Source organism: Camelus dromedarius, chromosome 21, assembly GCF_036321535.1.
Source record: "Camelus dromedarius isolate mCamDro1 chromosome 21, mCamDro1.pat, whole genome shotgun sequence".
NCBI classification, from domain to species: domain Eukaryota; kingdom Metazoa; phylum Chordata; class Mammalia; order Artiodactyla; family Camelidae; genus Camelus; species Camelus dromedarius.
The window spans coordinates 35,433,992-35,578,170 of NC_087456.1; the positions used below are offsets into that span (position 1 = coordinate 35,433,992).

Genomic DNA, 144,179 nt, shown 5'->3' on the forward strand with positions numbered 1-144,179 from the left:
TTGAGGCGTGACAACAAAACTAGAACACATTTCTTTTTCCTTCTTCACAAATTCATGAATAGAAGATTCATTCTTACTGTAGATTTTAGCAACATCAGAATATAATTATTTTTTCTTTCCTTATTAAGTCAAAAACTTTCACCTTTTCACTTAAGGGAAGCACTTTAAGGCTTCCCTTTGGCATATCTGAATTGCCAGCATCACAACTTTTGCACTTTGGGGCCATTAGTAAGTAAAATACGGTTAATGAACATAAGTGCTGTGGCCTGATAACGAAGATGGCTACTGAGTGGCCACTGGGCAGGATTCACTGGACAAAGGGATGATACACTTCCCAGGCAGGACCGAGTGGGTTGCTGTGAGATTCCATCACCCAGCACAGAATGGTGCACAACTTAAAATGTAAGAATTGTTTATTTCTGGAATTTTCCATTTAATAGTTTTGGACTGTGGCTGACCACAAGTCACTGAAACCATGGAAAGCAAAACCATGAATAAAGGGGATGACTGTACCTCTGATTCCACTACATTCCCCTTTGAAGAACCAAAAGTTCTTCATTGCTTTTGCACATTAAATGAGTAGCTTTTGCCATCATTATTAGTTTTTCACATCATTTTACTAATCACAATAAGTATATGTTTACAATTCTATGGGTCAATAAAATTTCAATATATAGATTGCACAAAAAAACATTTTTCCATTCAAGTTCTTTGTGGATTGGTTACCTATATTTGAAGGAAGGTATCTAGTTTATGCTCATTGTATGGCCAATGTGGAGATGCCTGTTGGATGTCCGTGTGCACACAATCCCGGATCACAGACAAACACAGCAATGCCTCAAATGACAGTCCTTTCAGCAAGTCCTCCAACAGCCGAGGATGCAGCTCAGTGGGAGATCTCTGTTTTTAACCTGTTCTCTAACTTTGCCTCACAGTGACCCTTGAGGAGCGTATTAATTCTGTTTCACAGATGAGAAAACTGAGATTTAAAGATGCTGGAAAATCCAAAGTTGCTGACCTGCTAGGAGGCGGGACCAGGACTCCAAGTTAAATATGCTAGATTTTAACAACGAATTTCTTATGTTTCCTCTTAAGAGATCCTTGTCCGACAAGAAGAGAGAAGTAGAAGATGACCAATAGTTACAATACAGACTGGAGAGGAATGGGGACCATGACGGTTTCAAAGTTGTGTCTCTCTTCATAGGGAATTGGGTGGCCTCAACCTGCCCTCATTCCTTCCTCCCAAACTCCTCTGGGTTCTCCTGTCCTTACTGACTCAGAGCACTGGCCCGGCACCCTCAGGTTCCCTATTTACCACCGACCTGTCTATCTATCTGTCCATCGATCTGTCACTTACGTATCTGTCATCTCTCTGTCTATCCACTGGCCTGTTTCTCCATCTGTCCATCAGTCTGTCATCTGTCTGTTGTTCATCATCTGTCATCTATTATTTATCATCTAACTACCTACCGTCTATCTATCCATCTATCATCCAACTACCTATTAGCTATCTATCCATCTACTTACTTGTCTATCACCTATCTATCTACTATCTATGCGTTTATCTATCTGCCCGCCTCTGTAGCAGCTATGCATCCACATCATATACCGGCTTAACTCAGTGCCTGCTCTGCTGTTCATTTTCATTAAAACCACATTGAAAGCTCTTCTATGTCAACTCCAAGCACATCTCTGCTCTTTTCAGATCTGGGTGTCCTCTGGGTGAAGGGCCCAGCTAAGCCTGGTCTTGCTGCCTGGGGAAAAGTTCTTGCTGATCTTAAAGTTTTAATAGAACTATAGAAAGTAGGGCAGCCCACTGACTAGTCCTCCTAACATTTCAGATTAACCCACAGACCAGAAAGACAGTCTCCACATGTTTCCAATTTCAATTTTCTGTTCTGCCTAATGATTTTTATATCATTATCATGAGGTTAAATCATCATAATAAGCCTTAGTTCATTTTATTATGGTTCTGTCATTAGGCCTATGCAAAATGGTTATAATGATTTCTTTCAGTAAATGACAAATGCCAAAAGGATTAACTTTATTAATGGTTCACAGCGTCTGTAGCAGAAATATATATATATATTTTAGATATAGTGAACACTGTCTCCACTGATACCTTCTTTATAAATCTGATAAACTTGTCAAACCGAATGAGGGCAAGCAAATTGCTGTTCCACGATTCTATTAAGAGTGAAAAGAAAGTTGATGAAGTAAGTAGATAAGAGAGGAGGTTAGAGTATTTAGAGAATATGTTGCATTTGGTAAGTTATTTTCAAAATGCAGGTAAAAGATTCACACAGGTTGTCACAAACACACGTACTCCCGAGGTGAGTCCTAAAAGGGACGGCAAGCATGTGTTTGCTGTACACCAACGCCTTTCAGGAAGACAGCAAAAGCCGGAAAGTAAGGATTTGGGCTTTGGAGGAAGGAAAACAAAATGTGGGTAAGATATTTTGAAAAAAAATTTAAAGAGAGAATGAACATTAGGCATGTCTTGGTTTCTCATGTTCCTGTGAATTTTTTCAGCAAAAGACAATCTGTTGAATAGTCAAACTCTGTCACATAGTGAAAGTAAATGACCTTCCTATTACTATGTATCGGGGTAAACATGGAACAGAGAGCTTTCCTGGGTCTTTTTACTTGAGTATTTACTGTCCCCTTAGATGGGAATACACAGCCTCCCTGGTCTTTCCACTGAATTCAAAATTCAAGATCAAATCAAACATAAATCCTGCATTGGTTTTCTATTGTTGTTGTAGCAAATTTCTCCCAAATCAGTGTCATAAAACAACACAACAGTATGGCTTTACAATTCTGAAGGTCAGACATCCACAAGACATCTTACTGGGCTGAAATCTGGAGGCTCCAGGGGACACTCTTTTTTCTTGAGATTGTTCTGTTTTTGTTTGTGGTTGGTTGTGTGTTTGTTCATATCTGTATATATACTATAGAAATATAATACATATGTTCATATTTTAAGCTAAACACATTGCCCTACAGCATCGAGGCTTTGTAGGAGAATGTAGCAATCTGCCACAACTGCTTTACTCTAAAGCGTTTTAACTTTTAATTTTGACACTGAGTCTTCATGCAAAGATAAAATGCATGCGATTTAAGATAATTCTGGATGGATGCTGTTTGGGAAGGTTTATGACAGAACTGCTCTTCTGTGAGCGTTAGTCAGGGAGAGAAGGAATTATGGATGATGATTTTGAGGAGGAAACCACTTTTCTGTAGTTAATAAATTGGGCTCTCACTTTTATAACCTGCTCTGCATTTGCTTGAGAGGCTTCTAGAAGCCTTTAACATCAAGGAGAATGTTCCAGCACTTTTATTCCCGGATATTGTTTTTTGTTTTTGTTTTTAACTGAAGTCAAGTCGGTTCCAGTGCTGGGTCAATGTCTGGTGCACAGCATAACGTTTCAGTCACACATACACAGACATACATTCTTGTTCATATTCTTGTCCATCATAAGTGGACTGCAAGATATTAAACATAGTTCCCTCTGCTCTGCAGTAGGTCCTTGTTGATCTGTTTTATATACAGTAATGTGTGTATCTGCAAACCTCGAACTCCTATTTTATCCCAGTACTGTTTTAAAGGGGATTCAGTCCTTTCTCCTGCGTTCCCCTACCCTCAATAGGGACAATGCTTCACTGGGATGGAGGGTGGGGGTCAGTAGGGGAGGGAGAGGGGGCACCTCAGTTCTTTGTAAACAAAACATTGTAACCTTTCTTGTCTTCTCAAACTGGTCCAGAGGAAGACAAGAGGCACTAAAAATTAGAAGATAGAGTGTTTTCTTCCTTCTGCGAAAACTTCACTGTTAAACTCACTTTCTGCTTTTATAAATAAGGGCAGTAATATTTAACTTCCAACGTCACAGGCTTATTGTAAATATAAGATAAGCTATGCAAAAACACTTCAAAAATTAGGAATTAATAGATGCACATTACACATATAAAACAGATAAACAACAAGGACCTGTGGTATCACACAGGGAACTATATTCAATGCCTTGTAATGAACCATAATGGAGAAGAATCTGAAATATGTATGTATGTATGTATATCTTAATCGCTTTGCTGTGTACGTGAAACTAACTGTAAATCAACTATGCTTCAATAAAAAATAAGAATAATACATTTAAAAAAGAAATTTAAAAGTGCTGTATAACTTACAAGAAATGACTGACTTCTCAAGTTTACAAAGTGCCTCTTAGAGACAAGTAGAGTATTAACATTAACTTGCCCATAAATATTTTAACTTCAGAAGCAGAAAGCGGGGAGTGACTCTATCTCTCAGGCTGTGTAAATCGCAGGGGGCAGTGCTGGATTACTGAGCTCCAATCGCGTGTCTTGAAATACAGTAATAACTGTTAGAAAAGCTTTATCGTCTAATTTATAGTTTTAAGGATTTAAAGAAATGTTAACAACAACCAAGGTAATAATTCTCAATAAGGAGTCAATCACAATAACATTCCACGGCATGAATGTTGTTACTACACACATGTAACACAAGAGGGAACACAGACACAGAGGCGTTAAGGTGGCTGAATAAAGTCCCCGAGTTCAGCAGTATTTCAGGCGGGAGGATCTGCTAAGCAAGCTTCTGGCTCTAGAGCTCGAGCTGTTTATCAGCGAGAGCGCGCGGCCGGAAGCCCCCCTTCCCAGCCCCCCTTCCCAGCCCCGGGAACCAGGCTTCACGTTAATCACTGATGGAGGAAGTGTGCTGAACGTGTTCCGTGTTTCCTCAGAGGTTCCTGAATCGGCGCTCACAAGGCGGTGCTCACTCGGTCTCTGGGCTGCTTCGCTGGCCAGGGACCTGGCTTAATTTAGTTCCCAGGGTGCCTTAGATATCACGGTCTTTACCCCTAGAGACTACGAGGAACTGCTAAATAGATACGTCATGGCTAATAGGCTTTGAGACTTGGGGAAACAGTCTCTACAACGCTGTTCCGTTCTCAAGAGCCCAGGGTAGAATTCATTTGTTACCAAACGCCTGAGCTTCTGGATTTCAGCTTCCTTATCTATCAGAAAGAGATAATGGTACCCAACTCACAGGGCCATTGAGGAGTAGATAAGATAGCACAGTTCCTGATACATGGAAAACCCTTAACGGGCGCTTGGATGAATTAGAGCAAACACTTCTGTGGAAATGGGGTGGTTCTAATAAATAGTGCTGTCAAGTTGATGGACTTTGAATTGCCTTTTGTTAACCAACTAAGCAGAAAAAGAACCACTTGTGCACAACAGGAGGATGCCTATAGAATGAAACTCTATTTTCAGAATAAATCTCAACATAGCAAATATGAATCAGCCATTAACACCTTCCCAACCCATGTGATACAAGTAACGCAATCAAAACCTGTTCTAGGTGAGCGTGCATGAACTGACCCTGAAAGGAATTCCCAGTCTAAGTAAGAATCTCAGCGTGTCACTCACCACTTAGCGCGTCTGACTAGATGTAAGGAAGCTATTGAAAATACTCTAGAATATCATCATGTACTCAGCGTTAGGTCCCAGTTCAGCAGATGACGTCCAGTGCAGAAAGGATACAGAGCATTCTCAAGATGCAATGAAAAGTGTCCTCAGTCACAGCCACCCTCCTATCTTGCTGATTTTTCTCTGCCGGGGGATTTTCAGGTAAATCTTGAAGGAGTCTAAATATTGGGTCTCCAAACATTTAAAACACACACACACACACACACACACACACACACACACACAATGTACGTTCATGCTGAAAATGGCAGCTGTACAATCAGAAAGTAATTTTGTATGCAGATATAGGAGTCTAGCCCACACACTCTTTCATTGCTCATTCAAATGTAATCTTCATATACAAATGAGCTCTAATAGCAAACCTGGGTGAGCCTAGTGGACAGACCAGGGGGCTGGGTGAAAGGTTAAGGCTGGCAAAGTTTACCCTCAGTCATCCCGTTTTTTGTTTATTGCCCTCCTTCATTTTGCAGCACTCACCTCTAGGTAGATAAGGGTTCTGGAGTCAGTCACTTACCTGACCTCTCTGAGTCCTTCTCTTGTTTATTTTTTTATTGAAGTGTAGTTGGTTTACAGTGTTAGTTTCAAGTGAGAGTCTTTTATCAGGAACCCGGAAAACACGACTAGTCACAGCTGCCTCCAGCGGGGGTGAGACCCACCTGACCAGAGGTCTCCGTCGCCCGGCCCCCGTGCAGGCTTTCAGAAAATGGGGCTTACTGTCGCTCACGCTGCCGCCCGGCTTGCCGGGACCTACAGCCGGGTCCTGTGATCAGGATGCTGGATTTGACTGAAGGGCACACACACGTACACACCCCTCCACACATGCATAGCCACAAAATATACACAAACACACACACACACACAGATGCCAGGCAACGGGTTTCATCAGACGCTGCAGAACCATGACTGAAACTTAGTTTCTACCACTGAACCCATTCTCAACTGACAGAGAAGCCAGCAGCTAAACCGATGAATTAACCTGGATGTAAGGGTTCCCACAAGTGGACACGCGCATTTCCACACGAGCAATGATTCATCCTGAACCAAGACACAGGGTCAGAGGGAGATAGAAAAGGAGGGTGGGGTGTCAGAACCTGGCCTACAAATGCCGTGCGGGGAGAGAAGGTGAGGGAAGAGGGGGGGCCAGAGCCCACCGCGCGGTTTATGTCCAGCTGCCCGGGGAGGCAGCAGGGTCTCAGTGAGGTGATCAGGGTTGGGAGGGGGAGTAGATGCTTTTACCTCCAGGTACGCTGAGTTTAAGATGTTCTTGGACCATGAGGATGTGCCAAGGAGCAGTTTAAAGTTTCAGTGTTGCTCCCAATTATTTCTGTCTTTTATATGGCCTTAAAAAATAGATCAGCACCGAGTCCCGTGAATCCAGGGACTTAATCATAACTAGCGTGAATGTGACAGATAAAGCTTAGGTTGGCACCTCTTCTATCTAATGATTTTATTTTAGCAGGAGCATGTTTAATGCTCCCTCACCATCAAAGCACAAATACACACACACACACGTGCTCACATGTGCGTGCACACACATACTGATACCTAAAGGATGTGAAGTGGACAGCATTAGACATTTTCATGTTACATTCAGTCTGAAAGGGAAACTTACTTTTCAATAACGTCTGATTTGGACGGCCCTTCAAACGACAAGACTGAACTGCCTTCTCTGCATTGGTGGCCCTGAGTTATTTTAAATATCCTCTTCAATGCTGCCAACTGCTGACTCTGTGTTCCCCTGTGTTAGACAGTTATTCCCCTCTTGTAGTTACTGAGAAATGTGGTACCCGTTCTCCCCTCGGGGGTCCGCACATATCAGACGTGAAACACGTGGTGGGTTGGTCACGCCTCTGCAAATCACACCCCATCGGCTCCTTGGCCGTGCCCAACGAATTCCATGCAGGTTTCGGAAGCTTGGCGAGACCCAGGGGAGTAGGAGGATGTGGATAAATCAGTGCGTGGGGAGCGCAGCCCCTCCCAGGTCGGCAGAGTGGTGTCCACAGCTGCAGCATCTGTGTGGGAGCTTGAGGATCCTAACAATAGTGAACTGTGGGTGGAGACCCATCACTCTTCCTTTAGCAACGAACTCTTAACTTCAGATTGGCCCCGAATCTATTTTGAATTCCATGTACGAATCAAATAAAAGATCACCTAGAGCCACGTTCATGCTGCAAAGATGATCCTAATCTCAGAACAGCAGGTCGTCTCCACCACTTACAACAGCGCCAGCTGCCCTGGACGGGGGTCGTCTGCTAGAACTCCGTTTTAAGAATAATGCTTAATCCTCTTTCGGGCTCACTCAAAAACAAGGGTTGGGTTTAATTACCAGGCTTCCCGCAGTTGTTAGGAGGGAGGCAGCTCAGGTGCAAAGAGATCTTTTCTTTTGGGCTTAGATCGATGCCTAGATGGGCTCGGGTCGGGTCGGCAGCAGCCTTGAGTGGGCGCCACCCAGTCCTCCGTCCCACACCGTCTCCTGGGAGTCATTTCCACACAAGATCTGTGAGTTCACACATTTCCCTCCCTTTTTCTACAGATCTTTTTTGAGGACTTGCCATTACATGACAACAGGCAGGTCCTTTTATGAGTATCAAACAGAGCAGGGCAGCCATCCACCCGACCACGACAGCAGAGACGTCTTGGAACGTTACAAACATCACAGTCACCCTGAACATTGTGTCAAATGTGTCGAAAGACCTGTCAGTACCATGACCACAGGTCAGTCGTTCCTGGAATTGCTCAAAGAGTAAATAAAAGCATTTTAAAAATACCTGAAAGGAAGGGAAAGAAACCTCTTTAAGTAACCCGATTACAAAACTGTCAAACTCAGCCACGTTCAATTGGAAGTTGAGATCTTTTCATGCTGAAGAAGAAAGAAGAAAAAGAGCTCCAAATGCACCATTTCCTCTGCAGCAGAAGGTGCATCACCTGGTCGCTGCTACTGAATACCCGGGATTTTATGTAAACATGACATTGAACTTCATAAAATCATTTCTCTGTTTTACAATTAAACAATTCTGTCACACATGCAAGGCTCTGGAGGGGCACGACTCAGTTGAATTACTGCTCCTGGCTCACCAGGAACATCGTTAACGTGTGTAGAACGTGCTTCACGTTAGGGAGCCCCCCTCCAGCCTTCCAGCAGCTCTGAGTCATAGAAATGTAGCCAAATTTCAATTGTCCAGCATTGCTCATCAGTGTGAGAATTATACAGATGGTGGTGTTTTTTTTCTCTTCCGATCATCACTGTCTTTTCAGTTTTTTGTCGTTGTTTTGTTTCTGTTTTTGCTTGCTGGCTTAACTGTGCGTTGGTGTCTCTAAGGGAGAGTGAAAAATGAAGAGAAAGCAAATAAAACACCAAAGAGCCAGTTTCTTTTTTTAAAGCTTGGGTTAAAACAGTGTTTAGAGAATCCTGACGTTTCATTGGACATCAGTTATTCAGTTTTCCCGACCACCTCCATCTCCTTGGTCTCCAAACTGAGCCCGTTGCCGTGAATTAAGGGTTTCCTGGAGAACTGGCGGGATGCACCAGAAACACTAGCATGCCCTGAAACCCAGGGACCAGTGGACCGTGGACCGTGGATGCCCGTCTTCCCCCGTATACAGCATCCCACCCTCCCCCCGTGAATCCCCCCTCTTAGATTTCACAGGGAGGCACAGATGTCACAACCGAGCTGCAGAGGGCGACGCGGGGGCGGGGGCGGGGCTGGGGTTTGGACCTGATTGCAAAAGCAGTGCTCTTTCCTCGCCTCCATGTCAACTCCTCTTCGGAGCAAACAACAGTCATGGTACTTAGGAAACCAGGTTTATCAATTCGTCTGAGCATCTCTATCAATATGAAGTTTGATTCGTTGACCTCTCAAACCCTGAAGCCTTAGCCCAGCCTCAGAGCCAATTTCTTTTTCCCCACTGTTGTGATTTTTTAAATACATTGTTGAAAGATACGTTGGTAAGGACGTACTAGAAAACAATCTTGACAGTGAACTTGTGTTCTCCAAGTAACACTCTTTCCGCAGCGGGCTCAGTCGGACAATGTGCAGAAGAGATCTGGGAAGAGGAGGTGCCTTCCATCCTGAGTTTAAGGGGTGCGTCTGGGTCTCTCATCAAAAGTGTGTTTTGAGTAGGTCTCCCATTGGTTTACAGTTCACGGCTTTTGCCAATGGCAGCTATGAAAATGCCCCCTACAGCGGAGACAAGTGCCACTTCAATACATAGACGTGATGCTAAAAATGGGTTGTTATTTATGCAGTTTGACTTTTTTTCGTAAGCACATTTCAACCTCATTCATTGCCTTAAAATTAAAGTGTTTTTAAGATGTCAGTAGTTTTAAGGCGAATATTTCAGAAATGTCTTATAGAATAAAGTACACAGATTGTTTTCATTGAAAACTTATTGATGGAGAAGTCTAAACATTTTTAGAACATGAATTTAATTGAATATGAAACAGTTTCCTAGAAAAGAATAATGAAATAATTATTCTTTTATCATTGTTTTAATCATAGTTTCTTTTTTAATCATAGAAACGATCATTTGTGTAGTACTAAGCCATCATTTAAATTATATTTAATCCTCACCCTTACAAAGGGGGGAACTGAGGCTGAGAAAGAGGAAATAATCTAAGTTGACACAGCTCATAATGGGTGACACCAATTCTCCGTTCTGCACATTGACAGAGGCCACTCTACTGCACTCCTCAGTGTCTGATTTCCTCCTAAAGGTAAGAAAATTAAGGCCAGTGGGTGTGAGAAAGAAATTCTGAGATGAATAAAATGTCAATCCAAAAAAATACATATATATAGGTATGTATATGTGTAACTGAATCACTTTGCTGTACATCTGAAACTAACATTGTAAATCAACTACACTTCAATAAAAAATAAAATCTAAAAATAAAATCAATTCAGTGCATTTCTGTTGGAGAGCTGGCATGGACTTCAGGTACGTATCTCATCTTTGAAAAAAGTCTCTTCATTTAAAAATATCAGTATTACGTGTACTTGCACAGATAAAAACGAAAGCGGTTGGCACGTCAGCTGTTAATATGTACACACTACTGTCAAACGTGGACATTAACACCCTAGGGAGAAGGGCTGGATCCACACTCAGTCTGACGGGAAGAAGGCAACCCTGCGCCTGGCTGTTTCTCAGGCCAAAGGTAGCGCCTTGGTTAACTGGCCGGGTTGAAAGGGTACCTTACAGCCTGCTGCTGTAGCCGGAAGGCACCACACCGATGATGCACGAATCCCTGACTGGGTAATCCAGACAGGCGTGGACGTCCCAGTACACTTTATTTACAAACACAGGTGGCTGGCCACGGGCCATGGTCTTCCAATCCCAACGGGTTGAGAGCCTGCAAAATTACTTTGTCATGTATTGTAACACAGTCATGTTAGTGGGACCTCCTTTTATCCACAGGGAGTCATCCTAAAATGCTGCCAGCCACACAAGACCCTCTGAGAGGTTTCCTCAACTCCCACTGCCTCCTTACCTGAGTCCCCTGTTCTTCACCCTGCTTTCCGAATGTGACTTTATCCCATACTGAATACGCTTCCTCCATAATCCATCAGTAGTCTGGCAAATAAAAACAAAAAACTACCCTGTGCAGCGCGCTGGAAACTCAGTGGGGTCTTCGTAGGAGAGCATGTCACAACACAATAAATACGAAACCTTTCAATAAACATGAGAAAATTCCAAATGTTCTTCCAGGTCAAGTCCTTCCTGGCACTTGGTCACGACCATCTTCTCAGGGTCAGTTCCTCCTCTTAAAGACCGTCTCCTCCTCCCGTGCACTGGCCACCAACGACTTCTTTAGGGGACAACGTCATGGTTCACCACCTACCTTACGCTATCCGAGCACATGTTCTGGAATTTTCTTAAGCAAAAGAGTCATCGATCAGGGCTTTGTTCTCACAGCAGTCTCCTTTCTGGCCCTTACCTCCAGAGGAGTATGGAAAGGAGCTTTAAAAAGGATGTATTCTAGCCCTGCACACTGAAAAGCACCAGGGGTGGGAGATTTTTTTCATTTTTTTTTCCACGTGAAGAAACGCACCCCGGCCGCAGCGGCGCGGGAGGAGAGCAGCCCGCCCTGAGGCCCCCGCGCAGCCAGGCCTCCCGCCTGTGGGCGGCGGGGCAGGTGCTCTCCGCGCGCCGCGGCCGCGCCGCAGCCGCGCCGGGCCCCCCCCCCGGCCCCCCCCCCGGCCTGCGCTTTGCGTGAGGCAGCGCCCCGCCCCTCCCCCGAGGCCTCCGCACCTGCACGCGGGCGCCAAGACGGCAGACGTGCGGGGTCGCCGGCTCCCTTTAGCAGGGGCCCCGGCCTCACCGCGCCTGCCGCCCGGACCGGCTCTCGCGGGGTTGGGGGGCGTGGGGGGCGTGGGGGGCGTGGGGGGCGTGGGGGGGGTGCTGCTGCCCCCGAAGCCGGCCAGTCGCTCACCCACGCGTCTGGACCTGAAGCGAGGACCGCGCCCGCCCCCGCCCCGGACGCGCCGCCCGGAGGCCTGCGCGAACGGCCCCGGGCCCCGTGCACCTGGCCGCGCAGCCCTCCAGCCCCCGCGTGGAACTGCTTCGCCGGCTTTATTGGCCAGATTTGCAATTGCCTCTTTCACTTCTGGTTTATATGGCTGAGGTCAGAGTGGTAAGTTTTATGGGCTGAATATAAAAGGCTCACTGTTCCTTCTTGCTTTGCGTGTCATGAAGAGCGCAGCGCCGGACCGGCAGGCCTTAATGAATCCAGTCTTCAGACGGACACCCAGCGTAGCACCTGCTGGCAGCGGGAAGTGACTCTGCTCTAACCTCGTGCCCCGCGGTCAGGCCGCGTTCTCACTGCGGCCTTGCTAGCTCGCTGCCCTTTCAACTGATGATAAATGTTCTTTTTTTTGTTGTTAAATGAGGTGTTTTAGATCAAAATCTTGTTTTCCGTGTGTCAATTCCTTCTGTGCTACTGGCTCTAAATATCTGAATATCTACATATCTAAATAAATCCCAATGGAAAGCTGAGAGTTGTGTTTTGTGTGTGTGTGTTTATTGCAGCCACAGAGACTGGATGTCTTTTACCTGCTCTGTCCATGTTACGTTGGTATCGAAAATACACATGGGCGTCTGGTTCACGCTTAGAAGCCGTGCGTGTGCCAGGGAGGGTAACCACGCTGCCAGCTGAGAGACCAAAGGTCTGTGGTTACGACTGGCCGTGTCGATTTCTTATAATTTTTCCTGTCATGGGGCGATTTTGATAATTCGTAAAATTTGACAAGCATTGCACATCACAAGCATTAAGGAACTGCCTAGTTGGCTTGACTCTAAGAAAATCTTTTTGTTTAGCTGCAAAATTTGAAATTATTTTCTTTGTTAGTTCCCTAATGAAATTCTGGGAAGAACCATGTGACAGCGCCTTCTTAAACCCCTTCTTGTCGTCGTCCTGGCTTCACAAGCATTTTCTACTTAGTTTTCTTTGAAGTTCTCTTTTCTCATCTCATCTCCATATTTTTAATTGACCAATCTGATTATTAATGCAAACCAACAAATGCTTTTCCCTCTGTTTGTATTTCAGTTGAATAAATGGCAAAAGTGGGAGGAAAATTGATGTGCACTTTTAAAAAATCCCCATAGCAATAAACACAAGTGTAAAACAAAGTTTCTAAGATTCATATAATATTTTTGCTAAATAATTTTGCCAATTTTTTTCTTAATTCAATTGTAGAGATTTAGAGTTGCAAAAGGCTTTAGAGATCAACCATTCCAGAAATTTTATAGAGATGAGGCAATAATTTGGAAGATCCTGGAAGAATAGTCAGTCTGACTTGTATCAAAGAAGCAGTCTAAGGTAGAACTGAGCTGAAACACAAATCTCCCAATTTTTTTAAATTCAGTGCTTTTACCATGAAATCTTGAGACCTTATTGTTTGTTTTTCTCTTGTTGTTATTGTTGTCAACAGAAAGAAGAGAAAGGAGCAGAGGGTTACTGTCCTTTGATGATGGGTAGAAGGAGTCTTCTTTGCTGTGATGGTGATTCTGGCCACGCCTTCCCAGGAATCAACGAATAAAGAATTGAAAAGCTTTTTTACAGAGAGCTTCATTTTAGAAGAAGAAGAAGAAGAAGAAAAGGTTTTTAGTTTTGGCTTCATTATAAAGCCTTCATCTTAGCATGAGGGGCAGTTCTGAATTTAACAAGTGCTCGACGTGTAGATAAGTCTGTTGGTTCCATCTATGGATTTCTGCTTGATTCTCTGCACAAACAGAAAGAACTACTCCATTACAGCTTTCTATGACATTGGAAAAAAATGTGGCTCTTTGGTGCCATTTTGCCAGTGTTACATTGAAAGATGGAAGGAAGTCTCTACAAGTTCTCGTCTTGGCAGCTCGGGCAGCTGGAGGCCGCTCTCCAGGGGAGTGGTGGTACCTGGAGCAGCAGAACTGGCAGGCAGATTGCTGTTACCTGGTGAGACGGCTCTGTCAGCAGGGGACGCAGTCCCTGCTGAGTGTAACTGGATGCAGCCAAAAGAACAGTGACGCTAAATGGGAAAAGTTATAGTTCAGTGGAAAGGAGAAGCGGGCAAAGATGGTTGATGCCGTGTACATACAGTTTGATGGGGTTTGTGAAATCTCCTGGAACCGCTCAGAGCTATTCTGAGGTAGGAGTAGAGACACAAAGGGGATTACTGCAGCCTGCAGCCCTGCAGTATCCAGGGGCAAGACTGTCATGGAAATACGCAAATTTCATATTCTATTTATGGCCAAAGTTCATTCTTTTTTTTTCTAGTATCCAAATATCATCAATGAGATACCAAAAGGTCTTTCTTTTATATTACATAAATGCATCAAAAATCTGAAGACTATTATTTTTACTTAATAAGGATAATCATAGTTTTTATCAAAAATTACTAAATATTAACAGAGCAGAAAAGATAACATATTTAGTACTGTGAGCTTACCTATTCTTTGAGAGTGCAAAATTTACCAAAGCAAAATACCTCCTAACTTTATCATAGAGTTGAATTTATGTACACCGCACGTGTCTGCTTTCTTTTATCATCCTCAGAATCATTAAAGCTTTAAAAACCATTTCAACTTTATCATGTCTCTCTGTACACTGGCCGCTGAAAAAATAACATTTTTAAGAAAAGATTTAGCAAGAAAAGTGAAAAGGCATAAAATAGTGAAGAGGCATAAAGAGGCGCATCAGGAGATTTTTAAAAATTAGTGAAAGTGACGTAAGAAAGGCAAACTGGTTGCTTAACCAGCAAGCTTTCTGCGTTAGTCACTGACTGCTGTGTAACAAACCACCCCAAACCTTAGCAGCTTAAAAGAATAAAGGCTTATTCTCTCCCAGATTCTGGGGTCAGGAATCTGATGCAGCTTCGTTGGGCTCCTCTTGGCTCAGGGTCTCCCAAAAGACTGCAGTCAAGGTGCTGGTTCAGCCTCAGTCCTCACCAGCCCGGACCACAGCAGGCCCACCTGTCAGCTCACTCACGCGGCTGTGCCCTCGGCCCCTCACGGCAGGCAGTTTTCTGTGATACTGCAGGTGGTCTCCCCGCAAAGAGTGACCCAGGAGAAAGCAAAAGAGAACCAAATGAGAAAGCACATTTTTCTGGATAACCCCATCTTGGAAGTGACTCCCTCACCTCTACCACGTTCAATTTTTTAGAGTTAAGTCACTGGGTCCAGGCCACACTCAAGAGAAGATGACTACACATAGAATAAATATCTGTCAATGAGGATCACTGGGGCTCATTTTAAATGCTGCCAACCACAATCTTGAAGATGGAAAATGCTGGATCCAGGGTTAAGTATTACATTAGTAAATTATTGGGCAGTTGAGTTTTGGGTGCCAGATTATCTCCCCTCACATTCTTTTTCATTGTTGAAATCATCCAGATTTCCTGGAAACATCTCTGTTTATAAGCCTGTCATCTCTCTTCTGGACAGTGATAATTGCCTCCTAAATGGTGTATCAGCAGCTCAACTAGCAGACACATCATTTCATCTTTCACACAATAACAGCGACTTTTCTGAAACTCAATCAGATCATCCATGACTCTCCAACTCCCATGCCTACGCTTTGTTTTAAAATCCCTCAGTGGATTCCTATTGTTCTTAGGACAGTAGGGAAAAAATCAACATTGCTTATGCATTCTTTTTTTTTTTAACCTTTGAAAAAATGTTAAATTTTTATGGAAGCAGAAGAGTTGATTCACAATGTTGTATTGCTTTCAAGTGTACAGCAAAGTGATTCACGTATGCATGTATTTTTTTTTTAGATTCTTTTCCATACTAGGTTATTACAAGATATTGAATATAGTTCCCTGTGCTCTACAGTAGGTCCTTGTTGTTTATCGACTTTATATCTAGTAGTGTGTACCTACCAATCGCAGACTCCTAATTTATCCCTCCCCTGACACCTTTTCCCTTTGGGAACCATAGTCCATCTTCTTTGTCTGTCAGCCTATTTCCATTTCATTTGTATCACTCTTTTTTAGATTTCACATATATGTGATATCATATGATATTTGTCTTCCTCTGTTGACTTATTTCACTTAATATGATAATCTCTAGGTTCATCCATGTAGCTGCAAATGGCATTATTTCATTCTTTTTTATGGTTGATTAATATTGCCATATATATATTACATATATACATTATATATATTCCATTATGTTTGTGTGTGTGTATACATATATATATGTACACACTACATCTTCTTTATCCAGTCATCTGCTGATGGACACTTAGGTTGCTTCCATGTCTTGGCTATTGTAAATAGTGCTGCTATGAACATTGGGGTGCATGTATCTTTTTGAGTTAGAGTTTTCTCCAGATATAGGCCCAAGAGTGGGATTGCCAGATCCTATGGTAACTCTATTTTTAGTTTTTTTAAGGAACCTCCATACTGTTCTCCATAGTGGCTGCACCAGTTAACAATCCTACCAACTGTGTAGGAGGGTTCTTTTTTCTCCACAGCCTCTCCAGCATTTGTTATTTGTAGACTTTTTAATGATGGTCATTTTGACTGGTGTGAGGTGACACCTCATTGTAGTTTTGACCTGCATTTCTCTAATAATTAACAAACATGGCTTATATATTCCTATATAGCCTTGCCATAGGCTACCTTCTCAACCTCAAGTGACAGCAGTTCCTCACAGGCTTATTTTCATCCGTACCAGGCTGGTCTCTATCCTTTCCTTGAATTGTCTTTCCTATCCCACCATTGGTGTCCACACATGTTATTCTCTCTGCCCAGGATGCTCTGTCTCCTTTTCCTGACCCCATATCCTCTACTCTTTTACCAGTTATCCTCTACGTCTGCAAATGAAAAATTTTCCACTAGAGTAGAACCCGCCTGGACGACATCAAAACTAAATTTCATCACAGCTAGCTCTAACCAGCTGAAACTTGTAGAAAGCCATGAACTCTGAATGACCTTGGCATACCAAACCCTTACTGGACCCAGCTGAAGACTTCGCTGGTCAATAAACTACGAAGTTTGTTGGATAGACTTGAATTCCTTCATCATTTTTATCCAGAAAGTTAGTTCTCAAACCTGACTTATCACGTGACCAAGAATAACCCTGTCTAGCAGTTCAAAACCTGTAACTTTCCCCTGTCTTTGAATGACCTAATGAGTTTCTTCACTGGTTTGTGTTCCCTTCTTTTGCAAGTTAGTAAGCCTCGGCCTTGCCCATTTTCCTCTTTTTTGAAGTCCTGGTGGCCTGTCTTTCATCCTCTAGCCCTTCACTTTAGAGTCCTCTAATTAGCAGACTATGTGATGAATGTCTTTCTCCACCGCTTGACGTCAGGTTCCCAGGAGGAAGTGAGTGTACTTACCACGGTGTCACCCAGGACTCAAGAAAATATCAGTAAATAGTACATGGGCTCCCCTCACATGTCGCTGATGGAAGAGTAAATAACTTTTCGTTTTGTAACCTTGTATTCTAAACCAAGAAACTACATATTATGAACTTACTAATTTCCTTTTCCACGAGTTTAGGTCTTAATTTCCAGGCAACAACTGTCGTTTTCTATTTCATCAGACTCTTCTATCACAACTGCTGTGTTAGTTTGTGTTTCCCAGTTGCAAAAGGCATTTAATGATTTGGAGAAGTTGATCTCTCCTTCCCTTCCTCCTGACGTGACCGGTAACGAGCCTGGCCAGCTGTGCAGTGCTGTCCCTGTGTACAGAAATTCTTTTCTGAAAAGCACAGGTGATCAGGTTACACCCTGAAGTCTGAGATCTGATTACTCTTATTATAGTAGCCTGAAAAGTTACACATGTCATTAGGAGTCATTAAATTACTCTACTTGGCTCTCTTACGGGAGCTCTGGTATTTGACTCAGCGATCTTGCCTGGCTGTAAATTCCACATAGTGAACATGCATTTTCATGGGGCTGCAGATTCTTTGACAGAATCTCCGTGTTATTCCTCGGAAAGGGACTCTCAGTTATGAAAGTAGACCCTGAACCCAAGAATTCTAATGGAAATGTATGGAAATCCAAGCCTTGGAATTAAGTGAGTGTGAGTATTGACATGACCAAATTGTCTTCTCCACCCCTCCCTACACCCCTTTTCTTTTTTTGCTGTGTTCAAGCAATTTAATTCTGCATCTAATTTTAATCTGTAAACCATATCCACTCCTGCGGTTGTAAAGCATGTGTTAGCACTTAACCAGCAGGAGGGGGTTGCCTAAGGTAAGAGGGTTGATAGCACAGAACAGGCATCTTAAGAATGGCTTTGTGTGACTTGGCGCCACTCGCTAAGGCTTTCTGTGCCTGGGTCCAAGCTGTCTGTCCAGGGTTTAGAGAGACTCAGGCAGTAAAAATAGTGGAATCTTTTATTATTATTACTCAGTGTTGATTTTCCAGAAAAATTTGCACGAGGAGGGGTGACTTAAAGGGCTCCGAAGATTTCCTCAGAGGGAGTAGGAAGAATGAGTGAATTTGTCTGAAGAGGGATGGGGGAAGGTGACTTGGAAAATGTGGTTAAGACCTGTTAAAGTTACACTGAATCGTGATGGCCCCTTGGAAAGTAAAAGAAAGGATTTGTAAAAATACAAGTTTGGCTGCTAGATCAACGCTAGCTCTTTTTACTAGCTAAAATGTATAATCTTAGAAATTAAGAAAAATCTATTTATACCTAGGGGTTGGTCATACCTTAAGGTCAAGGGGAAAGTTAGATTTCAAAGTCAGCCTCTGGGATAAAAATCATGTGTAGCTAAAATGACCCTTGAAAATCCTTGTAAAGTTCAAACCAAGCATTTCATTTGTGGTCCCTGGTGGGAAAAAAAAACTTAAAATCATTTCCCAAAATCTTTCCATCATTTCTTTTCTTGCTTGCATTAACTTTTCAGCTTTAATTGTGTCCATCGTTTAATAGAAGAAATGCAGCCACTTAATGGTGGATTTCTGGAAATAAACGCTGTATTTCACTGATCCTGAGATGCATCTGCTTTATATTTTTACATCTCTAAAACTGAGGTGTGTTTTATAACTGATGGCATTTTAAAATTGTAATGGTCAGTGTTCTTTATCCCTTTCTTTCTTTCTCTCTTTTTTCTCTTACTACTGTATATAATGAAGGTTTGTCTTGCCATTATTGGTCTATTAGATTGGAAGAAACATCGTGGTTAAATTCATGTACGGTAAATACATAAGTGAATGTTAGGAATCCAGTCTTGAGGTTTGAAATAAATGCCACTGTTGTAGAGGTAGTTTTTTTTTTTTTTTTTAAAACTACATTTTAACTAAGACTCAACTTTGACTCATAGCATCTGGCGTACAGCATTGTATTACATGAGTCAGTCATTAAAGGCATTGCTTGCTGAGTAGATATGTTTATGACTCATTCATTAAACTAATATTCGTTGAACTCTGATCATGTGTTTCACATTGCTCTTGGGCCCAGATTGGAGCAGCAACCAAAACAAGTAACTTTCTCTGTTGAACAAGAAAAAGCAGGTCTCAAATCGCTTAAATTACAGTGTCATCCTTCCAAATATGGCGTCTTGTTCTCAGACCACGACTTTATATTTCACTTAAATTCCAGTGAAACTTAGTTTGGGCTGAACTATTATTTTGAAAGGGATATCCTGTTCTTTCTTTCCTCAGAAATAGTTATTAATTAATGGCTAGATTCTCAAAATTTGAATATAAATTCGATAGTAGAGTTTAGAGCCACCCCTCTGCCAGTTACGACAGAAGGCACGTGACTTAATCCTGATTGTCTCGTCCCCAACTTCAAAGCTCTCCAAAATAATATTTTCCTCCTCAAATGGCTCCTGTAAGGATGGAGAGACAGTATAGCTAGGTCACTGTGTGAATTCAACAAGGAGGGTGATAATTCTATTTAACTTTATTTCTTTTTGCAATTGGCCAAAAGTTAAGTATAATTTATGGTGTGATTTTTTTTGAACCAGTACTGAGATTCTCTTAGGATAGTAAAGAGACACATGTTGTCAGCTTGAAACAAATCAAAGACAAACAAAGCAAAAAAAAAAAAAAAAAAGAGGGAAAAAGGAAAAAAGATAGAATGCATAATGCATAGGAGAATAAAAATGACCAAAATTCCAGGACCGAGAGTTAAATGAAAAGAATAACTTTTACATAGCGGGTCTTCTCAGGCATGGGACAGCGTTTACTGCTGCTGCGACTAAACATTTATTAAGGTCAGGCACTGAGCTAACGTCATTGCATAAATGATTTCATTCATCCTCAAAAAGTGTTATCAGACAAGAAATACTGTACCAATTATGTTGTTAGGAAAATGTAGGCTTAGGGAGGTTAATGAATTTCGCCATAGCTGCTCCTCTAGGAGGCTGGGGTTTAATCCTCAGTCTGAGTTTTACTTCATTATAAGCAGGCTCTCCGTTACTAAAACACTCTTGGGTTATCACCGTTCTCTGTCACATTCCTGGCACAGCTTATGGCCCCATTCCCCATTGCTGGGCCTGCAGCTTGCTTCCACCATTAAATTTTTTCAAGTAACGTTGCTTTGACTATCCTCACACGTGCATACACTGCAGAGAATCCCAGAGCGAGAACCATTGATTCAAAGCATCCAAGCATTTAAAAGTCCCGCTAGGTAGTGCCAAACTGCTTCCACAAAGCTGACATCAGTTCACAGTCTCATGAACATTGTGTGGTTCTGAGATGAAGAAAGGATACCAGTCTCAGCTGACAAATAAACTGGGGTTAATTTCCAGGCTTCAGTCACCTTATATCTAAAAGCCATCAAAACCCAGCAAAGGCAGCTGAGAAAATGCATGCTGGACCCGGAGTGTCACGGAGGCAAGCCGTCCCCTCCGTCTCGCAGGGAGCAGGAGCTGCACGGCGCCTCCCGCTGCTGCTCTCCCCGAAGCACCGCCTGCTTCCGACTCACCGACCCCACGTGTGGAAAAAGCAAAGTGTGCACCTGCCAACACCTTCGAGACGCCGCAGATCTTGCACACACCGACTGCCTCCTGACCATCTAGCCCAAACTCCTGAGGGGCAAGTACAAAAGCCCCCACCGAGCCCACGGAGAGTCCCCCTCGGGCCCCTGGTCCAGTCGCCGTCGCGGGGAGGCCATGAGTTCAGAAGAGGCAGGAAGACCGCGCTGAGAAGGAGTGAAAGCAGAAAACCAAAGATCACCCTACATTACACGGCGTCAGGAAATTCATTTCGGCTTTTCTGGCTTCTGTGACCTTTTCTTCCTCAGCTAGCTTTGCTAAAGATAAAGCACATCTCACTGTTTTAAATTTGAATTTCTTCAGTGAAGCAGAATTTTACATCATTTATGTAAAATTTACCTGATTTATTTGCATTTCTTTTGTGACTTCTCTGTTCAGATTCACTGTTCATTTATCTCTTGAGGTGTTAATTTTTCCTTATTGCTTTTTCTGTATTAAGAATATATCTCTAAAAATTGTATCGACTAAGCATATTAATCATTTGTTTTCTTTATTTCTCATATTATTTTCCATTTGGCCGTCTGCCCTTTCACTGTATGTTTTTGACATGCTACAGACTGAAGGTTAAGTGGTCAAATCTTCCCATGATTTTGTTTTCTTTTTTCTTTGATCATGTTAATACTTAAAAAGGTCTTCACCATTTCAGGATGAGTAAATCTTCCACGACACTCACTTTAGAAAAAATTTTAAAGTTGCAATTAGCTCCTTAATATACTGAAATAAAACTCCAGGGATTCTGTGAAGTTTCAGGTAAAATTTCATTTTTCCGCATTTAGCTAATACTCACATTTCCCACCAGGACAATCGATCTGTTAAACATATTAGGAGATTTTATTCAGAATGCATTAAAGAGTTCCACAACATGATTAAGTTTTTAAGTTGTTGTTTTTTAAATACTGTGGAGAAAATATATTGAACAAATGGCTGATGGTAGACAGAAAGTTAATTAGGTGACTACTGGAGAAGTCCAAGTAAGAATTATGAGTTTCTGAATTAGGTAGTAGAAATACACACACACACACTCACACACACGCACACAAACTGCGATCTCAGCGGGCTAGCGAGACGTAAGCATCTTCAGGGCTTTGTGATTACATGTGCAGGAAGGCAAGAGCAGGAGCGCGAGATGATTTCAGCACGGACAAGGGTCTGCGGGGAGAGCAGACGGCAGTTAGGGACGCGGATTCGGGCCATCTCGATTGGAGAGAGAGACTTGACAATCAGCAGCCTCTAAGCAGAGGCCAGCATCATCCAGTGCTTGAGATCCCTTCAAAGACTGTAAAGCATGGGAAGAAAAAAACCCTGAAAACCAATCACGACGTGTCTCACAAAGAAACCAGGCGTACTAGGTTAGGCAGGATAAGATGGGGCTCTGAAAAACAGGACGTCACCGTTATAAGGACGGAAAGAAGTTCACATGCGACTAGGCTCACAGAGTCAGCGGAGACTGGAGTTTATAACAGGAACGGATGCCAGCAGTCAGCGACGCCCAGGGGCACTCCGGCAGGACAGCTGGCAGGACGGCGCAGCTTGCCCTTGTCACCGCAGAGCTCGCCGGTGAGCTGGCCCAGAGCAGGTTCAGGAGAACAATGTTACACGCGTGTGAAGGAGAGGAACGCTAGATGCAGCCAGATTGCAGCCAGCTGAGGTGAAAATACCAAGCCGTCAACCACAGGCCTGCTGCAGCTCCACGTGCTACTTCCAAAGCCCCGTTCTGAAACAGGAGGGAAGAAGTGGGATGACCATTTAGAGGAGGAAGCAAGGACAGATATTTTTCTTAAATTGCAAATGTTAGCCACCATGCATAAAAATAGATTAAAATTTTTCTTCTGTAGAGCACAGGGAACTATATTCTTAATTTTTTTTTTGTTTTCCATTTGAAAAGGGAGAAAACTGAACTTGGTCACATGTTAAATGGGAAGAGCCAATATGGTGGAGAAGGAGAGGGTTTTCATGGAGGAAGACTTGTCTTGAGTCAGGCAGGAGGCTGTTGGCTAACCCTCGGGCAGAAGCCCATACGTCTGTGGACTCTGAATGAAGAAGGGGAAGAGAAATCAGATGAACTGAAGCTTCTCCTCAAAAACCAGAGGTCAGTTCATCTGCGGCAACCACGATGGCGGAGAGGAGCAGCTGAGGAAAAAGGAGGAGGTGTCAGCTAACTCCTGGGGAGGGGCATGGGACAACGTGATATCCAGAGGGAACTCTGATTCGAAAAGATACATGCACCCTAATGTTCACAGCAGCACTATTTACAGCAGCCAAGACATGGAAGCAACCTAAGTGTCCACCAACAGATGACTGGATAAAGAAGCTGTGGTATATTTATACAACAGAATACTACTCAGCCATAAAAAAGAATAAAATAATACCATTTGCAGCAACATGGATGGACCTGGGGAATCTTCATTCTAAGTGAAGTAAGCTAGAAAGAAAAAGAAAAATACCATATGACATCACTCATATGAGGAATCTAAAAAAAGAAAAAAAGAGGACACCAATGAACTCATCTACAAAAGAGAAACAGGCTTGTAGACATAGTAAACAATCTTATAGTTACCAGCGAAAGGGGGTGGGAAGGAATAAATTTGGAAGTTTGAAATTTGCAAATGTTAGCCACCATATATAAAAATAGATTAAAAGTTTTTCCTCTGTAGAGCACAGGGAACTATATTCAATATCTTGTAACAACCTTTAATGGAAAAGAATATGAAAATGAATATATATATATATATATACACACACACGCACACACACATGACTGGGACATTGTGCTGTACACCAGAAACTGACACATTATAACTGACTGTACTTCAATTAAAAAAATTTTTTTTTAATTTGTTTTAAAGTTGAGGGACCAAAGGATTTGGAAACCGATGAATACACACAAAAAAATCCTAAGATTGTGTGATTTCATTTTTTTTTCCAGCAACACTGCAGCAGGAAGGACGGCTGCTTTGGGGATAAGAGAGTAAGAGCCTAGACTAGCAGGAAGCAGCAATCAGAGAGCAGGCGCCACAACTTAGATACTGGATATGGTGGAATCCTTTATGGTCATAACGAGATCTGGGGAAGGATCTCAGGAATGGGCTCCTGTGATGGGAATCAAAGGTAAATGGACTTGAAAAGGGCAAGAAATGGAAGAATAATGTATTTAACAGATTTTCAAAAAATAAACACGGATGCCTTCCAGAAATGCTAACCATAGACACTCCATCGGTAATATAATTACTAATAAAATCATTTAAAAAGTATTATTATCATTACAAATGATAAACTTAGAACTGCTGTGATCAAATTCAAAGACAATTGTACTATGTAAAGATGTAGAGCCAAACTAGCTAAGGAACCCCAGCCATGATGTGACGTGAGGCAACTCACAGGCTGTGGCCCTAAGTCTGATGATGTGGGGAAGGCTTTCGGAAGGCAGAACACAAAGAAGGTGGGTAAACTGTTACCTTCAATTTGGATTTAATTATGGAAATCCGTCTGCTGTATGACTCTCGTAAGTGTTCTGATAGTTACATAGTTACTTATACATATTTTCTTCCCTCCTTAGCAAATTCCATGGCAAGAGGAGGTATGGTTTGAGTCAGTCCCCACCCTGAGCGGCACAAAGATAAATGTAGCCAGTGCTTATGTACCGCTCTGACCAGGGAATCTAACAGCAGATGCAGTGTTGCTGCTGTTTTAAGGCCTGGGTGCCAACGGCGTGGCCGCTGGACTCCTCCATGCCTTTTTTTCACTCCTGCAGGAAGATGTTCAGACTTAGCCTGTTATGTTATAGATTCCATGAGGGACATAGTTTACCTCTTAAAACATGCTCTATTTATAACACACGGAAGTGTAGAAAAGTATTGCTCTTGTTTAAATGAGTACCTTTTCCGTCGAAATCTGAACATACGAGATACACTGAGTGAACAGACGTGAAGACTCTGTAGACCAGAGACTTCGGAGGAAACCACAGCATTACCACCGTCAAGAGATCCTGCAGGGAGGGAACGTCTCTTGACGGTGATTGCAAAATGCGGGGCCACAGTTGCATTCATTGTTCAGTGAGCTTGTCCACACAGTTAACCCACCGACAGCAATGAATGTTGATTGTGACCTTTTAAAAAGTAGTCTCCGCCCAGGGAGGAGAGCATCCCGGGCGCCCCGCTCTGGTCTCCTGTCTTCAGCAAAGTCCGAAAGCCACGGTGGCGGTGGTGGTTGGCCATAGGGTACAATCAACGGTCGATGGTTTTGATTTTAATTCCAAACTCACCGACAGCGTTGAATGTTCACTGAAGCAACCTCTAAGCTCAGCGTTCTGCCGACTTTGCAGTGTCTGTGAGGCTCTGAAGGGGCGGGGGGGTGCAGACAGAAACAACAGGGTAGCTGTAGTCACGCGGTTTCTGCGTTTTAGGCCATTTCGAAAGAATAAGAAAGAAGAAGTGGGGTTCTTCCAGCTGAGAGGCTGGCGAGCCTCCACATCTCACTGTGTGGGAGGAAAGGATCTGTTTCATTGAGCTAAAAAAATGCCTATCTTGGCTTCGTTCCAGAGGTGAAATTATCTCACGGTTAATAACCTGGAGGGTTTGTTATTCAAAGTAGCTGGAGGTATCGCATCAGAACACATCTGATCGTTTAAATATGATTATGCGTGTAGTAGGTAAACATGGTGTATTCAGATGATACAAATTCAACAAAATCTTCTTACATTTGCTAAAATTATATTGTTAGTGTTCTCCTTTCATATTTAAGATATTTTTTTCTAAAATAAAGTTACAAAATTAGTACAATTTAGAAACTACTGAGCAAATAAGAAATGAAGAAACAACTCAATACATTCTTTCATAGTTGCCGACATAGAGATTCCATCAGCACTGTGACAGGTGCACTCTAGGATGCTACAAAACCGTTCATTTTTCAATGTTTTGGATATGAAAATCCCAGCAGTTTTTTTTTCCTTTTTGGTTCTTTTCATATCCTCTTTCCCCAAGAGTGCTCTGTGATCTATGTTGTTCTAAATTATCATGAACTCTAGTGAATACATTGTTAAGACCACTCTCCATAATTTTCTATCATTCAATTAAAAAGAAAGTCATTTGGCAGATATCAAAACAAGACCTGAAAGCCATTATTTCATACACTTCCCTGGCATCCAGCATGGCCGTAATTATTTGTGGTGAGACAGCTGACAACAGTTCGGAGCACCACCTCGGGGATGACCACGGGCTCATCAAATAAGAGATGATTCGTGAAACATAAGGGAAACGGGTACTCGAAATTTTTACACAATGCCATAGTCCAGTCAGCTAAAATAGTTTAAAGTCTGTAACTGTTTAATACCTGCCAGACGAACTGTCTGCGCGGGGACTGACGGTTTTATTAGGGGAGGAGAGATTAGTCATTTTTTGGGAGGACATACTGAGGTGACCAGTAGTCTCAGGACATAAGACGATGATGAACCTGGACTGGCAGTTTAATCCTTTTGAAATAAGCAAGTATTTCTTACAGAGTAGAACCCCATAGGGGAATCTGCCTAATCAGTAGGCGTTGCCATGCTGCTGCTGGATAAAATATTAGCGCGGGACAGGGGACTCAGTGGTTTGCAGGGTCCGTTACAACCAAAGGCGTGTCACTCCTGTTCTGTTGCCTGTCGACTGTGACATGAGTGTCGAGTCAATATACAACCGTTTTCAGTCATGCGCACTCACCTCTTGGCATAGCTGCTGACATCTGTAGAACAGGGACCCTATGAAAGGAGCCGCTAAACTGAGCATTTTGCATTAACACGAAATATGCGTCAGTCTACTGACAGCAAAATCCTAGGGCAGCTGGGACTATTTGCAACGCAGAACCTTGCTTTTCTTTGTTTTCCAAAATATTTTTCTAGAAGTCCTTAGCAGAATATAACCAAAACTTAAAATTCTTATGCAAAAATGATTCACCCGCAACAGTAAGAAATTCCACTAAATGCCTTGTCATGTGCACAGGGAACAGCAGGAGTAAGTTCAGCAAATTCCGTCGTTCACTGTTTTCCTTTCCTTGGACTAAGCTGCATACGTGGTTCACAAAGTTAGAGTCTGCTGCAGAGCCTACCTCACCCCTGCGCGGTGTGGACGGCCCACGGCTGGAGGTCGGGCTCTTGCTCTCGCTCGCAGCTACCCTAGTGTCAGAAAAGAGAACGGACGTCAGGGCCCTGTGTTTGCGGTAACTTTCGGTTCACAATTTACCCCACCTGCTGGTTCGATAGTTTTCCACTAATTCGAGCGTGGCTTTCAATCACTACTTTGCCCCTTCTAGTCTACGCCCTCCACATCTTTATTTTCATGACAGCCTTGACTGTAAAATAGTCCTGCTGGAAACATCGAGACTCGATTGCACTGAGCCTTTACATTTTCCGTGGTGTGTAGTGTTTTTTTTTTAGAACACACTGTTATAATTCCAGAATTCAAAGTAGGTGGCAGCCATCTCAATCCATGCCTAGTTTTCCTTGAATGAAAAGAGTCACAAGAAATAAGATAGTTAAGGGTCAGAGATCTTCCCATTCACTTCCCTGGGATTTGGAGAGGGGTGTGGGCAGAATCGGAACAGCTTGTATCAAGGCCAGATTTATTTTAGCTTTTCTCTCTCTTCCCTAGGCTTGTGAGAACATTAAGTTCTTCAGTTTTGTTAAGGTTACTAGGTCATAACTAAACCAAAGCAATTTCTTTGCTCCGAGCCAGAGGGTCGCAGAATACATGCAATGCCACTTTTAAACACAGCCAGCCCTAACGTGAACTGACAGAGGGACGTAAAGGGGAGCGTGATGAGGCTCGGTAAAAGGCCATGGGGACCTGGCGTGCTCAAGTTGTCTGTTTCAGGAATAGACTGTGTATCTTGTCTGATGACCTGTGTTTAATTTAAGTGACTGCCTCTGCCAGTCCTTCCAGAGGGCAAGCGTGTGAAATAGAGCGTCTCCACGTCAGTCTGCAGCCCCCGCCTCGGCCTGACGCCCTGACCTCCGTGGAGCTCGCGGGCTCCGATCCTGACAACCCGCAGGGCAGGAGGCTTTCCCACCACACGGCCTTCAGCCTGAATTCCAGCTCATCTGACCGTCCCAGGGGCAGCTGACACTCATGGGTGCTTATCGTTTCATCACGTTTACTTTCTATTCATGGAAGGGAGTCTATTCAGAATAGAAAAAGTGAGAAATGGTGCCTTAGAAAAACTGCCATTTGCGCAACATGGGGGACCTGGAGACTGTCATTCTGAGTGACGTAAGCCAGTGAGAGAAGGACAGGTACCACGTGGTATCGCTTATATGTGGAATCTAAAAAAAAGAAAGACACAAATGAACGTATTTACAAAACAGAAACAGGCTCACAGACACAGAAAACAAACTTTTGGTTATTGGGGGGATGGTGTGGGGGGGATGGTGTGGGAAGGGATAAACTGGGAGTTTGAGATTTGTAGACACTAACTATTAAATATAAAATAGATAAACAGCAAGGTCCTGTTGTGTAGCACAGGGAATTATGTTCAATGTCTTGCAGTAACTTAGAATGAAAAAGAATATAAAAAGGAATGTATGTATGTGTATGTGTGACGGAAACATTGTGCTGGACACCAGAAACTGACCCAACATTGCAAACTGACTGTACTACAATTAAAGGAAAAAAAGGAGGGGGGAGCCATTGCCATCCGCCCTTCTCTTGCCTTGAAAGAAGCTCGTGACACATGAGGTGCCAGCTTCGCTGGTACTGGGGGGCCTCGACCCCTTTCTCAGGCCCATTACCATTTTCTTAGAGGATTTCTTCCTCTCTTTCGGATATGAAATCTCGTGAAGTGTTTCAGCACGGGCGCTTCCACCTTACCAGTTACACAGGTAAAATGCCTGTTCCAGAGATGCTTGCTCTGGGTGATTACAACTGTGATCGGGACTTCTGGCCACTTCGATAGGAAGAGTGCGAGCATCAGAGTCAGAAACTGGCTCGGTGCAGCCAGAGCCAAGCGGGATACTTGGACACCGCTCTCCTCTGAGAAGGCCAGGAACGCGGGGCCGGTCGTGCCAAAGCCTGGCTCAGATTAGCCAGATTTTACAACTGGAACACTGACATCCCAGAGGGGCCTATGATTTTGTTGTCCAACAGCTTCGTCATTACTGACAGCCTTCACTCCTGCCGACGGCAAAGGGCCCAAAGTGGTTCTGGTTTTCCTCCCCCACTGAGCTGTGGAAATCATTCTACGCTGCTCGCTTTGTAAAGTGTCTTTATGAATTGTTTTTGGAGATGCGATCCATTTCCAGCCCAACCTTTGTACTATTTGGCAAAGTTACTAGTAATGAGGAAAAAATGATTGGTTTTTAATACACATATTAACTGGATTTATACATACGAATCCCATATTATATATATGTTCCAAAATACACCGTAAGTCATTTAAAAATGTTTTTCACAGGCAAATCAGTCCAGCTAACCGTTATGAAGCCCTTATCATTTTAAAAGAAAGTTGTATTTTCTGGAAAGATTTGGTAATTGACAGACTAGCTATCTTTGTTTCTGAAAGTATTTACAGACATGTTTATGTGTTGTTGGTTTAAAAATTATGTACTGTCTCAAATATTTACAAAGTTTAACCTAATAGAGAAGGTTACAAATGAACTTATTTACAAAACAGAAAGAGACTCACAGACATAGAAAACAAACTTATGGTTACCAAGGGGGAAAAGGGGAGGGATAGATTAGGAGTTTGGGATTAGCAGATACACACTACTATATACAAAACAGATAAACAACAAGGACTCACTGTAGAGCACAGGGAACTAAATTCAATATCTTGTAATAATCTATAATGAAAAAGAATCTGAAAAATAATATACATACGTATATAACTGAATCACTATGCTGTCCACCAGAGACTAACACAACACCATAAGCCAACTACACCTCAATAAAAAAAGAAAGAAGGAAAGAAAGAAACAAGGAACCATCATTACTCCAAAATGAAGGTCACTTTTAATACAAGCCTAAAATTATTGATATTTTTTGCTTATCTCACTTTCCTTATATTAACCATTTATTATTTCAAGTTGAATTAAAACTTTCTTTTAGTAGAGAGTATATATATATACAAACTATGTGTATTGTAGAAAGGTTTTATCTGCATGGGAACTGCAGCAACCACAAAGCTACCTTCCTAGGAGACACAGCAGAGTAACTGAACAGGGAGGAACTGAGTCATCGGACTGGGGTCTGCCCCTCACCCGCCTGGTTACATAACTTGTCTGAGCTTTCATTTCCTAGATTATGTCTGGATAATAAAATCACCCTCAGATACACTAGTTTAATTTATTTCCAAACAGTCCTTTCTAAGAGATATTCTGCGAAAGAGAGCATGAGGCGCCTTATTATTTAAGGGGCAGGTATTTAAATCTGGGTCTCCTAAGATTTTAATGCTTCTTCCCTTCACAAACTGCTGTGTTCCCAATTCTAAGATTAAAAGAGAGAGAGAGAGAAAGAAAAGTCAGATTTCTTTTCTCAATAGCCTCAAGATACATCACCTTTCAAAAAGCAGCACGAGGACATCCCCAGTAAGATGGCCCTCCGCGTGGCGCTTCCTCGCCTGGGGCGGTGCTGACAGGCAGGGCGAGCTCCTCCAGGACAGGCGGCTCCTCCCCGAGAGGGCTGATGCTGACTTACAAGTCAGACTCAATCTCAAGCTCTCCCGAAGTTCGGAACCCTTGACGAACCCAGTGCATCTCTGTCTGGCCGCCGATGTTAACACAGAGCGCGGCAACCACGGTCCGGTCAGGATGCCGTCTCCTGGTCCCCTTGCGGATAAGTTTCTTGTCCTTGAGCTAATGTCATACATTATTTCAAATCAAATAAGTATGTCGTTGGCTCTGCACAGAATCGGACGAGGGTTTCAGTATTACTGTATATTTGAACATTCATCACATCTTCATATGCTTTAATGTTTCAAAGTCTGGCTACTGGAAAAATATGTCAGGATTGCTTTGCTTTGAAATTTAGACTTCTTCCTGAAGCAAAAAAAAAGGAAAGAAAATATATACATTATGGTATTTTCCCAAACCCACGAGCTTATTTTGTAGCTATATTATATTGAGCTATTGAAGCTATTGCTTTATGAATAATTAATTATTTAAAGAACTGATCAACAAGAAAATGTTTATTTTTAACAGAATAAACCCTTTTTGTAGAAACAGCCACAAGGATAGTGTTGAGTTTGGAGTAAATATTGAAATAAGGAGAAATTCAAGTCATGGTTGAATCTAGGTTTTTTTTGTTTTGTTTTGTTTTGTTTTATAATGAAGAACCATTTGTCAATAGTACAACCACCGTGACTTCAACAAACTGTGCCAACGTCCTTTTAAGCAGTGTTTATTTTTAGCAAAGAAATATAATGTCTGTGATCTAAGACTTTGCAGGAATGGCTGATTAATCCTTTAGTTTGGAAAGGATAGATATGTTGACTGATACTCAAAATAATTTAAAAATTAACCCCAGTGAACACAATCATTGTGTTAGTAACACAACATGGTTTATTATTACCTGTGTAAATTAATCTTGGAAAATTAAGACCAACATGTGTGTTATAGAAAATAAGATTTTTCTAGGAAACATACTAGTTTTTAAAATAAAGTAGACTTCTTGACTTCCTGCTTATACGGATTATTTAAACTTTGTCAGTAGAGAAGACGAGATACGCATAATCCAAAAAGAAAAATAAAACAGAAGCTATATGCTGGGATTTTTTTTTCATGTAAAACAAGCACTACTTTGTGATTATATTGTTATATTATATTTATATTATATTACTTTGTGATTATATAGTTATATATAAACAATCATATTTTTAGAATATTGAAAACATCCTTCAAATTGTCTACGCTCCACTCAAAATCAGGTCTGCAGCCTTGAGTTGTCCAAGGTTTTGACTTCACTGCCCACTAACCATGTTATTAGGACACGTTACTATTTTGGGAAGATATTGTGACTGTATTTCTAGCTCCATAAATTACACAAGCATCTGTTCTTTCAATCAACAGGATACCAAATGTTTTTGACATCAGCGTGTGTGAAACAATGTATATAATACCATTTTATTTCCCGTGAGTTTTTAGTAAGCACTGACTTTGTAGAAAAAAAAAAACAGTTTGATTAGGACGGTGAAAGGGGGATGAAAAACAGTAAACAAAAATGTATTACAAAGTATGATCCATGGGGATTTAACAGAAAAAATTCATGATATAAAACTAGTCATACAGACTCGCAGACATAGTAAACAATTTTATGGCTACCAGGGGAAAGGGGGTGGGAAGGGATACATTTGGGAGTTTGAGATTTGCAAACTACTATATGTGAAAATGGATTTTAAAAAACATAGATTTCTTCTGTATAGCACAGGAACTATAGTCAATATCTTATAGTAACCTTTAATGAAAAAGAATATGAAAACAAATATATGTGTGTATATATGTATATATATGCATGACTGGGCTATTATGCTGTACACCAGAAATTGACACACTGTAACTGACTATACTTCAATAAAAAGTAAAAAATAAAAGTAGTTATAATTTTTTATAAATTCTATAAAGAATCTATAAAGGTCCATTCTATATAGAAATGTAAAATAAAGAAGATCAGCAGAACTTGATCATTTTTAAGGACCAAGCTGCCTCTCTATTAAAAGATTATTTCTTGCAGCTTTAATATTATATGGAATCCTATCTTGGAAAATATGGAAGTTTATAAAAAATTTATATCAAGTGCTGATATGCATTACATGGATTTTGGTTTACCATCAAAATCACTTTTATAAGGATTTACCCTTAAGAATGAATAATCCAAAGCAGACTTGGGCATGCAAGAACCTTTCCCGGTTCCTTCCTGAAACGCGCAGCCAGGAGTTCCTCTCTGCAGGTGACCTGTGGGCTGAGAAAGGATTCCAGCCAGAAGTCCAGTCCATTAAAGTTAAGTATCACAGTGCTCAATAAATCTTATGAAAATGAAAAACCTTAGCACAAGTTATTCATCAAATAGATGCCATATGATATGTTTGGATTAATTGTCTAAAGGACTGATGCATTGATTTTGAACCCTGACTAATGACCTCTTCTAGACAAGTGATTCTATGGTTGGTATATTTTTATTCTATTTTTTATTTTCATTAGTCAAAGATAATAATTCTATAGGCTTTCATTAATACTTCCTCCAGTCTACATTTTAAAAGAACAAACAGGCAAAACCCCAGCATTTAGTTAACAGTTCACAGTAATTTTTTTCTTTTAAGAAATATTAATAGATCAGCTTGCTCCTTGAACAATGGGACCACGTGGCAACTCGAGTCCTCGAAATCATAATTGAGGAGAGAAAAGACAAAAGACTTCATTCAGAGATTACTTTATCTCTGTACCAATGTAAGAATGTCCCTTATTAAATGTGTAGCAATAATCCAGATATTTAAACAATTTTAAACAACTCATTATATTTATAACTTTCTCCTCTGAAAAAAGTTAGACAGAAATTACTATATATTAAAAGACTTTTCCAGCGAGAGAGAGAAAGAAGAAAGTGACTTCGCAGGGAGAAAGGTTTTCTTCCACCCAAATCTCCAAATCTTCACTGTTGAGTTGCTTTCCTTTCATAATGACTTATTTACAGAAAATCGAATGGCTTAAATTTTCAAAAAGGACCACCTGATAAATGTATGTCTATCAGAGATGGAGTTAAACTATCTTTGATGTTATTAGGTAATAGTGGAAAATTATGATCTGATGTAGGCGATCTTTATGAAATTACTCTTTAGAACTCTGTAAGGGCACTGCTCACCACCTCAGAGCCAGTGAGAAAACACTTAGTTTCTGGCAAAAGCGTGTGATAACTGTGCCCTATTTTTCAGAATTATTCCTTTTGGACTTAATTAACAAGCTACCTCTCTCCTGCAGTAATCGTAAATGTCTGTTAGACACAATGACACAGTGGTAGAAATGTTCTTAGCAATCTGTTATCTACCATTAATAACGGAGTGGCTTCAGAGCTCACAATTTTTAATCAGCGAGGGCATTAACCAGATAATCTTGGATCAAAGTCAATGTAGGTGCTTTTCGTTATATCCCCTCTGAAACTCCAGTTAAACACACGACTCTTCCCAGTTTCCTGTCTTAAAACTAGTTTTTAGTGTTGCCTGGAGGCCGTTGAACAGATGCAACATTCCAGCCATGAAACGAATGCTTTTCAGCAATGAGAGAATTACACAAATGCAAATACCGTTAGGTTTCTTGAAAAGGATCTAATGAATGCAAGAATTTTGGGGGAAAAAAAAAAGAGGACAAGCAAAAAGCTTAGAGGTCAAAGAATTTCAGGCACAAGAGTATAGATCTGCCCATAAGTACCCTAAATGCTTTAAGAAAAAGATGGTGATCATTGTACAAATAAACACATCATGCAGCCATAGGATGGAGACAGATGTCTATTCTCTAAAAACATTGAGTGCTACACTCAACTGACTCTCAAAACACAGACTCGTCTGGGACAAGCTGCTGGGCGGTGACAGAGTCTGCGGTTCCTCCCCACTCATTCTAGATGTACAATGCATTTGTATCTATTTTTAACACTTTTTGTGACCAAATTTACTAGCTGAGGATTTTCTTAAACAAAATTGTACAAGAAGACAATGCAAACGATGTTCTGTGCAGATACTCTGAGACTCACAGGCCATCTGGTATCTCCCATTGAACTTTAAACCGAGGAGAGTAAGTGTGGGAGGTTAAGGACGAGCACCCAAGAGGATGGAGAACTCTGGTTTCGATACCAAATCTTTTTCTATGTGACAGTCCCTTTAAAAGTGAAAAATAGATACACCAGCCACTTGCATGGGCTTCTCTCTTGTTCTCCTACCAGACAGTGAGACCCTTGAGGTCAGGGACTGACCCTTCATCATCTACAGACCCCGAGGATCCAACGTACTTCCTTGAATACAGTCGGTGTTCCGTGTGCGCGTGTGTCTTCCTTGACTCTCAGGCACGTGGCTACATCCCGTTGCCCCACCGGACGCAGTCTACACCCCCGCAGCCCCTCATTTACCTGACTTGATATAAAACAGTGTGTGAACAGCTGTCTTCCACGGTGGGGCGCCATGTGTCTGGACGTCCTGGAATCTAAAGTCAGAGTCACAGAAGCTAATCAATCATTCCCCGAAGACCTGCCGGGGAGAAGTTCGAACAGGTGAACGAACGCCCATCGGAGATCTTGGCCACCACCAGGGTCGCTGGTATCAAGCACTGCAAAGGGCCAAATTTCAGACGAGGAGGGGTTTTTGTGGTTGTTGTTCTTTAATCAAGTGTTTTATTAAATTAGGAATTTTACTCTATCATGCAGCAGACCATATATTTTCTTTTAATGATATACATGAAGATAACACATTCTACAAACTTACCCTCGTGAACATGCTTCTAGCCCTTAAAGTACTTTTCGAGCAACTGCATACTTCTTCCAATAATATTCTCATCTTTGAAAACACTTCTATTATCTCTGTTGAGCAAAATGATGGTACTATGGAAAATGTAATTGGGAGGGCCCAGCCTTTAACTGTTCTGGGTTTATTTAGTGAAAGGCTTCACAAGGGAATGCAGAGAAGCAGTGATGTGCTTTGATTCGACAAAAGTCCTCCTGAGAATGAGTCTTTCTACTTCTCTTCTCACCAAAACATACATTTGGCAGTGAGTTTTGCACCTCCACCGAACTTGTATCCAAATACTTTAACTATATACCGTTTCCCCATTGAGGAAAGGTTCAGTTTAAAAAAAAAAAAAAGAGAGAATCTGCTTCTGTCCACCAAAATGACCATCTGAGGTATTTTATTAAGCACAGGTGAAAATTAGTCTTAATTTTTCATTCCGATCTTTGTGAGTCAATCTGATTTGCTACTATATGCACCAAACTGTAACATTAAGGGTTTTTCAGCTTATCTGAAAACTGAATCATTACAGGATATAAAGTTGTCATTTTTCAGTTTCTTTGAAAAGTAGTGCTAAAAAAAATCAGTCGGGTTGGATTTTAAGGCAATTCCCAAAACGTGATTGGTAACAGTTCCCTGGTTTACGGTGACATCTTCTAAGGGGATTAATTCTGAAAGGCCAGTGAGTGCGGATGGATATTACAGGGGTACGTTCATCCAAAAATCAGTCATTTTAACATACAATTGACATTTACAAAAAGTCTTAGCAAACAGAAAATTTGCTTTGCAGTCAATTTAAAGAAACACAAAGGCTTTCCTACTAATAACTAAGATGCTATCAATTTCAATATTTTTAAAGGAAAATGTCCCAGCCTTCGGGGTTTTTTGCTTTATTAAAATCATTGTAGCTAGAAGATCTTTTTCCCCAAAAGATAGCATTAGAAAGACCTTTCAAAATACTGTAAGATCATTGATTCTAGAGTCTTCTTTTTCCAACACTTCTTTTGCTTTTATGAAGTCCAGTTCATGTTAACGTCTAAAAAATCGATAATCATTCTTTATCATGTTATCGCTCTTATTTTTCAGTACCGCTTCCTTGCTGAAATGCCTGTGTACCTGCGGTCATCATATTATGCCTAACGTGGCATTTCTTTAATGTTACTTTGGATTTCTGCCTATTGTTCACAAGAAGAAATTCTGAACAGAAAACAACAACTGGCACTATATAGTTACCCAAAAAGCAAAATATCCCCCCAAAAGTTTCAAACACATTGACTAATTTGAGCAATCCAATTAGTTGCTTCCCATATCTCATACTTTACCACAGGGAAGGCATATTTCACATAAGGAGATTCACTGAGAAAAATCTGTCATTCTGGAGAGAGCTATCAAAATATAGTATGTTTCCATCTATTTTCAGCTTTTATTTTCTGGTTAAAAAAATTTTTTTTGGCAATAACTTTTCAAAAAAAAAAATCCCCTCAATTCTTTTTGCTGTTTTAGGGTAACAAAAAATGGCTTACTAAATGGAGGTTTTGACCTGAATATTCATTTAAAAATAGTTTCTTTCACATTTTCAATTCTACACACTCAGTTATGTTAAGATCACCTGAATGATACAAAAGAGAGCTGACTTATACTGACTAAAAAGAAACCATAAAAGCACAATCTTACGGACCCAAACTACAAGGCTGTAATTCTGACAAACAAGACGAGTTTCATCAAGTATCTTTCCACGAGCACGTCCCAGTTACCAGCTTTCCCATACGATAGTGAAAACAGCCAAGGACAGTCCAGAAAAAATATTATCGTTTCTTTGGGATAAAAGTTTAGTATCAAAAAGCTAAAAATGTCCATTGGAGGCAAAAGATATGGATAAATAAGCTTTCCTTGCTATTATGGGAAACAGCTTGAGGCAAATGGAAGAAGTAATGGCAAAGGATTCAATTTCCCTACTGCTTTAAATATAACTTTTTACTGTAGTTAAAGCCAGTATTATACCGAAAGTACAATTCTTGCAAACCTCTGTGGTTACTAAATATACATTATTGAAATGGACAGTAAAATTTTAAAATTAGATGTACATCCATTATCACAAATCTGGAATACTCTGGGAGAAATCGTGGAATAAAAATAAACACAGTATACTGAGAAATTCAAAACAGATGTCTCCTAAAATTCAGTATATTTCCATCCTTGTAAATAGGATAGCTTTCCAAAACATGACATTTCTTCTTTTGGACAGTTTGTGTGTGTCATGGGGTGGGGGGAGTCGGGGAGAGAGAATACGTTAAATCCAAAGTTCTGCACGTGAAGAAGCTGCCTCAGGTGGAGAGTTTAGGGTTATTCCAAGAGCGACCAAACCCTTCTATTTGAAGAAATATTCAAGTGAGCAAAGATTGGTGATTTGATTTCAGTCAACTTACTTTCAAGGTTTTGCATGTGTCCTGTGGGATATTTGCTCACCACCCCCTCCTCGGTTTTTACATTTTTAAAGGTTTTGGAGACTGGTACATTTAAATATAAATCGGGGCTGTTGTCAAATATCTCCCTGCAGGAAGAAGGCTGGACCTGGGGCCGGCGGCAGTTCTCTTATTTTATGGCTTTCTAGCTTGCTTTGGAATTCTCAGCAGAGAAGGTTCAAGTGCAAGGTTACAGGACCTTGGAAACATAAGGAAAGTCTTCAGGAACCTGAAGTTAAACTTCCCAAGCAGGATCGACACATTGTTCCCCCTTAGGTTCAGAAGCAGACATGCAAACCAAATGCTGCCCTTCCGCTGGTAATTTAGCAACTTTGCCTCGAAGCCCCGCACACAAATCGGTAAAACACTTTCTTCCATCTAAAGCTACCCTTGCTTAAACATTTTTTTCTTAGGAAAATAAGGCAATAAAGAAAGAAAAGGAGAGAGGAAGAGAGGGAGGGGAGGAAGGGAGAGAAACAAAAAGATTTCTAAATGAGTGTGGTGCCCTCCTGACAGCGTTATCTGCAAAGAAAAGAGAAAACAAACCAGCAAACAAAACAAAAACAAACAAACCAAACAGCAGAACAAAAAACAAAACTCTGACCACTGCTTTATCTTTGATTTTCTTTGTGAAATTGAAAATGATGAAAGTCTGTGCTTTAATTACCGAGCACAGAAGCGTGAGGAGTTGATACCACATAGAGCACATTTCACACTTTGAGTAAAGGGGTCCAATGCTTCAGTGACGCCAGGTTATTAGTTGAAAGTGAGCATAAATCTGGATTATTTCTCATTTAGTTAAAAACACAAACATACACTCTCTCATCAGAAGAAATCTTAACAAGTAACTCTAACCTTCATAATGGCTTCATGAGGCAATGCTGACAGATGATTCAAGTTCATTCTATTTCTTTCATGACAAAGAATATTCTAAGAATATGTTTCCTATCAAAATAGATTAACATTTAAAATTCCAATTCCTTCGATTTTTTTCTTCACCCAGTTTAATCAAATCACTTCATCTCATAAAAGAAAAAATGGGTGCTTCGAAACTTTCAGTGACTTGCCTAAAACCCAATACGAATACAGAGTCAGGGCCAGAGGGCAGTTCACGGTCACAGTCGGGGACCGTTCTCCAGCATCATTGCCTCTTCTCGGAGGTGCTCGGGGACGGTCATGAGACAAGTCTCTTCCCAACTTTCAAGCCTGTCGTTGTTACCCCAGCCCTCGGCTCACTTTTTGATTCTTCACATGAGTTCACTTTTTTATTTTGTCTCATTTCACATGAGTTCACTTTTTATTTTGTTTCAACCAAAACATAGCACCTAGAGTTTTACGATCTTTAATTCTAACACCTTTACCTCCTATTCTAATCGGTCCTAATCTCTTTTATTTTTTGTTTATTAAAAAAAAAAAAAAGCATTTAAAAATCTAGGACTTCCCGGTTCCTTTGGATCAGCGTCACCCACTGGTGCCACACGGACTGCCCGTCTCTCCACTCAGCCCTTCCCTCCCGTCTCCCTGGGAGCCGCTGGCAAATGCGTTTGATCTCAAAATGTCATAAAACATAAACCTCTATTCATTTTGCTTTTGCAGAGCAAGGATGCTTCATGAATTTTTTCTTTGTTATTTTGCCCTGAGAGGAGGAGTTGAAGGCTTGATGTTTTGTAATAAACAAAAACTTTTAACCTAACTCTTAACCCCCTGGATACTTTTCCTTCCTTCCTTCTCCCTTTTCCCCAACCCCCTCTTCCTTTTCTCTTTCCTCCTCCTCCTCCTCCTCTGCCACGCCTCCCTCTTCCCCCTCCTTCATCCGAAAATAATACATTATTTTTCAATATTTGAAAGGAAGAAGGTAAACATAACTTGGAAACAAAAGAAAGCATGGCCTGCAGAACTCTACTCTGTACCTTAAAGCTGTACTTTCCATGATACATCTTCCCATTAGTGAACTGATACTCCAAAAAAAAAAAGTTAGGAAGCACAAGTTCTACTTGATCCACATGAGAGACACGTCACAAGATGCTGTGGGAGATGCTTACCCACAGGTGTCAGGAATGCGGACATCTGGGCAGCAGGTAACTACCAGACGAGCTTGGATTTTGCTCTTCACAACCTTGCCTCTTGCCTTTTACCCCCAATCCAGTCTGTCTACACCATTGTGTGGATAGTTGGATTTTTAAAATATAAACCTATTCTAAACATCTAGAAGGATGGGAGACGAGGGGCGGGACGTCCACGCAAACGGGAAGAACCAAGTTTTCTGAGGAATTGCCTGCCAGCAGCAAAGCCGACTGTGGAGGTCTGAGACCCTCTCTGAAGCCTGTCTCCTTCCTCAGGTGTCAGAAGCGGCCTCGGCCACGTCCTCATCTGTGGCAGAGCCGTGACCCTGTTCTTGCCACCACAATTACCAGAAGAATCCACGAGCAAAACACCGTGGTGGTTTTTTCTCTGTGACCCTTGACAGGAAGACAGAGGAAGGAGATTTCCTAGAAGTACGTGGAGCCCTAGGCGGCAGGTCGGTTGGGCTGTTTCTTTGCTACAAGGTTCACTGAGAACAGTTTCCTGCGTCACTGCATTGAGTACAAGGAAGATCATTAGCTAAGGGCGGAGAGAATGAACATTCTTTACTATTACTCTAAAGGAACAGTAGCCCAAATTAAAGGTAGGCCTCCGCAGTCAGGTAGGAAGGGAACCGGGGCGCGGACTGCGGGGAGGCAGCTGCGGCCCGGCAGCTGCGGCCCCCCGGGCTGGAAGCCCCCACCGGCGGCGCCCCCTCGCCGGGGCCTCCTCCCTCTGGCCCTGGCACCATAAGGACGCGGCATCAGGCAGAAGTGACCTAAAGGGGCTGAGGGTAGGGGGTTCATTTTTCCTGGGGAATTTCCAAAGGACCGTCCCTGCCTGTGCCCAAGCGACTTTTCAGGTGCAGGGCTGAGGACCAGGGCGGGTCACTCGCCTCAGGGAGGTGGACGGTCCCCACCCACCTGGGCATTTCCCTCAAGGAGGACTCGGCAGAGAGTCTGTCTCTGCGGAAGTCGAGATGCAGCCGAGAGCCAGAGGGAGGGCTGCCTGCGGCCCCGGGCTGTCTGCTGAGGGTGTGGCCACCAGCTGGGGACACGCAGCCCTGCAGGGCAGCCAGGCCCTGAGCCACCACACCGCGGGGAATCGGGGCGGCCACCATTCAAAGCTCTGAAATAACGAACACGTTTTCAGGACAAATGCGGTGAATTCATAATGTACAGGAGGCAGGGTGCCCGTTGGTGTGCCCTTTCTACGAGTGAAATAATTCAGAGCCTCCGAACGCTGCCAGCCCTGTGTGAGCCTTGTCAGTCAGTTTCTACAACTCATTTTGGGGATTAAATATAGCACATGCTTCTTTAACTTGATGAATGAAATCTGCTAAACGGATTAGGTTCTCGCTATCACACACAGAACAGGACTAATTACTGAAGCAGAAGCAAGGCCCGAGATTCCTATTCTGAGTCTTCTGAGAAAGCAGTCCCCTGTCTCTGGCGGGGCTGGACGGGCACGCTTCCGTGTTACGCTGAATCTGCTGCTACCCTGACGATGAATTATTGGGTTGATCTGAAGATTTTCTTTTCAGAAACACCATCATGGATTAGCAGATACACACTACCCTACACAAAACAGATAAGCAAGGTCCTACTGTACAGCAGAGGGAACTGTATTCAATGCTTGGAATACCCTATAATGAAAAAGAATAGCTTATAATAAAAAAGTTTTATATACACATAAAACCGAATGCCTGTGCGGTACACCAGAAAGCAACACAACATTATAAATCAATTATACTTCAATTAAAAAAAGAAACACCATCATATCTACCAAAAATTCCAGAGAAGTGCTGAATGTAGGAAATGATTAATAGAAAATTTTGATCCATGAGGTATATAATAAAGAACTGTCTTTAGTGTTACCATGTACTCACTTGCTTAAAGATGAATATAAGCCGACACAGAATTCAGATTGAGGTAATCAATAATAATAAATTATTTCCCACAAAGGGTGATAGTTTAAAGAGGTTAAATGATCTGCCTGGTAATGTTTTGGTGAGTTTGTGAGACCAAACAGTATTTTGGAATAAACAAATCCTGTGACAGGAAACAATTTTCATTTCCTCTTTTTATTAATCTCTCTGCATTTTCTCCTGTAAAACCTTCCATGAGCCCCTTTCTGTCCTCAGTTGCCTTCTGGTGTTTGGTTACTGTTGTCATCAGGGACACAGACTGGGAAGAAAACTGAGCTTTTTTGTTGTTTTGTTTTGTTTTCTGTGCCTTGTACCTGTGAGTCCATCTGCAGCATGTGATAAATAACTTATACTGAGTACTAGGTACACATCAGATATTCTGCTCCGTGTCCGAACCCCCAGCATCTCTCAGCACCTCAACTCAGCAGGCGGCCTTACTGCCAAATCCGCAGTCCTCATCAGGATTTACGTGACTGGTTTGAATAGTTCTTCTGCCGCTGGCTCCCACCTCTATTCCCCTAACTCACTCTGCTCCAGTCACCTGGGCCTTCCTGCCGTTAACAGAGCATACCAGATACTAATTACCTCAGGGCCTTTGCACATGCTGTTTCTTCTGTCTAGATTACTTGGCCACCAGTTACCCCATGGCTCATTCTTCTCACTTGATTCGTGTCTCTACTCAAAGATGATCTTCTTAGAGAGGCCTTCCCTCACCATGATACCTAAAATAGCACCCTGGTACTCTCTATCCACTTACTCTATTCTATTTTGCCTAATTGCAAATATCACCATAGGACATTATACTAGATATGAGTGCGATGAATTAATAAATAGATCATGGACGCCTGAGAGATACGAGGTACACCTCAGGGCTGTAGAGAACACAGGAGGCAAATGCCGCTCCCCTCACGGAGTTTATCCTTCCCTGAGCAAGGGGATTACCGCACTGCTGGTTATGATGTGTGTGAATAACACATCTATATTTTGGCAACATAACGTATATATATGTGTGTATATATATGTATTTCTAAAAATAATATCATTGCCTTGTTTTACATTTTGATTTTTTATAAGTAAATTAATGTTGTCTATAAGTTTTATCTTCCTTTTCAAGTAGCTCTTCGTGGTCTCCGAGCAACAACAGTCACAGACCCGCCCTTATTTTCCCACATCACTCTCCCCCTTTATCTGCCTTTGCGACCATCGTTCATTCATGTTTTTAAAACTAAAGCCTTCTTTTACTCACCTACCCTCATATATTTTGTAGAACACGTGTCTTACTCAAAACTGCTCAAAGTTTTTAAGACCATCCTGGGTCCCATTTTTAGTGTGCCTTTGTACAATGACTATTGGGAAGTGACAGGAAAAGTGATACTATAAAGGAAAGACCACGCCACGAACTTTAAAACTGACTCTAGAGAAATACCTTCTAGAAATCAGAATATAGCTCTTCCCGACGTAAATGATGTTACCAGTGGAAAGTGAAAACGGCGGACTATTTTTGCAAAACCGATGCCTGAGAGACAGCTATTCCAACTTTGTATGGAAAAAAAATATGCAATTAGTTAATCCATCATAAAAGAAACCAATTTTATTAATTTAAATGAGGAAACTGAGGACTAGCTACCATTCTCCTTGGAAATGAAATGATGTTATACTAGTATTTCAGAATGTGTGAATGTTTAAAGTATGTACATATTAAAACTACAAACACAGGTATGTTTCTATTTTTCTCTAGTGAACTCTATTTTGCCCACATCTGAAAATATTTTCGTGTTATTAGCAACCATCTTTTACCAACAAAATATTTTTTCATTTCCTTTATTTTAGCTTTTAGCCCTGTTCTGTTTTATGCTAATAGAAGTGAAATGTGGAGGAAGTGAAATCAATTGGATAAGGGTCAAGTTTACTTAATAATTCGTGCTCCAGGAATGGGGGACCACGTGGGAGTGGATGAGAGCTTGCTGGAGCACAGGCTTTACTGCGGGATGAGCTTACAGGGGTCTCTAGGTGGAAAGGAAGCCCCCGCAGCGGGAGAGGTGATGGCAAACACATTGGTAATAAGAGGAAGTAAGAGCCAGTCTCTTAGTAGAAACCTAGGCGGTTATGGGTCTGGATTTTTTTAAAAGCACCTCATTCATACATTGGTATTTTAATATTCAATTTTAATATCTACAGTACATTTCTCCTCTTTCTTTTGGGGAAGACATTGCACTAAACGGGGCAAAGATACCTGGATGAGGTGACTGGAGCGGGAAGTGTGCAGGCCACACACGGTGACAGTTCAGTTGACTACCTTTGTCCCTGTTCATCTGCATCTGAATGTGTGGAAACTACAGCCCAGTTCTTTGACACAAACTGGATTAATCCGAAGGACAACGACAGTTACTTTTAGGGGATTTCTCCTCTTGGGCTGACGCCCAAGTGACCTTCTTAGTCACTAAAATTCAAAGTTGGCTAAATCACAGTCGTATCTAGTGACAAGTGCCCAGGTTTTCCACGGACAGATGATGCGCGAGCTGGCAGTCACCGGGGAGCGCCGTTAAGAGAAGAGCTCAGGTGGCGACCTTGCGAGGAGCCCGGATTGGAAGGCCCTCTGCTGCGTCAGGCCAGGACTAGCAGGGCTCATGCCTCGGCTTAAAAATGCTTCTAATACTGCAGCAGCATCAGCGCGCTCTAAACTTAGACCGAAGCAAACTCCTTGCAGTCGTTGGTCTCGAGTGTAATGAGATTAAGGCCCAGATGATGGAGAGCTGTCCTCAAACTCAACAAATCTAAGATGTGCCACTCGCCCTCTTGATAAAAAATGTATGACAGAGGGCAGCTTTCATAATTTACCTATTAAAAAAAACATAACTTCCATGTAGGTAGTTCAGACTTTTCCTTTTGGGGGGAAATATGGTAACTTAAGTTCAACTAAAACCAACGGCAGTCAGTGGCTGCGTAGGTTACGGGGAAAAGTATAAAAAACTGAACCAGAAGACCTGAGTTTTTGTTGTATCACCACCTATCAGCTATGAAATCCTAATCAAATGCCTTAACCTTTCAGAACATCCAGGTCCCCGCCCATGCCCAGTCAACTGCACGGTGTCCAGGTGAGGCGTCGGCCAGCTAGGGGGCGGCAGGAGCTGTCACCTGTAAGTGGGTTTTGGTCCCAGGAGGACACGAGTTTGAACTTTGACTTTGCTGCTTTCTAATCAAAGGACCTTGAACACGTACCCTCTCAATCTCAGTCTCCTCTTCTATAAAATGGATATGAAAAGGACTGAGACAGACTGACTGCTCATCTGTTTACCCACCTACCCACCTACCTAACCTACCCACCTACCCACCTACCTACCTACCTAACCTACCCACCTACCCACCTACCTAACCTACTCACCTACCCACCTACCTAACCTACTCACCTACCCACCTACCTAACCTACCACCTACCCACCTACCTAACCTACCCACCTACCCAACCTACCCACCTACCCACCTACCTGACCTACTCACCTACCCAACCTACCACCTACCCACCTACCTAACCTACCCACCTACCAACCTACCCACCTACCCACCTACCCACCTACCTAACCTACCCACCTACCCACCTACCCACCTACCCACCTACCTAACCTACCCACCTACCCACCTACCTAACCTACCCACCTACCCACCTACCCACCTACCTAACCTACCCACCTACCCACCTACCCACCTACCTAACCTACCCACCTACCCACCTACCAACCTACCCACCTACCCACCTACTTAACCTACCCACCTACCCATCTAGCCACCTACCCACCTACCTACTGATTTATGTGCCGAGTGATCATCGCACCATGAGTGCGGGTAACTATTAACAAAGTATCATGAAGATTAGTACTGCATACAAATGTCACCCATTATTAGTGGAAGTAGCTTAAGAAAAATTGCATTTCTAAACTGTGAGACTTCAAGGTGTTAACTTTATACCTACAGTTAAAATTCTCAAGAAAGTTGGTGGCCTTGAAGTTACAGCGTAGCAACTCTGCTATGATATCAATACCTAATTTTTATGTCTAGAAGAGATGAGTGCATCCAACTAACAGAAAAGTACTGTAAAAGAAAAAAACACAAAAGCGCATGTTCTCTATCCTTCTCTGTCTACCGGGGGACAGTATTCTTGGGGTTTCTTTAACACCCAGAGGAGTAGCTGCCAGGATGCTGGCTTACGGGGGTTCTTACACATCTTCACGCCTGAAGAGAATTGAAAGCAGGACTGAGACGGTTGCAGACCCTCATTCAAAGCAGCTTTTCTGACAATGACCAAAAGGTGGAAGCAACCTATGGCCGATCAACAGACGGGGATTTTCAAAATGTGGTCTGTGTACACAAAGGAATGTTCTTCAGCCTTAAAGAGGGAGGAAGTTCTGCTGCATCATGGATACATCTTGAAGGCATTATTCTAAGTGAAATAAGCCCATCACAAAAGGACAGATACTATATGATCCCGCTTTCTCGAGGTCCCAGGGGTAGTCAGATTCATTGAGACAGGAGGTAGAAAGGGTGGTTGCCAGAGGCTGGGGGGCGGGGGAAATGGGAGTTTTTGTTTAATGGGTATAAAGTTTCAGTTTGGGAACATGAAAACAAGCTCTGGAGGTGGATGGTGGTGACGATTGTACGGCAATGTGAGCGTATGTGAAACCGCTGAGCTGCGCACTTAAAAATGGTTGAAAGTGTATGTTATGAACATTTTACACTATAAAACACCTTCCTATCTGACCATTTTCTGTATGTTTTCTGCCTCCTTATATTTAAAATTGTAATCACAATCTTCAGTTTTGGGTGTGTATATTCAGTATCTCCAAAAATAACTTGAATAGATTGAACAGGGTGTGGAAAGGGGAATCTAATTGGTCAACTTTGCTTCAGCTGAATCCTCTAATTTTAACCCTTACAGCCTAAGTTTAAAATAAATACATTTTTTGTATGTCGTGCTCAGAGAAAATAATATTTTAGCCATCATTCTCTCATGGATGCTTGCTCTTGACTTTCATTTAATACGTGTCTATAATACACTGCGCATCATGTCATATATAAGAGAGATGATAATCCTAAAAACAAACAAACAAAAGTCTGGAGGGGGTGTTGCAGAAAAAAGGAAGGAAAAAATTCCATAAATTGGTTTAAATGAATTAAGTTAAAATAATATCAACCAAAGGATGCTGCTTGTCCTGCTTAATTAGGCCAACTCATAAACCCGGTTTAAAAGACAATCATCTCAACTTTTCTAGCAAAAGAGAAAAATGAGGACCAGTCCGGCAGGGAAGGATATTTAAGTAAGACAGACTGACAGAGTAGAACGCGGTGTCTCATCCGATGACGTGGTGTTTTGACTGCATGGCTACAGAAGGGCTGTAATTTAAATGCCATTAAAGACACGTAAGCTTTGCATGGAGACAGGAGTACTGTAAAATCTGGGGGTCCACAGTCACAATGCAGACAAAATTGCTCCTTTGATCTTACAGTCCTAAGTCTGTTGTCCAGAAGGGAAATGTCTTTGTGTTTCTGTCTTAAGCTAAGACAGATTTCATTTTCCATCGAAGTCATTCTGTTAACACCACATAAAAGGTAACGTGTATTTTATCAGCAGAGCTTAGTTTTCTTCCATTGTTATTTTAGGTTACTTTATGATTATGTAGTGCTCCCAAAAATGTGCCCAAAATACACACATCTGGGCTTAAAGTGACAAAATTCTAACCTCAAATGTCTTCATCTGGGCCCTTGAGCAGCGTTTGTAGCCGAGGCATTAAGAACACTGTAATTTTCTTCTCTTTTACGCATTTTTCTTCTTAAAGAATAAGGACACATCTTGCTTGTAAGACTCAGCAGAACATAAACACACGTTTGACTTTCGAGCAACATTAGCAGCTACTAATCTAATAAAATATGTGCTACAATCATTTGCAAAACATAGAGACTTCTCTCCTGAGCAAGTCTCTAAATTATTGAAACCTTGTGAAATGTTTAACAATGTTTTGGCTTTAAATTCTAATTTTAAATGTATATATTATAGTTTAAGGGGAGTATATGATGTGGAAAACTTTCATAACAGATTTATGATGTTTTACTCTTTGAAAACTAGACAAAAGGAATCAATCACTGTGATTTTCACTTAATCCTGATGGCTCATTGTATAGGACCTGATTAAATTAATGTCAAAAATATATATTGTTTTTGGACCACAGTATGCCAGTGATAATTTCCAGAACCTAGTAAACTTTAGAGCTTAAGCATTTATATTTTGACTCTTTTATATTAAAAAGTGGGAAATAACCTTTTCAAAAAATAGATACTGAGCTAGAAATAGTTTTGCCAAGATTGAATCAAATATTATCAATATAATTTGTATCTATCTCTCTAGCCTCATTATACTTAAGAACTACTTACAGTTTCTCCTCTAGGTGAAATCTTGGGGACAATTGAAAGCAGTGTGCTTAATGGCCAAAAATAACATTTTTATTTCATCAAATTTATGCTGTCAGGTTGGGAAAATCTTCATACTAAACTCCCAAAGTCAAGTTTGAAAAGCTTACAGGCAAAAGATCTTATGCATAAATAGTGTTTATTTTTTTTCTGCCTTGATACATACCATTCTATCATAGCACAATAAAATTCTAAAAGTCAATTTTCTGATTAAGAATTCTTTGGAAAATTAGAAGTTATTTAAAAAGTGAAAAGAAAAATTCAAAAAGCATAATCAGCACTATTTCTGGCACAAATCGTGCTCAGAGTGAAATGACTCAAACACATTGGGCATTTCTGCAGAGCAGCCGTCAACGAGCAGACAGACAGAATCAGAATCAGAAGCCCCGCCTGCAGCTCCGCTCTCCCTTAATGCTGTTCTTATAAATATTGGAGAGAGAGGTTTGTATTCAGAAGAAACGGGGGTTCCTTTTGCTGCCTGTCCCACAGCAGGGACTAGTGGGTTTCAGCAGAGAAGTCCCTCCCAGCGTTACGGTGACCCACCCGTGGCACTACGCGGAAGGGCTGCAGCGTGACCTCTCTGGGCGCAGCGTCCCAGGCACCCGGCTTTGCACCTCCCCCAGAGCTCACGCCGCACGGGCCAGAGGGCGAAGTCCCCACCCGCGGAATAGCGGCCCAAGCCTGTTTCGTGCAGCTGGAGTCCCTGACAATAAAAAGCACACTGCTGGCATTTTACCCAAAGCTCTGCCTGACCTAAATGGTGTGCAGAATCTCCATCACATAAAAAGAATTCTGCTTTATTGATTCTGAAAATAATCTGTCTACGAATGTGCAGGAACAACTCAAGACTGTTACGGAACGTCCTATTACTCAGCGCCCGCTGATGGAAAGTGAATTATGGTTAAGATAACAAGAAAGGTAAGTGGCATGGATGGGAACAAAAAAGAATCTTCGAGAATACATTGGATATTTTGTATCTGATTTTGAAAAGGTTTTTTTTTTAATTGATATCGACATCTTTCTGGAAGTAAATACTATTTTTATGGTTATTTAAGTACCAGGTGTATATCAGAGTATTGAAATACTAGGAGAGGGCACATATCTCCTGGTCATCACAGGAACCACTGGATAAAGCGAACAAAATGCTTAAGCACACATAGAATCAGTATCACAGAGAAAATATTTTAAACACAGTAGAAAAACATTTCTAACTAGAAGGGGTATTAGAGATTACAGCTACTAAAATGGACGCAGAAATAATTATTTAGAAGCAACTCTTAAATTGTGTGTGTGTGAGAGAGAGAATTGATTTAGTCACTATGAGTGCACAATTCCACAAGAAATAACTAAGCAAGGAGAAAAATTTATTGGAGATTGAGGCCAATAAAAATGTGCAGTGGGAAATATTATGTTTCCGAGGAAATGCAAGAAAGAGAAAAAGCATTATAAAATGTGTAAACTAAATGCAAATCATCTGTCTTTGTATTTTTACAGAGTTCTGCTCTGAATCAGAGCAAAATTCCATCTGCTCTGCAGCAGACCAGTTGGTTTCAAGGAGATCATGGATAATAATTTTGATTAATAAGGTGATTGCAGGGTGTTCTTAAAATCCATTTCATTCTTAATTTGATGGATCAAAAGCACTAATGCTCCTACCATGAAGGCAACAATTATTTGTAGCCATTTCAAAGATAAATTCACAGGAAATCCATCCAATATTTAGCCCCTTTGATTCTTTTTGAAGAATAAAAGCATTCTGAATAAACAGTATATAGGTTCTATCAGCTCGAAAACACAGAATCATTTCAGACATTTAGTGAAGCCAAAATACCATTGAGTTTGCCCAACACTCAATAAAGTTGCTCTCCATATGGAGACCTCTTGATTTTTAACAAACTGATGAGTATCGTAAGTCTCTGTTAATGGAGACATCATGGGAGCAAATGGCACAAAGATCCCCACGATACTATGACGATCAATGTCTAGCTTCTGTTAATCTACCTTCTTCCAACTATTTAGTTTCCTACTTGAGAAAATGATGGCAGAGGCGAGTCATCAAATAGACCATGGAGAGCACCGCGATACCAGCAAAATCCCTAGGAGGTCTCTGACAAAGCACTCTGCATCTAACGTGGCTACATGTGGCCTGATCACAGCGACCAGTGACACATTACTAAGAGGAAGACGAGATCCGATCCCTGTAGGCGGTTCAGATTGTGACCATCACACTTTTGTGCACGGCCCCAAATCCGGCTGGTACAAAAGAGTGCGTCCCCCAGTATCCAAGCTTCTTGAGCTGCCAGAAAATACCAGAACGATCGGGGCTCTTTGGAACGCGCAGTTAGCTTCCCGCTGCAGGACAGGGATCACAGCTGCGCCCGGAGCGGTGGGCTCCCAGATGGCAAGGCTGTGTGGAGAGCGAGGTAATTGCAGGAAGGAAGGCTACAATTTTGTTATCGCAGATCACCATCCCTGTGGAAAACCATGGCTACGACATTAGTGTCAGCGCTTTGGAGACGCACAGTATGAACAGGAGGCCTCCGCGCTCAAGTATGGAGGTTGGTTCATTTGCCTCTGTGGAAAAGGATGGGCCAGAATTGTGCAAATGTGTGGGAAACAAAGAGAGGGTGCACCTTCAAAGCGAGGTTGTTGTGGTATGAAACATCTGCCATGCCTGCAGGCCTTCTCTGCTAAAGCAGGTCTTAGATGGCCAAGACCCGAATACCAAGATTTAACCGTGAAACAGTGTTCTGGAGCCATGGCTTGCCCGCTGCATTAAGAAAAATAAAATCTATAGGCACCGATTAATTCTTCAACACGTCTATGTCCAGCTGCTTTTGGTTATCAGTGCCAGAGCGAGGGCAAGCGGGTGATGGTTTTTCAGTGTTCAACCAAGAATAGCTCCCTTCTCAATTTCCCCTGCTGTGTGGTCAGTTAGTTATCAAAAACTCCACAAACTTCTTTCAAAGCTGGAATCGAGGTGCCATATTTCTGTCTGTGAATTGTAAAGACGACATTACGTGGGCATATTCCACCGTCAACATCTGTGTGGACTGGTTTCGTTTGTTCACAGACTATTGAGATCAATTGAAAACTTTCAATTTAACAATTTCCTGGTTCTCTAAGGTTCTTGATTACGTATATGCTGAACAGAGAATGTTTGTTTCATATTGTTTGTCCACGAACAGAACAGTCAATGTCTTAGTTCACCAACAAACATGGCAGGTTGAGACAGCATCTAAAAAGTGCTCAGTTCTGGGTTCATTCCACCAGTCATGAAGATAAGGGACTTCTCATTTCCCTGACCTCGGACACTCTGTCCTCAAAACACCAAGATTTTCATGGTGTTTGCAGGGCAGCTGCCAATCACTGCTGGCTCCCATGGATCTAAGATCAGTCAGCCAGACGGCCGCACATCACACGTGTGATTCTTCAGCTGGGTCCCCCTCGTTCAGCAGGACTTTGGAGTTAGGACGAGACCTTGATGCCTTGTCTCGTTAAACCTGCTCTAGTAAATCTGACTAAGGGAACCTGACTGCACAGCTCCAGGAGGCTTACTCGCATCAGCATCTGTATCCACAGCGCCTCCTAGAGTTGTTCCCTATGCGGCAGCCTCTGTGGCCGCAGGTGACAGCTCTGCACACCTCTGAAAATATTTTTTGGAATCCTGAATTGTTTAGTCAATAAATTAGATGCCTGCAGCTTAATGATGTCCTAAATGTAATAGGACCTTGCCAAGGTTTAAATGAAAGATTGAATTAGCAGGGCCTTCAGTGGATACAAGCCAGACAATACACAGGGACAAGAGCCATCGCACACATTGCAGGGGCGCAGCAAGGGTGGAGAGTGATAAATTATTTTCTGGCAAGTGGAAAAAGAATGGTGAAGGGAAAACATAAACAGAATTCGGATAGCGAAGTGTTTGCTGGTGTAGGAAAATTAACTTTTACTTTGTAGGAAGCATTTTTTTTTTTTAAAGTTTTTAGCTCGCTTAAACCCCTGGTTGGGAGTAATCCATCAGTTTTGTTTTTCTTTTAAGGTCTCCTGTCTTTCAATGGGACACGAAGGCTCTGTTATTAAGACCCCTCAGTCTCATAAGTCATTCTTTCCAGCAACAAAGCAGATTTGGTCTATTGCAAATGAGTGAACCCGAATTTATACAACTCCTATATGTCTTTATATTTATATGGCCTCTGCCATTTTCAATAAAGAAAAAAGTGATCAAGTGAGACTACGAAGCTGACTCTGAAGTTGAGCCTGTCTCTAGGGCATGGGCCTCTCTGGTTCTGGGTCACCTGAGAATCTGTTAGAAATGCAGGTTCTCAGGCCTCGCCTACTCAGCAGAAACTGGGCAAGGAGCCCAGCCATCTATATTTCAACAAGCCTTCCGAGGAGTCCGAGACTGTGAAAATTTGGGAGGCTTTGACCCAGAAAATCTCTGGTCATCAAAATATCTTTACTAATTAAATTGCAAGCAAGAGTCTCAGAGTATGTAGGTAAAAGAAATTTTCACTTCTTTTTAATTTCAACATATCTGCTACAAAAGTGTTTTGTTACTTTTCCAAACTCACTAGCAGTGAGAATTTCTCATATCCCCCTTCCCCCTCGCACGCGTATTATTTATTACCAGGGACAAGTCTTCACCATCGTTAAAAGATGCATGTGCAGAAACAGAGCCTTGTCACTCCGGGCTGCGAGTCCTGTTTTTTGTATCCTGCAGAAACACCTGCCTCGCAGAGCTGTTCTTCACTGGGTACCTGCAAGTTCTCTGTGCAGAGTTTCCGCTGAAGTTAGTGTGAAGAACCGGCATAACTCACACGGCAGCGAGGTCGGAGAAGAGGAACGCGGCACGTTCGGACGCCGCCAGGGGCAGGGCCTGAGGGCGCCACGGGGCGGGCAGGGATGCTGCCAGCATCCGGTGGGTGAGGCCAAGGAGGCTGATGAAGACCTTACAGTGGGTAGGAAATCTCCATGCCCAAAATTATGTGGTCCCAAATATCAATGGAGCCTCTGTTGAGAAACCTTGGCTTAGAGAAAGATAAAGTCCTATTTAGTGAAACTGAAGTTGGTCATAGTTACTGTAATTTCCACGTCATCCATTTGGGAAACCAAAGCCTTCCATCACAGCTGGGTAACCCTAGGACAGGAATTAAATTCTCTTTCTTATACTCAAAATCTGCACTTCTGCACCAATCCTCAACCTGTGAAGAGAGCTTTCCTTCTCAGTGCAGGAAATACGGTAATTATTACAGACCAGCACTGAATCCCCTGTTGGGAGCTAACATTTTTACAACAGCATTTTGAGTTTTGTGGCACGTGATCTTGTGTGAATGTTATTTTGTTAATCAACTTTTTTTTTCCCTGAAAAATGTTATTTACTTGAAACAAGACCTCATCTTGAAAAAAGAAACAGTCTTCATCACCTACATACGTACTGCTCCAAACATACGTACTCTTTACATTCCATTTCTCTCTCAGTCTCCTTTGTGACTGAGCCCCGTCCGTCACATATTTTGTCAGGTTGATAAACTACTAAAGCCTAGCCCAGTTCCCCCCCCCAAAAAAAACAAAACTATTTTCGATTAGTAAACATCTTTCAGTGTACCTTTCAGCATCTCTGCCAACAGCTCTGAACGTGTTTTCTCAAGGGCACGTGGTGACTCTTCCCCTTTGTCAGCCACAGGATGCTCTAGGCTTCTCTGGCTAGAGTCGCCATTCAGAATTTAACAGAATTGTGCGACAGGGAATTTAACAGTGGACAAACGTTGCTGTGCATGTGTGATTTACTGGGCAGTATAACGAGCAGACTGGGGATATTGTGTTTTAGTGCAATCTGACTTGAATTGTCAGGGAGCTGCCTCCCTGGGCGCCCTCTGCAGACGGCAGACAGGTGACACACGGCTGCGGGCCCTGTCCCTGGAGACCCCAGAAGAGTCAACCTGAAGCCTAACTAACCCTGCGGTGTTTGTTAAGAGCACATATACACACTCCTATAGACTCTGACGTTAGCTGGGGGTCTGTTCGCGTAGCAGGAAGACAAGAATCACCACGTTGCATCATCACAGAACAGCCTATGGTGGGACCAGGAGAGATCGTTGCGTTCATTCTCATGTGCGCTCATTCCTTTTTTGATTTAGACAAGAACATTTTTCCCTAAGTCTGCATTCGTGATATTACACTGCTCTATGTTTTTTATACTATTATTCAAATTATGACAACTACAGAGACATACGTGCTCTTTAAAACCATTCCAGGAGAGGGACTGTCCCTGAGTATCTCCAGCCACACCATGCTCAGAAACGAGCGTGGACGCGTGAGGGGCGCTCCGCGACGCAGTCTGCTTCTAAAGCCTGCTCTTTGTTACCCAGGAGCACCCAGCTGTGCTTTGAACAAGGGTCAGAGGCCAAGTAACTAGTGTTAAAAAAAAAAAAAAGGTAAAAAGTATGGATTAAAAAAAAACAAACAGGAAAAAGGAAAGTAATATATGGAATTGCCAGAGACAGGGAGGGAGTCAAGTGGGATGGGACAGTGGGGGGCAGAGACGGCCAGGAGAGGGACCCAGCGGGTAACCCCGACTCCTGGAGGCTTGCTGCCCTGGGATGCTCAGAAGTGCCCTCTTCCCAGACCCTCTGCTTAAGGAGCTGTGTCTTCAACTGCCCGGCTGCAACAGCTGATTCGTTTGGCACCACAGAAACAGAAATTACAGCTTTCAACCCTCCATTTCTTCCCTCCGACCTCTAATCCTCCAGTCCCAGTCTGTCTGACCGCTCGACAACGTCGCTGTTCTTGTCTTGTCTGTTTTTCTTTTTTTTTTTTTTTTTAATTAGTGAAGCTGGGGGGGACCACTTAAATATGCTGACCACACAGACAACAGTAGGCTCCCTGGAAACTCTTGATGAGAAAAAAAATCCTGCTGGGAACATAAAACGGCAAGAGAACACACAGGACCGAGACTCATCGCTGAGACTGTCATGTGTCTTATTAAGAGCCATCATTTACCTGGAGGTCTTTCTTTAAAACCTGCTAGGATTCTTCACGGATCTCATGGAAGGATTTTTTTTTTCAAAGGCTCACTGATCTACTTTCACATGTGTGTTGTTTGGTTGGGCCCTTCAAAGTCTTCAGCGTTGCCTTTCATATTTAAAAAGAGTACGGAGGAAGGCTATTATTTGAATACAGTGCCTTCAGTGACACCAAGATGCTTATTATAACCGCCCTGACGAGACGGTGCAAACCTCCCACGGCTCGCAGCCTCCCCTAATGTGTGTGTCGGCGTCCTGCCGGATGGTGTGCCTGAGTGACGTAGCACAGACTTGATGAAAGGATGGTAAACAACACGAATTATAAAAGACGTACGTGAAGGAGAGGAAGAAAAGGAAGCGGGGGGGCCGGGGGGGGGGCTGGGCGGCAGGCAGGGAGAAGAAATTATCTTCAGCAGGAAGAACAAAGCATTGCAAAGGTACCAAAAAGCAATGACGTACCTGAAGCCTGCCCTGGATTTAGGGTGCAACTGTGCTCTTTGGAGTGTCGGTCTTTGGAGACATAGCTTATTTCTTCAGCGTTTGTGGGACTGGCGGTGAAGATGGAGATTGAATGGCCTTCAGTGTCCTTTATGGGTTTGTTGGTAATTTTGCCAGGATCCCTGTATAAAACAAAGATATTATGTAAAACTCAGGCCATGCTAAGCAAATTAGCTAAAATTGATTTTTATCCTTTTATGGAAGTGTTTTCCATTCCAAATACCTGTAGACATCTGCCAACTTTTCATATCCTAAATCCTCCCTTTTCTAGGGCTACTAAGTTCGCCCCAGAAAACATTGTTTTGAGGCGTCCCCCAAAATAAGTCTTGTCCAGTAATAACCGAGACCTCTGAAGAGAGAAAGCAGCTTGCCTACCGTCACGTCACTGACTGACTATAAGGATCAGCTTTCCTTTGGATGTGCTTCCCGTGTGTAAAGTGAGTTTAAACCTTTAAATACTATGAGTCCAATTGCTAAGTAAATCTAGATTTTATTCCCGAACACGTTAAATACATTTTCTTTATTTTTTATCTAATTTCTCTAAAGAGACTAATTTATCTGAATAATACTGCTCCATTTCTGCCGCTCTTCTCCTCTCTGATAAGAGTTGACTTTTCCAAAAAGGGAATATTGAATATGATTAAGCAACGTGGTTTCTTCCCTTTCAGTTAAGCTCCATGAAGACCAAGCTAAGGGGATTCTCTGTCTTTCCCCTTTCTGCTCCTGAATCAGAGAATCCTGGTACTTTGTTTAAAAAAAACACACTGTAAGAGACGCGGTCTAGAACTTGAGCTTGGCCGCCCCCTCGAGTTTGACGACGTGCTCCCTCCCTAGGCGTGCGTTCCTGTCACTCGCACTGTAACAGCGTGGTGTACTTTCTGTCCGCGTGACAGTGTGCTTTCTTCCTGTCCTGTTCGTCTGGGCTCCGGGGCACCTGGGCTGGGGCTCCGCCAGGAAGCACGGCTGAGGGCCTGTGAGTGACCGAAGCGTCCCAGGTCCCCCTGCTATTCCCCGGCCCCGGGGGGCGGAGCCAGCGGGGTCCCCACGAGCGGAGGGCCGGACTCAGCTCACACCGGCGGGCCGGGGCTTTGCCTCGCTCGGCTGCTCTCTGCAGGCCCGCTTCGCCGGAAAATGACTAGCAAGGGGAGAAAGCGTTCATCTGAAGACACATTCAGCTATCCTTTACGACATTTAAAACCTCAGAGTCAGACTTAACGTTACAGAAGGTTGAAATATTCCGAAAAGTCCATGAACGCCTTGATCAACTGGTCTGAGGCGTGGTCATTCCACGGCCCTTGAGCGACCCATTTTACCAAATCCACCAGGGACTTCCTGTCTCTGTGAATGACACTGACTTGTTCCTCATGTGAAATTTAAAGTTTTATTCTTCTGTAGAGCACAGGGAACTACATTCAGTATCTCGTAGTGACCTATAATGGAAAATAAGGTGAAAATGAATATATGTGTGTATATGTATGACTGGCACATTGTGCTCTACACCAGAAACTGACACATTGTAACCGACTGTACTTCAAAAAAAAGAGGAAAAAAGCACACACGCAACGGAAGTGGAGCGCTCCCCCAGCCCAGCCCCCGCCCCACACTCACATTACGTCAGCATTTTGGAGTCAGTGCTGCCTTTGTAGGTTAATCCCCAATTTTCTGTGATTAGCAAAACTTCTCGTGTGATAGACAGAAAAATGGAGTCTCAGAGACTCACTCACTCGAGTTCAGCGTGGCTGAGTGTGCGTAAAAAGTCATGCTCCCAGACTCCCCAAACGGTGCTCCAAATCCCATACTCCCTTTTCGTAGCCAGTAAGTGGGCACTTGGGGCACTTAGATGAGTTTTATACCACAAATAAAATATCAGCTTTCTTCATTCGTGTCATAAACGCCCTTCGTTTTGATTAGATTGGGAAGGATAATGAGACTGTATCCTGTCAACAAATGCTGCTGTAGAATGAAGAGTCTCTATGAAACTTTTCTTTCTGAAGTATAGTTGATTTACAACATTCTGTTAGTTTCTGGTGCACAGCATAGGGATTCAGTTGCACATTTATATATATATTATTTTTCATATTCTTTTTCATTATAAGTTATTGAATAGGGTTCCTTGTGCCTGTACGGTGGGACCTTGCTGTTTACCTGTTTCGTGGGAAACGTTCTAATGGTCATAGGATTTACCAAATATTCTCTTTTTCCTCTCAGTCATCTTTCATTCGATGATGAAGTCAATTTTTAGTTTCTTTTGTCTCTGCTATTCTTACTAACTCAAGAATGTTAAGAGGAGCAGGGGCTTGAAAGGAGCGGTAGAGCACAAAAATGTGTTCTCAGTCTGTAAAAAATTCATTGTCAGTTCTCTTCATTAAGACTTTCCCAGTGCAATGTCCTGGTCTGCAGCCCTTGACAGCTACTATTAATTGCATTTTAACCTGTTAATGGTCTAAATTTTGCCAACACATCTTAAGCCCATTCGAAGGATTCCGCAAGTACTGAACCTGTCTGTGAAGAACAGAACACTATTGAATGGGTCGGGCTGGGGATGTCAGTGGACCCCATTTGAGATGGAAGTACTTACTAAAGGTTTCCATGGAGCTCTTAAAGCCTAGGGTATTTGAAGAAAGCAAAATTCTATCAAATGGTCAATTTAAATCTTGCAGAATTACCCTGCTTAAAAATGGCCCCATGGTCACTCTTCTTACACAACTGAATTTACTTTGCATGGTGAATGAAACTAAAGAAAGACAAAGAGACCCCGAAGTTAAAAATCTAAGAAGGCAGATGGGAGACGCTCCCTCCTTTGCATGAAAAGATAATTCTAAATGAAAACTCCGAACTTTCTCTTTCCCTCGCTCTCTCCTTCTCTCCTGCTCTCCCTCTCAATTTATTTACAATATAGCATCACTTGAAGGTATGTTATAAATGAATTAATTCCCACATTCATTTTGTGATTCCTTTTTTTTTTTTTTTTGGCACACATTTTTCTTTTCATCTCCGTAAGTTATCCTGGGCTATAGGAATTTAGGGAGGAAGGGAAGTATGACCTTTCCTTAGGAAATGATGGTCTTTCTTTGTTTCCCAGGCTTTGCACCTACACACTGCCCGGCGCGTCGTGGGGGCCAACCAGACAGCTCTCGCTGTCAGATCCCAGAGGCACAGTGGCAGCCAAGGGCCCTGGGCTCACAGGCTAAAACTTGCATGCTTGGCAAGGCTCAGATGCCATGGCTTGAATCTCTAATAAACCGTTTGCTGCCTCTCCAGTAATGATACCCCGGGGCTGCTGGGAGGGGATTCTTTTTATAGAAAACATACTCATAAGGATTTAATAGTATCTCTCTGAACCTTTTGATTTAATAGAGTTTTTTTTTTTAAACTTTCCCCTTTGTTTCTCAGACACTGTGATGTGAGCCGGTGTTAATTCTCTACGCAGCAGTAGGATGTGACCAACCTCTCTCCTGAGCTCAAGACTCTTTCTCCTTTTTAGCCATGTGCTTAAAAAAAATAAAAAATAAAATCTCTTGCCACTGAATGTCTTTTTACAGACTGAAAAGACTTTTAGGTTAAACAACATTTGCGAGGGGTTTTTGATGCAATCAGATGCAATTTCAAGCTCCTTGAAATATGCAGCCCGGCCTCCCTAAAATTGCACATATGTGCCAGTTCTCCATTTTTCTCACTAGTGTTTTGCACATGAAGTCGATTTTCACTGGGAAAATGGAATCTTTGTGTCTTTGTCTCTGGGAGTGCTTTCAGGCACCCTCTGGCAGGGGCTTGACGGTCGAGGCACGGGGGGAGGGGCCTGGTAGGCATTTGTCAGATTTTCTTGCATCTGTAATTTCTGGCCACTCAGCAGTATTAGGGGGGTCTTAGAAAGGGGGCGAGGAGGGTGGAGGGAGTGCTTGTCACTGAAGAAAGCCAAACTCCGAGTAGCTGCCCGAATTAATGACCAAGGCGGTGGGGGGGGGGGTGCGTCTGAAGAACTTTAATTGTGCTTCGATGGAAAAGAGCTTGGGGGCGATGGCTAATCCACTACACTGCACGTGGTAGAGCTTTCCGACCTCAGCTTCGAGAGCCCCTCTCCACGAGTCAGGAGCGGCTTCTCCGCTGAGGGCTTGGCATCGGCTCGTGGAACTATTTTCATTTTCCACCCAGTGGCTTCTGGTTATTTCTGCCCTCATTTCCTCGTAGCATAACTGACAGCCCGATTACACATCTGCAGGGTTTAATCTGGATTTTCCCCCCATCGCTATTTTGCTTTTCTTCTAAAACTTCCAGATGTTTTGGCTCCTTCAGGATTTGAGTGCATGCAAGGATATTTGCTCCTATTTCAAAGACAGGAGCTCGATGGGCTGGCCAGATGTTTGCAGAGGAGGGGGAGCTTTGCAGTGCCCACTAACCAGGTCAGTGCTTTTGTCTCTTTATAGAGGCACTTACTCTAGAACAAATCTTACTGTCCTTTAGCACTTAACTATTTGAGTTGCCCTTTGAAACGTTTCTCTGGGCTGTTAGAGTTCCGACTTCATGCTGTGATCCGTTAATTAATTGCCATGTCCAGTGAAGAAAGTGTCTCCGTGTCTGGCGACAGGAAGAGGCACTGCTGTGATTTCTTCTTCTTCTTCTTGTTTCTGTCTCTACTTTTTTCTGTGAGTTATACATGGTCAACCACGTGAGGCAACTATATGTTCTTAGTCAGTTTCCAGCTTTGTACGAACATTAAAGGGATCATCAATATCTCGTCTTGTCTGGACAAGAGTTTAAAGAGTCTCTAATATAGTTCAAGAAAACCTGCTTCCCATAATTAATAACAGGCAGCCGGGTAAACAGAGAGTTGCTGACAAATGAAACTGAAACAGTTACACATACACAGAAACGTGGGAACGGGAACAACGCAGCCCCGTGGAGTCGCCCCCGGGAGCCGCAGGTCTCCGTGTCTTCATGCCATCGTCCCAGAAAGTCTGGAGGAAATGATCATTCACGTTACATTTCCAGGTCATTTCTGGCCATTTCAACACACGCTTGTTGAGTGCAATCGTTTCTCCCACGCTTAGTGCTTGGAAGTGATCTCAGGCTATTTATACTCTTAAGATTAAGGCAGAAAATCATTCTTTCCCAGAATATAGAGTTTCCAGTGGCGTAAACATGAAGGAAGACAATCTTTTCCTTTTTTAAAACGTTATTATGAGAGTTTAAAGCCCGCCCTTGCTGCACACTTTTGGAAATGAGAGCCCCTACTGGGCTCGTTTAGATGTAGGTAAGGTGGCTTGACTAGGGGTGGTGGGGCAGATGCATGAGGCCTCAGGCAAACTAAACACCAAGTCATTAACTGGACGGACTTGAAGGCCCGCGGGGCCGCTTGGCCTGCTCGCGCTTACGGCTCCAGACCAAGCAACGTGTCTCTACCTCCCAGCCGCACCTCAGGGAGGGGGCTGTCTGGGCTCAGCGCAGACCTGGAAAGCAGCAAACTGACGTGACGTGCGGTTTCCCTGCTTCTTAGAAACATTGAGCTTGATGTGAATTTTTTTTTTTAACAAAGTTAACCTTAATTTGCAGTTAATTTTTTGTTATGAGTGGCTTGATCCTTTAAGTGAAAAAACTTTATTACATTTGAAAGGTGACTGTCTGAGGACTGTTACATGTAAAATTAAGCTTCATCAGATGGTCATTTCTGGTTTTACGGGATGAACAGGAGAATAGGAGAATGGGCAGAAGTGAGGAAATGCATTTGGTTTGTGATGTACTACACTGCAAATTAAAGGATGGGTTTTGACTATTCTAGTGTAATAAAAAGAAACCCAAACAGTGTCACATAGACAGAGATATGGGCCTTCCTGGTAAGCTCCCAATAAGTCACATCTTAAGACTAGAAAAATGAGAATGCAAAGTGTCCTGGGTACCAGGCTCAGGAGGATGTTGCATGCACGTAACGACTTCAAAACTGCAAGCCAAATTTATTCTTTTCTTAGCTAAATTGCAGTAGATATAAATTTACACTGACATAAAATTATAGTCAGAGCTGATTAAGTCCAATTAAAAGCAAATATAAATTGTTTCATGTTGGATACATACATGGATGAAGAACAGTAAATAGGACACACTTTATCTCCCAAATCTTGTATTTGTGGTGGAATCTGGAACCCACCAAATAAATATCTTAGTTAAGTGAAGCTTTGTTAATTGTAACCTGAAAGTAAGACATTTTCTAAACTGCAAAATGTTAGGGAGTTTGTAGACGAGCAAGAAAGAAGATAATGATTTAAAGTGATTACATTTAAAGTGTATGTACTTATGAGGACTTTTGTTCGGTATAAGATGGACTATATATATTTTTTTATTGTTGGGCGTGTACCAGCTATTCAGAGTATTTTTTGTAAGGAAAACATTAAGTTAATGAATCCTAAGGTACAAGAACCATCATTACTACTCTCTTTGTTAGATCTTTTTGTAAAGAAGAAGAAAGCCCTACAGGTTTGGTCCCATTTACAAACTGATGCTTTAGAAAATAGAAAATATTTTTCCAAAATGCTTTGGGTAAGAATCTTCTTGGAAGACTTTTTATAAACTTATTAGCCATAAATGTTACAATGGAAACAATGACAAACATTTTTTAAAAATAATCACTTTCACAAGCAGACTCTATTGCACAGTCAGGTCGTGGTATTTAAAGATGCGCTCGGCAGTGTTTGTCATAAAGACAGTGTAGACAGTACAAGTTGCACCACGCAGTGAAGGTCCCAGAGCTGCCCGCGGTCCGGTCACTCTTACACCTCAGGTTGGACAGAATTACCAACACCTGATCACAGCAATATTTCCCCTCCTTCCTTTGACCCCATCAGAGCCCAGAGTCTTTATAAGAACTTGATGGAGAAAATCTGGTGTGTTTACTAAGAGAACAATGAGCTCAGGTCAGAATGGCCAAAGAGTCAGTAAATCCTCCTGCTTGTGTAGGAAACAACTTAACTAAAATTTCTTAAAAATGAGATCTGGAAGCAAAAAAAAAAAAAAAAAGAAAAAAAAATTATAGACATGGACCTTAGTATAACAACTCTGGCGTCAGATCAATATTTCGAACAAAGAGCTAAAATCTAGACAGCAACCTTAGGAGGCAGACCTCTGTCAATGTAGTGATGGCACCATCTTGGTTCAAGTGCCTTGTGAGTGTCTGAGCGTCACTCTCCTGTCTGCTGTGCTCGGTGGCTCCTCTGGTGCTCTGTTTTCCAGTTTCTATTCGCTTTCTCAGGAACCTGCCAGGAAGAACTGGTCACCTATTTCCTGACTTCTGCCTTTTCCTTCTTCTATTTTTATGTATTTGTGTATTTATTTATGTACTTAGTCCTTTGTCTTTTTTTCGAAAAAGGTATTTCAAAGAGATAAAATATACGGATGTGAATGGAAACTGGCAACAGTGTTTCCGGATTACTGGGTGACGCCTGCCTTCTCACAGCTTCCTTTAGCGTTAGTTCAGTTAGTTAGTTAGTGTTCGTTGCTGCAGTCTCACTGATAAATACGTGAATTTCCAGCACGAGCCGGGGAATTTCTGTTGTGATGGTTAGGGGTGAGCACTGTTGGCTAGGAAAGAGTTGGGGGTATCGGTACAATTTTTTTTTTAGCAGAGAATTGAGCAGATTTCAGCAGAATCCTCCCTGCTCCTTCTTAAGCCTCATTGCTCTGATCAAAACTTCAAGACCATTCCACGCTTCTCAAAACAAGGGAGGTCTTCCAAGCTTCAACCAGGTTTCTGGAGATTCTTTGTCTTGCTTTTTCGCGTGCTTTCAGTGCCACATCTCAGTCTATTTCCTGTCATTGTCACCGTCCTAAACACTGCAACTTGCAATGAACATGGAACCCATTGGTGGAAAACCTATCATCTTGTTAATAATGAGTTAGCAGCAGAAATTAGTAAGATTGAAGAGCAGTTTTTAAACATGTACTCAAGCATGAATAAACGATGGTCGTGATGAAAGCCACACAGAAGTGACAATTAAAATTGTATTTGTGGTACAAATCTAGGTCAGCCCTGGGCAGTGTATGGTCTATTAATACTAGGAATGCTGATTCTTCTGTAACAAACAACAGAAAGTGCCTAAGAGACAAAGATTAACCTCTTCTTGTTTGGGGTCTTACACTGAGAGCCCAGGGGTGAGCTCTCTGCCCCCAATCAGGATCCTTCTTTCTTTCCTTCCTTTTCTTTGTCCCTAACCCAGCAGTTTTGTATCTTCCTTCTTCAGAGGAAACCAAATTTGCTTTGCTGGAGGGGAAGTTCTGTTGATAAATTTTAATTTTAGAAAGTAAAAGCATGGTGTTTGTCTTGGTTGCTGAGCAGGTCAAGTACAATTCATCCATCATATATTCAGAAGCTGGGAAGCTGACTCAGCTCTGCTTTGCAAAAGACGCAGACATTTAAGAATAAAAGAATTTTTTAAGTATGAGTTGCATTTTTTTCTGTTTAGAATTTGAATGATGTAGCTGAAGGGACTTCCAAACTGTTAAGAGAAACTGGATTTACTTATAGGTACCTTAGAAAATCTAAGCCTGCATCACGAATTTTGTTGAATTTTACTGGCTTCCAGATAAAAGAATTACTGAAACTTTAAAAACATGGTACATAAATTCTCCATGGGAGGAACTGAGCACAACGTGCACATGGTTTTAGAAACTGATGATGACAATTTGACGCTTCTCTTCTGCATGGAATACAGCATCCCTGGAGGGTTCAGCTCCTTTTGGAGAGGAGCGGCAAACAGGCACGTCAGACGGTACATGCAGAGAAGGACACACGTCAGCTCCACCCGCCTCTGCCAGGCCTTCATCCCCTGAGCCAGCAGCTCCACTCGCGTGAGCAGGGCGTGTGCCCGCTTACTTGACAGAACCCACTGCTTCCCTGGCGTCTGCGGGCCACAGGGTGGGAGGAGAATCAATGGCTATTTATACATCTGAGAAAAATAGATTTATTGAATGGGAAAACCACATTTTTTTTTCTTTTTGGTATGTGTTCCACTTTGTCTTATAAATTCAGGGACAGCAAACAGTGATGAAGCCAAATTTGCTACATGAGTTGAAATTATCATTTCACATAATGGAAATTCTTCCTTTAGCAATGCTCATTAAGCAAAGCCATTCAACATTTATATTCCCTTCAGTATAATACACCACTTTAATTGTATATGGTGCCACAATTTTTTTCAATAATTAACTCTCACAAAGTTAATACTGTGCAGATTATGAAATTATTGCCAATACAACGTAAAAAAGAATTTCTTTTATTTTTTATGTCATATTACTAGATTTCCATGTGTAATCTCAAGAAGAATTATTTGGAATTTGATTACGGGCTTAAAGCTCTAGGAAAAAATATTTCTAACGTGAATTATTGGTTTCATAACCTCAAATATTTGAGAGATTTGTGACCTTGAGTGCCAGTGCATTTTTTGTTAATGGGCTTATATAATTTGGGACCTTGGGACCTAACAAAACTACCAAATAACCATTTCATTGTACCCTCTCTTCTATTTAGTGTACGTGTCAAAAACAGAACAGAACAACATGAAATGGAAGACACAGAGGACAACGCACTCCGATTTCTCATCTTATGTCATCTTTTGAAAACATGTAAGACGCGGAGTCAGGATTTAAGCGTGCCTGGCTTCCAGACAGTCCAGTTCACGAAAAGCAGGTGTGGGCAGCTCAGTGACTCGTGATGGGGCACATTATTCTACCCCACCGACACGGGGTCCACACACACTCGTGACAGCATCTGCTAAGACGACAGTACAAGTCACTTGTTCCCCTTAGTGGCCACATAAGAACGTGAAGGATTTTCACTGCAAGGAGACTTAGACACCATCTAACCAAGGAGGCTATTCCCAAAAATCATGCAGTGTCATCTTGAACGCCCTTGGTGACTGTGCTTCCACAGAGCCTGCCCCCTCTGGGTTTTATTTATTTATTCATTTATTTATTTAGTGCAGGGAAGGTCATTAGGTTTATTTATTTATTTTTTAACAGAGGGACTGGGGGTTGAACCCGGGGCCTCGTGCATGCCAGGCACACACTCTGCCACTGAGCTAGCCCTCCCCTGCCCCCTCTGTGGTTTAACATAAGTGCACTCCTGTAAATATGCATTGAGTGAATGACCTGGCTAGAAGACAGCTGGTGCCTCCTGTTCCTTCTACTCCTCCATCTCCCAGACGCACACCCGCAGTCCTCACAGCCCCTGCCAGCAAGGCTGAGCACACGTGCTGGGGAACGAAATGAGCACGGGGATCCAGAAGCGAACGAGCTTAAAAGGGATGACACAACTCACCCTCAGTGGAACAGAAGGAAGGTCAAAACTTCCCTTCAGACATTTGGACAAATGCTCATTGTTGTTTCTTCTTAAAAAACAGTCAGGGGTAGACGTCATCAAATATCACCATTTAGACTCTCAGCCTAGTGGCAGGCTCTCCCCAGATCATTTCACCTCGAGGCTTATTCAGGAGTCAGGTACTGTGAGCTGGGCTGTGTCCAGTTCTGGGCTATCAGTCCCCCTCTTGGCCAGAGTACCAGCCTCGGGGACCATCCACAGATGCACACTGCGTTCAGTCCTCCTTGAGTTTCCAGAGGACAGGGATGGGGAAGAGAAAGAAAGAAGTGCTTGACCAAGGGGCTGAGAGTCTTTTCAAGTCAGGTGTGGGTCTAGGAGAAATACACACAAACACACACACACACACACACACACACACACACACACACACACAAATGGTTGGTGAAGGAAAAATGACCCGTGAGTCTGTGAGGGGGAAAACTTTAATGCCAACGTGCTTATTTCTTGATTAAAATACGGGCATTTGCATGGTGCCTTAGCATTCTAAATGTAACAGCAGCTAAGCCTCTCCAAGAATAGTTGAGTTCCTATTCAAGAAGGGGAAGAAAGGGACTGGTTAGAACCCTAATGTTACAATGAAAAGTACTGCCTAGTGTGACACCATCATTCCAATAAAACTTGTTAGCAGACTGGCTACTGTCATACAGTGAACGCATAGGTGGCTGAGAAGCTTTTCAGAATTAAAAGATAGGTCATTGGTTAGTATTTTAGAACAAATACATCTATGAATAGTCAGGCTGAGCAACAAACTTACATGTTCACTCTTAGAAATAGTCTGATACATGGTATCCTCAGGTAGGCTTTTTAATAACATTTAAACTTTAAACACACACACACACACACAGAAAAACAAGGCAACAGAGAAATTATCACTCACCGAATGGAAGCATCTCCCCACATAGCGTGCTTATTAAAATTGCTCAGATATGAATTCTTACATTACTGTTTGGGGGCTTACAAAAATTCAAAGCATTGCCGAAAATCAGTACACTAATCTTTTGTAAAGAAGATGCTGCTGATTTTTCATGAAGCTGACCGTTTAGTCAATATTCAGGCTGTTTCCTAATGCTAACAATACTTCACCTGTGGCCCTTTTGATCAAACCTCCCCATGGGTATGCAGGAGGAGACTGGGAAAATACAAAATTTAATGGAAGGAAGAGTTGCTGCAGAACTCTAGGATCTGGCTTGACTTCTGACACCAAGCATGCTGCCCAGACGTCTCTGAGACCTGGGGACAATGCTGACAGATGCAGCCCCTGGAGAGGTGGGGGGAGTCATTGACAGGTTAATGTGATATCATGGAATCCCCTTAGAAAAGAGCCTTTCCTTTAATCTACATGTGGTAGAACCGTACTCAGTAAAGGTTTTAAAGAATAATTTGACCTTGGTCTTAATTTAAAATACATCCAGTGTGATCCTTTTAAACCTGGAGACAAATCATGTCAAATCCAGAGCCCAGACTCTCCAACAGAGTCCCACCTCACTCATGATAAAATCCCAAATCTTCACCAAGCTCCGCATGGTCCCCTCCACACTCTCCCCTGCCCTGGTTCCCCGGTCACTCTGTTTTGACTAAAATGGTCTCCCTGCTCTTCCTCAAGCCCCCGAGTGCCTTTCCTGCCTCCGGACATTTGCACTTGCTGTGCTCCAGTCTGGGAAGTTCTTCTTTGGATATTCCCTTTGCTCCCACCACCACTTCATTCAAGGCTCAGCTCAAATATTACCTGTCACAGCGGTCTTCCCTAATAGCCTTCTATAAGATTGCAGACCCCACTTATCAGCCCCATGCCGATTTTATATGTGCTTGCTGTGGGTGGGGAATTGGTTTACCGTCATCTCCTCGGAGGCTATAAGAGTGTCAGACATAAAATACAGGTGTTCAATAAACATTTGTTGAATAAGAGAATGAGTGGAAGTGGTCCGTCTCAGAAGCACCTAAACCATTACATCCTCTAGGGTTACATCTATTGCTTGCGTTCCCCGGTCCCGTCTTCTCCTAAACTTACAGTGGTACCTCTGTCTTCTGTAATTCATTTATTTCTCAAGGTTTATTCTTTGATGAGCTTTCTCTGTAGGTTTTAATGATTAATTTTTAGGGCACGCTTCCATGAAAAGATTTTTGTGTTCAGCTCATGAACTGGGACCATTTGATTACGAGAATTTAGAGAAAACATAGTGCTCTTGAGGTTGTCAGAGTTATTTCTGTCTGCTAACTGGCTCTTGGATTTCTGCAAGGGTTTTTCTCAGTTCTTACTCATTCATTCAACATTTCAACAAATATTCACTTGGCACCTACTAGAGTAAGAGGCCTCCGCTGAGTGACTGAGGTTGGTCTCACAAGGGTGAAAAGACAACAAGAGGAACAAAGCGCTTGGTGCCCTGAAAGGATGGCGCTGGAGGGTTAGTAGCATGCAGAGGAGAGATTAAGTCCAGCAGTGACCCATTCGGAGTGTCTTGGAGAAGGTGGCATTTGAGTCTGGCTATTTGGACATTCAGGGAAGAGCAGGGGGAAACCATTTCAATAGGAGGAAATAGCATAAGCAACTAGGAAGGTATATGGAAAACAAAACAATAGCTCACATAATAATGGGAAACCTTGGACCGTGGCTGTTTATACACTTAAATTCTCTCTAGCGCTAACATACAGTATGACTTAAACTTAAATGCACCTGCATATACCCTTGTAAATAGGCATTTAAAAAGATACAGAATTTATATTTTTCCCTAGTCGCATAATGTAAAACCAAAAGAAATTCTCAATGATCGAGGCAGATCAGAAAATTCAGTAAGAATCATACACTATTCCAGCCAATGCACTGAAATCGAGCTTTGAGTCCTTTCAGGGGAAAAAAAAAGATAAAAAATTTACAGAAATGTTTAAACCAGTCAGTGTCATGAGGAAGTGTGCCACGCACACTAGACACACTAAATGTGTTAACAGTATCAGATCTTGTTTTGCCCACATGTGCACTCGGGGTTGTTCTCATGTCTTGTACCCAGTGACTACGAACCTGGCGAACTTGCTTAGAAACCTTGGGGTAAAGCTGTTCTTCTCTGTCTTATGTTTTTAGCGAGAATCAACATTTTATCTCCCGGGTGCAATTCACAACTTGACCCCAACTTTCTTGATCCGTCGCATCGCTGGCAAATACACGACAAAGGGAAGGAACGCTGCTCCCAGTTAGAGCGTCAGCTTTGTGCTTCTTCCACCTCCAAAAGCGTCTTTCACTTCACGCGGTTTCGTTTCCAAACGAAGGACGCCAGCGTTCCCGCGCCAGGTGCGCCTGGAGACGGCAGAGCAGCGGCGGGGCGCGGGGAGCCCGGCGGGCCGCCTGCTCTCCGTGCTGCGTCAGAGGCACGCGCCGTCTGGGGGAACAAGGCTCAAGTTCTGTTTCGTGCTGGGGTCACTGTTCCCTTTTTGGCCCTCACCACGTTCCCTCCGCTGAACTGGGGCCTGCGTGACCTTCCGACGCGCAAATGCGTCCCGCCGCCGTCGTCCGGCCCTGCTTCCCCGGCCTCAGGCGGCCGCCGAGCGCGCGCCCCTCGGTGCGGGAGCGGCGCGTGTGCGCAGGCGCGGCCCCGTGCGTGCCCGGGGCCCGAGGGCCCCGCGCGCCGCCCCCCGAGCTTCACCCGAGCGCGGAACGCTGTGCACCTGCCTCGGTCAGCCCCGGGAGCTCCTAGGGCTCGGGGCTCTGCTCCGTCCCCCCCTGCGCCTGCAGACCTCGGCCTGCAGCCTCCGCGGTCACATCAGACTCCTCGACCCAAGCTCTCTCTTCTCGCTCCTCCTCCGTTCCTTCCTTCCTTCCTCCTCCCTCTTCCTCTTCCTCCTCCCCATCCTCCCTTCCACCCTCCCCTCCTCCTTCTCTCTCTCCTCCACACCCCCCGTGGCTTCTCTGGGGAAGCCGAGCTGATCCAGGAGTGGCAGGTGTCCTCACGACGGCCATCTACACCCTGTAGCCCCCTCGGGTGAGTTTTACTAGACAGCCCCTTGGGAAATCCTGGCTCCTTTAGAATTCTTTAGGAACGAGGTCAGGAGAAATCTGTTCGCTGTGCTGGCTTCTCCTTTGCCCTAGAATTACTCCCCCAAGCAGGAGTGGCCGTCCCAGGAGTCACTACTCCATCTCTGGAACGTCTATGTGGAAAGGCGGCAACTTGGAAGGTCATTTCTGCCCTGCGCCGTGGCCACCTGGCTGTCACCTGCCCCTGAAGGTTTGATGCCAGTGGAAAGATAAGAGCAGAAGACAATGGAGGAGAAATGGGAGAGAACCCCAGCTCCCCTCCCTCGACACTTGGAGCAGAGTTGTCTCCGCTCCCTGCAGAAGTTCATTAGTCCCGCGTGGTGAAAGACGTGGCCAGGGAGGCTTCCTCCTTGCGATTATGATGAAGGACTTTTACATGTTTTTGTAGAAGACTTTTATCAAATATAAATCTCCAGCGACAAAAGTTTCCAAATGACAACATGTCGAAGCGGCTTCACAAGGAGCCTTTCTAGGAGTGCTGCCCGGAACCCTTCATGAAAAGGATGTGCTCACCGTGATGGTGAGACCAGAGTGAATGGTTGGCAGGGGGTGGGCAGGAGGTTGAGGGGCGACTTTCTTGGGGCTGCTTGGGTGGGGGAGCCACTTGTCTGCCCTTCAAGAGGTTGGAGCCCCATCCAAAGGCGCTGGAGGGGGTGAGGGGCTGTACCTCTGGTGTGGGTCCCCAAGGGCCCTCCATGGAGATGTGTGACAGTCCCTTCCATCTGGGGTCCCGCCGCTTCCCCGCGGAGGATTCACGCCTTGTTACCACGCGTGTCTGGGTATTTGTCAGCTGCTTCATGAATTATCAGTTCAGTTAAAGACTCCAAGATGGGACATTTTCTTTCACCTTAAAGCTATCTTTTACAATTTTATTGACTTTATATTCTACTTTTATTTTTATTTTTTATGAAATTCGGATGAGAAGGTCTGTCCTCCTCCTGACCTTCCTGTGTGGCGACTCCGCCATCACCATCCTTCGATGTCTTCTTCCCTTTGTCCCGCACGGGTATTGAACTGGAAAGTCTGGAAGGAAAGCCTGAGTACGTGAACCAGCACGTCTCCGTCTCTCTGTCTTCTGTGTGTGTCTGTCTGTCTCTCCTCCTCTCTGCTCTTCTCCCTGAAGACTTCTCTGCCTGCACCACGCATATCCCCTGGGGTGACCTCCCCGCTGGCCTTTCCAGCCCATGTGCTCCAAGGTATAAGCCACCCTCTTCAAAATGAGCAGGGGCAGCAGTAACAGAGGTGATGTTCTGTCTCCATCCGTTTTACTTTGTGTTTTATCTCAGGACCTGAGGAGGGAGGAAGGGGGCAGTGAATTGGGGACCCCAGCTATCCAGGGCGTCAGTGCTTCAAACAAATCCTGTCTTCCACATGGAAACGAGGTGTTACTAACACGTATCTGCCCACACTTCATACTATTGTTATGAAACCCCACTTCTTTTTAATGGTGACTCAGACCCATGTGTGTAGCAAGGCCCAACTGGACACGCTCTCATCTCCCTCTTTAAACAACATAAACCAGTGCTCTCAGTCGCGCTGATGCCTCATTTTCTCTGAGCCCAAATGACCAGCTGTATTTAAATGAGGGTAATAGGTCCAGTGAACGCAGTAAGGCTTTTGATGGCGAGCATATGTATCACACCTCCCCTTGCTCTGTCAGGAGATGTAAGTTTGACCAAAACCAAAGCAGACGGTGTGACGATCGTCCTCTTCGCACGTGTCACACAGACCATGCCGTTGTGCAGAGCTGACTTGCGCCGCCCTTGCAACTCTTTGAGATTCCTCGTTCCTTTTAGACACACGCGGAGCTGAGACCGAGGCTGGTGACTGTGCTGTCCCTGACCTATGACTTCTGTCTCTGGGGTGTTCCCGCGTATTCAGAGACAGGCAGCCTCTCCGATGAGAAAACCCAGAGCAAAACAAGAGTCTCCCTTCTCGCTTCCCTTCTCAGCAACGGGAGCCTCTGCACGAGCCCGGCCCCGGAACGTCTAACTGGAAGAGCTGTAGCAAGTCAGTCAAAACTCCCGAAGCTGGCTGCGCTGGGGGCCAAATGAGGCAGCAGTGAGCGAGAGGGTGGTATCTGCACAGAGGGGCTCATTACAGGGGAGCGGGGGGACACTCCTGGGGGAGCCCCGGGGAGCTGTTGTCAGAGCCGCTGGGAAGCCCTTCCCACAAAAATGAGAGGAGAGCGTGGAACCCAGGGGCTGCCTCTCGCGACCCTTGAAATTGCTTCAGGGGCGGCCCTGCCCGCGCGCCGGGTCTCCGCTCCTGGACGTCGCACCAGCATGGCCCCGATGCCCGGGCCGGAGGACCCATGGCCTCTCTGCCTCTTCACAGCGTGTCCCCCCATGAGCTTCTTTATGAAGCAGTTTCATCGGTGCTCTCTTGGAGATGATCCTGGCTTCGCACCGTTTTAGCGGTTTTGTTTGGCACACAGCCCCCAGGGACCGGGCCCGGAATGAATGGAAACTCCCGGCGTGGCTGTGGCGATCCCTGGGAGGTGTGGCTCTGTCTCCCGGCTCCGACAGCCTTAAGGTTAACTGTGGGTGCATCAGAGTCAAAGCAAGCCCCTTCCCGTGTGCGCTGTGCACAGAAGGGAGCAGAGGAGTAATGAGGATGGTATCGAAGAATGGGCTGGAACTAAGACGAGGCTTCCACAGGAGGAGAAGGCGTCTGAGGACACAGACCCATGGTTCAAGGCGACAAGTGGCAGGAACTCACCGGTCAGCTGGACCAACGGCTCTGAAGTCAGTATCCCCATGAACTATTATTGCCATGAGACTTCAAGTCACTCCAGAAGCAGCAGTCTGTTGAGAGTGTCCTGTCTGTCTGTCCAGCTCCACAGGCATCACGCCATCTGTCAGTGCCTCTGCTCTGAAATGACTGACACCATTACTTTCTCAGTCCTCAGTTCTGCTGGAAAGATGATACGGTATGGTGCATTCAAGCCACAAGACTAGGCCAGCTGGAATCCTGAAGATTCCTGAGGTCATCCCAGACGGGACCGAGGCGGCCCAGAGCACGTGCTCAGTGCTTATGCTAAGTGTGCGCGGTGCCACCTACCCTCTCAATGACATCACTGCTCTGACGAACACTGAGAATGACATGAAAGGATTTTTAAGATCCCAGGTGTTACTTGAAACGTGTCTGAGTTCTTCCAAACGCCCGTAGCTTTATTGAAACAAACGTTCTGCAGCAGAAGCTAGGAGTTTGGTCACACAGGAAATATTCCTGCTTGGTGTTTCTTTGCTTTCAAGCCGTGGGCACGCTCGAGCAATCAAGGAGAACGTGGCTCTAGGCACAATGAAGAATGACTGGACAGCACTGTTTAATACCCTCTCAAAGCAAGCGGTAATTACCTGATTTTAAAAATCCTTCAAATTACATGAAATGAGAAACATTAATAAGAGATCTATTTTTTTTTCTGAAAATGAACTGATGCATTTGATTAACCCTTGGATTCTCATTTTCAAATGTTTCAAATGAATCAAAGAATAGACTTTATCCCCAAATTATATTGAATACAACCCAGTGTTTACTTTTATAATTCTGGGAGTTTAGAATATTTACTCCTCTGGTCTTCACTATGAAGTTCAATTATCTATAAAAATTATTGAATAGGACAATTTTTAAAGTGAGATTTCTGCTCATTTTGGATTGTGCGTACTTAGAAGGTTGTTATCTTCAAATTCAAGATTTTTACAATAAAATTGCCTGCTATTCTAAAGATTTTTTTTAACTTCATTCTACATTTTAAATAAAATAAAAGTTAATTACCTTGAGTGTTTTCTTTTATTTTGAATCAACTGGATTATGAACACCTCGAGGGTGGAGCATAAGTTCTTCTCATGTTTCCAACCTTTATCTTTTCACCTTGACCATAATCTATCAAATTTGGTCAGCATTTCTTTTGCATTCTAGTCCTCGGGGACACCATGTTGGTTTAACTTTACTTTTTATGTATGTGGTAACATGAATGTTTCGCTGAATGATTCAGAAATCACTTAAGAATATGAAGGTTGGAGAGACAACTGGATGTAAATTACAGACAAGCATTCAAACATAAAACTTTATAGCAAAAGTTTCTTTAATGGCTCTTGCAATAACTATTTAATAACATCTGAAAGACAGATTAGAGCATCTGTTGTTCAGGGATAAATAATGGAACTTCGTCAGGATAGCCAACATGACTTTACAGACAACTTCAAATTTATGGTAGAATTTCTCAGAATTTAGAACAATGCTGAAGACAGGAAATAGCTTCCAGGCCCTTGCTTTTGTGTTGCTCTTGACCTTCAGCAAAGTTTACTGTAGTAGGCGCAAACTGCACACAGACACAGTGGACTGACTAGCGCCTTAAAACAGTGTATACCTTCGAAGATATTTTCAAGTAAATGAAAAGTATATATAATAGGAATTCTTTCAGATGTAACATACAATAAAAACTACTGCTGTTGGTGGAATGAATGGATTTCTGTAGTGAGTTTCACCATCCAACATGAAATCAAGAAATTTTTTTTTTTTAGCGAGCTGAGAACTAACAGAATTTTCAGGCAATGACTTACATTTCTTCTCCAAGAGAGAAGATGATCTGAGTCAGAGTTTCACATCTAGAAACATCCAGTTGATTAATGATTAAAGAATCACGAGAGAGAAGGTCTCATGAGGCCAGCCGAGCCTCCCACCACGCCAGGGTTTGGCTGTTTACAGAAATGTCAGAAATGTCAGGAAAACATTTGAGAGGTGTGAGATCGTAGGATGTCTAAGTACACACTTTAAATCCTTGACAGAGCCCATTAACTCTGATCCAAAACTGAGACTTTGCACAGATTTTCATTCTTAAACCATGAGAACATGAACTAGGTTGATGTCCAGTGTCTTCCCCGGAACTAACACTCAGTAAACATTTTAGGTCGATTATGCAATGGGCGCATCATAACAATTTGATAGCATTGTCCTTGGATGTTTTTCATCCTTTTGTAAAGACCGTTGGTGTCTACATCCATTTGGATGGAGGTCATCATAGGCTGGACTTCTGTGCTACTGTAAACTGCTACAGCCAAGCTCGGTGTATTACTAAAATGCTATGAGATTAATCTTTCAATTTGCAAACATTACTCGCATACATTTTTTGAGGCATTACTTCTATTAAGATGGAATAGCAGGATATACTATATTGATTAGGTAAAGGAGATAAAAAACAGGAAACTGGGGAACCATAGGGAAATATGGCTGCGAACAAACATTTCACAAAACAAATAGAATTGGTGGTGGCAACGAAGGTTGTCTTCCCCATATTGATCAGACTCTGTTACAGTGATGTTCCAGAGAGTTCAGTTCAGGAATTTTAAATAAATCAGTGAAATAAACGGGCTTTTCCATGGTCTTATCGCCACTGTCCTTGTAACAGAACTCACTGGAGAGATCTGACCTGCACCTTCGAGAACTGACGCCCAGGATGACGTGAGACCAGGCCAGCATTCCTTCTAGAACTAATGCCTTCTTGCATTTGTGAAATGCTCTGTTACGTGGGTGTTTTCCCCAATGCCTATTATGTCATATTTTAGGACGATAAGGGAAAAAGGGCCAGGAAGAAAAGCACAGAGCCTGACCTGTGGGTTCAGGGCTGGCCCTGCCCCGCAGGCACTGCGTCATCTTGGACGTAGTCAGCCTGTGTTCTCATTTCCAAAACGCGGACAGTAACAGGGCGTGCAGCATAGAAATGCTGACGGGAATTAGTCGCAGGGCGCAGGCACTATGATACGCTGGTAGTAAGCACTTAATAAACACCCCGGGTACTGGGAGATGTGCAGGGTGTGCCCTGGGCTGTGTACGGATGAGAAAATCGAACAACAGAGAGATAAGTGCTTCTGTTAGAAGTCTGATGTTTCTCACTGAAACAAATGCACTCAGCTTTATCTCCAGGAGGACTTTTATCAAAACGAATATTATTGACCAAATGGAGCTGCTGTGCTTTCATCTCTGTGTGTTTTCCTTTATCCAGTCATTTTTAAAGAGACACCTGAGAAATCGAGAGAATTCTTTTCTATCAGTCCGGATAATTCGCTCCATGCATTCGGAGTCCTTTCTTCTCTTTTCAGGCCTCAGGATCTTTGTCCGCAGGTTATTTCTAAGGCCTTTTCTAGTTTAAAATACACTATTTCACAAACTACATAATCAAACTCTTGAACTCTGACATTTGACTCTAATAAATAAATACCTTAAATTAAAAGAAAAGGGATCCATATTTTGATTATAAAATTGTTCCTACGTTTATTCTAGGCACACTGTCGAGGTGCTCATATTCCTTAGGTCAGTTCTACCTTCGGTTTAACATCCTATTTCAAAAAAGTTACAACGGAAATTCAGATGCATAAATGCAACTTAATGTTGACAGCAGTTAACGAAATTAAAGTTTTCCCTACCAAGCCCAAATGTGATCATTAGTAACTTGTTGTGTACGAATGTGTGCGTATGGTATATCCTATCACAGCTTCGCATAACGACAAACAACATCCAAACCTAATAAATATTTCTAGAATTTTACGTGATTTTCATTAAATACCTAATTTCACATTTGCGGTTCAAAAACTACTTTCTAGATTTAGTATGATCTGCTGTTACATCTTTTATTTTTCTCCTTCATTTCTTCCTTTCTAAAATTTAGGCTTATAGGACTACTTGAATAAGCTGATTTTTTTTTTTAAGAAGAAGGAGGAAGAAAATCAGACATTTCTGCGATTTCATATCATGGCTAGTTTGATGACTATGGACGCTTGATTTTTGCACGTCGTGGATATCTGCAAAAGCGATTTTATTTGGATCTAGTCTGTGTTTATACACTATTCTAGGGGCAGAGATAATTGTGGTGGACAAATACGTTTAAAAACTCAGTTTCTATTTGCTTTGTGAGCTGATCTGAGTCGCTGTTGCTTACAATTTCCTAAAAGAATAAGGTAACTCTTTTGTATAGACTTCAGTAGAAGAGAACCCTCAGTGTAGCTATAACTCTTTACATTTCAAGTGAGCTTTTAAATTCATTTTACGTTTATTATTTAGCTCGCCTGGTGTGACAGTTTCCTCCACGGACTCTCACGACTCACACTACACTCTTTTTTATTCTCATGGTACATTCTTGATTCTTCGATTATTGTTAATATCCCTGATTCTGACATTTGAAACTTTAAGTCCAATTTCTTTTTTTTTAAATTGAAGTATAGTTGATTTACAAAGTGTGTTTCAGGTGTACAGTAAAGCAATTCAATCATACATACACATACTTATATATCTTATTTTTCAGATTCTTTTACATTACAGGTTATTACAAGATATTGAATATAGTTCCTGTGCTGTACAGCAGGTCCTTGTTGTTTATCTGTTTTGTTTATGGTAGTTAGACCTGCAGATCCCAAACTCCTAACTTATTCCTCTCCCTCCGTCCCCTTTGGTAACCGCAGTTTATTTTCGATGTCTGTGAGTCTATTTCTGGTTTGTAAATAAAATTTGTATCTTTTTTTAGATTCCACAGATAAGTGATATCCTGTGATGTTTGTCTTTCAGTGTTTGACTTACTTCACTTAGTATGACAATCAATTCTTTACGTTCATCCCTGTGGAAGTTCATATACATACACCACGGTTATAAATTAGTTTAAACCTAGAGCATAGCCAGAATTAGCATGAGACTTTATAACTTACCTAAATTGTTCATAAACAAGGAACCTGAGTCTGTTTGCTAAAATTCAGGATGAAAATGATGGCAAAGTTCCTCAACAGTCTCTCAATGGTCAAAACTCCTCTATCATTAAAACAGTGGCAGTGCTAACATGAGATGCAGTAACTGGGGGGGTGCCTTGAGGGTGTCTGTTTTGTAACTCTTAGTGTTAACGACTCAATCAGCATTTGGAAAACCCCGGGAGTCACAGCCTATGATTGCAGTACTAACAGCTAAGATCTATCCCGCAGCAAATCCCTTCTTCTGTTGTGCAACCCAGTGGTTCCAGATTTTTGCAGAGCTTGCAAAAAATATGCCATTCAAAAAGGATCTTTACAAAGTGATCATGTTGTTCCCTGACCTTTCTTGGCTTGTCAGTAAAATGCAAGGTCAGAATCATCCCAGAGCGCCCTAAGCTGTGCAGTTTTACATATGGCACTCCATGCAGGAGGCCAGCAGACTCAGATGGCGAATGCCCTTCAGAAGGCACATACAGGCATCAAAGTGTGACCACAGAGGGATTTAAAAAGTGAAAATTAAATACTTAAAAGGAATAGTCTTGAGTAAGCGTGACTACATTTTCCAAAGGATGGACCGCTTGGCACATGTATAACCCACTGAGATCATTCCGAGAGCTCAGCTTTCATCAGTTTCAGACTCTCGATCTCAGTGAATCATGCAGATGTATGTCCCAGGACCTTGGAGATCCACTGGCCCTAATTCCCCAGACTACTGACAGGGAAATCGAGGTCCAGAAAGAGCCAATCAGATATTCAGTAACACACCTTCCTACTCCTCACCCAGTGCTCTTATTTGCTGTGTGGCTATAATGAGCAACACGTAAGAATACTGAAAGGTAGTTAATGAACTGACCAGAGTTTGGGAGAAAGAAGAGCAAAAATGACCCCAGTGCGCAGCACTGACTGTGAAGTGATCTGGGGGAGAAGAACACTGGTAGCTTAAAGGCCAGTGAGGCTGACAGGGGGCTGAGCAAAAGAGAAAGAAAGAGCTGAATAAATGCTTAGCCAACAGGTTGGCAGCTCTTTCTGCCTTATTGTAAGAGAGGAGCCTTGAACGATCAGCTTTCCACACTCTTGAATTCGTTTTCTAGTAAAAATGTGTGGTGTCTTTGAATCAAGGATTTGGCATACTAACTTGCAGAAGAAATACATTTTAAATGCACGGTACAGCAATATATTCTTTTAAGAAATGGTGCCGTCAGAACCACTGTGTTGTTTTCTTAAGCACCTAAATGACCTGGAATGATGTTTATTCATGGTGATGACGTATTATCACAATCTACTCTGGTTTGAACCTAAAAAAAGAAAGAAGAAAAAAAGATGGAGTCTTGCATACTTGTCTGCCCTTGTCTTTAGACTACGTTAACCTCAATACTGCCTGGAGTAAACATTACCAGCGGTTACCAGCTGTCCAATCTGGAAGGAACACGTGGTTCATAGATGCAAGCTGAGCACTGTTTGGTGGGGAGCGGTCTTCAGTACCTAACGCAGGTGTTTCGCAGCATCTTTTCCCTTTAGGCATTCAGACCTTGACCTGAGTCTTAAATTGACTGTAGGTATCTCTTGATATTTCGTTGCCTAAAGAATTAGTAAGGAAATGACGGAGGAGAATGCATGTAGGCTCACCTAGGTGCACCTCTGAAGTTCTGTCTCTGCAGGTGACGTTAGGACAACACGGGACCCTAAAGGTGCCGGCGGAGGTGGCTGCCCTGCCGCCCTCAGAGACACTTCTGAGCGTGACGCGGGTGCTAAGGCGATGCGCCACCGCACAGGTCATGCAAATCCACAGGAAGACTGTTCAAACAAGGATCTCAGTTTCAGTACACTTTTTCAGAAATGCTTTTGTTTCTTTTTAAAGGGAAATCTGCCTCCAGAAGAAAAGGCAAAAAACACCCCAACGTCAGTGCTCGCTTCTTTAACTATGACATTGCTCACACTTCCTCAGCGGATCAAAGCAGAGGTAACTCTGGTGGCTCCTTAGAATAACCTAAAGCAAACACCCTTAGAAGATGCTACGAGAGTATAAAATATGAAAATTAACCCTGCACGAAGCTACCTGTAACACATGTTCCTTTATGAAAATAATAAAATGAGAGCAATGGAGATAATATTGAAGTATTAAGCTTTAACCCTGTCGCCAATCCCTTATGTAACATGAAACGGTTAACATTTAAATGACTCAATTCTAAAAATTTGAATTAAAAGGATGTAGGAGGCATATTTTCTCCCCAATTTCTGCAATCAAGCAAGTTTGCTGAGGCAAGGCGATGAAATGTCTTCACTCAATTTTTAGGTTGAATCAGCATTATGGTTTTTAAACCAAAAAAGAAAAAAAAAGTAAATACTGTTTCCAATGAAGATGTTTGTTGGAAAAATTTCCAATAATTTGAATGTAAATTTAGAAACAGTGAATTTAGGAGCTTCATTATTGACACCTTGTACATTTTCTGGTTTTGTTTTTCATACCTAAGTAGGTGATGAAAGTATAAAAATGGAGATGTGAAAAATGACCTAGTAAGTAAAAGATAATGATGATTTCCACAGCCAGAGGGTCATCAGGAAATGGGGAAAGAATTGGAGTCTTCAACTGTATATATTTATTTTTTTAATGGCTTGGAATAAATAGAGAAAAATGATAAATCTTGGTGGTAGAAAGATGAGGATGTATATTAGATTGATTTTGCTTTTCTATGTAGTCTGAAATACTTCTAAACATGACATTTTTCTACTTTTTAAATTCTAGCTAAAACAGACATGTTTATATATGACTTCTAGTGAAAATTTGAAACTTTTGTTTTCTTCATATGTTAGAGATTTCATTCTCTTCAGACTTCAAAATTTATGTTTAAAATAAGTAAATTTATGTAATTTAGAGAATTAGCTGCTAAACAAAACATTCAGCAGAAAGATCAAATAAAATCCCAAATCTTCTAAATGTTTTCTGATACCTGAATAGCTTTATTTTCTCCTTTTATGTTTGGATAGTTAATTCTTAGATGCTTTATGCAAGGTAACCTACATTTCAGAGGCCTAAACATGGCGACTTTATTCAAAATTTCAATGAATGAATATGCACACGTTGTTTTTCTCCTATATTTATCCAACGCTATGTAAATACAGAAACACACTTCATAGAATTGTTAGAATAAAAAAGTCTTACTATATTTCAGGATAAAATTCTCGGGAATTCTGTTTTCTTCTCTTGGTTAATGCAATTTTTAAAAGTAAAATCGATTCTTTTTAAAGAGACAAAAACAAAACCTAAACCTAGCAGCTTCGTGCGTTGCTGGGTGCCCACGTGAAAATTTAAAAGAAATCATTATATACGCTTTTTTCTGTGTTTACTTCAAAGAGAATTGGTTTAGACAGGAATCATAATTTCAAATATTCTTGCAAAACTTCATCAGAACAGCCCACGTACCAAGCAGGCTTAAATGTAAATTGCACTGGAGCTTTAGTTGCACCTCGATGAAAAGCTGCAGTCACTGTCTGCTGATCACAGAAGGAAGTGGATGTAAGTTTACAGACCTTCTTCGCTTTTCTGCACCGTGAGCATGCTAGCCACTGGATGATTTATGTTCTCAACATACTGCATTCATTCACAACTTGCAGTTTGCACTTGGTGTCCACTACGGGCAAGCACTTGCCATAGCGCTGCATCTGGACCAGGAGACGTGAGCAGGGCAGAGGTCAAGAGCAGAGGTCAAGACCAAGCCGGAACAGGCTGTGACGCCACAGACTCCAGCCTCCGGGAAAGGTCCAGACGACCCCTGAAGTGTCACTTCACGGCTCGGACTTTTTCCTCTTTTCAAGATACACAGTCCATAAACACAACCAGGTCACTAGCCGTTTATTCCTAGGTTTTTATTGTCTTCTTTTGCATCTTTTCCCTCCTTTTCAGAGCAATTTGAAAAATTAACCCTCTTCTGTCCTTAGACTCACCGAAGAATGAATCTCTCCATCGTCCCTGTTGTCAGCTTAAATCTTTAAGTCCTTTCAGGGCCAGAGATGCTTTGTCAAGTGGCTTATAACAACCAGGGCAGCGGCCAGAGCTTCATTCTCCCAATATGGGCGAATCATGTCTTGATAAGTGACTATTGGTAACAAGGCAAATCAATTTAGGGAATGTTTCCGAAGCAATAAGCTTAGCTCCTGAAAACCTTGGGTGGAATTTTTGTCTGGTTCTGGTTTCCCACCACAGAGAGGTTACATTTACGTCCAGGCTTCCAGATACTCCGTCTGGGCGATGAAAATGTCTCTAATCACCTATTCTGACATCTCCTCTTTGGGGATTATCTGGTACACCTCATAGGCTCACATTCTGACAAACGTCATCTCTTCTCATACTTGGGTTTTGTTTCTCTAGTTCAACCTTCCCTGAAAGAGAAGTGAGGCCCTTACAGTGAAAACAGTCACTTCCCTGTAGGAAACAAAGCCCCGCAAGCGTGGCGGGGAGGATAGAGATGCCCGGGCCGAGGGGACCCTTGCAGCCCGACCAGGGCACAGGCCACGTGCTGCGGGCGGGAGCCATCCAGTCACTGACTCGGTCCGCGAGCCTGCAGTGCTGGGGGATGCTCGAGAGTAGCCTCCGCCCCCACGCAGACCCTTCTAATGTCCTGTGTGCCTGGCTAGCCCTACTTCCTTCAGTTTAAAAATACACAGTTTTAAAAATCTACAGCTCTGAGATGAACCGAAGCTGCCAAATTGAGGGTGAGGCCAAGTCCTCCCTAAGCAGAAGGGCGTCTCGAGGGTTTGGATGTGTGCTTGAGTCTGGGGAAGGGGGCTTTAGAAGGAGCATAAAAATAGACGCAGAAGGTTCCCGGGAGACCCCAGGGAGGCCTGAGTTTCTCAAGGGTCTCTGTCTCTGAGGCCCCCCCACAGTCTTACGAGCAGGAAGGGGACAGAGTGAGAGGCAGGCATGTCACACAGCTTCGCACAGACACGCTTTCTCCCATGCTGTTCACCTGCTGCATCCAGGATGCACAGGCAGACGGGCAGAGGAGCAAACCTCAAGCAGGGCCCCGCGGAGGTAAAAATGCCCCGACGTGTTCAGGACGTGTGACTCTCTCTGAGTCTGCAGAGCCAGACCTGACTGTTTTTCAGAATAACATGGAAGAAGACAAAACGGGGAGAGCTAAGGCTTCTGTTTCTTATTTATTACACCTACCTGTTTTGAATATCTTAGCTTCACCCATTGCACATCACAACACCAATATCATTTAAAATAATTTCCCCAAGATTCCATTATCCATCACCTCCCACATCAAGGACTAGTTTCATTGCTAATGAAAATCCGTTATTTTTAAAAGCAAAACTAAGCTAAAAATTTGTGTCATTCAATACCTGGGACTCTTGTATTATACTTAGATTTTCTGTTTATATTTTGACTTCAGTTTCTAACTACATTTTATTCACTTAGGGTAGTGGAAAGAGAATTGGCTAAATCCTTCATATCTATTTTTTAATGGATTTTTATAATTTACCAATCACTGGGAAAATCACCAAATATGAAAGAGACATATTAATCAACACCTGTGCATAATGGCATGAGAGTGCTAATGTTCTGATAACACAAATTGACTCGTATATATGTGTATATATACATATATGCAGTACATATACATACATACATACATTTGACAATCTTGAAAATTTAATGACAAGATTCATAACAAATTGGCTTCATATGTTGATGCTTTAGAACATGCCTTCATGGTGGTGAATCCCATGACAATCACATTTCAGGTTTTGTACAATTTGGATGCAAAGAAATTCCAAGTGATCTTATCAGTCACAAGATGCATTTTTCGAACAATTCCACTAGTGTGGCTTTTGACAGGGCACCCTACTGCTGACAGCTAGTAGACTGGCTGGAGATAAAAGGTTTTACCTAAAGGAGAAGCGAGCAAAGGGTTCCAAACAGGGGCAGGGCTGCTGTGAGGCCAGAGGGTTCAATCACACCGACAGCTAATCAGAGCTTCTCTTCTCTCTAGTCTGTATCTTCCAAAACGCGTCCCCCTTTGGTACCTGTTTCTTTCCATCGTTATTAGTCAAAACAATCAGCATTGGTATCAGAATGAAACCTGTTTCCCTCTAACATTTTTACCATCCTAAAATTAAATTTTTAACAAAGAGGACATCTTTGACTCTTTGCTGTCATAAACTAGGAAGAAAATTATTTGAGTTAAGAACTTGTCGAAAAGAAAAAAAAACTGAGAACTTAAATGCCCACTTTTATAGCATGTGTGATCAGCTGAGACACACCAACTATGCAGAGCATCTTCAGTGTTTGGTGCCTTTTCCTAATCCAAGTCCAGTGAAATGTCCAGAAAAATAGTTTTCTTAAGATAATCGCTCTATGCATAATGAAGCAAGAATTTTAGGTAGTTGGTGTTCTCATGGTAAATTTAAAAGTATATATATATATATATATATGTTTGTATGTATCTATTCCCATAGTTACGATTTATTCACGTGGCAAGGAAAACACATTTAGCACCATCATTCTTTCATCTTAATTCAACCATTATGCCAGTATTTCAGTGCATTATTTTTTTAACCAATAAATGGCTTACCAGCTAGCTGAGTGACTCTGGAAGTGCATGATAACTTTTTAAAATAAAATGACTTGTGATAAAATGGCAGGAGTAGCCAACTTGAGGAATGTGCTCTGAGGATTGATCTTGCAGCTATATTAATGTTAGTAAAAATTGTATATTTGCGATTCGTTTAGACTGGCGAGTAAGGGGAAAACACAGAGACAAAACCGAGGCCGTGAGGCTCACAATGCCTCCACTGACTTCCCCACCGGCCCTTCCTCTGCACGTGGTCAATTAGAATTGAAAATCCTGTGCTGATTTCATTTGCTGGAATTTTTAAGCAGGTCAGGAAGAAAGATGTTATTGAAAGGAAAAGTCTCATCTAAATAAGAAAGGAGATCAGGGCCATCTGGTCTTAGCTATACGGATAAAAAGTTATTTCAGCTGAACTGCAAGCTCGATGTTTAAAAAGATGTGCCAGAAATCCACCCCAAATCTGTTTCTGGGAAAATATCCCCAATGTTTCTTTTTCAGCCTCCAAACATGCGACACACAGTTCATTTCCTATCTGTGATTCATGCATCCATCTGACCCCAGCGGCTCCCTGGGCGTCCCTGAGTGTTAGGCAGCGGGACATTCGGTCACCCTTCCAACACGTCTCCCTCACGGGGCATCACCAGGACCGTGGACCTTTTGAAAATTGTGAAAATGATCGTTTTCCACTCCAGTGGATCTTGAGTGCAGTCTGCATGTGGGTTTGGAAGGATAAAATGTGAGGCACGAAGCAACCAAACCAGTTTCCCTTCTTCCATCCTCGGGACTCGAGGTGCCAGGGCATTCTCCGTGCAGTGCCCGGGCATCTGCTCAAAATAGTTCCAAACCCTATGCCTAAAGGCTAAGTTTGGGGAAAAAAAAAAAACTCTCTTCCCATCAAGAGAAATTATGAATGTGAGTCTACTTTTAGAAATCATCTTCGTAATGGTAAGAAACAGAGAAGATTCAAAAAAAATATTTTGTGCTGTTTGCCAAATTAGAGTCATATGTTATGATGTAATTAAAATGTTTTTGATAGGAGGCTATTTGCAACAATTACATCAACAGTACATTAATTTAGCCACGATCTGAGCAGACCCCTCTGCTAGCGTGGACATGGGCAGCTGGCATCCCAGCCCAAATGTCATTATATTAAAGTGTTAGTGTTCTAGCTCGAGAGCGTTTTTAAAACTCTGGTTCTAATACAATACTGACAGCAATTTTTGGTCACAATCCTGTGTTCAAATACATGACTTATGTATACTAAATGTGCTACATGCATGTACAAAAACACAGGATTACACTGCCAACACATGCTAAGCAAGAGACTGGTTTTAACTAAAGTCTTCAGATAAACAGCTGAATTCAGTCTCTTCTAACACAGGAAACACAAGAATCTTGATAAGATTCCCTGACATAAGGTACCATTGGTTGCTTTTGTGTATTTACTATGTTTGTTCTGCCATTTCAAATAAATCATTACTGCTGTGTAAGAAGAATAAACTGCACTGTAGCAAATTGTCCTCTCTCTGTTACGCTCTGAAAAAGCATTTGTTCTTGAGCTGGCGTTACGTAGTTCAACTATTTCAATCAAGTCCATTATCTTTTCTTTGAAAGATGCCTTTTTAGTAACCTGTATCCCCAGTGGGCAAGGTCATGTTTTGTTTTTAGAAAGTAGGTGAAATTTAAGTCCAACTATTTGCTCATTTTTTTAATCTCTGATAAAACAATTATATAATTCATCCTCAGGCAAGACCTCTGCTATATTTGGGAAGAACTGTTTATGTAAAATTACAGCGTCAGGCCTAAGAATTTCTCAGAAAAGTCATTTATCAGTGCGCCTGGAGTCTTACCCCATAGAATGTCACCTAACTTGTGCAGCTTGCTTTTTCTAAGTACAAAATGTTTTCATTCTTTAAGCTGTATATTTTTCTCAGTAGTAGTAGTAACATGAAAGCCAAAAAAAAAAGCTCTTTTTCACTTGTTTTAAAACCACCACACAATACACCAGCAAAATTAATCTCAGTGATTTGTGTGTTGGCGTGTAAATTGTGTTGCTCATATACACATGATTCGCAAATCCTTTCAAAATTAATCCTTTTTAAAATACACAAGAAAGAAGTATTAAGAGCAAATTCCAAAATTAAGAAAATAATGTGTCAAACACTAGACAGATAAGAACTGGTACGTATATCCCATCTTTCTGCATTAATGGAAATTAATTTAAACTATACAGCGAAACTCGGTAATTAAGGGATGCCGTGTATACACAGTTGTTCTATGTTTATGCCTCCGATGTGGCAATGTGTTTTGTCAAAATTACTGAACTTGGTTCTGTTTCAGCTAAGTAAAACAAAACCATGTACTTAAATATCCACGTCACTAAAAATCTGAAGACTTGTTTGGTGCATGCCTGTTCCGCCTAAGACCCACAAAATAGACTTGGAAATACATACAAACGCTGTACCAGCCCACAAAATTTTAATCCAACTTTCATTCACCCCAAAGCACATGAAATGAGCATCACTTCTGAATCATTTGTCTCTGTTTTTCCTTATGCAATGCGTAACTAGTAAAAATGATTTAATAGGTTACAAATATTTGAGTGGCAAATAACAGTCACCAAGTCAGAACAAATTATCAGTACTGTAGCATTTTTATCCAAATGATTTCAAAATGCCCACCATTTCTACATCCTATTTACATCACTGAAATTCAGCCACCTCTGAAACGTTCAGCCAGCACATTAATAAAGCTTCCTAGAACCAGGAAACTCCGCCTGACTGCATGTATCTTAATGAACATGGCCACACTGCCCCAGAACACGTCTTCAAGAGAAAGATGGTTACAAATAAAACAGTCCTTTCCTGTGGGGGTCGATTCACTCCACAAACATGTGAACTTCCTATGGACAGACACCCAGCAGACACTGGCGATTAGGTGATTGAAAATACTGCCCACAAAGGCGAAATTTTATGGGTGATGACATCACCAGCAAACCTGGGTCTCTCTGTGATAGAGTGATATAATGTGTCTGGCTGAGTGTGTCTCCTGAGTGAGTGTGTGTGTTCGTGTGTGTATGAGAGAGACAGAGACAGAGAGGCTTAAGAAACAGCATGATCAGAAATGGCATAACCTTCTGCAAGGTTTGCAAGAATCTTGCCACAGACCTCTGACTTTTTCCAGCTTTCATACAGCTTCATTTCATTCAAAAATGCCTTTCCTGTGCAAGCAGATCCTGTTCGGTTTAGTTATCCCGCTCTGAATCCTAAAATACCCCAGTGAGTCTGTGGAGATGCGATTTCTCTACCAAATGAGGCATATGAATCTGTGTAATATGGTGCAGGAGACGCAGGGTCCCCCGGGGACTGGCGCTGGCACGGAGGAGACGACTTGGTTTTGAAGGCGGTGAAGGGGTTAAAAATCGAGGCTGTCTGGGGTAAGAGAAAGGGGATACTGTTGTCTTTAATCTTTCCGCAGTGTGTGTAAGACTTCCATCCCGGATCTGCACGGAGCAGGGGGACAGGCTGGGCGTACATGCGTGCAGGCTCCTTGATTGTGGAGGGGGGACCTGGCCGGGGTCCAGACAGCCTGGGGCTCTGTTGATCATTATGTGTAGCCTTCAGGTGTCTGGGCACACAGTGGGCGGTGGTGGGGGAGGTGTGGATAGCAGGAGAGCAGACAAAGAAAAAAATGGTGTATTTAAAAAAGATTATGTGAAAACGTGTGTCCAAGTCCTCTTTAAAAAAAAATATGAATCCTAAACCTCTTGGACTTTTATAATTAGAACACAAGCTCCAGACACACCCGTAATTAGTTATGTCTGGAGCCTTTGAATAAGTCCCTTCAACAATTGATGGAGTTGATATTTTCTTTCAAAAATCAGGAGGACGAGGCTTTCTCACAAACTCCCTTTTTTTTTTTTTTGCTGCTGGAGGCTTTGCTGTTCGAAATCTTCATCAGTGAAAAATCACATCGATGTGATTTACCTTTTCATTTCTTAGCAGACTCAGCTGATAACTTTTTAAGGATTTGGATGGTTCTAGAAGGGAAGGCATCATGAATTGCTGGTGTAAGAAGAAAGCGATGATCCAGGATCTCTCCCCCATTTGTTTCCAATTATTTTATAAATAATTAAAAAAAAAAAACCTGCTTGTATGTTGCTTCTGTTTGAAACTCCATCAAAAAAAAAAAAATCTCACCATGAATGTGACTTAGATTCTAACTATACCCTCTTGTGCTAGTAAAAAAATGGAAAAAAAAAATTACTTTATTCTCTAAGCATTCCTCTATAAAGAAGCTGCCGCATGTTTCCTCCCCACCCCCACATCCTCACTCCACCCTATTAGGAATTTCAAAAAAAAAAAATCTTTATAGATGGAAGGCTGGGTGCTGAGACGGAAGGCTGCCCCTCCCTCCTGTCTTTACAGTGGCCGCTTTCAGGAGCCTTCCCCTTCTGCCGGGACTTGCCTTCACATCTTGCGGACGAAAACATGAAAACCAGTTCAGTCCCTGGCATTGTTAGACCCTGGAAAGTGGTGGCTAAAAAATGAGTAAAAAGAAAGCCCTGGCTTGAAGCCATTGTTCAGGAGGTGAGAGCGTCTGCCCAGGTGTCAGGCCGCCTTTCGCCGCTCAGTGTACTGTCAGACGTCCGCAGGGTGGACGGCGCCCTCGGCAGTGGAGTCCGAAAAGTTTGTCTTTTATGTTCCCTGGGGACAGACCAGGTCTGCTCAGACGGAAAGAGCGCAGAAGAGCGAAGTAAGTACACACGCCCGTGCCTCCGGTGCTCCTTGCGAACAAAGCCGCCTCCTGCAGCAGGGCCCCGGGGGGCAGCCGCCCGCGGCCGCCCCCGGCGTGCCCGGCCCGTATTTTCCGCTCCCCCTGCTCCCCCTGACAGGCGTGCAACAACTGTCTGCGGGAGCGCTTCCTGCCGGCGGACCACCCCTCCGCACGCCCGCAGCAGGGCCCCTCCGCACGCCCGCGTCGTCCAGCGCCAGATGCTTCTGACATAAAACTGCTTTAATCGGCACCCTTGACGGAAAGAAACGCACACTTACCGTGTCCGGGCGGTCGTCGGGCCGGTGCCCGTCCCCGGGGCCGCAGCAGGGGCTCCGGCCAGCGCGTCCCGGCGCAGGTGCAGCGTCCCCCTGTGCACGCGGCGGGGGGGGGAGGGCAGGGCTTCCTGAAAGTCGCGCGGAGCTCCGGCGTCCGTGCCCAGACGTCCCTGCTCCTGTGAACTGTACTATCTGCAGTTCTGAATTGAACTAAATTGCAGCCCATGTGAAAGACGGGGCAGCCAGTCATGTGGGAGGCAGCGGCCGCCCCATTGGCCGCCGGCCGCAGCCAGGCATCCGGCCTCCTCCACCATTGGCGAGCCGTTGAAACTGAAAGCGTCTGGGTCCTCCTCTCCGGCTTATTTGTCCTTCATGTGTGGAAGAATGACTGTAGGGCTTTACAGTGACAGGATTAGTTAAGAGAGGGGCTGAAGTCATCCTTCACAGAGGCTGGTGGGAGGAGATGGGAAGCTCGGCTTTTTCAAGATTTTTTTTTTTTTTTTTTGCCCTTTTATCCCCTTGCCCCGCAGATTTGACTGTGATGTGCTTGTTTGCCTGTCAGGAAAACCGTGTGTGTGTGTGCGTGTGTGTGTGTGTTTCCCCCAGTTAACTCTGGAGGTGACAGAAAGTAAATTATCATCTCATTCCTCTGCTGGACTCAGTCATGTTTGGAAGCACAAAATCAATGTTTCTTAATGATGCATTTTCTGATTTAATTTTGATGTTTCAAGCAGCTCAGTGGCAGTTCTGAGCAGCTGGAGTAGCTCATTAGTGACACCCAGGAACAGAATTAACTTTTTTGAGGGGCTAAGGCATTTTGGAGACCCCAGAGGGAAAAAGTAACTGGGAAATATTCCAAGGCGACCTGTCTAAGAAGCTTTGGCTAAGCAGGGGTGATGGGGAGTACATGTTTTCCAGAACCATTCTTTAGTTTACCTCTTTGGATAATGCAAAGTGGCCGTAACACAGGCAGCCAGGAAGTATTTTTTTCAGTTATTCTAGCATTCTTTGACTCGCCCGATTCCTAACAATCTCCGGTGCATGTGTAGAGGCTTAGGGGGTCCGTTCCCTCAGGCGCCGTCACAGCCCGCATTCCCAGTGCGAAGGCGGTTAACGGTGGGGAAGCCGGGCTGTGACACGCAGTACCTCTCTGTCCGTTCTGCCAGACCCAGGGTCCGCAGACGTTTATAAAATAAGTGGTGGGACACCGAAGCCATGGTACTGCTTTGTGTTTTCTTGTGAACCTACTAAGAGCCAGTCCCTCTTGTTTAATGTCGTCGTTGTAACAGCTCAGTGTCAGCTTCATCGCTTTCCTTTTTCTGCGGCAAAAACAGATGCTTTACCACCGTGGCAGGGCTTGACGTCAGCCTGCATCTGCCTGCTCTCACGTCGACTTTCTCAGCTGGGGGTGCTGCCTCCCAGAACAGCAGTGGTCACCGTTCGTAGGTCCCTTCCTGCTGTGCCTCCCACCGTTTGTTCAGCTCCTACAGCTCCTGGTGAGCTGACTGTTCTGTCGCCCCCGCGTGGGCGCGGAGGGAATGAGGCCCGAAGCCAGTTTCATAAAGTCGGGAGTTGGTGGCACCTGGTTCAAACCAACTCTCCTCCAGTTTACACACCGTTGGAATTTCCAATATTCCAAGAAGCAGCATCGAATACCTTTACTGTTTTGCCTTTCCGGTGCGACATGTTTGACCATTTCACATTTACAGAGAACGTCCACTGTAGTCGTGCTGGTGGGTTTGGCTCAGACCCACCCCGTGCCACACAGGGACCCACCTGCGACTGTAACTCAGCCTCAGAGGAGCAGCTGTGGGGTCCTGTTTACCGCCTTCGGGCCCCTCGAGAGACCTTGCATGAGTCTTGCCACAATCGAAGCTTCCACGTTTACTGAAGAAACAGACTCTCCCCGCCCATCAGTCTGGGCCCTGAGGTGTCCTACGGCTGGTTCAGAGCCCGGAACACACCAAATTGCACGATAAGACAAATCTGGAGCCTTTCCAAAACAGTGTCAGAAGTTCCACTGCAGCCAGGGCACTCTCCAGAGCCCTCCTGGCGTTTCCTGAATGTGACCCCCAACACCCCCAATCACACAAATTAAGGGAAACTTCCATTCACGTTGCCTACGCTCGTGGGGTCTGTCTGTGGACTGGGGGCCGTGACTCAAGGAAGCGCGCCAGCATCCTCACCTGCGCACTCGAAAGCGTACGCTGTTGCCTCCCCAAGTACCGTGTGGCTGTGGTAGACGGCACGGGTGGACGGGGGGAATTAGAAGATAATCTTCGGTTTCTTTTTTTGAACTTTTTTCCCTTTCACTGAGTGCTACTTCATTTCCCCTAAACTGTCATCACCACCTGCTGTCCAGACTTCTCCCAGTCTGCCTTCTCCTAGAGCACCCATGTGACCCTTCTATGTTATCCTATTTTCATTAAGTTTCTCGGCTACGTTGACAATAGAGGGACTGGGCCGTGTCTCACTTCTTCTTAAATCCCTCAGCGAGCCTGTCACAGAAGGGTAAATATGTACTCCCTGCCTCTTTTTTTTGTCTTGCAGTGATCTGTTCCCCAGTTAAGTCATCAGATCAGAAATAAATCCGGTAAGATGATGCTAACGTGTTCAAAATAACATTTTGAGATAAAGTCTAAGTAAGTGAGTCAGACCCTGGAGGACACAGAGGGAGACCATTCTGAGGTCACAGGCTCGTCCCAGGACTGGTCCCGATTAATCACGTAGGACACCTACACTGAGTACACTGAAGTTCCCAGTGTTGGCGCTCGTTTACTTAACTCCTCTTGGCTGCCATCTATCAACTTCTTCTGTCCTCCTCATTCACGGGGGACCGGGCCTCAGGCTCTCAGATTTCCTCTTTATCTCTGGTCCTGCCATCGCGCTAGTGTCGGTCGGTGTTCACAAGGGCAGTATATCCAACACTCTCGTCCCTTGGGTCACTGACCTCCGCAGCTCCGATGGCATCCACCTCCACTCCCCGGCAGCCCCACGCTCGTATCGCAGAGGTCAGGGCGGCGGACCACTGGAGTGGCAAAATGGACCCACACGCTCTCCAACTAGGATCTTCAGTTCTTCCAACACTGTCACAATACCTCCTCCTCCACATTTTTGATCTTTCCAATTCTTTGGCTCCTCCAATTTCTCCTTCTCTACCAACCCTTCTCATTTTTCACTCCCTTTCCACCCATACTTCCTTTCCAGCTAGCGTCCGTGTTTCATGACTTCGCACAGCATCTGGTCAATATCCCCAATTTTCTCGCCCTTTGTATATTAAAAAGGTCAATTTCTATTTTCAACTTACCGAGGGGAAATCTGTTGAAGAATGAACGTTATCAACACCAGAACTGGACCTTCTAAATTCCATATTATTAAACAAGCCCAGAAGATACACTGTATTATAAATCCTACAATGTCTCTAGGAAAACACACGTGCCAGTAGCAAGCACTTCTAGTTACACAGTGCTTGGCACCTCTCAGAGCTCTTTCAAACCCACCGCTATCCTTGATATTTACAATAACACAACAAGGAAGGCGGTGTGAGTGTTATTCCTTTATGGCGAAACTGAGATCCAGAAAAGTGTGTGATGGTGGAAACTCCTAAAGCAACGGAGGAACGGCACCATGTCTCACTCCAGCACCTACAAGTGTGACAACTGTGAAAACGTTCAAAGTTCAGTATCTCAGACATTCAAGTAAGCGACTGGACCACATTGAGACATCTATCAAGGCCTGAAACCTGTATCCTACAGGAGAGGGTCCAGAGATGTCCTGTGTCACACATTTATATATAAATTGCTTTCGTTACAAAATTAGCTCTTGGTAGTCATTTTGTTTATTTGTCAGGGGCGGTCTGAATCCTGGGTGGTAAAAATTGGGATGAGACAAAAATGAAAGGTATCTGAGCAGGACGTTTCTCCGGCATTCTGAATTTACAACTAGCAAACATGGGCTGTGTGGTCAGCTCTTAGGCATTTGGGCCAAACATACTAAAAAGGGTGCCTCGTTTTTTTTTTTTTTTTTTTGGACTCTAATAGACAAACCTTTTCATGAACTTAGATTTTTAGCTTTAAGTGACTCAGATACTTTTAATTTTTCTTGGTTTATTATCCTCTCTTGAGTGTGATGACTGCACTTCCTACAAGTATGTAAAAGTCAAACATTCAGACCTCCAGGATTTCCCAAATATGCACGTGGCTCATGTGGAACAAAGGCAAAATCTCACAATTGTGGTTTTTCCGTGTTTGTGTGGCTGTCTTGTCATCAAAGAGAAAAGGGAAGTAGATTGATCTACTGTTGTCTTACATGTCCCGATTTCCGATGCCTTAGCTAACGAGACGCAAGGCACCTTTCCTGCTTTCTTCCAATCACAGGGAGACAGCTACATAGACGGCACACAATCTATGAACAGAAACTCTAATTTTAGAATTAAATTCACCAAAACAAATTATTATTATAATCGCATCTCAGATTAAAATAACAAAATTATATTTATTTAAAAAGATAATTATTTTATTAGAGTTTTCGTTTCACATTTCACAGACTTTGAGTGTTTATATCTAGGTACCAAAGAGCATTAATGTTCATGTGAAGAGGGGAGGGTATAGCTCAGTGGTAGAGCACATGCTTAGCATGCATGAGATCCTGGGTTCAATCCCCAGTACCACCTCTAAAAATAAATAATAAAAACTAATTACCTTCCCCTGCAAAAATAAATTAATAATAATAATAATAATAATAATAATAATAATTTTCATGTGAAATATCCAGGACTTTGTTATAATGTAGATACTCATTTTCATATTCTTTTTCATTATAGGTTATTACAAGATATTGAATATAGTTCCCTGTGCTATACAGAATAAATTTGTCTATTTTTATATATAGTGGTTAACATTTGGAATCTCAAACTCCCAAATTTATCCTTCCCACCCCCTTTCCCCAGTAACTGTAAGATTGTTTGCTATGTCTGCGAGTCTGTTTCTTCTGTAGACGAGTTTGTTAGTGTCCTCAAAATGAATATATGGCTATATATGCATGAGTGAGACATTGTGCTGTGCACCAGAAACTGACACATTGTCACTGACTTTACTTCAATAAAAAAAAAATTAAAAATTTAATTTAATTTTAAAAAAACTAAAACAACCTGCAGATACTGATTCTGCAGGTTGCAGGCATGTTTAGCTGTGGCGCATCCCTCTAACAGTGTCCCAGGTAATGCTGCCTTGCTGGTCTGCTGGGCACACGTGCATTAGCGGGGCTCCAGGAACTGTTTAGAAGCCTCAAATTAGGACAGGAGATAGAAGCCAAGTCAGTAGGGCTTCCTGACCATCTGCAGTGAGAGGGACAGAGGGTCTCTCACCCCCTGTTTTCCTTTCTCTCCTCTATCGTCAGTTCTCACCCTCACCCACCAGTCCTGTCTTATCTTGCTGGCATCGGACAGCATGTGTTATCTCAGGAAGGCACCAAACTCCAGGCGATGCCTTCCAGAAGGGCCACAGACATCCACCTGAGATCCTCAGCCACAACCGAGGAAAACAGATTCTATAAAAATGCAGTTGCACCCTCATCAAAGTGCAGCCACCTTATTTACCTCGTCAAGGTATTGCATTTATCTCTCATCCACAAGTTTAACTCTGGAATGCTTATACAGAGCTCTTGGATTGAGGGGTTCAAAACATATAACTAATTTTTTTCTCTGGTTTTTGTTTGTTTGTTTGTTTGTTTGTTTGTTTGTATGCCAAAATGAATTTGAAAATAGCCTACTGGTTTTCTGAAAAGTTTGCCTGGCGTTCTGCTGCTCTGGTTTTGTTAAAGAACATTTCCCAGTAGCTTTGTCCTACCAGACGGCACCCGGGTGCGCAAGTGTAACTAGGGGAGGCTTTATCTGTTGGGTGTCCAGTGGGGAGCGTTTTAGGGGCGACGACTTAGAGAGGAAGCATTTCGATAAAAGGTGAGATTGTTTTATGATCTTCAAATACCACCTTTAAGTGACTGCCTACTGCGTCCTGGTTTGGGCGTTTACGTGTCTTCTGACATCACACCGGCGACAAACTTGAGCTGCTCTGCCTTCCTTGATACCGAATGAATATCCGTGTAATTGGAACAGAGCGACGTGTCAGGTTGAAGTGTTTTAACCCTATTTGCGGAGTTGTAAGTATTTATATAAACTTCTGCTGAATGTTCTTTTAGTCTTCCTGAGTCCTCTTTTGGCAAAGATTTCTTTTCTGTTATTTTTTGTTTATTTTCAAAAATATCACTCAGGTTATGATAAGGACTTACTTGACACTTAACTGAATGAAAGCAAGTGTCTTACCGGCAGTTAGCTTTAAGAAATTACCGTATGGAGCCTGGAAAATAAAATAGAAAAGGTACAAGGAATACAAGTTCACAGCACAACTCCAGCCTCTGAACCTGGGTAAGGACACGGCTTTCACAGACACCCCAAATTACCTGGCGAGGTCTTCAATTATGGAAATTGTTAGGCCTTCCAGACATCACATTATGTTTGAGCTGCATCTATATATTCAGTTCAAGGTATCTACTTCCAGCTCCTGGGTGGCCTAAAATTGAGATAATTAATTAAACCCTTTGAAAAGTATCTGCCAACCACATTTTGTCTTGGATGAAAGACTTTATTTCGTGCTTTCCTTAAAGAAAGTTAATACCCAAAGTCTGCATATTACCACTGTCTTGAATTAGAACTTCCCAGACCTGAACATTGGCCGTTCACATGCAATCTCCTTTAATAACTTATGAAAATTTAAATTAAATTGGATTAATAATTTATGTAGAAAGTTCTACCAAGGAAGTTCAACATTTTTAAGTTTTAGAATAATCAGCGAAAAATATCCGTTAGAAGAATGGGGGGTTGGAGTCACTCTTTTGAAGATTGTTTTAAAAGACATTAAAAACAAGGGGCAAAGCTCCCACCTAGTGAGTTGTTTCAGAGTAACACATAATGGGAACAGTACACTTTTTGACGTTTTAGAATTTTTTTGGAAGTTTAAAAGAAGGTGAAGTCATTCTGCCCCTTCCCCAAACAGATGATTTTTTCCCACGTGTATGGGGGCGAGGTGGGAGGGGACTAGCCACATTAGTTGACTGCTTTAGTGGACGGATGATTGTTATGCTGGAAATTTTCAGTTGAAGCTTTAGGTCTTTAGCTGAGGATCTCAGTGATGGGCTTGGGGAACGGAAAGCAAATGTCAAAAATATGCTTCTCGGTGGGGACTGAAATGATCATACAGTGGGCACTTGAGCTAAAGCGACTGCAGCACCGGTCCTTTGGTTGACAGCTGCTAAGTCAAATAAAAGTCCACTGGCTCAACCTGGCTAAGGGGTCTGGAAGGGCACCGAGGCGTGGACGGTCATGCAGGAAGGTATTTCTTTTCCTTTAGTAGCCGAAAGTAGACAAGAATCTAGTGGATGCCCCTCGGCTGGTTTTCCCACACTTCTGGAAAGTTCTGATCACACGCTTGCCCCAGAGCAGTCGTGTTCCACTTACCCATCTCACGATGTACTGGTCCAGGTATGGACGTGATCCAAACCCACTGAATCACAGTCCTTTTCTTAGGAATTTGAAGTTGTGATTAAGAGATGTCAGATTCGGTCTATAGATGAGGAAGGAAAGTCCATTTTCAGCAAGAATATAGACTAGAGAATAAAGAAATTCGATCTTCAGCAAGAACAGAGACTCGTGACACAGAGCCTGCAGTGTGGATAGTGGGCTTCTTGAGTTTCCTGCGAAGCCGTCGTCTGCTTCGGTCTTAGTGCTGAGTTCTGCTCTGGCCATTGGGTTTCCTGACATCTTTCCTTCAGTCCCAAGACCTTTGTTCTCTGGACTAAGATCTGACACAGACTGACCATTGAAACACATTCCCATTCTAGGCAGGTTTGGTGCAATTTCTCTTCATGTCAGATCGATATAAACAAGCCTGACTTTCCCTCTGATATATTTAACAAATTGCATTTTAATAAAAAAAGACACATCCCTTTTACTGGAGCTTCCAAGAGCAAATGAGAAGTTGTCTTAATGTTCGCCTGGGACACTGTGTGAGGCCTCACTGTTTCCTCTGTTCATAACGTGCCTCGTAAGGTGGAACCAGTCAGCTCACCAATATTTATTGAGAATGTGCTGTTTTCCAGCCCTATCATCAGTTGGGAAAATAAAAGTGAGAATAATGCCTTTTCTTACCTCACAGGAAGAGATGATAAGTTATAAAGTCATCAAAATGCATCTGAAATAATAAATTTGCAGGCTCCTTTTAATGTATTGAATTATATATAATCTACTATAATATAATCTAAAAATAAGAAGCATAGAAAAGAAAACAGTTTTGACATTAAGGGAGTTAAAGTCCAGGAAACATTAATATTAACAGTAGAAGAACTTTCGGGAACACTGCTCTCCAAGTATCTCTTATGACTATTTCCTTTTGGTTTTTTGATGTTTTCTGGTGCCTATAAATGGTATGATTTTTATTAAGTTCCTTGTGGGAGCTTCTTATCAATGATTTAAGCTCATCGACATCACTTCCCACCCAATGATCCTCTCCTTGAAATAGACTCAAATCAACTCCCGCAGGAGGGAGGGCGCGAGGGAGGGAGGGCAACTCTGATGGCAGCACTATTTCACCTGATTCTGACTTCCCACCCTAACTTAGAGGGTTGCCAAAATAGTCAGGGTTTTACAAGTAATCAGATACCGCTTTTCTCATTTGCTTTCGTTCATGAAAGCAAAAGTGAGATCAAACTTTTCATCCTCCAAAGAGTTTCAATCACAGGGGCTTTTCTTTCCCCTTCTGCCCCCTGCTCCCTAAAGCCACAGCCCTGGCAGCTCTGACTGGTTCCAGATTGCTGGAACCTTGATCTCTTCAGATCCTTGCTATGAAATTCATCTGGATCTCTGCCTCTCAACTTTCCCGTCCATCCACTCCTGTTCCTCCTGTGCACCGCAGTTTTGGGGGAGTAGAAATCTGCCAAGACCCCTCTCTAGTCATGAGTGGAAGTGAGGCTATCAGCAAGCACTCTGTAAGGACACACTGTCTAGCTGCAACGCCTCTGCTGAATGTATTTGAGCTGCCCTTTCATGCCGTTTTCCAGAATATTAGGGCATCTAATTAAATTATGCATGCTGTCTTGACCAAATAAGGCGTTTGCTTCATTTTAATGGGGAGCGACATTTATTTTCTTCTCCTAAAAGACATCCACAGAGCTCTCATTGGAATAAAGATTAATTTTATCTTTAATATGGCAACTATCTAGACATAACTGTGTAATTTTTTTTCAGATGTGTCCTCTTAATTTGAAGAGGCAGATTTTCCTTACCTGCCTCTTTCAATTAACAATTGATTTGATAACTAACTTCAACTTTTCATCTGGGTTTTACAGCATATGTTCTCGTCATATCTCCAATCTGCGAACTGAACGTATCATTTGAATGTGCAATTTAGAATCAACATAATTATTTTAAATGTGTTCTTTCGACGTTTCAGATGACTATTGAAATTTATACAATGGGGTCAAATTGCAATTTGCAAACTTTTGTGCATATTGAAAGTGATTTCTTTGGCAGTGATATGTTTTTCTACAGATGATGATGATGGCGGCTGTCCTCTGCTGGTCTGAATTTAATTTTAGTCATTTTTATTCATGATATTCTAAGCCATGGCATAGGAAGGAATACATAACTTCCAAAAGTGCTGAATGCTCTCTGGGATGCAGTTTATCCTACTGTTAAATACTATACATCATAAGCAAACAATTCATGTAGAAAAATGTGCCTGTTCTTCGCAGGGAGGTAAATAGATAAGCTGCCCAAGATACAAGGAAATAGAGCATGGATAATGCAGGTTGGAGATACTCTCTTGCTTAAGGGATGCATTAAATCAATATTCTGCAAAGTCTTTTTCTTGTTATGTTATTTACTGGGATGCTGTCACGGGTTCCCATTAAATTGTCTATTTCAGAAGAAACACTTTTTCTCAGTTCCCAATTTCATTTGATTAGTATTCTTTAAGCTCTTTCATTATATATGCAAATTATCAACCATTTCCATTATGTCACTCTTCTGCTCAAAGACCTTCAGTGGTTCCCTATCCCTTGTCACACCACATGGAACCATTTTTGTCTGATTTTCAAAATCTGCGGTCCCTGTGTCTTTCCCTAACTCTGCAACGTGACTCCCTAATGTTAACCTGTAAGCTCCCTAAAGCAGCCAGGGCTGCTTCCCACGTCATATGAACATCATGCTGGTCTCATCCTCCGTAACTTCATCCTCTTCCTCTTCCTCCTCCTTCTTGTGGGTGTGCGTGTGAGTGTGTGTACAGTGCCTTTTCTCCTCACCCCTTTCTTTGATCTGTAAAAGCTGAAGACCCTTCTCTCTAAAGCCTTCTCTCACTCCTTCAAAGATAATTGAGTGTCATCTTTAAAAATTCCTGCACACAGAGGCACACATACTCTATAACCTCATAATGTCGCTTTTATTGTATTTTTATTCTAATAGCCATTACCACCGATCAGGAGTGTTACGATGTCTAGTCACTGGGGGTAACTGGATGCAGCGTGGTAAATATGCGTCCTCTCTCACAAATATGCCAGAATCAGGAAACTAACTGGATCCAAAACCCACTCCTCCTAACCCTGTGAAGCTGCCTGTATCATGTGAGTGATTTCTCCACGGTTAAATGCTATGTTTTGCGGGAAGGAGTCTGCACCTGTTCTCTGCTTCCTCAAAACTCTGTGATTCCTGACAATGGTTTATGGTTCTTTATTTTTCAAGAAGGTGATAAAACACTGAGGACACACTTGGCATTCAGTAAAAACATTTCTGGCAGGAATATACTAATTTAAGACATGCTTTTAGAGAAGTCTGGCAAATCAACTTGATGTGTGTCTATTGGAACTTACAAAGAAATACCGAATTGGTGACATCTGTCATAAAATCTTCAGGTAAGATCTAAAAAAATATCCAACACAAGACGGGTGTGGAAAAATACTTGTTCATGAGTAAATAACCCAACTTTGAAAACTGAATGGGGCGTTGTACTATACTTAAGAAAGAAAAAGACTAGGCATTTTGTATATATCAAATCTTAAAATGACAGATGCATAAGCTAAATCCAAAGTTAATTACAATAGTCCATAAATATTAATAAGATAGATATTTTGTATCTTTGTTTTCCCCACTCCTGAATGTTCAGTGAATGCTTTGAGATATTGGATAACTTTGTTCAAACCCCTGAAAAATAGTTGAAAACACTTAGGTTATCCTGGAAAATATTTTAACAAATATTTAGTTTCGGCTTTTTTTTTCCAAGGTGATAGGTGATACACTGGCCTTATTTTGAGTTCTAATCCCTGGAACCTGTGAATACCACCTTAAATGGTAAACGACGGGATTAATCTTGAGATTATCCAGGCGGGTGCAATGTAAGTACATGCGTCCCCATGAGAGAGAGGCCCCGGGAAGTCTGACCCAGGCAGAAGGAGAAACACACACACACACACACACACACACACCCCACACACACAGAGACAGACACACACACACACACAGAAGTTAAGGTGATGTGGAGACGGAGCAAAAATCGGAGTGATGCGGCCACAAGCCAAAGAACGTCAGACGCCACCAGAGGCTGAAAGAGGCAGGAACAGACAGGCGACTCAAGCCCCTGGAGGGAGTGTGGTCCTGGCTGACACCCTGAGGTTGGCCTCGTGACCCTGACTTTGGACTTCTGGCCTCTGGAACTATGGCAGAATGCCTTGCCGTAAGTCGCTAAGTTTGTGGTAGCTTGTTACAGCAGTCATAAGAAGCTAATGTAAGTGACTGACTTCTCTTAAGATTAAGCTCAGCGGTGCTAAGGCAACATTAGAACAAGTTAAACAAGACGGAAGCACTGCACTGTGTTCCATCATTTATCTAAATCACTCATACATTCTTGCACATAATTTTTAACTTTGGTGCACAACATCATTTGTATTTTTATGTAATATTCTTATATATTGGAGATACAAAATATTGATTTTAAAACTGAGAATTAGTTTATCAATCAGATTGGGATCAACTGTAGAGTTTAACAAAACAGGTGTTTGCAGAAATAGCCCCAAGGGTGAATCAGCCCTGCCACAAGGTGTATTGCTATGCAGATACGTGCTTTTTATAAAATCCGATGATGAGGCGAAGAATTTTTTAATGAGGATCATAGGGAAGCTTTGATTACAAACCACAGATGCAGGATGTTTTTTAAAAATGGGATGTTCTCAGTGGAGTGCTGGGAAAGGTTCGGCTCTGGGAGGGGCTGAGGGGGAGGCAGGAAAGAGTCCTGATTTTAGAAAATTTGTTGATTTCCATGATGTAAAAACACTGAGCGTGGCTGGTGTGACGTCACTGAACACATGGGTAGATGTTGAAATTGGCTCTTGCAAATCTGTCCAGCTGGGTTTTAATTCCAACCACTAGGTATTTCTCACTTCTACGCTGGATTTCAAAACAGATGTCCCGGCCACGCGCTGGCTGTGGTCGCTTATACTCAGAGTTTATCTTCCCACACTGTTACCTGTTTTTATGAGTAATTATCTGCATGCGGCAAAAAACGCCCAGAAGCACGTATGACCAATAAAGCTTTGCAGAGAGACTTAAATGTCAACACAACCCCAAAACTAGACTTTACATTCGTACTTTAATTTTTTTTTCTGAAAAGACACCACAGAGGGAGGTGACTAGTTTTAGGCAGGTTTAGAGGCGGCTTCAAGTAAGTGGTAAGTTTGAGTTATGTCTTCAGAATAAAAAACTCCAAGGAACGTAGAGGAAAGATTATAACATGTGATACGGGGCGTGAAGGGGCAGGGAGCTTTGAGTGGAAAATGAGACGTCCAAATCAAACGTATTGATCATTCTAGGGAAACTGCCCCCGCGGCGGCGCGGGGCTGAGCCGCGGGGGCCGCTCTGCGTCAGGGCGGGCGGTTCCCAGCGCGCTGCAGCCGTGGCGGGGTTGCCCTGGGAGACCGCGTCCCCTTTGCTCCCTGGAAAGCCCCAGGTCTGACTGGAGCCCCGAGTCAGAGACTTCCCAGGACCGAGGCAGGCTTCCCCATGTCATGTTTTACATGTTGACCAAATGGCCCCCAGAACTGGTTTAAAATAAAACGTTAACACGAAGGAGGCGGAGTGCGCCTCTGAGCTGAGTAGACACCCCCTACCGGCTGCACAGCAGCCCAGGGAAGTTGGCTTTTGCGTGACGGGTACATTTCCCCAACCGGTTGAATTCCTCTTCTTCGTGTGATAAGTAAATGCAACCATGGTGGGTGGGTGTCACTGCAGGAATGACAAGCAGCGGTTCCTTGGGACACAGTGGTGTAGGAGATGAGGGAACAGAGGGGACAGAGCAGATTTACCAGGCTGACCATCAGTGGATTGGGAAGATGGAGAAGGGGAGGGAGTCCCCGGCTTTGCTTCCGTAGGGGAGAGAGCAGAGGGAATTCTTTGCTGGAGGAAAGAGGTGGGCGAGGATAACCAAAGAGTGGGAAGGGCATTTGGGAAGCTCTCACGTGAGCTGAGAGTGGTAGGAAGAGCTTCCACGTGCCAACACAGGATGCGGGAGCCCTTCTGGAGAAGACGAGGGACTCGGGGGCAGAACAGCAGGAGGGGCTGAACCTTTCAGGAAGCCCCTCGCTCCTTCTCAGGCGAAGTCCCGTGTGCACGTATCTAAGAGGAAGAAAGCGTGCCCCTCGAGGGGGCCAGGCTTCCTCACAAGGGAGGGCTGAGGTCCACCCTGCAGTTACGCAGAAGTCCACCCGCACAGGCCTCCCCGTCCCCCCGCGATGCAGAAGGCGCAGATGTCCTGAGGGAGGGAGCGGGCCATGCGTAGGAGCAGAAGTCCTTCCGTCAAGCAGAGGTGTCCCCCCCACCCCCCGGGGCTGTGACGGCGCCGACATCGCCATCCCGCTGGGGCTCCATGAGGCGGGTCCGCCATGCTCAGACTCAGGATTCCCACCGATGTCTTCCAGCAAAATCCGTGCGTTTCTGACAGCAAAGGAACACGCATCCAAACAGTGCCCAATAACACGGTTTCTCTCACTCTTCTTCTGACTTCTGTGATTTCAGTTGAGCAGTTTATATGATTCCATTTTCCGTCCTGTCTTAGAATATCAGTTACACTTCTTAAGACAAGTTTTAGTGACTGCCTTAGCGTTTGCAGTAGACAGTTGCAGCTAACCCCAGCAGCGCTTTGTAACAGCAAAATCGTTCCTTCCCCCAGCCCTCCGTGCCATTGCTGTCATCCACTTCACACACACGCGCTTACGTAAGCACCGAGATACACGTGGTGTATGTGTGCGCACATAAACGTACGTAACCAAAAGCATGGCTGCTGTTGTGCTCTGAGCAAACTATCTGCGATGTTACACAAAAACAAGACAAGTAAGTTTTATTTTACCTTCAATTATTCCTTCTTACGTGCTCTTCCTTTCTTTCTGTAGATCCAACTTTCTGACCTGTATTATTTCCTTTCCCTCTAAAACACTTCATTGAACATTTCCTGCAAGCCACGTCTACTGGCAACCATTTTTTTTTTCCAATTTTTGTTTGTCTGAGAAAGTCTTTATTTCCCCTCCAGTTTTGAAGGCTAATTTCACGGGGTCCAGAATTCTAAGCTGGTGCTCTTGTTCTCTCAGAACTTTCTCTATGTCACCCGCTCCTTCCCTCCGTGCGTGGTGTCTGAGCCACTGGATGTGACTCTCACCTTTGTGCCTCTGTGGGTAAGGCGATCTTCCCCCTCTGGCTTCTTTCATATTTTTTCTCTATCTTTGATTTTCTGTTACTTAAGTGTGATATGCCGGCGTGTAGCGTGTTTGTCTGTGTTTTGCATTTATCCTGCTTGGGGTTCCCTGAGCTTCCTGAGTCTGAGGCTTGGTGTCTGATATTCACTTTGGAAGACGACTGGTCGCTACTGTTCCAAATCTTTCCTTCTCTCCTCCTTTTGCTTAGGGTTTGGTATCCCCACTATGCTTACGTCCTACTGTTTGTAGTTGTCCACAGGCTTTGGATATCCTGACTTCGTTTGTTTGTTTGCTTGCTTGCTTTATTTTGTTTTTATTCTTGTCCTCTTTGTTTTCAGTTTTTGAGGACTCTGTTCTAGCTCAGGGAGTCTTTCCTGACCTGAGACCAGTCTGCCATGAGTCCACTGAGGTGGCCTTCATTTCGATGACAAGAGTTTTGGTCTCTAGCCTTCCTTTGTGTTTCTTTCTTAGAATTCCCCTCTCTCTGTTCATGCTGACTGTCTGTTCTTGCAGGCCATTTACTTTATCCATTAGCCCCCTTGGCATATGAATCATAGTTGTTTTAAACCCCTAGTCTGATCATTCCAACATCCCCAACTCATCTGATTCTGTTGCTTGCTTTGTTTCTTCAAATTGTGTTTTCTTTTTTTAAATTATGGTGTGCCTTTTTATTTTTTCTTGATAGCAAGACATAATATAAACAGTAAAAGGAGCTGCTGTAAGTCGGCTCTAGACGAGCTGTGAAGGGGAAGGGAAGCTTTCTGTGGTCCAATGGTTGTAAAAAAAAAAAAAAAAAAAAACGGGACATGAGGGGATGATCATGTCCCAGACCTCTGGTGAGGCCATGAGAGAGGCCACCAAGTGAGGGCCCTTGGCTTTGCACGAGGAAAAATTAAAGGGCCAGCCACAGTGGAGTGAAAGCAAGTCTATTCACAGAGATGCGCATTCCACAGACAGAACGCGGTCAGGCTCAGAAGGCCAAGTGGCCTGCAGGCCGTGGGGCTGCTGGTTCTCATGGCTGGGTAATCTCATATGCTAAAGAGCGGGAGGATTTTTCCAACCATTTTGGGGAAGGGGTGGGGATTCCCAGGTGTTGGGCCACCACCCACTTTTTGGCCTTTTCTGGTCAGCCTGGGAATGGTCATCGTGCCTGCAGAAGTGCCATTCAGCAGCTGGTGTGCTATGGTGAGCGACAGTGAGGGTCCAGGTCTGCTGGACATTGAGTCTTCTGCCATCTTGGGACTAGTTGGTTTTAACCAGTTTATGTTGAGTCCTCAACAGCTGTGTCATTCTTTTAAAGAGAGGTGATTATTTCCTTTCCCCAGGTCTGTTAGGCTGTGACAATACCCAGCAAGGGTAACCTCTGGTTAACTAGTTTTTCCAGAGGGCAGTCCTTGTTAAGAAGAATAGAGTGCTCTGATGTATTTCAAAATTGTACCTTCCACCTTCTCCCTGCTGGAAGCCTGGTGGATTCCTTCCCCCCATGACATGTCCTTGGGAACCTGGTCGACTTCCTGGAGGTAAACCTCACAATATTGTGCCCTACTCGCCATGACTGGGTCCCCCTGGAGTTCTTAACTCTGAGTGTTGTCTCCACTTAGCCTCCAGCAATCCGTTGGGTTCAAGGCATGTGTTCTATCCCAGCTCAGGGTTCCTGAAACCATTTTGGCTGCCAAGTCACTGCCCCTGTAGGCTGTGACTCCCTGCGTTCACCTGTCTCTCCCAACTTGCGGCAGCAGTTTGCCCTGAGTCCTCCCCTCTCTTGTGGACCCAAGAAGAGTTGTTTATTTTTCCATCTGTTCCATTTTTGAGTTGTTCCTGGGCTGGAGTGTCAACTTTCAAGCTCCTCACATGCAGAAACAGAAAACGGAAGTCCACACACAGCCATGGGGAGGGACACAGTGACCCAAAACTCACCCAGGATGTGAGTGTGAGGCCCGATCCAGCCTCTTCGGTCTACATGAGCCGTGACAAGTACCAGGGTACAGAAGACCTTGGTGGGGTCCCACGTGGTGGCACCCCCAGGTAAGGCTGTTCTGGGAAGCACTTCAGAAGTATTTGTAGGTCAAATCTATCACAGAAACAATCTGAAGGAGGAACACAAAGGAGACCCTGGGGACTCAATCAAGCTCATCCAAAAAGGATGGCAGGGGGATATCCTAACAAAGGAAAAGAGGAAGTGTTCAGAAGTACCTGGCTTTTAAAACATGAATTCAAAAAGTTGAAATTAACCTTCACCCCATAGACATCCCAGCTAGGAAACACCAAGAGAAATGAAGGGAAAATGAGGGTCCACTGCCCTGTCCACTCCATCCTCAGATCTGAAATCCAAACTTTAAAAGGTGGTGACACCCTTGCCTCCAGGGGAGGAGGCTCATGGCCCAGGTCAGGGTTCTGCCCAACTGGGACCATTTTTGTCTAAAACTCATAGTATTGCTCTAATTAGAAACATACTGTAATGCTCTCCAGTTGTTCGTGTTTAATTTTAGCTAAAATGACAGACGTGGGAGCAATTTGGCTGTAGATTTTCAGGGGTGATTTCGCTGAAACAGAATAGCTAAGCAAGTGTCCGCTCCTCACCCCATGCACGTTCCCCTGAAGAATACACTGAAGTTTTCATACATGGAAATCCCTCTTCAAGCAAAGTTCTTTGGGGTAACCAGCAGAATCTGTCAGGTGTCCTGTTCAGTGAGGACAGAGATCCTAGCACCAAGTTCCTGTGATCCTCCCAGGGTACCTAGCAGAGGACGGGGGACCTAATAACGATGGACCCAACTGGATTTCCACCTGTAATCAGAAATCTGTATCTTCTCTGATGAGAACTGGATGAATTTGTGGTCTAGTTGTTACCAAGTCTACTAAACTCAAGTTTATTTCCTATTTGCCTAGAAACTGAGCTGTCCATCAGCTGTCTGAGTGTTCCCCTTGCTATCTGGCTGTTTTCCGGGTGCCTCTATTCTAAGAAGACGCTTTATGCAGGTGCTTCGTGCACCTGGCTGGGACGCGTCACATCGGACGTTTCTAACAGTTTGGGCGTTGCAGCCTAACCCTTTATTTCCTTGTAAAGAATGTTCATAGCAAAATAATTTAGAAGTAAGCTTCCCACTTCTCGGTATTCTTTACATTGCTCTAAAATACAGCAAAGTCAGTGCTGAAAATAAAGTTATTTTTAAACTGCCAGTAAATATCTACTTATAATTGTTTTATTCACTTGAATATAGAACTCAGGGGAAAATATGAAATGTCAAAGATAATAAGAGGATTCTAATAGTGTTTTTAAATGCACAACATCCCTCTTACTGAGATATTTTTCAAATAATAGTTTACTTTAGACAGGTTACACTTGAAATACTCTATTCCACATATATTACCTTCCAAACCAAAATATTAATAATGCTTGGTTTCTGCTACCAAAATTGGATATATGTTTATATCAATATAGTTTAGGGTATGTCATTCGCTACTCAGATATTAGTAATTATCCAGGACAATATATGATTTTTATATTCAAAGTTTATGAATTCAGGTTGTCTAATAATTTGCATGAGACCATGGTTCTCCAGCAATACTAATACCAGTAACATCAATTTTTATGTAGACTTATGTATAGGTGGGTGGAAAACCGAAAACCATGCTTCAGCCATTTTCAAATAATTATGTATTTCCCAACTGTAGATTTCTATACATTGAATATAGTTTTGAATATGAAAAGGTTTTTTTTTAATGTCAATTTAACGTCAAAAATTTCTTTTTCTAGGTATTCTCATGACTTGGTGTCTATAGCTAACTGGGTGGACGCTACTGAAGTACCTGTGTTAAATTATCTCGGGAAAAAAGTGAGCGTGTTCATGCTTCGTAACGTGTGGTCACGTGATCACTTTAGTACAGCTTTCAGTTTGCCCAAGAGCCCTGCTCTGGTTTTGCCCATAATTGGATCTCCTCCAGTTAATATACGACCCCTTTTAGCCTTGTAATATCTGTTCCATAATGAGCAGGAGGAAGGGAACAAAAAACCACAGTTGAAACTCTAACACTTAGAAACTGCAGCAAGAAGTTGAGGTGGCTAAATGAAACATGCAGCGCGACTGGCCAGCGGTGGGGAACACTCCCTGCGAGCCTGCACTCCCAGTGGGTGGGGCACCTCCACCTTCTGCAACCCCGTAAGAAAGGAAGTCTCAGGTTTTCACTGTGTGGAGGATACAAAAGGGCCTTACATTACAGACTAATATGTATTCCATAGTCTTTCCCCTCTTCCTCTGTCACTGGTATACAGTTGAGGCCACGCAAATATGGATTAATTTAAACTACTTGAAAATCTGGTTATGCATTTTACGCATTTTGCAAAATCAGACATTTGTTTCTGGAGAGAAAACTGTATAGTGACAGAACCAGCTTCACGTGGAAGGCTCCCACATGCTCATGTGGTTTTTAAGCAGGACAAATTCCGATTAGCAAAACATCTTATAAAATAATAGAAAGAGAGATCGGAAATTTTAAATTTCAGCTGGGCAGAAGGCACTTTGACAGTGATTCTGATGAGAGGTTTGGTTTGTAGGTTTTTGTGTGTTTGGCGTGCTTTCAGAGTTTCACCCATTTAGGCTTATCTTCAGTCTGGAAAGGGCTGACGAATATCATTAAAGGAGAATTGGAGCTCACACTGCATTAGGACAAAAATAAGGAATTTCTTCCTGCTTTAAAATGAATTCAATTTTCATGATCAGAAGACTTTTACATGAAAACACTAAGATAACTTTCAAATGTGACTCCAGAAACTTTGGGAAAATTTAGAAAGTGGAAATGTTTTCATACAAATTAAGACACATCATTGTACCAATTTCCATGAAGGGTAAATAATGAAAAGATTCTGGAAAGCACAGGCTTGCAAACTTGGTGTGAATTCCTGGTAAGAGCCAAGAATGAACGCCCAGAAGAGGCTGAACAGGCTGATGATGAATCACACGAAGAATGATTGAAAAAGAGCATGAAAACAGGTTAAGGTAGAAAAGTTGGCCAATAGGAAGCAGAGGAGGTTGGAGCTGTTCTCCAAGGCAGTCACGTGGGAGGAGGGGCCCCACGTGGCTCCAGAGGACAGTGTGGACCACATCAAAACAAAGCAACAACAAAAGCCAAACAGGCAAACAAAACAACACAAAAAACCAAAGGATAGATGTTCTAGTACTTTGAGCACCTTGTAAGTGTAACGGGCTGTGGACGTAATGAGCACCCAGTCCCCTGGAGTTCAAGGAAGCCGAAGTTGGATAAATGCAACTATGTTTTAAAATAATAACAAAAACGACCTGCAAAGCTTCCTGCCTTGTGTCAGATGAAGGAGGCATCTTCCAAAGTTACTTTTATTTGAACTCCTGTCCATTTCTTCTTTGTCTGTAAAACACTTCCTGTCTTCCCATTTTAAACCATATATAATTTGTTCTTTAAACCTTTATTTATAGGAATTTAGCTTTAATGGTGAGATGTTTCAGTGTATTAAGTCTAGATTATGACTTCGCAGGTAAGGGAGAAATAGTTGGGCTTTTAAATCTTCACAAATAACGCCTCCAGAAGAACGGTTGGTCTTGTTGGGTTTTGTTCAGTCACTGGCGAGTCATGTAGAGGTTCCTGTTGCTTTGCACAAACTGGGAGCAAAGGAATTGATAGCACTTTTGTATTTTCTTATTTCTTATTTTCTTTCTTAAAATAGTAAATAACATTATTTTCTTCCCTGAAAACACACAAAAAACATAAAAAATGTGAGAATTGAAATAACTATAAGGGAATTTTTGTGCCGGGGCTTGAAGCTGTTTAGGTGGTACGGATAGTCTCCAGAAGGAAAAACTAAACGTATCTGTGTGTTCACAAGCTCACGGGATGCCTGGCCACATGGGTGAAATTTCAAAGCTGGTTGCTCGTGGCCCCTTCCCCTCTGGATTAATCGCAGCTCCGAATACATCGCGAGTCCCCTGAGGGCGCGCGCCGCCCGCCGGGGAAGCCCCGCGGCGTTGGCTTGCCCGGGCGTCAGGGCAGCAGGCACGCGGGCGCACCCCCCTTCGGCGGGCAGTGGCGGGAAGCCCCCGGGCAAGCAGGTAAATGAATTAGTGAGTCACTGTCACGGCGAAGCAGGATGCAGTGGAAGGTTATGAGAGAAACGGGCAAACTCTAGGCCATTTCTGATAATGCTATGAAAAGTACCTCCTGGTTTTTCTTTTGGTGGGTCTCGAGGTAAAGGAGGGGTTGGAACTGACGGCCGGACAGCCAGGCTTGGGTTGGTGTATTTTCTGAAACTGAAAATTCCAGGAGGAAGACGTTGGTGCTGTTTCAGTGGCGGCGGGGGGAGAGGGAGCTCAAATATAAATGTGAATTTTTAGATGCTTATGAGGCATTTATGAGGCCAGCTCAAGTGAGAGCCGTGAGTCTGGCACACAGAAGAGCTACCTTGGCTGGAGAACGCAGACTGAGAAACCTCTGTACTGCTGTTGTGTTTAAAGATTCAGAAAAGTCTAAGACCATCTCGGAGAGCCGAGAGCGCGAGAGAAATGGAGGCTGAGCCGCTCGCGGGGAGACAGACGAGGTTAATGCTTTTTTCCTAAAGGTTGTTGATCAGAGAAAGGGACGTAACATTTGCCCAAGCATTTGATGACAAAGAGGCAAACCTCTTCCCCAGAAGCTTCTGAATGGACCCAGGAGAACAAGAGCATCTAAGCCTGGCCGGACAGGACAGGTTAAAACACCACATGAGACCACTTCTATGTGGAATCTAAAAAAATGACACAAATGGACTTATTTTCAAAACAAAGATAGACTTTTGGAGGTAGAAAACAAACTTACGGTTACCAAAGGGGAAGCAGGGAAGGATAAATTAGGAGTTTGGGGTTAGTAGATGCAGACCACTCTACATAACACAGACAAGCAAGGTCCTACCACAGAGCACAGCTCGTCAGTAGCCTGCAACCACCTGCCATGGAGAAGAATGTGGAAAAGAACATACATGTAAATGCGTGCCCGACTCACCCTGCCGCACACCAGACACTAACGCAACGTCATAAATAAACTACACTTCAATTAAAAAGAAGAGCTAAGAAGGCTAGATTGCAATGAAATACTGCCCGTGGGGTGGGCTTGGCAACCAGGAGACACCGTGTCAGCCCCTGAGAGTGAGAAATTCCAGTCTTGGAGGCACATGCATCCACCCACACACACATGCACCCCACACACACACCCCCACCCACACACCCCACACACCCACCCACACACACACACACAGAGGAGCAGCACGACACGTCAGGGTCAGGCATATGGAACAGAAGTCGGGAATCCATTGCAATTGCTGAAGCCTCGTAAGAAACTGTCCCTTTGTTGGGCCTGTGCGGCCACAGAAGAAGAGGGGAATCACACGGTGAGGACTCCCCCGTCCGGGTAGGAAGTCTCCGTGCCCAGAAGATGAGTCACCAGTCCAGAATTCAACAGTCACCAGTCCAGAATTCAACAGATAGATGACAAGACTGTTCTCCCTGCGGAAGCCATGCCGGCACGGGGAGCCCAACATCCACCAGGTGGACATCACGTCCGCTGCGCCCCGAGCCCCACTCCCCTCACCTGGGACGTGCTTGTGACTCCTCTGGTCCCCCTAGAAGGCACTCAGGTGCATGACCTGCACGCAAACCAGCTCACGTCCTCTCTCTGTGAGACCCCCCAGGGCTTCCTCCCGCGCCTGTAGGAAAGCCCAGGCCTGCGAGGGCGCGCAGCTCCCCCCGCTCCCACCTTCCCTCCTGCTGCGTCTTCCTGCCTCCTGTCGCCAAGTGGACGGCTGCCCCTTCAGCCTCCTAGACGCGCTGAAGTCCCCGCGTAGCTCTTCCACTCTGTTCTTGCTCAGAAAGCCCTCGACCCCGCTCCTCAAGGCAGGTCTGTTTTCCCCTCAGGTTTTGGCATAAACGTCTCTTTCTCAGAGGGGTCTTACTGAACGTCTTCCCTAAAATACTTCCTCTCTCTTACTCCCTCAGCTCGTTTTGTTTTTTCTTACGTGTGAATGAGTAATTATGTATTCACCACTACACGTCTCCTTGCTGAACGTCTGCGTGTTCACGAAACCATCAGCTCCACGAAGGGCGATTCACTGTTGTATTCCCAGTGTTTGGCATATGGGAGATTAACATTAGCAAGATTTACCGAAGGAAAGGATAAATACATGGAGAGATGAATGAATGAGTGAATGAATGAATGAGTGAACAAAGGAACTTTCCCACTACCGCCTGGCTTTCCTGTGTATGAACACAGACCATCAGCAACAGTAGCAAGGCTCAGGCAGTCCACTTCTTTCTGCGAGGTGTGCGACACCCCAAAATGCTGTTCATAGGTGCACTTCAGCAAGGAAAGGTCATTACAACATCTGTTCCTGGAGTTTGACGCTTTTGAGACCTGATTTAGACAGTTTTTCATCTTGCTCTAGATTTTAAATTATGTTTGTGAGTGTAGTTAAGACACTTATACCTTAATTGATCCAGAAATTTACTTTTATGTTCAACACTTTATGTTCAGACAATACAGAATAATTTATTTGTTGACTCCAGACGGAATGTGATTCTAATTTCCCAACTTAGCTAAATTTCCCTACTCTGTTCAGAATCTAGAAAACTTAATTGTTCTCTTTATCCTCGCAAATGACTTGCGAATTCCAACTTTGGTCTGAGTTTACTATGAAGAAGAAGGAAACGATACGCTTGGACAGCAGATCCCAGACTGGTTCCAGCTTCAAAGCTAGTTTTCACATAAAAGTTATATTAATGTCCAAAACGAGCGAGCGAGGGAAAGAGGCCAGTGTTTTGCTCTGGTGTTGACAGTATCTGTTGACATAGTTGCTGTAAAGCCTGCTAAAAATCTGTGGTCTGAGGGAAAAGAAATGTATCAACTCTTTCATTTCAATATAAATTTTCTTTGAAATCACAAATCATCTTGACTTTTGTATGCGCTAAGTTATGTTCAATATATAATAGGGACTTAAATGACGTTAAGTAATGGGAAAGAGTCCTATTATATCAAAATTCAAACACTCGTGGATCCAGGCAGTCCTCACTCTTGGTGGTCCTGATACACACTGATCTCAGTGACCGCGATTTAGTCATGAAACAGCCGCTCCCAAGTGACGTGGTCCAAATTTCAGTCCCCAGGGCATGCTGCCTGTGGACAATGGCACAGGGCGGCTCTGCCGCGAGCTCCACAGTTCACAGATCTCTGCGGAATGACAGGTGCAAATCCTGCCCAGCGAGTGGCCAGTCACCAGTCAGGGTTTGGTCACCATGTATCTCTTACTCTGTCCACACAGACAGGAAAGTGCGTGGTTGTGTTGCCTCCTTGCCTGCTAGGAATAAACATATGTGACATTTGACAAAACAAATAATCAAAAGAATTAGACAACAAAGATGAAAATTTCAGTAAAAAAAAAAAAAAAAAAAATGGAGCCCGACCATGCCGGCAGTGAGAATTGCACAGATGGAAGCAGGATGAAGGCTACACTAGGATTTGTTTGGCTGTGCATTCAAAGGAACGTAAGAAGGAAGGACTTATCAACATAAACTAAAAGGATGAGAAGGATGACAAAAAGGAAAGAGGTCCCAGAGGAAGTGACACCAGTAAGAAACTTTACATTACAGGGATCCCCGGAGATACATCACGACTTTGACGAGGCAGAGGATAAAATGCTGGAAGGCGGTCTGAACTTGGAAAGGTGTGCAACGCTTCGCCGAGACACAGAAAAGAGGCCCGTTCTGTATCTTACACACAAGCTACGTTATGGAATGAGGAGGCTCGCGCTGTTCAAACCACTGCGGGTACGGTGTCCACGGTGAAGTGAAACACTGCAGTTCCCAGTGCTTCCAAAGTCTTCAGCCTCAGTCTTATAAATCAATGTGAATTTCACTATTTGCTTTCATTCTCCCACACATTTATAACTATTAGTAAGAGGTTTTAACATTTTGAAGAAAAACTTTGAAAATCGTGAGGAAAAAAATCAGAATTTTCCCATTATGATTAAGATCGCTGTGCAGGGTTTGTGTCTGCGTGTGTCGTGTGGAGTCCCGCCCCGCCGTGCACAGCAAGGCCAGCCTGTACTAATTCTTTGCCTTCATCTGACTGATCAGGAAACAAGTCCGCAGTATCTTTTATCAGGCACCAGGTACAGAGTGGTTTCCAAGTTATCCCTCAGCACACTTACATAATAAAAGTGGTCTATAGTTTCGATATGTTTTGGAACTTATTAATGGCCTAAAATTGAAGACAATTACTCATAAAATCTTTTCAGCATGAACAGTGGCTGAACGACATTTCAGGACTACTAACGTCGATGGCATTGTCACTGGTCACAGATCATTGGAAAAATACATCATGTTTCAACACAGAAAAATAAGTAATTTAGGAGGCATCATTTAAGCTTTGAAAGATATGTGCAAGAATTATCATTTTTTATTTTGGAAATAAAAAGGCTCATCTACATTTGTGCCTGTCCCAAGAAGCATGTCATGATTTTTTTAGGGAAAAGTTATAAATTATTATTATATCTCCTTAGGTCATAAATAAATTAATTGCACTAAGATTTGCTCCAATTATAGGAGCAAAGAGATAAATTAATCATGTATTTCAGTGTGAGAGCGGTGTGAGTGACGGCTTATACTAGCCGTGCTGGCAGCCTAAGCTGAGCCACAAACCAGTAAGCAGATTGGAAACACTCTGTGTCAGCCAAGGCTGGGAACCAGGCAGAATTTAGATGGTTTGAGGGAGTCTACAGAAGGGCTGGAATGGAATTAGAAGAGCCAGCAAGGCTGGTGGAAGCAGCCAGAGAGCAGCCAAGGCGAGAAGCCTTCCTCAGCCCGGGCCTGAAGAGGGAAGAGAGGGCGCGGTGCTCACGGCCCAGGGAGGGACAGGGACCACTGGGGAAAGCCCACAGCGCAGGCTGACCCGGCCACCGCCAGAGGTGTGGCGCCGGGAGGGAGACAGAAGGAAGAAACTCCCCGCCCGCCTCCTGTCCCCAGGCTCCGGCCAGTGGCCCGGGGGCCAAAGCCTGCCGGGAGCAGCCACTGAAGGGAACCCACAATAAAGCCCAGGATAAAATCAGCTCCCCAAGGTCCTAAGCAGGGCAGAGGAGAACGCTGCATCCGGGGCCGTGCCAAACAGCGCCACCGGCAGAAAAGCCAGCCTCGTGCTAAGACCTTGCCCACACTCTTGCATCCCCAGAAATTCTGCTTCAGAAGCAAGACTGAAACGCATCTCAGGGTTCAAAAGTAAGCAGACGTTTAGGTAAACTCTACTTGAATTTTGTGGGGGAAGAAACAAATATGTTTTATTATAACAATATTAAAATCCCCAGGAGATGTGACTCTCACGTTCCTGTTTAATTTTGTTTAATCCACATTTCCCCACTTTGTTTAAGCTGCTGTTTTATATGCCTTTGTTTTGAGAAGCCTGCAGGCACCAGCCCAGGAGTGGTCAAGGAGGTGCACAAAATAATTGAGACACAGCATACGCAGCATTGCTACACGGAGCGGGGTTCGGTGCTGTCCGCCGTCAGGGGACGTCGTCACCCGCGGTCACAGGTGAACGGTGCCCGCCACCCCAGGGAGCTGAGGCAGCGCGTCCCAGTGCCGGGAAGCAAGAAGCAGCCTGGTGCGTTCTTCACCCAGCAGGCGGGTCCACTGCCCGGAGCACAGGGCAAGAAAGAGAGGAAGGGCAGCCTTTGGCAAGTGACGCTGCCTTTGTGTCTAGACAGTAACGCTGGATTCTATATTTTTCATATCAAATGGAGAAACACTAAAGAGTGCGAACTAGGGGAGAACTAATTACTTTGGTTTTTACAATTTTTTTTTAATTGAAGTGTAGTTGATTTACAATGTTGGTTTCAGGTGTACAGCAAAATGATTCAGTTATACACATACATACATATTTTTTTTTCTTTTCAGATTCTTCTCCATTACACATTATTACAAGAAGAGGGCTAATTTGAAAGCTTACTCTGCTGCCTTCTGAGCAAGACAATGTTGGAGCTATTTGATTCAGGATTACATTGCTTTTTTTCTTTTTACCTTGGGGTGGCGGGGAAACATGAAAAAAAAAACTCTAGAAATTGTGATTATGCTGTTTAGATAATGATAAATAATGGCTCCTAAAATGTTTTACAGTGACAAAGTCAAACATTTAATTAATAACTGTAAGGAGGAAGCTATAAATGTTGCACCAGACCACGTTTGGCAGTGGCCACAGCATCAGTCTCTAGATACTCAGACAAAGCACAGAGAACAGGGTGTGAAAGCCAGCTTGCCATTTACAGCTACATGCTTGTGTGACTCTGAGGGGTCTCGCATATCATGACTTTTTTTTTTTTTTTTAGCATTTTTTATTGATTTATAATCATTTTTAATGTTGTGTCAAATTCCAGTGTAGAGCACAATTTTTCAGTTATACATGAACATATATATATTCATTGTCACATTTTTTTCTCTGTGAGCCACCATAAGATCTTGTGTACATTTCCCTGTGCTATACAGTATAATCTTGTTTATCTATTCTACAATTTTGAAATCCCGTCTATCCCTTCCCACCCCCTGCCCCCTTGGCAACCACAAGTTTGTATTCTATGTCTATGAGTCTGTTTCTGTTTTGTATTTATGCTTTTTTTTTTTAGATTCCACATATGAGCAATCTCATATGATATTTTTCTTTCTCTTTCTGGCTTACTTCACTTAGAATGACATTCTCCAGGAGCATCCATGTTGCTGCAAATGGCGTTATGTTGTCGGTTTTTACGGCTGAGTAGTATTGCATTGTATAAATATATCAGCTCTTCTTTATCCAGTCATCTATTGATGGACATTTAGGCTGTTTCCATGTCTTGGCTATTGTAAATAATGCTGCTATGAGCATTGGGGTGCAGGTGTCATCCTGAAGTAGGATTCCTTCTGGATATATGCCCAGGAGCGGGATTCCTGGGTCATTCAGTAAGTCTATTCCTAGTCTTTTGAGGAATCTCCATACTGTTTTCCACAGTGGCTGCACCAAACTGCATTCCCACCAGCAGTGAAGGAGGGCTTCCTACATCATGACTTTAAGACACAGAAGAGACACTGAGTGGATGCTGGACCTGGTATGTGGTGTCAGGTCCCAGCTTGTGATTGAAAGGAAATGCAAGAATTCGCTGATTAATACAGGAGAATCTCTGGGCCACACACGTGACAAGGAATTCTGAGGTGATAGAAAGAGGAAAACAGATCATTTTAAATAAGGCTGAATTGATCAGTGTTGGTCCCCTTACCAGGGAATCTCATCACAACACTTCATACAAGCAGTGGTGAGTAGTTCAAATTACCTCCTAGTTTGGTTTGATTCAGGAGAGGAGATCCTACACTGTTGGTGGGAATGTAAACTGGTGCAGCCACTATGGAGGACAGTATGGAGGCTCCTTTAAAATCTAAAAACAGAGTTACTATATGATCCAGCAGTCTGGATCTGGGCATAGATCCAGAGAAGGCTATAATTCAAAAAGACACAGGCACCCCAATGTTCACAGCAATACTATTTACAATAGCTGAGACATGGAAACAGCCTAAACGTTGATCAACAGATGAATGTAAAAAGAAGATGTGGTGTGTGTGTGTGTGTGTGTGTGTGTGTGTATGCAGTGGAATACTACTTAGCCATAAAAAAGAATGAAATAATGCCATTTGCAGTGACATGGATGGACCTAGAGATTATTATATTAAGTGAAGTAAGTCAGACAAAGACAAATATTATACGATATCACTAATATGTGAAATTTTAAAAAATACAAATTTTATCTACAAACCAAAAACAGACTCACAGACGTGGAAAACGAACTATGGTTACCAAAGGGGAAAGGGGGGGAAGATAAACTAGGAGTTTGGGATTAGCAGATACACACGATTATATATAAAAGAGATAAACAATAGGACCTACTGTACAGCAAGGGCACTGTATTCAATGCTGTGCAATAACCTATAATGGAAAAGAATCTGAAAAGAAAAATATGTGTATGTATAACTGAATTGGCTTGCTGTACACCTGAAACTAACACTGTAAATCAACTACATGTCAATAAAAGATAAAATTAAAAAGAAAGGAGTGGAGAACGCCCAGTGCCGTGGAGATGCTGGACACTTACGGTATAAAGTAGAGAAGAAGCCAGACTTTGGAGACTCTGCCGTCTCAGCGGACCTGCCTGCCCGTCTCCTCATCCAGACTCTACTTTTATTTTTAATGGTGGTGGGTACTTCACCATCTTTGAAAAACAATTCTGTGGGCATTTCCTATAGACCAAGGGTACTGATGGCAGATGCTGTGGCTGATTTCAAGAAGACTGCGAGGCGTGGTTCCTGCCGGCAGCAGTGGTGCAGCGTGAACTCCGGGTGGGGGAGGCAACCACGGCGAGCAGCAAGGAGCCGGCCCACCAGATGGGTCTGATCGCCGAAGAGTAATGGATTAGAGCACCCCTAGGGTCGCACGAGATGGGCCATCCGCAAGGTCTTCTTTGTTGTACTTACTGGGGGAAAATCCATCGGGTAGGAGAGGCCCAGGGTGAGATGTCATCACAGGGGACTGGGGGCACCTCACTCCCTTCGCAAATGCAGCCAGCTCCCAGGACGAGAAAGACCCTGCAGACATGTTCAGAGCACATGTTCTAACATTTCTGCCGAGTTTCCCCCAGAGACCCCGGCTTCTATTACCAGGCAGCTATGCACTGGGGACAGGAAAACACCTGCACTTCTCAGGTATTATTGAGCCTTGAGTCTGAAGTTGTTTTAAATCATGAGGATTCACATGCCTCATTCAGGGCATGGTCTTTCTGAGGGTCATTTAATGATGGACTTTTGATTTGAGCTCACGTTGTCCTAAGCTCATTGGGTCCCCAGATTTGTTTCATAGCCCCATCCTCAATTCTTGAGTGTGTAGTTGAAATAGAGATTTTCCGCACTTGTCAGAACCCTCAAGTCATTCTCCGACCAGCAGACACCACGCTGGCAAGACTGAGGGCAAGCTCTTGGAACTCCCACGCTCGCCAAGACGCTCAGCCAAAGCCACCCCGCGCAGCTGGGGCCGTCTCAGCGTCGAGGGCCTCTCTGAGGCCTGAAAACTGCACAAGGGGCTTCCTGCCACATCATGACCGAACACTACACCTACCCAGCACAGACGACAGGTGAGTTTCGGCAAAACAACTATGGATTATGGGCTATGTCCCATTTAGTCAGACAGCACCAACGACCCTGGCTGCGATTCCAGATGCTGACCTTCCGTGTGCGAACGAGAGGCCAGAACGGCTTAGCCAGGTGAGCCCGCGGGAAGGACTTAGGGGAGAAGGAACAGGAGAGAGAAGGAAAGAGGGCAAAAACCGTCTACACCGTCTGGCACGTTTCATCCAAATAAGCAGGGGGGCGCTTTCTCCTGGGGGAAGGGAGGGGGCGCGTTCCAGGAAGAAGGGACACGACAGGGGAGGAGGGGGACGTGGCTTCACTGCAGCTTCTGCCCCAGAGGTGCGACAGTTCTGCCATCTGGGCACTTTCCTTCCTCTCCTTGTGTGACTTCGATTCCACGTTCGTGAAGCAGCTTGTCAGTCTCCTACGGGCTAGTGAGGCTCTGCTCATTATTTTTCTTACCTTTTTTTCCCCACTGAGTTCCAGTCTGAACAATTGCTGCCGTGCTGCGCCGCGGCTGCTGGGGTCTTCTCTCCCGCAGCGTCGATCTGCGGTTATGCACACCTCGTGACTTTTCATTTCAGTTACTGTATTTTCCGTTCTAGAACCTGCCTTTGGTTCATTTTCATATTGTCTATGGCTCTACTTAGACCCCTCATCTTTTCGCTTGAGATGTATGTTATACACATATGTATCTTTTTTATGTTCTAAACGTATTTCAATAAATGTTTCAATGCCATCGCCAGCTAGAGACTCACATTTTACACCTTGTTCTCATGCCCAGTCATTTACAGTGCTCATTCGTTGAGACCCTAGTCTCGTCTCCCTTTCAAGATGGCAAGACTGTTGGCTTTGGCTCTGGGAGGAGGTTCCTCTGCTGGCAGATGAGCTTGGTCCTTGGGCAGCTCAGTTTTCAGTCGTTTCTAGGGGAGGTCTGCTCCTGGTCTGGCCCAGTCCTACCTGTCACACATGACTATTCCGGGAACTCAGTTAAACGTCTGAGCCGCAACCCGTGCCCTCTCCTCTCTGGGTCTTTGGAAATCTCACTTGTCTCAGCTGGTGAGGTCTCCGGACTCTCTGTTCAGCTCACAGCTCCCTTCCTGGCTGTCCTCCTCCAAACCTCACCTCATCTCCCCTCCGTGTGTACAGCTAACATCTGGGCAGATTTCTGGACCACTTTCTCTGAACGACTATCTTCCGTGCGGCATCGTGCCCTCTAATCTCCATCTGTCTCAACAGTCTGCTTTTTCTTGTTCTGTTGAGATAGTGTCTCAATCTTCTGCAAAATGCAGAATTATAAAAGCAAAGCATCAGGACAATTGCAAAATTTTGATCAGGAAAATGATGAAGGATACAAGGAAAAGTATACATTGATAAGGAAATATTATTAAAAATAAGAAAGGGGAAATTAATTAAAATATACAAATATAGACAAAGAGGGAACAATAGGTAGGCGATGAGGTTTCTGGCATATCTGTTACATGGCAGGTAAAGAGAATATTGAGAGATGGGTGAGGCATTAAAATTAAATCGGTGACCTGCCTGCTTTCTGTAGTGCTGATTTTTTTCCCCCTGTAATTGCCATAGAATCAGCTGAATATAGTTACAACTGAATGCATTAATTTTTTGGCCAACAAAATATCAAAAGAAAAAATCTGGACATATTTTTATGTATTTATAATATCTTAGAACATTCAACCTATCAGTGTAACAGGTCAGACTTGTGGCATCATTTTAACAAGTATCATTAAACGTTGACTTAGACTCTGGAGTCGAAGATTAAATTGTGTTAAGTGTATATTTAATATCAAAACATTTAAGAAAACATAGGTTCATTGCATTTATAGACTCTTTGTATTATATTTAAAAAACACTCAGTGCTTGTAGATCTTGTTTGATTTTGGTGGTTATGCAACTGAGATGCTTTGAAAGGAGGGAAATCACTTCAGTCTGTTCTCTGCGTCTGTGAGTCTGTTTCTGTTTCATAAGTAAGTTCATTTGTGTCATTTTTTTAGATCCTACATGTATTGATATCTTATATCTGTCTTTCTCTGTCTGACTTACTTCACTTAGTAAATCAACTAGAAGTCAATAAAAAAGGAAGTAGAATATGAGAACCATACAGGGGGCTTAAACTGTTCAGGTGAGTTTAATTGAGTTTATAAATGAAGCCAGACATTAATCTAGGCTCTGCTTAATACTATGCTTACAATTAGCTAGATTTACAAATAGGATAAAGTTTGAAAGTTGAAGTTTAAAAGCTTAGATAATATATCAAATTCTATTCTAAAAAAGCATCACATCGATACTCCTTAGTGCACAAGACCTGCTACCAAGGACACTTAAACCTGGATCCACGGCTGGCGCCGCACTTCACGTGCTTACACGTGTTGGCATTTCACGGCTCCACGATGAATTTCCATCCCCACTACTGACGGTGAGCTTCACGAAGGCAAGACCAGGTCGGTGTCAGCTCTTTATTCAGTCTCGGGGGCGATGCTCAGAGCAGGCCCTCAAGTATGTATTTTTAGATACGATGAATGCAGTTTAACGTCATTCCTCACCCTAAAGCCAAACATCCTGAGTCGTCCTGATATTTAAGCAGACACGGATGAATAACGCAAGTGTCCCATTTAAGGTGAAACGCAGAGCAGAAGAGCCTTCGGCCTCAGGTTCTCTCGTGATTCTAGAGTGTCCGCCGCTCGTCGTGCCGCGGCCGGCTTCTGTGGGAGAGCGCGGAGGCCCTGGGGGAGGCTCCGTGGACGCGGGGAAGATCTGTCTGGGGGAGCGGAGGGGAGAGCCGGGCTGCAGGCGGTGGACGAGGGCGGCTGTGAAGGGATGCTACCGAAAACAGAGATGTAGACAGGATAGGGAGCCGCCTTTTTCTGGGCTGTTTTTTTTTAAAAGATGATGGTGATCGGTTGTGTTTATGATCTTACAGATAGAGCGACGGCCGGAGCACAGGGTGAGATACCAGTGATGCGTCACCTCTGCGGAGGGGCTGGCGTGGCCTGAATGCTGGGGGGCTGAACCTTAGATGCAGGCGAGCGAACATTTCCTCTAAGACATGAGAAAATGACGGGAGTGGCTGCGAATATATGCAAACACATGCAGGTCCATGAGGGACACTGGGGCGATGAGTTTCAGGCTGTCTTACTGTCCCCTGGTCTTCCTGAAGTCCTCCTGACCACATCCCGGTTGCCTGAAGCTCTGACTTTTAGGTATAATACTGTGACTTCACTTCTCAAAGTTTGAAATGTGATTCTTCATCAGTCGTTTTTATCTTTGTTTGAATACTTATCAGAAATATTCCTGCCAAAATCTGACTGTGACTCGTTTAGCTCATGGCCATCAGAACCACGTGTAGTTGTGAACGACTTATTTCTGGAACATCTCTACCATTTTACCCTAGGGAAGTCAGGACGTGGCACGGAGACAATTCAGGACCTCAGACCAGAGCAGGCAGTGTCTATTCCAGCTGACCAGAGTGCCCAGCTTCCACTGGTCCTCGATACTTTTTTGTTCCATTATTGAGACAGGAAACAACTGCTTGACAGTTTTATGTGTTAGACAAGAAGGCTGTGGAAGGTGATACACACAAGACATGTGGAGTCAAATGTGCAATAAAAAGAAAGATGTACAAAGAACAGAGAAAAAGAGGCAGTAGAGGATAGAAGCCACAAAGAACTTCTGCTCTACCTCTTAATTCTCAGTGGTAACACCTAAGAACTTCCAGCAAGCGCCCCAATCCACTTTTTTCCTCCCAAGTTACAGATTCCACAGTGGGGCCAGTGACCCCCAAGGCACCTTTGTAACAAGGCCAGGATTCACCCTGAGTTTCTATTTTGCTTTTAGCCATTGATTCTGGCTGCCTCCCTCTGAATGTGCAGGGTTTTTCTAGGCACATTGAATCAACATTTGATTCCTTTATTGATCACTAATCTTCCCTTTTAAGTATAAGGATCTGAAAGTAAGTACTAATCACCTTTTCCCAGAAAGACTAAAACTTCAAAGGTTCACACAGAATGACAGGGGGAAAACTAAAAGTAAGATAACGACTCTGCAGGGCGAACCCCCAGGATCCTGCAACCCGATCCTCTTTTCGTAAGATTCCTGTATTCCATGTCGTGTTCTTACCCGAGCTCATCTCTCCCTGTGATAGGACGGTAGGTAACACTCCAGTCCTTCCCACTGGCAAACAGACTTACGGTAACGTAAATCATCAGGTAATTGTAAATTATGAGGAAGATGATAACATCACGTATTTTAAAAATGGAATCCTCCCCGCTTCCAGTAAACCCAACGTAGGCAAAGCACGTCTCTTCCGTGTTCTCGGATTTATCCACAGCGTCTAGCAGAGCAACTGGCTCAAGGTAAACTGCCAACAAACACCTGATGAATCAGTGAACGAACGAGCTACACTTTATAAAATCTTATCAGTCAACACCACGAGCCAGCAACGGTGCTAAGGGACTCAAAGGAACACAAAAACAAGTATCCTGTATCCTCTCCGGCGTACTAGGAAGGACGCGGGCTTATGGAGAAGGGAAGCGCGCAGCCGGAGACCCTGCATTTAGCAAGCCTCCTGACATCCTGGAGACTCAGTTCCCTGATGCGTTAAAGGGAGACCAGCATTCTTGAGTCTCACTGATTTCCTACGAATGTTACATGATACATGTCACTGCGCCTGAGAATTCCTCCAACGTGCTCGTGGTAGGTTGTATTGCTTTCCCAATTTCTCCCAGCCCCCTCCTCCCCTTGCAAGAGGAGCATGAACCCCTCCCCCAGCATACCGCTGCTGACTCGCTTTGGCCGTGGAGTGGGGGGGGGGGCGCGGAGGTGACACACCCAGACACGCAGACCCTTGGCCGCAGAAGCTTGTCGTGGTGGCACGCCTCTGCCCACGCTCTTGCTCATGCGTCCTCTGCCGTGTCCCGAGCAAGGCCATTCCTGCAGCCAAATTCCCAGAATCTGAAGCAAGGACACAGACCTGGACCCAACTCACAGCCAGAAGCAACGTCACAGCGGCCCCCTGCCACTGCCGGTGTCCACTGTGAACAAGAACTTGTGACCCTCGTAAAGCCCATCTGTGATGCAGAGTGAGCTCCTGAAATCTGGGCGAGGCGGTCCCTCAGCCACAAAGGTGGGGATGAGTGGCCCCCTCTCCAGGGCACACCTTAAACCAGACCATTGGAGGCCCAGAAGTTCTTTGAAGTCTTGAGCTCTCAAACAGATATTAATTTTACCTTCCAGTCCACAATACTTGTGTTGGTTTAGATAAAAATAGTGTTTCAAAATTACAGTGATGTAATGATCCCTTCTAGGAAGGTTTCCCGATATGGTTACAGGCGACACATCCCAGCACTTGTGAGATTCACAAGTCGGCGAAGCCATGTTGTGCGGAGTGGGTTTCCTTTTCCTGAAATAGAGTAAGTCTATACTTATAACTTCTTAAGATGGAAAACTTAAACATTTTCTAATGTAAAACTTAAGAGATAGCTTGATTTTAAAAATATGTATAGAGAAAAAACACATACCTTCTGTACATCAGCGGGGCGAATGGGGATGGCGGGCAGGCGTGAGTACAGGAGCCTGCCCACAAGAGTGCATGTTAACTATATGGTAGAGATGTCTTTTTTATTCTTAAGATCTGTCATCATACTGTCTCCATAGAAAAGTCGAGTTTCAATAATTTTTCTACAGAAATAAACTCTTTTCAGGTTCCAACAACAAATGGGCATCAGGTAACCCTTGAGCGTGGCACCAGCTGAGAGGGTGTGGTGTCCCGGTTCCACTTTGTTGTTGTTTGACTTGTTTCTTTAGCATTTTGAGTAAAGTTTCCTTTCCTAAGCCTCAGATTCCCCACCTGTGAAAATGCAGCAACGCAAACCTACCCCACAGATTTGCTTTGAAGATGGAAAAATTAGCATATGTTTCCCAAGACAATTTTTTGTATCACAGGCACATAGTGAAGGTTATTCTTCTTTCTGTTCCTTTCCTTAACATAAAACCCTTCTATTTTGTGACTTTTGCATCCATTGTTAGGTGCCCTCCTATATATTATCTTATTTCATCTTCACAATAACATTCTAAGTGTAAAACATGTAAAACATATCATGCTGTTTGACAGTGAGTGAACTGAGATATGGAAAGACGAAAGACTTGCTTTGGCTTCTAAAGAAATTCTCGAGGGACCTGCAGCCTGAGACTCCTGTGAGCAAAATGCCTGTCACCTAAATCGCTGCGAGTGGGGTCACCTTCCTTCCAGGTGCGTCTGGTCAAAGCAGTGAAAAGTCACATTTACAGAAGAAGGTTGGCATTTTTGCCTGTCCTGTGATCTCGCAAAGTTCCTTCAGTACTCCAAGACTCAATTTCTCCACTTGTGAATAAAGAATAATCGAGAACAAGAAAAGACAACCTAGAGAATGAGAGAAATTATTTGCAAATGAAGAGACCAACAAGGGATTAATTTCCAAAATATACAAACAGCTCATACAGCTTAATATCAATCAAACAAACAACTCAAAGGAAAAATGGGCAGAAGACCCAAGCAGACATTTCTCCAAAGAAGACATTGAGAGGGTCAACAGGCATATAAAGAGACCCTCAGCATCGCTAATTGTTAGAGAAATGCAAATCAAAACTACAGTGAGGTGTCACCTCACGCCAGCCAGAATGGCCATCCTTAAAAAGTCTACAAATGACAAATGCTGGAGAGGCTGTGGAGAAAAGGGAGCCCTCCTGCACTGCTGGTGGGAATGCAGTTTGGTGCAGCCACTATGAACAACAGTATGAAGGTTCCTTAAAAACCTAACAGTAGACTTAACATATGACCCAGCAATGCCACTCCTGGGCATATACCCAGAGAAAACTCTAATTCAAAAAGACACGTGCACCCCAATGTTCACAGTACCACTGTTCACAACAGCCAAGACATGGAAGCAACCTAAGTGTCCACTGACAGACGACTGGATAAAGAAGATGTGGTGTGCATATACAGAATGGAATTAATTGGCCATAAAAGATAATGAAATAATGCCATTTGCAGCACCATGGATGGACATGGAGATTGTCATATTAAGTGAAGTAAGGCAGACAGAGAAATACAAATATCATATGATATCACTTATATGTGAAATTAAACAAAAGTGATACAAATGAACTTATTTACCAAACAGAAACAGACTCACAGACATAGAAAACAAACTAATGGTTACCAAAGGGGAAAGGATGGGGGGAGGGATAAATTAGGAGTTTGGGATTAACAGATACACATTACTACATATAAAATAGATAAACAACAAGGATCCATTATATAGCACAAGGAACTATATTCGATATCTTGTAATAACCTACACTGACAAAGAGCATGAGAAAGAATATACGTATGTACATCTGCATGTAACTGAGTCACTTTGCTGTATACCTGAAACTAACACAACATTGCAAATTAACTACAATTAAAAAAAAATCATCAAGAACAACTATTTCATGGGTTCGTCATAAGGATTAAGTGGAAACACGTTTGTGGAACATTTAGCACAATGCCTGCTTCTAAGAAGATTTAATAAGGTCCTCTATCTTTGTAAATATTGGCTACTCAAAATGGGGAAAATGAATCTTTATAATCATTTTTATTAGCATTTTGTTCTTCTGGCTTCTTGACAAATCTGCTCAGTAGCACAGACATCTATCAGTCTGACGTCATCTCATTTTTGTAGAACGTATTGAAGTGCATGTGCAGGACACTAACGTTTGATGGAAGTTATCTCTAGACGGTGAGATCACAGGTGACTTTTAGTTTATTCTACTTGCTGTCAGTATTTTATATATTTCTGGTAGACACATATTGATTTCATGATAAGAAAAAATTATACAGTATAACAGGTTTTCAATTAAGAAGGTTTGAAAAATGGAATACAACCCTGCAAGGCTCAAAGGTGGGTAACGCAAGGGCGGACTCCAGATGCTCAGACCCAGTGTCAGCACGTCACAAGGTCAGTCAGTCCACATTCCAGGCGATGCTCTGGAGAGCTTCACACGCCCGACCAGCCTCTTTTTAGAACTGATTGAACCGTCATTAGTTCTACGCCTTCGCATGACCGACGAGTGACTCTCATAGGGAAAGAATTAGCTCTGCCAGTTTTTCCTCATTTGTTTTGCTTTTATTTTTGTGGCATCTTCATATTGACAGGATATATTTTTTTTGCTTGCTTGTCCAAGTTTTGAGCATTTAGGTATTTAGAATTTGAAAATATAATTAATAAAACCATTCAACCAGGCATACAGAAGCTCCGTCATAGCATTACAGCAACAGTTTCTCCTGTTCTCAGTGAGGACACTCTATTATAGTTACTGTTACTGAAAAATAACAATAATACCATTCACTACCTACTGGGATTTCTGATAGATGTGGTTAACTAGTCACCCTACCCTCCTTCTGTGCACCCGCCTCGTCTGCAGCGTGTGGAAAGTGAAGTTACACTTCCCAGTCTCCCTTACCACCAAGATTAGCCACGCAAATTAGAGTCCTCTGATTAGATGCACCCAGAGGCTGATGTCAACTTACTGACGATTTTGGCTGTTTCCTGTTGGCAAGGCGTGGAGGTGCTGCTCAGCTCAGCTGTGTGCAACTTGAGGCACCCGACGGGGGTCAGGACTTCGGGCACATCCGCATCGTCTCTGCCTCCTTGCATGTTAATGAGAGTTTAGCAGCAAGGACCAGACAACGTCGGGGTCTACGCAGGTGTGGGGGAGTGGGCCTCATTCTGGCCTCCCAACCCCACATCCCAGCCAAGTCCTCGTGTCCTGTGTCGTCAGACTTGGTGGCTGTGGCCCCAGCCGCCTGACTGCCCACCTTCCTGACTGAGAAGCGGTTCACCTGGTAAATCAGTGCCAGTCATCCCGGGAAGTCCGCCGCAGAACCCATCGCTCCTGTTAACACCTGCAACAGCTTTGAAAGAGACTTCTTTCTAAATCCCTGTCTCCACCAGAAGAACCCGAGGTAGCTCCGTTTCCTTCACTGAAATAGGCCCCTGTTCAAGCCCTGGGGGTGAGCAGGGCATTAAGAGGAATTAAACACTGTGAACCTGTTGACGGAGGAGATCTTTGGAATTACCCATTTTCCATCATTAAATTTAGTTCAACACATCCATTTATTATGGGCTTCCAGGGAGAAATCTGGCTGAACTTAGCGGGCAGTGCCCGATTTCACAATTTATGAGCTAACTCCTAGGCAAAAATAAGTGACTTGCAGCCACGGCGAGCAGTTCCCAGGACTGAGCTTAATGCCCTCATTTATTACACACAAATTGAAGAAATTTATTTTGAAAAGCACTTTATTAGCAGAGAAAGGAAAAGAAGATTCATTTATGCAGGAAAACTCATAATAAAATTGTCAGGATCATTCTATGAAGAGAAGCAAGCTACCTTCTTAAAGACACAAATATGTCCCTTCTTCTGGCTCAACTATTTGATATAATGGTGACTTATGGCATCTCAGTCGGACAGCCTAGGACTGTAGAATGTACTCTTTTCAGACTTTGCCATAAATATTCAGACTGTTCTCAGGCCACATCCGTTATCTTTTATTGCTATGTCTCAGAAAATATTGAAAGAACAGGAATCTGTGGCAGTCAGAAGTTAAGCTCGGTGTTTTCTCACGTGCGAATTAAATGGAGAAGACACTTTCCAGGCCAGGAGAACAGATCCAGCCCCGTGCCCGGGAGATAGCAGGTGGTCTCTCGTTACCTGTCAAATGAATAATGACTGAGGAAGAAGATGCCAAACAAGATGAAAAGTGTGGTTTGGAAAACCCCTGTGGGCGAGGCACATCCCAAAGGCTTAAATGCAACAGTCATTAAGTTTGCATGAGGACGGAAAGGACCTAAGTGGGCTTTGAAACCAGTTAGAACAGCTTGGGCTCCCAGATAAGTCTTCCATTTAATGTACTGCATTTGCAAATCATGCAAGATCTTCAAGCCTGAGTTTCCTCATCTGTAAAACAGAGCTGGCAGCACATCCCTCGGATGCAGGGATAAGGGCTCCGGGACAGATGCTCAAGAAGCAGTAGTTCTAAGTATGACCCGGGCGTTTTATTAAACCCAGAAAACTGAAGTGTTGCCTTTGCTTCTTCAAAAGGAATAAAGCACAGTGTTTCTGGGAGGCCTGGAAAGCTCTTCAGGTGCTCCCTGCTCTGCCCAGGGACCCCCCTTCTTCCACACAGGTCCTCCACCCCCACGGCTCCTTGGAAAGAACATTAAGTTCAGTACTCGAGTGAATTCTTTCTGCGGTTTAATTCTCTGGCAGATGGGTTTTTCCTACCAATAGGAAAAGAAATCTTACTACATAAAAGCTTTTCTGCTTTAAATGTTTCCACATTTGAGCACTAGGTTAATGAAGGTTAAGTGTGTGTGCGTGTAAATACCTGCAGCAAGCATGTCCATCCACAAACATCACCGCGTACGTTTGTCCGTGTGAGCCCGTGACTCATCAGATGGGCGGCTTCCCTCAAGGACAACGAGGAGGGACCAGGTGTGGCAACTGCGTACTGAGGAGCAGCGCTGGGAATGAGCAGGAGACAGAGGAATGTGACTAATTCTCAACCTGATTTTGAAACCAACTCTCCATTTTAGAGCTGCAGGTATGTCCCTAAAGAACCACACAAAATTTAAGACATTTCTTAATTTCCTAATTCTATACATTCACACCAAGACTGTACCCAGTTCTGAAATAAAGTATGTTCGCAGTTACGTCACCCGTGAACGGCATGGCCATGATGAAGGAAGCATCGTTCTACGCTTGGCGTTCAACTCAAAAGGTCTCCTTAAAGCAGAAGTATCTAGTACACACCTGGGAAACACAGCAGTCTGGAGAAAAGCCCATTTGCTCCTATTTATTTTCGAAAAGCATGTATTAAAAATTAACTGCGTATGTGAGTTATGTCTGCCGATTCTCACAGCCACCCACTTCCGAGGACATCCGGGTTTTTCTGGAATCTAAATTTTAAAATACCAGTATTTTAAAATACTATTTAAAAGTAACTTGAAGAAATTTTGCTGACAGCATCATCGCATTTGGCACAGGACACAGTAACCAATGAGAGAAGAAATAAAATTCACCCAGGACCCACGGTGCTAAATGGGTTTTTTAAATGAACTATTAAAAAGCAATAAGGAACTATTAATACGTATGTTCCTGATACCTACGAAATTTGGAAGAAGTGAAATCAGCAACTGATTGATAATTGCTGTGTACCTGCCGTGCCTTGTCAAAGCTGTTGATACAGAGCTTTACTGCGGTGTAAATACATGGTACAGTTTGGAATGATGGTCCCAGGAGGCAGTGCTGGGAATAATTAGCAAACTCAACAGAACAAACTGAGTTACACTTCCGCAGAGAACTCAGGAAGGCAGAAGCAATGCAAAGACATTCATCACCCCAAGAATGGTCAAAATCTAGCTCACATAAACCATGTATTTCACTGCAAGTGATAAAACAAGAAAGAACACGTGGGGAGGTAGTGGTTGTACTGGCGATCAGGGGGCAGCCAAGCTACGCGAGAAAAAATGAATGGAATCGCAAAGTGATGAAAACAAGTACTTTCAAAGGACCAGATTCGTGGCATCGAAAGCTCAAGGCCCATCAGTGACTTAGGCTGTTCCCAGTGAGATGTGAATTACCAGACGATTCACAGCCTTTCCAAGTGCTGGTGCGCCCTAGCCAAGCAAGAGAAAATTCTGTGCAATGATCAGGACACTGTGCACCTGACCCAAGAGCAGACAAGACGCAGAGGGTTACAAACAAGTGAGAATGCCAGGCCTACAGTGAGAGGCCCCACCTTGCGTTGTTTGATGATCAGAGGAGTCCTCAGAACGAGAGAGATGACTCATCTCTCGACTTCAGGAGAGTAGAACAAGATATCTAATTGATAGACTAGTATTCTTTTTGTTAAAAATTCTACATTTATTCATTCATTCATTTTAACATGCGGTCACCTTTCTCGTTCTTTTATTGAGACAGCAGAGGCAGATCTGCCTGGTCCAGTTATGAAACAGGAGTAGCCGAGGAATAAAGATGCAGGAGGTGGGGATGGGCGTGGTTTTGCTCCAAGACGCCTGTGGGTCCCTCCACTCACCTTTCTCTTTACAGTCAAGTAGAAGTATTGATAAAACTCAGAATGCCCACTAGTATGTGTCATATATATATATTTCTTTCTTTCTTTCTTTCTTTCTTTCTTTCTTTCTTTCTTTCTTTCTTTCTTTCTTTCTTTCTTTCTTTCTTTCTTTCTGTATACATGTACACACACACACACACAGAGGAACGCACTGTGGGAACATAGAAGCATTTTGCATCAAAGGTCAGCTACCTGGACGTTCATAGTAACATCTATCCTATGTTATACATTAATGTTGACAATCCATGCCTTTCCCTACCATAGGGAAACAGAAGAAGGAAAACGAGTTTACCAGTTAGGAAAAATATTTTTACTCCAAGTTTTTAATATTTTCTGTGATTAAAACAATGATCAAAAGTGGCAGTTTCATAATAACGTTCGTGAATGTGAGAGTGATAAGCTGTAATAAATTACTTTGTAAAAGACCACCACTTAGTCCTCCATTTTCTCTTTTTATGCAGATGCAACGTCACACAGATGCAAACTTTGTATCGCAGCTGTGTTATTAGCTGTGCTGATGTAAACCACGGCCCCTGGAAATCCTGACCTTCACTCCTTCTCTCTATCAATAAAAGGAACAGCGTTAGCACACAAGAGATCATCTGGAAAGAAACAGAAGATGTTCATACCAGTCATTTTCTTCTTTTCCGTTTTATCCAGTATCTAACAGAAGGTCTTCACGTTCTCATTTGTCCGGAAAGCAGCGAGAAAAAGAATGTCCACTTGGAAACTGCTGTAAATTATTGCACAGTATTATAGCGTGATAATTCTTTTTATGTTTCTCTTGTTTTATTTCTATGTAGTAACTTTCCCACCAGGATATATCATCACCTCTGCCCCAAAATTTATTAGGAAAAGATCCTCTAAGTTTCCTTGATCAGATTTAAAACTTTATCAGTACTTCTATACCCTTTAAGTTTTATACCCCAGAACAGTAAAATTACCAGACTATAGAGAATATATACTTATAAGTTGACATTATATATAATTATACATATATATTTATATATTGTATATATAAATGATGTCACTATTTATTTATATGCATATATGTTTATACACAATAATGTTATTAGTTATATATAATGCATGATATAATACAGAATTGCATCACACATAATTAACATTAACGTGTATGTTGGTATCATACACCTACCTTGTGAGGAAGCACGTGCGCCCTCTCAAGAGAACCCCGGCGACCTTGACGCTCGCAGTGTGTCCCGTGCCACCCTCCCCAGTAGACGTGCAGAGCGGGTTAAGGGAAACACCCCAGTAGAAAAACAAATGTGAAATTTCTTTCTTTCAGTTTCCTTTCCAGGTTAGTCCCTACTGAACCAAAGGGGAAAAAAGACTGAAAGATGAAACGGCCTCCCTCTGACCCTGTTCCTCTCACGGCGGGCGGGAGCCTGAACTTCTCTCCCTTGTGAAGACGTGTGATGCGCGTGGAAGTCTGGGTGCGCTGAGCTTCTCCTCTGGTTCCAAGGTGTGCACTGCGACCTGCTCATTGGCAGCGCTGAGGTGGGTCTTCCCGGGCTCAAGCGCGAAAGAGGCGCGCTCCCGGCGTGGCATCACCGGTCCTGGAACAACCGGTCACGCCCCGCGCCGGCTGGAGGGGCGGGCGGGCGGGAGGAAGACGGGGAACAGCGCCGAACCCGCGCGTCCTGCGGGTTCTGCCCCTCCCTGGGGCTAGAAGGAAGGAGCTGAGTGATGGCTGTTGTCCTTGCGTTGGAGGACAAGGAAGCAGCCGTGCCAGTCCGCTCTCCCACTTCATTCCCCGAAGGGAACGATCAGCCCGTGGGGTTATTTTCTTTGGCGGATGGTGATTTTGCAGAAGGCATTAATGATTCTTGTCGTTTGCTTAACCGCATGTACCACGAGATTCCACCGTCCTACGCATCATAAAACTTTATAATTCTTGCTCAGTATGAAAATATGAAAAGCACTAAATTTTATTTCCCATCCGATCCCCTAACATTTCAAACATTAAGATCATCATTTAATCAGAACCAATGAGCTAGAATTAAGTGGGGTGGGGGGAATAGATATTTTGTTGTGCTATCAGAGTAATTGTTGAAATGTTAAACCACTTGTTCTTAATGCGCCTTGAAAGGGTGAAAAAAATAAAAATCACACTTAATAAAAACCAAAAGAAGCATTTGTAAAATCTGACAATTTTCAGGATACAAATAGACTTTTGAGCATGCGTTAAAATTATATTGATATGAACTATATGAACTTGTGGTTGCCAAGGGGGCGAGGGGTGGGAAGAGATAGACTGGGATTTCGAAATTGTAGAATAGATAAACAAGATTATACTGTATAGCACAGGGAAATGTACACAAGATCTTATGGTAGCTCACAAAAAAAAAATGTGACAATGAATATATATGTTCATGTATAACTGAAAGATTGTGCTCTACACTGGAATTTGACACAACATTAAAAATGATTATAAATCAATAAAAATGTTAAAAAATTATATTGATATGCATTATATGATTAGTATAGATTATAAGGTATTCACTGATAATAATAACCATAATAGCATTTAATTAATAGACTGACTTTATTCATATTAGTTATACTGAAAATGAGAATAAACTTGAACCCAGTCACTGGCTTCTTTGAAAAGAATGTGCAGGTGATGAAATCAAGGACGCACGGTCCCTACGACTGGACCAAACTGACCCTGTATGGTTACGTTTGTGTCATTAGAACAGCTAGTTAATGAGCAGTTAACCATTGTTGTTTGGTCACCATATGGCCAAACCAATTTCATGATTTCAAATGACCCAAATTATGTGAAAAGGCATTCTTATTCTTCCTTTGGTTAATCTATTAAAACCTACCTACAAATTTGACCAACAGTGCAATCAGCTCAATCTTAAATTTCAGATAGTACATAATATCTATTTCTTATAAGAAAATATTCGATCTAAACGATACCCGTGCCCATCCCATCTGAGAGCATCGTACAGCGCCGCACCCCGCGCGAGTGCCAGCTTTGTGTCTGTCTGCACTGGGACTGAGGGGCCTCCAAGTAAAAGCAGATGCTTAAAATATGTGGAGGTCTACATCCAAAACACAATTTTCCGTAGCTTCAAAATGAATACAGCACAGGGAACTCTATTTGGTGTTTTGTAATAAACTTTAATGAAAAAGAACATGAAAACAAATACATGTATGTACATGCATGACTGAGACACGATGCTGTACACCAGAAACTGACACATTGGAACTCACTATACCTTAGTAAAAAAAAAAAATTCTAAAAATTCTAAAACAAAAACCAAAAAACGACCAGGACTCTCTGTAGCGAGAACCACGGGCAGCGGGAGATTCGGAGCACCTCTCTCTAGGCACCATTCTCACCCCGCACGTCTCTTTAATCTCGCCTGTGTCCATCAGCCTGGAAACCATGTGGGCGATTCAGCTGAGATGCAGACCCCAGATTTTCACAATCAGTGCACATATATGGTATTTTGGCTACATATATTTCTGACCATCTGTCAGACATGGCAAAAGGCCCAATTCAAAGTTGCCAGACCCTAGCAAGTACGAGTCAGATGGTGATGGGTTTTAAGGGATGTTTTACATAATAAATAGCGCTTGTCATTTAAGGATTCCTGGCATTCAATAAAAAGGTAAATAGTATTACACTTCTGGCAAACTGAGCAATGTCTAGATAATACCACCTTCCTCAGCAACGGGGTAAATAAATGGAAATATGTGGAAACAATGGCTGAAAGCACCACTTCTGAGGTTTTGTTTAGTCGTTGACTCCTTTAGATAGGTAAGTATTTCCCTGTCCCGCGGGGAACCTCCGTTAGCTGGCCTGAACTGGACTTGGGGGTGGGATTTGCACAGGGGGACACTGACTTGCGGCCAGAGTCTGCAAGAGAAGGTCCAGTGACCTGGAAACCCAGCCCCCGGACCCTGACTCCTCTCTGCCTTCATATGGGGTGCTTTCAGCACATCCCCTAACCCCGCCCTCCAAGTCTTGTTTCCTTTAGCTTTAAAATGAGGCAGTTAAACTTAACCGTCAGAAACATCTTTTTAGCAGTAATAGTTTATGATTCTAGGACGCAGAGAGCGCTCTCCCCCTTCTCAGTGCCCACATCAAAGACCCTCTCCGCGTCTGTATGGAAACCCCTTCTCCTCTGGCTCAATCCGGATTATTTCCTCACTGGGGTTCCCAGAGCACTTTGTACGTCTGTTAGAGAACCCAGTACTTCCTGGTGTGAACTCATGTGCGTTCGGATCCGTCCCTGCTGAATTTACCATGAGCTCTTCAAGAATAGACGCTGATGCTTTTTCATCCCATGTTTAATACGGTGCTTGGTGTGTACTGTGTACCAGACAGATACTTACTACAGTAAGTGTAGGTGAGCACAAGTGGGTGAGACATGAAAACAAAAGTAAATAACTTTAGAAAAATAAAAGAAAAACACATGACACGCATTATACATTTTTTTTTTCAAATTCTGACACTCTGCCCTTGGACACAGGGAACACATCTGTGCTATGATAAAATGTACTGCTTTTTCATTTATGCATTGATGATAGCTCCTAAAACGTGTCCCTGCCAACACTGTAATTAGGTGAGAATTCTCACATTGTTTTAGAAGCTGTAACTGGTTATTGCTCTCTTCACAGCGTTTCTATCCAACTGTCTTCTCTCTAGGCCTCGTGGAACCTTGACGGGTTCTACTTCTGGACAATCTTGCGGGTTTCTCCGACCTGCTGTCGGCCCCGTTGTCTCAAGGATGCCGTTTGGCCAGCATCCCTGCGTTCACTCTCATCGCCTGCGTGGCAGCTGGAGCGGAGGGCCCCCGAGAGGCATCGGGTGACCCAGCCGGCCTCCCCTGCAGGTACCTACACGTCTGCTCTGGGGTGGCGTCTCCTTTATCAAACGTCCCTGATGACAGTAACTCCTAAGATTCCATGACATGCGTAAAGGCAGTAAGTGGCAGAGGCGGGATCTGAACCCAGGTCATGCCTCTCAGACGTCACACTTATTTCTACTGGTCGTTCTTTCGAACATTTGATCTGTTGACAACTGTCTGTGATGTTGGAAACGAGCTCCTGAGGGGTAGTGTGCAAGCTGACTCTCTGGGTGCCTGGCAGCCCCCAGGTTCAAGGCGGGGATGGGGAGGACCCAGGTCCGTGTACATCGCCCTCAGGGACTAAGCCCCTGCGAGCCGGTTGTGTGAAAGGCCTTGTGTGATTCACATGAGCTGCTCAGGAGGTGAGATCCAAGAACAGCACTACTTGTTGGATAATATAATAAAATTTGAATACTTCTAAACTATTTTCTTGAAGAATATCATTATTACATGGACCTGTGCTTTCATGTCCTGAATAAACATCTCATACAATGACCGCACAAGCCTTTCTCCGCATTATGTGCCACGGAAGGCGGGTGGGACACGTTGAATTTTCAGCACTAATGGGCCTATGATGCAAAGTGGTGATTTTGCTTGAAGCCGTGTTTTCTTTAGAGTTCTTCCTTCTTTAAATAAATTCACTTATCTGCATGCTGGCCATGATCCATTTTATTTTTACCTTACTTTCTTAAATGGCGACAAGAGAATTATGAGGTTCGAATTGTAAAAAGCCTTATCTTTCTAGTCTCCCCCAATTTTTCTAAACGGACATAATCTATCACCATATAGAGTTTGTGGGGTTTTTTTTAATAAGAAAATATGAATCTAATTTGATCTTGGCTCAACATCTGAAACAAAATGTGGGAAAACCAGAAGTATGCAGTGTAAGCTAGGACTCGAACTTTAGTTAAAATCTTCGGGTGTCTGAGAAGGAGTTATCAGACCTGCAGGGAAGCAGACCTGATTTAATCTGAACAATTTCAGTTTAAATGGATCGCTGTAGAAAAAAATTAAAGAAGGAAAAAATGGAAAAGACTATTAAATACCATTCCAGAACCTTCACTTCTCCTGGAAGGAAGACAATCCCTTGTCTCTCTTACCATGCAGTTAACATCATGACACAGTTTATCTATTTATTAAGAAAAAAATATGCCTCCTGGCCTGTGGCATATAATTTTCCAGATAAAATGGAATGTGGGCTATAGGCCAATGAATTCATTTATTTCCTAAAATAGCAACATCCTAGAATCTCAACAATGCAACTCCAGGTTACTTCCCAACACAGGCCACGTTCAGAATCACTTAGAAGAAACACTTCTTCCATTCTTCTGTGAGGAAAACTGTTAGGGCTCTTGGCACAAAACTGTCGTTTAGCACAGGCAAGTGCACACCTGAATTGACCTTTCAATGGATATTAATATTTTTATTATGCAAATAGTAAAAGAAATTCAGCCAGGATTTCTTCTTTCTAATAAAATCATGCAAAAGCAAATTACATATAAGTGTATCTGAGTGTCTCCAAAGTGATCATGAATCACGTAGCTCAACAAAGCGTGCACGCAAACAGGTCCAAGGCGTTTGAGAAGCCTGTGGAGGGATGTTTAGGGTTTGGCTAAAAATGGATTTCTACAAAGCTCTTGTATTCTTTGCCCAGTTTTTTCAACCAATCTTTCTTTTTCTTTTCTCTCTTTCTCCCTTTCTTTCTTTCTCCTTTCTTCCTTCCTTCTTTCCTTTCTTTCTTTCTTTTCCTTTCTTCCTTCCTTCCTCTTTCTTTCTTTTTCTCTTTCCTTCCTTCTCTTTTTCCTTCCTTCTTCTTCCTTCCTTCCTTCCTTCCTTCCTTCCTTCCTTCCTTCCTTCCTTCCTTCCTTCCTTTTCAAGAGATTTAGTCGCCGTGAGCCTGATTAATCGACCTTCCTTTCATCAGAATGCTGTTTTGCAAGAGTTAGATAGCTCATAGCCGGTTAGCTATTCTGGACCTTTTCCTTCACATGGGGAAATGAGTATCTTGCCGAGAGCAAATGGAAATTGACTAGCAAGAATCTGCGGGTTTAGCACGTGACTCCGGGGGTTCCAAAGGCGTATGAGTAAAACGCAGGTGTGGGCTGAGCCTCGCTCTCGCTCCCCGCTCTCAGTGCGCCGTGTGAGGCGTGGTCTTCTCCATAAATCAAACTCAGTAACACTCGAAGAGCCTTCGCCACAGGCCGCACGCCGCGACAAGCACTTCGCACCTGCGCACTCACTTCGTTTCCCCGCCACGCCTGGGACGAGGCTACCACGACCTGGCCATTTCGCCGACCAGGAGGCGTTCGCTGGTGGCCGAAAGCCCTCCGGTGGCAGAGCGGCCCGGGAGCCGTGCCCTTCGGCTCTGTGCCGCGGCCGTGCCGGCTCGGGGCTGCAGATCGGAACGGTGATCCGGGTTTGCTTCTGCGGCGCAGGGGCGGCCGCGGAGGGCGCGTGGCGCCTGCCCAGCTGCCGTGCGCGTCTGACCAGAGCCACGCTCGCGGGCGGACGGTGACCCCGGGGGAGCACGTAGCTCAGCTCCGGTAACGTCAGGGCCCGGGAGCTCAGCGCTGCCGCGCCTCGCTTAGCACCTTGCTCCGCGGCCCCTGTTGTCAACACAGGCTTTTACTTTGCTTTCCATAATTTGGCCTGTGTCACAGACATCCCAATTTATGACCAACTTGTCCCATTTGAGGAATCCAGACAACTGTAGGACTGTCCTCTGAGGTCAGGAATGTTCCACTGACAGGATATTTAAGGCCAGTGAACTATCTGCCACCTGCGTGGTTTGAGCCAAGTTACCCAACTTTGCCAAACTGACGTGCTTCTCTGCCGCACGGGGGCGAGGGAGCACCTACATCGTCAGCTTGTTTTGGGCTCAAAGAAGAGACGGAAAGAACTTCAAACGCCAAACGCCTGCCGTGTTGATCGCGGGAGGAGCCTGCGTGAAGGGAGGACGTCTGCAGGGGTCCACCGGCCGGGGCAGGAGCGCGGCGGAGCGGCCTGAGGTCTCCCGTCGGCGCTGCGGGACGAGCTCGCCTCCAGGTCCTGAGCGGAGACGGCAGTTCCATGCGGGGCTTCTCCATAAGGCGGGGCTTCGTGGGTCTCGTAGGGGGCGATGGCCTGCGCAGAAGGGAGACCGGGGCATCTCCTCCATTGCTTTAGAACAGGAAGAGCTGTGGGGACCCCAGACCCTTTGGGACCCTCAGTGCTAAGCAGCCTGAGGAGACTGGGGGGGGGGGGGTGTCACACCCTCGGAAGGGATGTTGGATTTCCTCATGGTGGGGCAGACAGTGGTGGTAACGGGAGACCCCACCTTCCAGGGACGTGTGAGGACCAGTGAGAAATGTGGAGGAAGGGAGGGCAAGGGCTCAGGGACGTATGAGGACTGGGCAAAGAACAGGGAGACACTCCTCTGAGTTTTCTAGAAATACCCAGATGAAACTTTGAGGAAAGCAAGCTGAGAATTCTACTTCTTGTAAATAAATATACATACGACCCTATTGGACTGCGGCCCTACTAGTATCTGCCTTGAGGCTAGTAAAGCAGACGAGTTGTGTCGCTGGAACCGCACTGCAGGGTCCCCACAGGGGGTCCTCATTTATGAGCAGCCCCGAGTTCGGCCCGGCGTGAAAGACCCACTCACTCCCCGGCCCGGCCGGGACCGGCTTCGCACGGGGACCCGGCTTTGCGCGGGGACCCGGCCCTGCACAGGGACATGGCCTCGCGCGGGGACCCAGCCCGCTCGCGCCCGCAGCAAAGCCCCCCGCGCCCAGCGCCGCGCGGGCCGGGCTCATCTGGGGCACTCGTTCCTGTCTGTCCTCTCGACCTCTCACCAGGTGCTGGGGACTGACCTCTCAGCCTGTCTCTCGCAGCTTTCTGACACTTCTGTTCCTTTGTCATCTGGGCAGGGTTCCTCTGAGTTTTGTGCGATGTTACAAAAGTTTTCTTCTATGACACAGCCTGGGTTCTAACACGAGTTTCTCTAACGCTGTGCAGCACATCCGTGGAAGAGGACACATTTGCTAAAAAAAGGAATAAAACAAAAGTACACAGTGAGGGGAGGGTGGTATGCATGAGTTTTTTTTTTTTTTTAATAAAGTTAAAATAGTTAAAATTAAAATCTTGAACTGAAGGGGGGGCTACAAAGGAGTCCTTACAAAACTAACACCATCATGAATCTTTCCGAGGCTTTCCTATGGGAGAAAGTGATATATTATGAAACTTCTGAAACGCGCTGGACTTTGGGGTGGGGGAGCAACAGGGCATGATTAGAAACAATTCTCTTCTAAGATTTTTTCCCTACACACCGGATAAAACGATCATCTTCATTTGAACCGTAGTACATGCCATACAAGAATAAAATGTTAGAAGAAGAGAAGGAGAAGGTAGGAGAATTGGCGGCTTCCACGCACGAACGCTGTTTTCGGCAGATGCCCGTCTCCCCTGTTTCTGTAAGGCCGTCGCCTTCGTTTCCCGGGGCCTCCTGTCGCTGAGGGACACCAGGCTCCGCTTTCTCTTTGGGGTTCTTGTATTAACTCGGTGCACATTTTCACTTTCTTTCTTGGGACTTGCAGGCAGTGGGAAAAGAGCTAACACTCCTTTCTCAACAGGAACCACTCCTGCTCCATCTCTGCCTCCGTTCTCTCTTCTTGCCTTCCTGGCCGGGTTCTGCCCAACACATCCAAGGCGGCTAGCGAGGACGGGGCCGGCCCCGTCACGTGTGACTTCCTCTGCCTGCTCCCTCACCCCTCTGTCGGCAAATAGGCCCATCTGAGGTGTCTGCTTTCTTTCTCACGAGCGTATGTAAGTGTTTGTTTGTGGGCTTTCTCTTAATGCGTTCCATATTAGAAAGGGCCAAGAGTACAACATTCCTTTAAAAATTCGGATTTCTTGAGAAACAAGGAGGTGGCGAGGCGGAGGGAGCGCTAACTTGGCAGGCTGTGTTTAAAGTATTTTGCCAAAGGAGCCCCCCTGAGGAGCTGTCCGTTAAACTCCCACCATTTTGCTGTGAGAAGTGAATGTTTTCTCTGGCTCTAAATTTATGGGATTCTTAAATGTTCTCACAGGTTGAAAATTTTAAAAAGAAATCACTGTTTGAATGTATACTTGACTCTCCACGACTGGATTGTCTCAGTTATAAGGAGAATTTGCTTTTTGCTTGAACTTCACGCTTCCTTTTATTTTTCTTCTAGAAAGCATAATGTAGGGGTAGGTTTTTATCACTGTTCTCAGAATACCGAGAGGGGACCTCGGGCATATGCCACGCAGCTTTCCCTTCTTCACATTTGCTTGACTTTGGAGCACCATTCACGGCCTCAGGAAATCAGTCACATCTTTGAAAAGCACAAAATAAATTCTGTTCACTGAGTGGGTAATTGTTCAAGGTCACCCTTTCCTTGTCTTTGCCTTGATTGTTTGAATTAGCAGCTAATAATGGTACTGAAATGTGAATGAACTATTAGCAATGGGGCATATTTTGGGGAGTGTCAGGAAATATTACAGGGCAATTAATGTTATCCAATAGCAAAGCTGTGTTCTCAGCAGATGTCCTATAATTACTGTGTTTAGAGAGTGTAAGGCTTAAGCTAAGATTACAGCTTTTATACTGTCTGCCTTTAGAAGTCGTAGTTGGAATTTATTCAGTTTATTGTCTTGCCCTTTCTCTTCTGTTCTGATCCTGTCACTCACATTTTAATTTAAATACAGTCTTTTTATGAATTAAAATAAGTATCAGCAGATGGTATGCAGTATAGATGTTTAATAGAATAGAAAAATTACTGCATAGATACCCAAAATAACTATTGACAAATAATTTATATCAATATTAGTCACTTGCTACTTGTTTCTTAATTTCTATAATTCAAATTTTTTTACATCTCAAATACTTCACAACCTGGTATTTGTGAAAGAATTGTCTGAATTTATTCACTTTTAGCAGGGTAGTTAAAAAATCATTTCAGGAAATGTTGAGTTACATGTTATCTAAGAACTCCTAATTTTTAAAAGCAACACTCACCGCACATCTAACTTTTCCTTTCAGCGCTGACCTTTAATGTTGGCTTTATATCCTTAGGTTTTCAGGAGAAAAGATTTTAAAATGAGCAGAGTGAAAATTCTCCCCTGTGGATAATAAGCAGTTTTGATCTGCAAACAGGGCTTCAGGAGACAGCAGGCCACGCCTTGGTTGCCTCTGCTGTGAGTGCCCCTGAAGCAGCTCTGCTGGGGAAACACTTTCAAAGCACACTGCAAGACACCTGGTTTCCACTTATTGACATATTCCTCATCACAAGGCCAAGTGGACTATTGGAAAGGTATTCTTATGTAAGCCTCAAAGGTGAGCTATTTGACCAACTGGTAAGTGATCATTGGACAAAGAGACTGAGAAGATAAGGAAAGAATTCTAGCAAGGTCTCCTTATATGTAGCTCACTATCTTCCTGAATCAGAAAGTTTATCAGAGAGAGAAAGACAAAAACAGAAATAAAGGATGAGGATTAAGGGGAAAAAATTCAAGCATTAACGTCTAAAGTCCCCCAGCTTTACCATTAGAAAGGTTTGCTCACTTCCCTGTCTCCCACTGAATCCAGACCACCTTGCTAACACAAAGGCTGCCATGCTCATCACTGCGGAGACCCTGGGTTTTTTAATTGTACTTCATTTTTCATTCGAACATATCTGGGGAATTCTCATCAGGGCTTTCCTCACTAGTTCTGAACAAATTATTCAAAAATTTTCTTAGAACTTTTGAAATAATTTATGAGTCATTTGAAACCTTAAACAATTGGCTGTCGGGTCTTGCATTTCTCCTCACGAATGGCCAAGCACAAAAAATGTTTACCTTTAGAACACCGTGGCCGCTACCTTTGGTAGCCTCATCACGAGTGGTAACAGTGAAGAGGCGTGTGCATTTCAACAGTTTTTAAATATTTTGCTTAAAAGTCAACATACAATTCTCGGGAACCAGCTCTGTGTCTGCCTGGTCATAAATGTTCACAAGAGGAGAACTCTGACTGAGACGTGGATTCTCCCCTCCAGGAAAAGGGGTGCTCTCTTGCGAGCACGTAATGAGATCCAACATAGGACATTGTAAATCCTGTGGTGAAGGTTCAGTGACCACTGGGTGCACAGAAGGAAAAATAAAAATATGGCAGTTCAGGTGCTGGACGTGTTCCTGGGACTCTAGGGTTTCGTGTCCGGAAACACGGGGGGTGAGGTAGGCTGAAGGAGGGGGAGAGGGCGTGCCAGGCCTAGAAACCGGCATGAAACTGACACAGCGCTGTAAACTGGCTATACGTCAATAAAAAAAGAATGCAAAATAAAAAAAAAAATAGAAAAGAAACTGACATAAAATGATAGAAACACAAAAGGAGAAAATAACCATTCATACCTAGAGTGGAGATTTTTGACATCAACGAGTAAGGCCTAAACCCGGGTGGTTTGGTTGGAGTTAGACTGTAGGGACTGAAATGTCACACAGAAGAGCTGACTGTGGCACAGCAGTAGTTGTGGGACTCTGAGCAAGAGAGTGGACGCCCTGGCCTGTGATCAGGAGGTGACTTTGGAAGCTGGGTGCAGGATGGGATTGGAGGGAAAGGCTGGTGATGG

General features: G+C 43.4%; 3 long non-coding RNA genes across 9 annotated transcripts in view; all 3 read right to left on the bottom strand.

The window, feature by feature from the left end:
• Window positions 1–21,745: 21,745 nt before the first annotated feature.
• Window positions 21,746–89,745, bottom strand: LOC105090830 (uncharacterized). Of its 7 annotated transcripts, XR_010377185.1 has the most exons (7): window positions 89,552–89,745; window positions 55,770–55,930; window positions 32,754–35,206; window positions 30,461–30,940; window positions 27,019–27,085; window positions 23,307–23,359; window positions 21,746–22,651 (listed from the first exon to the last, which is right to left on the bottom strand). It is a non-coding gene; the product is annotated as an uncharacterized LOC105090830 (long non-coding RNA). The 7 variants fall into 7 exon arrangements; XR_010377183.1 differs by having other exon boundaries at window positions 27,019–30,940; XR_010377187.1 differs by having other exon boundaries at window positions 26,868–30,940.
• A 39,168-nt stretch (window positions 89,746–128,913) lies between these two features.
• Window positions 128,914–132,601, bottom strand: LOC135318768 (uncharacterized). The gene is made up of 3 exons (XR_010377088.1): window positions 132,316–132,601; window positions 129,938–130,073; window positions 128,914–129,261 (listed from the first exon to the last, which is right to left on the bottom strand). It is a non-coding gene; the product is annotated as an uncharacterized LOC135318768 (long non-coding RNA).
• Window positions 132,602–134,827: 2,226 nt separating this feature from the next.
• Window positions 134,828–144,179, bottom strand: part of LOC135318806 (uncharacterized) — an 18,469-nt gene continuing 9,117 nt past the window's right edge. The window contains exons 2-3 of the long non-coding RNA XR_010377190.1: window positions 140,427–140,597; window positions 134,828–139,695 (exon numbers count right to left, since the gene is read on the bottom strand). This is a non-coding gene — a long non-coding RNA (uncharacterized LOC135318806). The remainder of the gene's footprint in view (window positions 139,696–140,426; window positions 140,598–144,179) is intronic.